A 118,538-nucleotide genomic window follows, 5' to 3' on the forward strand; every position below is an offset into this window, starting at 1 on the left:
TGATTCTATTGACAAATACATAGGTGCCGATAATACACTATCTATATTATTGATGTGATACTATTTGATTTATAAAATTTAAAAATTCTGATATATCTGCCATTTGCAATATGTATTGTATACTCCTTATAAATATAATTTTTTATATAATAATATTGTATTCAAATCTTTAGTACTTAATTTAATAAAAACAAAATTAAAGCTGCATGCACGACACGTCTATTTTGGCACATATTTTTTTTTTAGAAAAATGCTTAATATAGTCGACTGGGGAAAACTTAGGGGAGTCAATACCCGCATGGAAAATGAAGCACATCGTTTTCCTCTAACTAAACGAATCGTTTCGTTCAAGACGACACATGAAGACTGCCTCTCCCCCATCTCTTTCTCCCTTCGTCTTCCCTCATCTATTTCTCCCCTTCGTTCTCCTCCCTTCTCCACACAGATTACCCTTGGTGTTCCCCCTGTAGACCATAAGATTCAATTAGAGTTTGATAAAAGAGGAGCGCCCGAACAATCACCCAAGAATAATATGCCAGATTTTTTTTTCCCTTACTGTATACTAAAAATTATAACTTTTTCCTTTTTCCCACCAAGAAAACATTCTCAAATTACAAATCCGTAGAGTATTCGAGGCAGGAACCATTCTTGAGCTTTCACATCATTCTCGAAGCCAATTTTTCGACGAAGCTCGGGATTTCACGCAATCCACGAATCATTGGATCTGAAGCAAATTCACCCACCCTCCAAAAATCACTTTCTTTTTAATAAATCAGTTGACATGGCAAGTAGATTGCTCCTCGGTTATGCACAACAACTGTAAGTAGACAAACTGTTTTTTTCATGTCTTTCTTTCCGCTTGGTTATTTCTTGAACCACAACATTTCCTATTATTTAATATTTATGTGGCGGTGAGTAATTTTGGATATTGAAAGTATTTCATCTCATATTATCGTTATAAATTTTTTAAATTTTCTCTTAAAATATAATAAAAAAATTCAATTTTTTTAAAGTTTAAAATAATAATAATATTAAAAAATAATATTATAATAATATTTTATTTAACTTTCATATAAAATTACCTCATCTCCACTATCCAAATCACACCTGAATGTATGCTACTCTCGACTCGTAGTCTTACCTCTTTCAACTCGTAGTCTTTTTATTAGTTCTCTAGTAAACAACTAGAAATTTTAACAATTCCGTAAAATACAGAAGAGATTGTAAAACTAATTAATACTAGATCACATGGACCCTAGTAATTAAGTTTAATGTGGGAATTAGATTTGTCTATTTTTTTAAAAGAGAGTGTGCAAGATTTGAGAGATTGTATTTAACATTATTCTATTATTTTTATTGGAATGGAAAATTTTTAAATTATAATAGAAAATCAATCAGAAAAAAGAAAAATATATTTAAAAAGGAAAATCGATTTAATCGTCTGCTTTTTTGTTATGAAAGTAATGAGATGAACTTGAATTTTGAATATTTTGTGACTATTTTATTTGGATTTTTTGCTAATTGGTCGGATCTACAAATATTAGATGATTTTTTTAAGGTAAAAAATCTTTAAATTTAAAAACACTAAAACTAAAAATATAAGAGAACATAATTCAACAAGAAGACGTGTGTAAGGTCTTTAATAGTAAGGCACAAAAAATCCCAAAAAGCAATGAATATAATTATAATTTTTCATCACGATTTTAATTCTAATTTTTTGAATGGCTTCTGTTATCTTTTTTTATTCAAGTTTAACAACCTTTGGATGATAATATTATTTTAGATAAATTGAATAAAATATTATTAGAATATTATTTTTTAATATTATTATTATTTTATAAAATAAAAATTTAAATTATTTCTTATATTTTATGTAAAAATTTTAAAAAAATTATAATAATAAAATGAATTATTTCTATATCTAATTATTACCTAAATCGATTTTCTTTTTAAATATATTTTCAATGAATCTCAAATCTTTGACATCTATAAAATTGAGCTTTCTGATTGATTTTTTATTATAATTTAAAATTATTTCATTATCTTTATCTTTTTTTATTCAAGTTTAACAGCCCATAGCCCCACCAACTGACCACATGCAAATTCACCGGGCCCCACAGCGTGATTATAACACGTGGCATGTGCCCACGATCATAAAAAGTAAATGGCCCCACTCTTTTTATGAAAAAATCTATACAATCTCGTACTATTCACGTAATTTTCATATATTACATATTTTATTTTTATTATTTTTTCTTTTATTAAAATTTTAATTTATGAATAATGAATAGAAAAATTAAATTATTTTAAAAAGAATAAATTAAAAAATATTAAAATTTAAAAAAATTATGATGCGAAGAGATTGAAAAAATTGTGTAGCATTGCTCTCCTTTTATTGCTCTAGCTAATGAATTGAAATTACAAATATGACTCGTGTTACAAGCCGTCAGATCAAAGGTAGGTCGGTCAATGAATCCAAATGACGGTAAGACCGTCGGATTAGAAGTATATGAAAAGAAAAATCCTGGGATCCACAATAATTCACACCAAAAAAGTAGGACCCACAATAATTCACACACTACGTAGATGCATGTGATCCATTTTTTTCTTGCAAAACGCGCAAACGAGACTACCTCTCTCTCTCATCATCTCTCCAGCGTCTCTCATCATCTCTCTCTCATCAACTCTCTCTCATCTCGGCCTCTCTCTCTCATCTCGATTTTCCGCTCTCTCTCTCATCTCCGACTCTCTCTCATCTCGGTCTCTCTCTCATCTCCGACTATCTCTCTCATCTCGGACTGACTCTCTCCCTCATCAGCAGCTCTCTCTCTCTCATTCTCGATCTCTCTTTCATCTCTGCTTCTCTCTCATTCTTGGTCTCTCTCTCATCTTTGCTTCTCTCTCATTGTCTCTCTCTCAGTCGTATGATAAATTAGACTTAGAAAAGTATATAGTCTACATAATACCATATCAATATAAAATAATTGCTCCTAAATAGTAACTGCTAACTATATTTATTATACTCGTTACGAAGCTGAATACTGATATGTCCATCCCCTGCTTTGCCGTGTGCACTACTTTCCTTCTGCAGAATTCTGCTGGAACATCTCTTCTTTTAAGTGCTGGATTTCCCTGCACATGCCTTTGTGTTATATGTGTTGACAAAATTCTACTATGTCGTCCAAACTGGTTGCCCTCTTCCTCCTCATCCTCCTATATCTCCCTCTCAAATGCCACTGTTCAACCCCACAATCACGGGTCAAAGCCGGCTACTATTTTATGGGTGTCGGAAATCTCATTTCCGATATAAATTTTAACCTTTTCACGCACCTTATATGCGCTTTCACTCACGTTAACTACTCCACCTACCACCTATCCATCAACTCCTCCACCGAACAACAATTCTCTACCTTCGCCCACACTGTAAAAACCAAGAACCCGTCCGTTACAACGCTTTTGTCGATATTTGTTGGCAGAGAGCATTTGTTAAACTTCTTCTCAATGATAAACCAGTCCTCTTATAGAAATTATTTCGTTCAGTCTTCCATAGAAACAGCTAGGCTTTATGGGTTTCAAGGTTTAGACCTTCGTGGGGTTGTGCCAACAGGAACTAGCTCCGATATGGTCAATTTCGGTACCCTTTTGGACGAGTGGCGAGTTGCTGTAAATTCCGAGGCTAAAAATTCAAGCAATCCAGAGTTACTCCTGGTCATGGCCGGCAATCGTATGCCAGCTTTGGGTTCAGTGATTTACCCAATTGATTCCATGAGGAGGAACTTGGATTGGGTACATGTAAAAGCGTACGATTACTACTTGCCTGGTAGGGACAGAGTCACATACTTTCATGCAGCTTTGTATGGCCCTTCGAACATGGCTAATACGGATGATGGCATAAATGAGTGGAAGAGAAGAGGCTTTTTGCCGAGCAAGTTGGTCTTGGGGTTGTCTTACCATGGCTATGCGTGGACACTTTTGATCCCCCAAAAGAATCCGGTGGGTGCAGCCTCTACGGGTCCGGCTGTCACAAAGGACGGTTCCATGGGCTATAAGCACTTCAAATGGTTCATTAGAAACTATGTTCATGAAGCAGTATCCGGGTATAATGCTACTTCAGTGATGAATTACTGCACGTTTGGGTTCACTTGGATTAATTACGACGATGTGGAGGCTATTAGAGCTAAAGTTTCTTATGTAAAGCAAAAGGGTCTGCTTGGTTACAACATCTTTCAAGTCCGCAATGACGACAACTGGGTGCTTTCTAGAGCCGCAGGTTGGTTACATATTATTTCTTAAGAAAATCTATTTATAAGTCTTATTTTTTACATATGATGTGTTGAATTCCACGTGATCTGTTTCTTTTATTCCTTTGGATTGATGGACTAAAACGAACATCGTCACAATTGGTCAATATTTTTAGCAAAAGAGAATCCATGTACTGGTTTCGTTTCTTGTTTAAACCCACCAATGAGCCATCAACGAAGGTGTCACAAATTTTTTTTTCTCAAATTTGTATTGCAATGGCGCATCGTTTTCTTTACTTTTATGACCAAGTAATTACGGGAAAGAAAATAACTTTTCCTGACTTTAGGTAGGACTCTTTTACAAAATTCAGGAATTTCGAATGAATGTGCAAAAGGTTTTGTGGAAATTTTAAAAATGGATTGGTCGGATATGAATGACTAGCGCCATCTGCGTGCGCCGACTGTATTGAATTGATCTTGAGTTATGAATAAATAGGCAAGATAGACATGAGATCATAGAGAATCAGAGATCCAAAAGATCTGTATATATACAAGACCTTTAAATTCATGCAGCTACCCCGCTAGCTATCAATGACTTGTAGTAGTCTGGTCCATGCACCATGAACAAAAGGGTGGGACTACAAGCTCTGATGTCACCAACATGGGCAACCTCTTTGAAGAGTGGCGAGTAGCTGCAGAGTCCGAGGCTAAAAATTCTAGCCAACAACAACTGCTCCTGACTGCTGCAGTTCATTAGTAGCCAGATTTAGGAACAGTTTTTTTCCCAGTAGATTCAATTAAGAGGAACTTGAATTGGTTAAATATTATGGCTTATGACTACCATGCACCTAAGAGGGATAAGCTGCTCATGCGGCTTTGTATGATCCAGCAAGCCAGCTCAATACACATTATGGTATCCGCATCTGGATCTCTTGGGGCTTATCCGTAGGCAAGTTGGTTTTGGGGTTGCCTTTCTATGGCTATGCGTGGAATCTTGTAGATTCCCAGGACAACGCCATAGGTGCACCAGCCACAGGTCCAACCATCACAACCGAAGGAGATATGACCTTTAAGGCAATCAAAGATCATATTTGGATATAATGGGCTGCTGTAATGTACAATTCCACTTATGTGGAAAATTACTGCATAGCTGAATCATTTTGAATTGGTTTTGATGATGTGGAGCTATCTGAACTAAGGTTTCTTATGCCAATGAAATGAGTTTGCTTGATTACTATCTCTGGCAAGTACCCAACCATGATGACAATTGGGTGCTTTCTCTGGCCGCAGGTAGGAATTAGAACATAGTAGTGTCTCATCAAAATGTATTCATTCCTAATACATAATTTGTAGATATCATTCTAGTTAAGTACGTAACTGGTGACATTAATTAAACCATTTATGTTTACCCAGGTTTAGTTCCTTTTGCTAATACATCATCAACGGCTTTTACAATTGGTAAATGATAAGGTTCAAATTGTATAATTTTACGATATGCTTCTGCATCTCTGATTGTGAAATGATTTGACCATCAGCAGAGGAGCTTGATGATGAAAATCAGAACCAAAAGGGGAGATTGTTAGTGATTGTCCTGGTTTCGAGTAGTGCTACGATTGTTCTCCTCCTAGGCTCAGTGTGGGTGATGTGTTATTTGAGGAAGAGAAAGGTCAAATCTACTGGTAATTTCTTTTGTCCTAGTTGTAACTCGGAGTTCAAATAATACTCTGCTTAATTCCACATATATTGTAAATTGATATCTTTAAACATTTTCTCTCTTATTTGTCCTCTTTGGGTATAGGGACTGTACTGAAGGCAAGGAAAGGACAAGAAGCCAAAGTAAATGGTATAGCAACTGCTGGAAACTTAAACACCAATGTTCCGGATCTTGTAGTCTATAGTTATGCTGATATCGAGATGGCTACGAATAAATTTTCATTTGAAAATAAGCTAGGAGAGGGTGGATATGGTCCTGTTTACAAGGTAAACTTTTTTAGTGCCAGTAATCTATACTTAGACTGCCTAGTTATCAGATACCATGCTGCTGCATATATGCTGCATGTTCTACCTTTGTAACACTAACCATGGATGGGTGTGTATGTTGCAGGGTGTACTAGCAAACAAACAGGAAATAGCAGTGAAAAAACTTTCAAAAGCTTCAACACAGGGGTTTGAGGAGTTCAAGAATGAGGTTACACTAACAGCAAAACTGCAACATGTTAATCTTGTGAGAGTTTTGGGATTTTGCATCGAAAGGGATGAACAAATGCTGATCTACGAGTACATGCCAAACAAAAGCTTGGACTTCTACCTCTTTGGTAAGAATCCTATCTGTTCATAATTAGCATAATGTAATTTGTTTTTGCAATGTTTCTTAATTTTTTATTGTTGAAAGTAGAAACAAATATTCATGCTCCACATGTGCCCCAGTTCAGCATATCTGAAACTATGAAAGTGGTGGCAATTGCAGTATGAGAAAATAAATTGTTTTTATTCTTGTTGGCTGGTGCCATCCAGAGTTAAGCTTAAATATAAATCAAGGTGAACTTAGCTTTAGCTTAAGATTTAGATGGCATTGACAAATATTGTTCTGGTTCTGAAAATAATTGTGAACTCATTAACATTTTGCTCCTTTGTTTTAGTCATTGCTTTGAAAACTGGTATTTCATTATCGAATTGATGCAGATAGTGCCAGGCGATCTCTTTTGGATTGGAAAAAGAGCGTTCATATAATCGAAGGGATTACTCAAGGACTTCTATATCTCCAAGAATACTCAAGATTGACAATAATTCATCGAGACCTGAAAGCTAGCAACATATTACTTGACAATGAAATGAAGCCTAAGATCTCAGATTTTGGTATGGCAAAGATTTTCAGTAAAGATGAACATGAAGCAAACACTGGCAGGATTGTTGGAACATAGTGAGCATTCTTCCTACTAAAGTTTAATAATTTAAGCATTCTTTTCATCCGAGACTAATTTTTGTATACAATTTACCAATGCAGTGGTTATGTTCCGCCGGAATATGTTAAAAAAGGTTTATACTCTACTAAATCTGATGTTTACAGCTTTGGTGTTCTAATCCTACAAATCATAAGTGGCAAGAAGAATGCCTGCTTTTATGGTCTAAATGAAGATTTGAACCTCCTCGAATATGTAAGTTGGTTCAACACTCTCTTCTATAATATACAAGTACGAACAAAAATCAAATTTAGCTTATCATGGTCAGTAACATTAATGTATGGCGAATTTTCTGTAATTTCAGGCATATGACTTATGGAAGTCAGGGAAAGGCATGGAGTTTATGGATCCATCTCTAGATGATACAGTTTCATCATGTAAACTGATCAGGTGTCTTCAAATTGGTCTTTTATGCGTTCAGGAAAATGCAACTGATAGGCCATCCATTTTGGAGGTTTCTTCAATGCTAAAAAGCGAGAGTGTGGCTCTTGCAATCCCCAAAATTCCTGCTTTTTATACAAAAAGAAACGTAGATGAGGGAACTAAATCTCAATTCCAGCCAGAAAATTGTTCTGTCAATGATACAACACTCTCCCAAATGGTAGCCAGGTAACTAAGCAAGGAGCCCTTTCCCTTCTGAAATATAGTTTCATAATTGGTGAGAAATTTCTGCAGATTCTTAAGAGGGAAATAGAGTGTTTGGTTGAGATGATTTTTAGGTTATGATTATAGGTAAATGTAGTCTAGGTTATTTAGGCATTTCAGCTTTTAATTGGAAAGCGTGTGCTTAATTAAATAGTTACGTACAATTGGATATTTACACAGGTTATGTCATTATTTTACAAGTGATGATTCATATTTCTTTTGCACTGTTGTAACGAAATTCTAAGAAATTTAAAAGTTCAAGTAAGCAGGGTTCCTATGCTAGATTTTGCATAAAACGAATGGATTGAGGTTGATTCTATGAAAAATATACATGTTTTCTTATAAAAAGAAAACTTGAAAGCAACCCTGGTCATTTTATTTTTATGACTCATGGAATCCATTTGGTTATGTTTGGTGGATTGCGCATAATAAATGCAGATGAGCCTCGTGACCGATTCTCCGGCGCACTCTTCGAGCAGCGATGACTTTGCAGCGTTCCTTGATGCATCACTTGATTCCGGTTCTTCTGAAGAAGCTGAAGATTCCGATCAGCTTGAAACGCAAAGGTAGGTTCTCTGTTGGCTTTTGGGATTTTTCGGTTTGGAATACATATATATGTATATATTTATTTTTTTTGTCATTAACTGGCAGGGTAAAAAGGCGCAAAGTTGACAAGATGGAAAACATAGAGGAGCTTCAGGACCCAACTTCACTTGCACCCTCTCTAGAACAAACCGCAGGTAAATTCTCTCATTTAGTTAAATAGTTCTCTGGCGGCAGAAGTTTGTGAGAAATGCCTTTTAACATCCCCCCAGCCAAATATTGGGAAAGACAGCACCAGACCAACTTATCAGAAGGTTATTTGCTACCTTTCGTCATACCAATCTGATTTCTGGTTGCATAGCTTCATAATTATACTGTATAGATTCCTACATATTTCTTTTCTTATTCATTTTGAAGCGCTGCTTTTGTGGAGTCTATGTATAAATGTACATACTAAACCTACATTCACACACTGTTATATGCAACCCAGCAGAGCCATCACTCTGCCATATTTTGTATCCTTCTATGTGTGTGTGCCATCTTCCATATCATTTATGAAAACTCCCTGGAAAACGACACACTGGATGTGCATTACTGAGTTTTACTTTCATCTGAGATTTATGCTATTTGGTTGAACTGAATTTATAAGGAATGTTTTATCTTTTGCAGAAGCATCCATGAAGAAGGAGGCTTGTATGCATCCTGGTTCTTTTGGAGAGATGTGTACACTGTGTGGGCAAAGGTTCGATGCAGATTCTGGCGTGACGTTTGGGCACGTTCACAAGGTATGCATTCATTATGTTTGGTAATTATGGGTTTTGGTTACCTTTGCTGCATATTGGAAAACATTATTTCAAGTACTTGTGAAAGCTTCCAATATGTTGTGGCATTATCTACTGCCAATTGGCTGCGACCTTTCATCCACAAACTACCGATCCCCTAATACGAAAGAATTTTAAAATCAGAACTGGAGAGATGTAACCAACTTAAGAATTTTTATCCATTTTTCCAAACATGCAAGAGTAAGATTTCCTGATTAATAGTGATGTTTTATAGTCTCAAATGGAATATGGTTTGAGCCTGTGCAACGTCTGTATTTGTAGGGACTTAGGCTTGAGAATGATGAAATTGTCAGATTGAGAAACACAGACATGACGAATTTATTACGCCATAAGAAGCTTTGTTTGGTCCTTGATCTAGATCATACACTGCTAAATTCTACTCAACTTATACATATGTCACCACAAGAGGAATATCTAAAGAGCCAAACAGATTCATTGCAAGGTATTTCTGTAACCCTTTTTATGTGAGTGTGTTTTGGTAGTGTAAATAAGCATTTCAGAATGTTACTGAGATTGGTTTTTGGCTCTAACCATTTATTTCATATTTCTGTAACCACTTCTTGTGAATTTGATAGGTTAATAGTTAGCTTTTACTTATCTCAACCTGCTGCTGCCACAGAATATGACAGCTTTTTTTTAATTGTTTTTAATAAAATTGAGTTTGGTTATGCCAGTTAATTTTCTTAGACTTTCTGGGAATATTAGGAACATTTCTGTGCTTGCTGCCTTATGTAATTCAATAATTATGAAATGGACAGATGTCTCAAAAGGCAGTCTCTTCATGCTGAGCTTTATGCATATGATGACCAAGTTAAGCCCTTTGTTCGTGCATTTTTAAAAGAAGCAAGTGAACTGTTTGAGATGTACATTTATACAATGGGTGACCTGGCCTATGCATTGGAAATGGCCAAGCTGCTTGATCCTCAAAGAGAGTACTTCAGTTCTAGAGTTATATCACGTGATGATGGCACCCATAGACATCGAAAAGGTCTTGATGTTGTGCTGGGGCAAGAAAGTGCTGTTCTTATTCTTGATGATAAGGTGAATGCAGGTACATTTGTGATCAGCTAATTTGCATTATTAATCTGGTGTAATTATCACATGTGCAAACCAGTCCTGAAGTTTTCCTTCTGTGTGTCACCTTCCCTTCACCCCTCTTCTCCCCACAATAGGTGATGGTAGGGAATGTGCTTTCTTAAAAGAAAGGAAAATGTTTCTTTTTCCATATTGTGTGATGGTTACAATGATTTTTTATAGTGAAATCCCTCAAAATAAAAAGGAGCTTTCTCCATTAGTTTTCTCCTGGCGTATATAGATGCTCTTTGCAAACCCATAGAGATCTGTCTGAAGCGGTAAAAGTATGCACCCACTCCCTCTGTGTAAAGATATTATTGCAACAAATGAGCTGAATGGGAAATTTTATGAAGTGTTTCGTAGTGCCAGCTTGCCTGTGCTTCATTCTTTGATATGGTGTGCTCATTCTTGCTTCAAAGATGGATGGATGGTAAAAGATACATTGTATTTTATCGGATTCACTGGGTTTCATTTCTGTTTCTTTGAACTTGCGATTTATCTTGGTAGATTTTTGCGGACCATAATAATCCTGTTACTATAGGCTAGTCTAGCTAGAATTAAAAGGTTGCTATGCATTATTGTAGGCATGGACAAAGCACAAGGACAATTTGATACTGATGGAAAGATATCACTTCTTTGCTTCAAGTTGTCACCAGTTTGGCTTCAACTGTAAATCTCTTTCTGAGTTGAAGAATGATGAAAGTGAGACAGATGGAGCACTTGTAACTATTCTTAAGGTTCTTAAGCGTGTCCATGGGATGTTCTTTGATGTATGTCCCTTTTTGTTTCTCTTGATTGATTATTGTTGTTAAAGTTTTGTTGTGTAATGTTTTAACATGGGGGAACCTTCTGGTAGGAACTTGAGGGGAATCTTGTTGACAGAGATGTGAGGCAGGTAATCGTCTTCTTGACAACCAAAACATGACTAATTTCATTCTAAGCTTTCTTTTCAAGTGTCCTATATTTTGTTCTTTAGTCCTGTTCTCCACTGGCAAGCTCACGTCAATTAGTAAAATCTAGTAGTCCTTCCACGAGGATGATATCAATAGAGTCCCATATTATGGGATTATAAAAAAGTGCGGAATGAAGGATTTTTTAAATATATTAAAGCTGGATGATTTGGTGTCTTATGCGTTGGTTAGATTCTTATTTTCTACCAACATCTATCTCCCTCCCTCCCTCCCTCCCTCCCTCTCACTCCCTCCTGCTTTTGGCTGGGTTCCACTTAATCTGGCATGGGTTCTGGCCTATTGGATAGTACTTAATCTGAAGTAATGCATCCCAATCATATGGTTCTTTTTTTTATTTTTTTTATAAGTAACATCCCAATCCTATGGGTCCCTTTCTTGGCCTTGCATCAGCTTTAAACTGTTGTAGGTGAGCTTCAATAATGTTCATTGTCGATGACTTCATCTCTTTCATAAATTGTTGAATATTTTCTCATTAATAATTTATTTTTTCCTGTATGTCATTCTCTGCAGGTGCTGAAAACGATTAGGAAGGAAGTCTTGAAGGGCTGTAAACTTGTCTTCAGCCGTGTGTTTCCCACCGGATTCCAGGCTGATAATCACCTTCTCTGGAAGATGGCAGAGAGTTTGGGAGCTACATGTTTGAAAGAGCTCGATCCATCCGTGACGCACGTGGTCTCAACAGATGCTGGAACAGAGAAATCTCGTTGGGCAGTGAAACATAAGAAGTTTTTGGTCCATCCACAGTGGATAGAAGCTGCAAATTATTTGTGGCAAAAGCAACCTGAAGAGAACTTTATTGTCAACCAAACTAAGAATCCATGACTGACCCTTTAACAATCAGCGCTAACACTTGGTACTGATGCATTAGTTTGAGGTACTTAGCTACTCTCCAGCTCTGTAGACCAGCTCGTTTAAAACTTTGGATGGGTTAATTATGCTTCATAGATAGGTGGACTCAGTTTTGATGGTTTTAAATCGCCTAAAAGGGTCAAGAATTAATTGATTGGGATACTGAATGTTGGATGCTGCTCTAATTTTCTGTATGTAAACTTTCTTTATGTTATAGTGAGATGAACCTTAAATTACTAGAGAGCAGCTACCTGTCTGGAACCAGATGCCCATCCTATTGCTCTCTCTCTCTCTCTCTCTCTCTCTCTCTCTCTCTAGTTTTTCTTTGACATAATTGATTTTGAGTAATTGGAACAGCTACAGCATCCCGAATAGCCGGCTGCTTCAAGTATTCCTAAAATATTGTTAAAATATTTTCACAGATGAGATAAGTTGAAATAAAAGTTAAAAGTTAAATAAAAGAGAAATGATACTTGCAATCGTGAATGTGCAAGTGTTGTACAGTCATTTTAAAAAAAATAATAAATATAGGATTCACATGAAAAGAAATTAATTTTTTCATAGTAGATTTTACTGTTTTTTAAAGTGACTGCACGGTACTTGCGCACTTCATGACTATATATAGCATTATTTGTTGAAATGAGTTATGAAAACAAACGAAGCTATAATCTATGCTAAAAATCATGTGCAGCTGGCTAATATGACATAAATATATATAAAGGGAAATGCTCTAATCAGTTACGTCAATTATTTTAGTTTATTTTTGCGAAATCTTTCACACCCACACGGATCCCATAATTTCAAATCATTGAAAATTCTAATATGTTCACCGTCATTATAATCAACTAATGTAACAAAACCTTACTCTACAATAAGACACCCAATTTCAACAACGTTGGTAATGATCTTGCGCGGGGGCAACCTGATCAACCGCTGTCTACTTCAGAATAGATAAATAGAACATGGCCTTGAATTCATCCGGAAATGTTGAATATGTGTTGGGCTTTAGGATGTCTATATAATTGATATGTTTAAAACAAGAAGGGTTCTTAAATATTTTGGGCTGGTTCGAAATCGTACAATCACTTATAATAGATCAGTCAAGAAATATATCTCAGGGTTGGCATAACTTATATTGTAACAGTACTCATAACTTGATATTTTCATTAAAATTATGGTTTTGGAAAAGAGCAAGAAATGAATCGAATGAATTGAAAAGATGATACTAGAGAGAAAAATCATGTCCTTGGCTTTATAAAATGTCTTTTAATTTGACATTTAAAAACTTTTTGGGGTTGAAATTTTGAGATGAAAAAAGAAACATTTTTTGAGATGAAGAGATTTTGTTTTTTTAGAGATTTTTAGAGGGTAATGGAGAGAGGACTTCTGATCTTCTTCTTCTTCTTTTTTTTTTTTTTAATGGAGGTTAAAGGGTCATTCAAATCTTTTTGTAATTTTCTAAGGAAGCTTGTATTCAAAATCTTTTTGGGGAGGTGGGGGGAGTCTCATGTCAAAATATTATTTGAGAAGAAAATTACATGTGAACATAAAAATGGAGAATGCCTCCATTCAATCTGGGAGATGATCTTAGCCATACACTAATCAATAACATAGAAAAATTAACTTTGATTAGGATACGTTTGAATATTGAGATGGTCTTAGATAATTTGAGTTTATCTATAAATATTAGTATTTTATGAATCTTATTGACACGTGTTTAAATGTAAATAAATTGAGATATATATTTGAATTAATACATAAAGTAAATTGAATTAAATGTAAATATATTTGAAATAAGTTTAACTTTTTATAAAAAGTAGAAAAAATAATAATCGAAGAATTTAGCCCTTAAGGCCTTAACTAACTAATTAAAGTCCCCCAAAAGCTGGGAATTGAAGAATTTAATATGATAATATTCCTAGTTAACCTAGATCAGCCTAGAACCAGATAGATCATCGATCCACCTCCATTAATGCTAGCTAGCTAGCTCTGCTTGTGATTACTAATAATTTAGCCCTAATAATGTCGAGAAGACTGATCATGAGATGATTGCATGCGTGTGGGACTCCATGCTTTCTACTAGTCTGAGAGTTTTGAATACTTTTGAAGACTTTACTTCTTTTGCATATGCTTAGCTGCACAATATCATGATCATGGACAGCATTCAACGAACGTACCCCACGGAAAACTATGTGGGGAAAGAATTGAAAATATATACAGGTGCATGCATTAAATACTTATTGGAAGACCCAAGTTGAGATTTTGGAAAACATTTTTTCTAATTTTCGAAGATATTTAACGAACAATATTTTTCAATTGTATGCAGAAAGATAAAAACAGAAAGTTGCAAGCAAAAGTTCATGTTTGGCACAAAATTACATGAGAAGAGAAATATTTTAATCATAAAAAATTCTATAAAAATAAACTCGTAAACTTATATAGGTTGATGTGATACGTTAGATTGTAAAATTATTTTATTATAACAAAATATATAGAACATATATATATTTAAAATATGAAATCACGTTAGTATGTGAGTTTACTTTTATGAAAACTATTTAGGTGAATGATGTAGTCAAAGTGATCATGAGAATCATGCCACAAGCTGGTGATGATCATGAGAATCATGACGATAGGGTTCTAGTCTAGGGCTGAGCACCGACCACTTTGGAGTCGGAGGGCCCAACCTCCAACTCCAACTCCGACTTTGTCGGAGGTCGGATTCGACCTCTAACTCCGACTCCGACTCCGCGATATAGAGAATCCGTTCCGCCTCCGACTCCGACTTGTTAGAGCGGAGTCGGATTTTTGGACTCTTTTTTTTTTTATCTTTTTAACTTCATATTTGACCCACTTTTTTTTTTTTTAAATGTGGGCTTTCAAATTTCAATTTTCTCAAAATTACAATCTAAACTTATTAAACTTTTGATTATAACAAAGAATACAACTAAATAAAATAAGTAATATACTAACATGCATTCAAAAATTAAAAATAAAAAGAAAGTCTTATTTTTACATGTACTCCCATCATCCATGATTCCATATCCACATCCAACTAATCACTACAATAAACAAAGGCATCGTATACGAAATGAAGATTAAAAAAAAAAGCACCATATAGTTACTATAGTATACTATTATAATTACTATGAATCTATTTTTAATTATATATATTATATACATATATATGAAGATTCATAAAAACTATATGATATATGTATTATTATATATGAATATTAAAAAAAAGAGCACTATATCCGAAATGAAGATTCAAAAAATAGTCTTACTATTTTATATATAATATAGTATTACTATAATATACTATTAGTCTATTATTATATCTTCTAGTATATTACTAATACTATAGTATCATACTATTAGTATGTTAGTAATTTAATATTATATATATATATTAAATCTCTAATTTCTTATACTTGATATATATATATTAATATATATAAATATTAGTAATACACTAATAGTATTAATATATTAGTATTAGTATTAGTTATTATTAATACTATATATTATACTAATAGTGATATTAATACTATATATAGTTATAGTGATTAGTATAACTACATTAGTATTAGTTATAGTAATTTAGCATAACTATATTAGTATTAGTTATAGATTAGTGTTTATTCATTAGTATTACATGTTGATGTTATTATGCATCTTAGTGTTTATAGTATATTATATATACATTAGTATTACATGTTATTATATTTATACATTATTAATTTTTACAACTTACATGTAACATGGTAGTAATATTGTAAATTTGTAATAGTATGATATTTACATATAGTCATATACTATACTATTATTATTTATTAGTCAATTTAGTCTATATATTATAGTATAAATATATTATTTAAGTAGTATATTATTGAGTTTAACTAACTATATAAGATATAGTTGTATAAAATTTAAATGATTAACATATAAAAAAACACATATCTTTTTATAAAATATAAATAAAATTGGAGGCGGAGACGGAGGCAGAGTCGGAGGGTCAAGTCGGAGGCGGAGTGTCGGAGGCAGATCGGAGTGGAGCCAGAGTCGGTTCGTCAATGACTCTGATTTTGACTCCGACTCTGATTTCCAATAGAGAAAAAACTCCGACTCCGACTCTGACAAGTCAGAGTCGGATTTGGAGTCGAATTGTGGATTTTTGCTCAACCCTAAGTTCTACACACATATATATTGCATAATATTAATTAATTAATTAATTATTTTATTTGCAACATTGCCTTTTATTTTCAATTATATTATTATTTCATGTGGAAGAGCTTGCCCGCTAAATGGTAGGTAAATGTATTTATGATATTGTCAGCATAATCAATTATGTGAGGAAGAAAATATAGGTGCATGCATTAAATACGGAAGACCCATTCATGCAAGTTGAGATTTTGGAAAACATTTTTTCTAATTTTGAAAATATTAACGAACAATAATTTTCAATTGTCTGCAGAAAGATTTGGCAAAAAGAAAGTTGCAAGCAAAAGTTCATGTTTGGCACAAAATTACATGAGAAGAGAAATACTTTAATCATAAATAGATTCTATATAAATAAACTTGTAAATTGATATAATTTTAATTATATTTTTTTTCTCTTATTAAATATGTGATATATAGATGATGAGTAGATAAATTTAATAAATTTAAGAAGAATAAAAAAATTAAAAAAATATGATGTGTGATGTGTAGAAATAACAAATAGCAAAACATATATATATTATTTATTTATTTTATTTGCAACATTGCCTTTTATTTTCAATTATCTTAATTTTCATCCGGAAGAACTTGCACGCTAAATGGTAGGTAAATGTATTTATGATATTGTCAGCGTAATCAATAATTATCAGCTGATAGAGTTGAATTTGAGTGGCCATTTTGCATGATAGCTCATCATATTATAAATATGTGGCCTATATATTTATTTAGTACTTCTAGATCAGCTGAGTCCCTTTCTTGCTCTATTATTTGATTTATATCTACCTTTTCATATTTCTTTATAAGAAAATATATTTATAATTGTGAATTAAGTAATCGTTACAAAATCGTTTTAAAAAAATGAATAAAATATGAGATTCATATGAAAAAATTAATTTTTTAACAATAAACTTCACTTTTTTTCAAAACAATTACGCGACGTTTACGCACTTTAAAATTATATGCAGAATTACTCTTTCTCCATACCCACTTGCCACTTGAGAGTTTTCCAATAAATAAATAAGTGATTTTTTTTTTCAGAATAAGGCATAATTTGCACTTGTAATCAGGAGTTTAGGACCACCTCCTCTCCACAACTTAACCTCAAAAAATGTAATATGAAATTAAAACATCTATTTCAATAATAAAAAAAATATATAATAAAAACCAAAAAGAGAAAGTGGCACGTAATTGTCCAAAAGAAAAATTATATTTACAGTTTTAGGATACGTAAGTCTCGCACACTCTATTAAAAAAAATAATTTAATTTGGGACTTAAATAAAAAAAATTATTTTTTTAATAATAAATCTTCTTTATTTTTAAAAAAAGTGCACATAATATGTACATCTTAAAATTGTATTTAACATTCCTTGAAAAAGAGAATTATGAGTGTATAGGACAATTGTTTTCAAGCTTCTCTTACTATAAAGATGTGCCAATTGACAACTTAGATAGAGATAAGTTCAATTATTTCTCGCAAAATATTTAATTTTCCAAATAAATGTCTTATTCAAATGACAAGAGGTGTTATTTTGTAGAATAAGTCATGCGGTCTAATCACCTAAAAAATAGACACGAATCTAAATACTAGGTCGGAACAACGTGCAAAGCACGTTTGCCTAGTTCAGTGAGATATCGATATTTATAGTACATTAGTTTAGAATATAAAATAATCCAACACATATTATAACATCGATAGTTTTAGTAAAGTTGTCTCAGATAAGTTTAATACAAAAACAACAACAATATCAGTTCTAAATATGAGTCCTTTGATATTTTTACTACGATGCATCATTTTTGGTGTGTGATGTATGGGCTTATGAATAACAATCCTCTTTATATTTTGTATTGTGTATTAGTTTTTCGGATTGGGCTTTCTTTGTTGGGAGGTTATGTGAAGTGTTTGGATGAATTTTTATTATTATTGGGCCGGAGTGTGTGTGTGAAGGGCCCAGCCCGTGTGCAGATGGGATCCAAGGCCAATTCCAAAACACTGCCGTTTTGCTATGTTTAGATAAAAATCCTAATCTTTTCTCCATTCCCACCCCCCCGCGTCGTACTCTCCCTTTTCAATCCCTTCCTCAGCTCCCTCGTCTCACTCTCTCGCCTCTGCATCACCGTGCCGCCTCTACGTCGCCGGCCGTGCCGCCTCTTCCTTCTCCTGCTCTTCAATTTTCGATTGAGAAAAGGTACAAAAATTTCCCCCATCCTTCTCCTAAAATTTTTTGTTTTGAGTTTTGCATTTACTCGATTTTCTTTTTGTTTTCACTCCCTTCCTCAACTCCCTCGTCTCACTCTCTCGTCTCTGTGTCGCCGTGCCGCCTCTGCCTCGCTTTGACGCCGCTGCTTCAATTTCGGATTAAAATAAGGTACGAAAATTTCTCGTTATCCTTCTCCCAAACTTTTTTGTTTTGAGTTTTGGATTTAATTGATTTTCCTTTTGCCTCTCTTACAGATCCGAGTGTTTGTTCATGAAATAAATTAAAAAAATTTCGATTTTTATACATTTCTTAGATGCCCTCCACCTAGGTTTGATTGCGTTAGAACTAATTCCCACGACAAAATTGGATGATTTGAACTGTTAAGATCGAGTTTTGTAAAAAAATATACAACGGATGTGTGAATGTAGAAAATATACATCGGGTTTTTGTTTGCTGTTGAGATGTTGGATGATTTGAACTGTTAAGATCGAGTTTTGTAAAAAAATATACAACGGATGTGTGAATGTAGAAAATATACATCAAGTTTTTGTTTGCTGTTGAGATGTTAGTTGGACTATTTAAGGTGCTTGAGTTTTTTGAAATTATGGGCTTCAAATGAAAAATGGGCAGTGAGTTTTGACGGATAAAAACATCAGTTTTTCTATTTTTGTTTTCCTTTTTAGTACTTTGGTTTTAATGTAGATTGAGAGTGGACACCATCTCTTCAAATACAGATCCACAATAGAAAAAATAAAGTAAACATGAAACAGGAAAAAATAAAAAACAATAAATCTGTGACACAGCAAACAAAAAAAAAATGAAAAACGTGTAGTGAATTTTGGCGAGTAAAAGCATGAGTTTTTCAACTTTTTTTTTCTTTTCTAGTTTCAGATTAGTACTTTGGTTTTAAACATCTGTTGAGTATGGCAATAATCTATTTGCCAATATTTATTTTATCAATTGAGTAGAATGGCAAATAGATTATGTGATGTATGCACACCATCTAAACATCTGTTGAGGTTTATAGGAAATAGAAAACAGAAAAAGCACTGCATGTACCATTAGAAAACACCACACTAAATAACCATGGACTCACAATGATCAAACGCCAGAAAGTTATAGCTTGAGAAATCTCCAGCCAAGAACACCTTAGACAACTGGGAAAGCAGCTGTAAAAAAATTAATAGTAAACATTAACAACCAGTAAGAGAAAAAAATAGAAGAGAAGAGAATATATGAGAAGTCAAAAACATAAAATAGGTTGAACACTGAATGTTGCCAAAGATGAATACCTATGATCCTCAATTTCGGAATATCAGGTGGTTTGGTTTCTCCTCTCAAAACACTCTGGTTTCTCGTCTCAAAATAATGTGGTTTCTCCTCTCAAAACAGTATTTTAAAGTGTAATGGAGGAGAGGCGACTTCTTACATTTCAAAAACAGCAAAACAAACATGAAAAAAGAAAAACTCAAAAACTCCCAAACCAGATATGGAAAAACACTGATTAAGAATTTTTTTTAATGGTTTCTATGCTTTTCTGTGTTTTTTCTTATTGGTTTTTTTATGAATTATTTTTCCAAACCAGATATGGGAAAACACTGATTAAGAATATTTTTTTAATAGTTTTTGTGTTTTTTTATATGTTTGTTAGAGTTTGTTTATTTTTTTTTTTACAACTTTTTTAATGTTTCTGTGTTTTCTTAATGGTTCCTTATTTTTTATATTATTTTTTTCAAGACAACTCAACCCGCATAAGTGAAAAGGTATCACAAGCCAACAACCTGCTGAAGAAAAAAAACCGACAGAGAATGTGATCGATGTGAGGATAGGCATCGAGTCAGAGCTCATTAATTTGAGTTTCTGAGAAGACTATATTTTACATGATCAGAGAGCACCTAGCCTAATGAAGAAAGGATCGAGATCAAGTGATTATAAAGATATATTTTTATTTATATATATAGGTTTCAATCTGGGTTTTGAGCTAAATTTGCTTTTGTGTGTGATGTCGGTCAGCGCCCCCAGAAATTCCAAAAGTATCATAATCTGGCAATTTGAGTTTTGAGCTAAACTTATTTTTGGTGTTTGACGTTGGTCAGAGTCTTAGAAATCCCAAAATTATCATAATCTGACAAGTAGACAGCATTCAAAAAGTAGAAAGCAGAAAGCATTCAAAAAGAAAGCATTCAAAAAGGAACCTGACAATCTGTGAAGAGAAAAAGTAGACAATGCAAATGAAAAAATATTATAATCTGAATGATAAAAAAATTTTGAGATGCAGTAACATAAGCTAACGTTCATTTAACAGAAAGTAAAAGGAAAACAAGATTTTCCGTTTACTCCGTCTCATAGCCTTTATTATATATAAAGATATCGAGACGTGTATAGCACGGATTAATGTAGCATGTTTGTTTTTTTTTTTTTTGTTTTTCTTGGGGAGCAAGAGCATACCAGTATTATACGGTGGAAAAAGGCGCATCACATCATTCAAAACAGTTATCCATTTTTGTATGAAGTGATCAATGTGCGTGACAATATATATATATATATATATATGACTTTCATGACATTAGGGTATAGTCATGACTCATCACAAATGCCTTTCTTGTTATTTTGTACGGTTGTTGTATAGAGTCCTAGACAATAGATTTATCCGTATTTATTGATAATGACATACTTTAAATAATTTTATATGTTAATAATTCAAATGAAAACTACTTATCAAAAAATAATTTAAATGAAAGTTACGTAAAATATACTGGATTGCTAGTATAGTATGCAATTGAAAATGATAAAATCTAGAAAAATCCTATTATCAAATCTGTATGTAAAGCACATGGCCAAGTACAGTGTTTACATGACATAATTTGATTAAAAATATAAAATATAAAATTTGAATGTTACAAATAAAATTTTATTATTTAAATGATATAGAATATGGTATGCTCTACTCTGACTTGATAATAGAATAACTCTAAAATCTAGAATGAAGAACGTTATTTCTCTATCTGTCTGCCCAACTCAAGTAGAGAAAACAATTTAAAAGACCAAAGTTGGGAGTAAAGGAAAAATAAATCTATGTATAAAGCTGATACATACGCATAGAATAAGGTCTCGTTTAGTTACATAGATGAGATAAAAAATATGTACATAGTAGTGAAATGATTTGTGAATGATAGTGAAATAGTTTGAGTTAAAATATTTTATGAAATTTTGAAAAATAAGGAAAAAAAAATTGAATAATAATATTATAAACTTGAAATATTGTCTAGGTTGAAATATGTATAATTGATGTGTATGTTCCTTGTCCACTAGTATAGTTTGGATTATTAGTGGTGTTGACTAATTTCATTTGTTGGTTTAATATTGACAAACATCTGACGATCGACAGTGGCCCAAATCATGTGCTTAAATTGATAAGGGTTTATTTGGACTGATTAATAGGCCTAATGGTATTAGTTAAAATCAAATCACAATAACTTATATTAACACCTAAACGCGACAAGATTAATTCTAATGTTTTTAATGGAATCTGCCCCTAATTAGGTGATATTTTTAGAGTGGTGATAGGTACTGCATAGGGGACACCTTAGGCCTCTGTTTATTTTCATAGAGATGAGATGAGATGAGTTGAGATCGATTAAAATTAAAGTTAAATAAAATATTATTAGAATATATATTTTTAATATTAATTTTTTAAAAAAATTTGAAAAAGTTGAATACAACATCAGCTTCATAGCAAATAAATAAATAAATAAAGAGTATATCTAAATATGTTAATAAAAAGTTGTTTGAAATACCAATTATAAAACTTTTTTTTTCTTAAGTTAATTATTCTATTATCAAATCGGTATAAGGCATGTCATCCACGTCATTTAAATAATAAGATTTAATTTGAAAGATTCAAATTTTAAAATCTGTCTTCCAAATAATCAGAGTATCTACACCAACTTTTTTTTCCTCTTTCTTTTGGTGGTTGTGTTTCTCCTTTTTTATCATTTTCAACATGCACGTGAGTGCGACAAGCTGCATGCATGCTGCCTTATTGAACAGAGGACAAGGACACAAACAAAAACATCCATCTGATGGATCTTTGTTTGCATTTGCATCATCTCAGAGATTTTGGAAGATGCATTATGGTGTCATGGGGTGAGAATATTGGCACGCACCAATGTGAAATCGCAGCATCCATCTCTATTCTCTTGGCCCTTCCTTCAAAAGATCAAATTGTAAAGATCATTAATTGGATTCATTGCATTAATTAATTGAAGGCTAATTTGCCTTCAAATCGTCATGCTTAGTCTACTTGTATTCTCTCTAATTATCTGATCAAATTAAACAGTTTAATGCGGAGGAAAATACATATTACGACATTATATACTCATGCGATATTCATATTGCTTAAACATTCTACATACATAAACATTAATATTATAAGTTGGAAGACACACATAATAGGACTTTATTATTTCTCTCTATAATTAGAGAAAAACTCTTTAGTCATAAAGAGATCTCATAAATTGACATGACTTTATATGATACGAACGTCGTTAGATCTACTTTACAATAAAAGTATTTTATAATGTAATGTAGCACATCAAACTACGTGAAGTTATAGATTTATTTTTATTGTAAAATAAATTTAACGTATCATATAAAATCATGTCAATTTATAAGTTTACTTTTATGAGATCTATTTACAGTTAAAACATTTCTCATAATGATAATTATTACATCATCCAATTCAATTAGGAGTATCTCTATTCATTTTCCACGAGTTTGCATGCTGTGCCAAATTTTTTGATCCATTCTCATTGTATCCAAGTCTAGTTAATATTGGAGAAAGACAAAACGACAATGATCTCGCGAAATTACTTCTACACACATATAAAGCAGATCACTGGTGCTATTTTCTCTTCTATTTTTGTTCTCTCAACAAAGAGAACCACTGCCATATACACTGAGACCCAACTCATAAATAGTACAAAGAGAACTAGTACTATCGTATAAAACCTTAACACGTAATAAACTTATTTTATGTGGGTCTTACAAAACTTACTCTACTACCTCAATTCACTATTATTCATAAAGAACTCTATTCAATTCAACATCTAAACAAAATTAAAGCTGCATGCATGACATGTCTATTTTGGTACATTTTTTTTTCATGTCTTTCGCTTGGTTATTTCTTGGACCACAGGGTTTCCTATTATTTAACATTTATGTGGCGATGAGTAATTTTAGATACTGAAAGTATTTTATCTCATATCATTGTTATAAAATTTTTAAATTTTCACATAAAATATAATAAATAATTCAATTTTTTCAAATTTTAAAATAATAATAATATTAAAAAATAATATTATAATAATATTTTATTCAACTTTTATATAAAACTATCTCATCTCCACTATCCAAATCACTCCTGAATGTATGCTACTCTCCTATCACAAGTGCAATAGTTTGACTTCGCAAGCACCTGGGTCGACACGTTTTACCTCTTTTAACTCGTAGTCTTTTTATTAGTTCTGTGAAGGGAGAAAATCTCTTATATTGGACCAAAGGCAAGGCCATGTTACAACCCATATATGAGGTCTTGGTTGGATCGGGCCGGAGATAGGGCCCAGCCGCATCACATGGATTGGGTCAGACAATAACATCTGGATAAGGGCTTGGGCAGGAGACCCAGGTCGTAGCACTCATCACCAGACGAGAGAATTTACGACGGATTACACCCAACATTAATGAGATGGAAGGGACCTGGGACAGAAGGCGTGCCGCATTCAACGCGGCTTAGAGCAGAAGGCATGCCGCATTCAATGCGACCCAAGGCTCAAGCAATGCATAGCAACCCTGAGCACTTCACAGCTCGGTAAGGTGACGGCACATGAGCAGCTTGGCAAATCGACAGTACAAGCATATTATCCACTACTATGCAACACCTCACTATCATGGAGACCTGATTAGTAATTATAGATAAGACACTACCGGTAGCAAACAAGATAATCAAACACTATCATCTTACACTCTTATCTTCACTACTGTTTATCATCTCCTTTGTTATTACTGACTTAAGTATCGGAGGATCAATGGACCCCGAAGTCCCTTCTTAGTTACTGTGTAGGTGATCGCTTGAGCACTGCCTGCGTGAAGTTGCCCAGGCCCGCAAAACACGACGTCAACAAGTTCTTTAAAAACCAACCAGAAATTTTAACAATTACTTAAAATACAGAAGAGATTGTAAAACTGATGGTATTATATTTTGAGTATTACTGGATCATATAAACCCTAGTAATTAAGTTTAATGTGGGTATTAGATTTGTCTATTTTTTTTAAAAGAGTACGTAAGATTTGAGAGACTGTATTTAACATTATTCTACTATTTTTATTGGAATGTAAAAATTTTAAATTATAATAGAAAATCAATCAGACAAAGAAAAATATATTTAAAAAGGAAAATCGATTTAATCGTGTGCTTTTTGTTATGAAAGTAATGAGATGAACTTGAATTTTGAATATTTTGTGACTATTTTATTGGGATTTTTTGCTAATTGGTCTGATCTACAAATATTAGATGATTTTTTTAAGATAAAAAATATTTAAATTTAAAAACACTAAAACTAAAAATATAAGAGAACATGGTTCAGCAAGAAGACTTGTGTAAGGTCTTTAATAGTAAGGCACAAAATCCCAAAAAGCAATAAATATAATTATAATTTTTCATTACGATTTTAATTCTAATTTTTTGAATTTTTTCTGTTATATTTTTTTATTCAAGTTTAACAACCTATAGCCCAACTAACTGGCCACATATAAATTCACCGGGCCCCACAGAGTGATTATAACACGTGGCATGTACCCACGACCATACAACCTTTTATTGCTCTAGCTACTTAATTGAAATAAAAAAATCTACTAAACCTCCTACTATTCATACAATCTTCACACTCCATATTATTTTTAATTTTTATTATTTTTTTCTTTTATTAAATATTTATTATATAAATAATGAATAAATAATTTAAAAAGAATAAACTCAAAAAAAAAAATTTTAAAAATTTAAAAAATTTAAAAAAATATAGAGTGTGGAGTATGGTGGAGGTTGTGTAGCAAATCTCGAATTGAAATTACAAATAGGACTCATGTGTTACAAGCCGTCGGATCTGAGTCGGTCAATGAATCCAAATGATGGTAAGACTGTCGGATTAGAAGTACATGAAAAAAAAGGATCTGGGACCGACAAGAATTCACACAAAAAATGTCGGACCCACCAGAATTATTAAGAAACTGAATACTGATATGTCCATCCCCTGCTTTGCTGTGTGCACTACTTTTCTCCAGCAGAATTCTGCTGGAACATCTCTATCTTCAAGTGCTTGGATTTCCCTGCGCATGCCTTTGTGTTATATGTGTTGACAACATTCTTCTATGTCGTCCAAACTGGTTGCCCTCTTCCTCCTCATCCTCCTATATCTCGCTCTCAGATGCCACTGTTCAACCCCACAATCACGGGTCAAAGCCGGCTACTATTATACGGATGACGGAAATCTCATTTCCGATTTAAATTCTAAGCTTTTCACGCACCTTATATGCGGTTTCACTTTCGTTAACCCCTCCACCCACCACCTCTTCATCAACTTCTCCACCGAACAACAATTCTCTACCTTCGCCGACAACGTAAAAACCAAGAACCCGTCCGTTACAACGCTTTTGTCGATATGGGTTGGCAGAGAGCTTTTGCTAAACTTCTTCTCAATGATAAACCAGTCCTCTTACAGAAATTCTTTCGTTCAGTCTTCCATAGAAACAGCTAGGCTTTATGGGTTTCAAGGTTTAGACCTTTCTGGGGTTGAGCCAACAGGAAATAGCTCGGATATGGCCAACATCGGTACCCTTTTGGACGAGTGGCGAGTTGCTGTAAATTCAGAGGCAAAAAATTCAAGCAAGCCAGAGTTACTCCTGGTCATGTCCGGCAATCGTCTACCAGCTTTGGGTTCAGTGATTTATCCAATTGATTCCATGAGGAGGAACTTGGATTGGGTACATGTATTAGCGTACAATTACTATTTGCCTGCAGGTAGGGACAGAGTCACATTCTTTCATGCAGCTTTGTATGGCCCTTCGAACATGGCTAATACGGATGATGGCATAAATGAGTGGAAGAGAAGAGGTTTTTTGCCGAGCAAGTTGGTCTTGGGGTTGCCCTACCATGGCTATGCGTGGACACTTTTGAGCCCCCAAAAGAATCCAATGGGTGCAGCCTCTACTGGTCCGGCGGTCACAAAGGACGGTGCCGTGAGCTATAAGTGGTTCAAATGGTTCATTAGAAACAATGCTCAGGAAGCAGTTTGCGGGTATAATGCTACTTCAGTGGTGAATTACTGCACGTTCGGGTTAACTTGGATTAATTACGACGATGTGGAGGCTATTAGAGCTAAAGTTTCGTATGTAAAGCAAAAGGGTCTGCTTGGTTACAACGTGTTTCAAGTCGGCCATGACGACAATTGGGTGCTTTCTAGAGCAGCAGGTTGGTTACATATTATTTCTTAAGAAAATCTATTTATAAGTCTTATTTTTTACATATGATGTGTTGAATTCCACGTGATCTGTTTCTTTTATTGCTTTGGATTAATGAACTAAAACGAACATCGTCACAATTGGTCAATATTTTCTCAAATTTTTATTGCTTTGGATTCATTTTCTTTACTTTAATGACCAAGTAATTACCGGAAAGAAAATTACTTTTCCTGACTTTATGGGAATAAAAGTAAAACCAACCTGTAAACATAAAAATAATATAATGGTTTATTTTGACTTATAAAAAAAAGGTGGGACTCTTTTGCAAAATTCAGGAATTTAGAATGAATGTGCAGGATTGGTCGGATATGAATGACTGGCGCCATCTGCATGCGCCGACTGTATTGAATTGATCTTGACTAATGAATAAGTAGGCAAGATAGACATGAGATCATAGAGAATCAGAGATCCAAAAGATCTGTATATGTACAAGACCTTTAAATTCATGCAGCTGCCCCGCTAGCTATCAATGGCTTGTAGTAGTCTGGTCCATGCACCATGAACAAAAGGGTGGGACTACAAGCTCTATGTCACCAACATGGGCAACCTCTTCAGTAGCGAGTAGCTGCTGAGTCCGAGGCTAAAAATTCTAGCCAACAACAACTGTTCTCGACTGCTGCAGTTAATTAGTCGCCAGATTTAGGATCAGTTTTTTTCCCAGTAGAGTCAATGAAGAGTAACTTGAATTGGTTAAATATTATGGCTTATGACTACCATGCACCTAAGCGGGATAACGTCAGGCTGCTCGTGCGGCTTTGTATGATACAGCGAGCCAGCTCAATATCAGCACCTGGACCTCTAGGGGCTTATCCACAGGCAAGTTGGTTTTGGGGTTGCCTTTCTATGGCTATGCGTGGAATCTTGTAGATTCTTAGGACAACGCCATATGTGCACCAGCCACAGGTCCAACCATCACAACCGAAGTAGATATAACCTTTAAGCCAATCAAAGATCATATTTGGATATATGGGGCTGCTATAATGTACAATTCCACTTATGTGGAAAATTACTGCATAGCTGAATCATTTTGAATTGGTTTTGATGATGTGGAGCTATCTGAACTAAGGTTTCTTATGCCAATGAAATGAGTTTGCTTGATTACTATCTCTGGCAAGTACCCAACCATGATGACAATTGGGTGCTTTCTCTGGCCGCAGGTAGGAATTAGAACATAGTAGCGTCTCATCAAAATGTATTCATTCCTGATACATAATTTGTAGATATCATTCTAGTTAAGTACGTAACTGGTGACATTAATTAAACCATTTATGCTTACCCCGGTTTAGTTCCTTTTGCTAATACATCATCAACGGCTTTTACAATTGGTAAATGATAAGGTTCAAATTGTATAATTTTACGATATGCTTCTGCATCTCTGATTGTGAAATGATTTGACCATCAGCAGAGGAGCTTGATGATGAAAATCAGAACCAAAAGGGGAGATTGTTAGTGATTGTCTTGGTTTCGAGTAGTACTACGATTGTTCTCCTCCTAGGCTCAGTGTGGGTGATGTGTTATTTGAGGAAGAGAAAGGTCAAATCTCCTGGTAATTTCTTTTGTCCTAGTTGTAACTCGGAGTTCAAATAATACTGTGCTTAATTCTACATATATTGTAAATTGATATCTTTAAACATTTTTTCTCTTATTTGTCCTCTTCGATTACAGGGATTGTACCGAAGGCAAGGAAAGGACAAGAGGCCAAAGTAAATGGTATAGCAACTTCTGGAAACTCAAACACCAATGTTCCGGATCTTGAAGTCTATAGTTATGCTGTTATGGAGATGGCTACGAATAAATTTTCATTTGAAAATAAGCTAGGAGAGGGTGGATATGGTCCTGTTTACAAGGTAAACTTTTTTAGTGCTTGGTAATCTATAATTAGACAATGCCTAGTTATCAGATACCGGGCTGCTGCATATATGCCGCATTTTCTACCTTTATAACACTAACATTGGATGGGTGTGTACGTTGCAGGGTGTACTAGCAAGCAAACAGGAAATAGCAGTGAAAAAACTTTCAAAAGCTTCAACACAGGGGTTTGAGGAGTTCAAGAATGAGGTTACACTAACAGCAAAACTGCAACATGTTAATCTTGTGAGAGTTTTGGGATTTTGCATCGAAAGGGATGAACAAATGCTGATCTACGAGTACATGCCAAACAAAAGCTTGGACTTCTACCTCTTTGGTAAGAATCCTATATGTTCATAACTAGCATAATGTAATTTGTTTTGCAATGTTTCTTAATTTTTTAGTGTTGAAGTAGAAACAAATATTCATGCCCCACACGTGCCCCAATTCAGCTTATATGAAAGTGGTGGCAGTTGCAGTATGAGAAAATAATTTTTTTTTTTTTTTATTCTTGGTAGCTAGTGCCATCCAGAGTTAAGTTTAAATATAAATTAAGGTGAACTTAGCTTTAGCTTAAGCTTTAGAGGGGGTTGACAAATATTATTCTTGTTCTGAAAGTACTTGTGAAATCATTAGCATTTTGCTCCTTTGTTCAAGTCATTGCTCTGAAAACTGGTATTTCATTATCGAATTGATGCAGACAGTGTCAGACGATTTCTTTTGGATTGGAAAAAGAGGGTTCATATAATCGAAGGGATTACTCAAGGACTTCTATATCTCCAAGAATACTCGAGATTGACAATAATCCATCGAGACTTGAAAGCTAGCAACATATTACTTGACAATGAAATGAAGCCTAAGATCTCAGATTTTGGTATGGCAAAGATTTTCAGTAAAGATGAATATGAAGCAAACACCGACCGAATTGTGGGAACATAGTGAGTATTCTTCCAATTAAAGTTGAATAATTTAAGCATTCTTTTCATCCGAGACTAATTGTTGTATACAATTTACCATTGCAGTGGTTATGTTTCGCCGGAATATGTTAAAAAAGGTTTATACTCTACTAAATCCGATGTTTACAGCTTTGGAGTTCTAATCTTACAAATCATAAGTGGCAAGAAGAATGCCTGCTTTTATGGTCTAAATGAAGATTTGAACCTCCTCGAATATGTAAGTTGGTTCAACACTCTCTTCCATAATATATAAGTAAGAACAAATATCAAATTTATGCTTATCATGGTCAGTAACATTAATGTATGGGGAATTTTCTATAATTTCAGGCATATGACTTGTGGAAGTCAGGAAAAGGCATGGAGTTTATGGATCCATCTCTAGATGATACAGTTTCATCATGTAAACTAATCAGATGTCTTCAAATAGGTCTTTTATGCGTTCAGGAAAATGCAACTGATAGGCCATCCATTTTGGAGGTTTCCTCAATGCTAAAAAGTGAGAGTGCTGCTCTTATAATCCCCAAAATTCCTGCCTTTTCTATAAAGAGAAACGGAGATGAGGGAACTAAATCTCAATTCCAACTAGAAGATTGTTCCATCAATGATACAACACTCTCCCAAATGGTAGCCCGGTAACTAAGCAAGAAGCCATTTATCTTCTGAAATATAGTTTTATAATTGGTGAGAAAACTCTGCATATTCTTAAGAGAGAGTTATATACATATACTAATATGTATGTAGTTCTTTCATTGTAGAAGATCCACTTTAGATTCTTATCATAATGTACTGCTTGAAGTTTTCATTGTCAATTACCCAAATCATGTGCTTAAATTAATCAGAGTTTATTTGGACTTATTAATGGGCCTAATGGTATTAGTCAAAATCAAAGCACAATAACTTATATTAATTCTTCATCACCTAAACACGACAAGATTAAGGGTAGGTTTGGGGAGTGAGATAAGAATTTTGTGTTTTGTTTTGAAGTTTAAAATATTAAGTTTTAATATTATTATTGTTTTGGGATTTGAAAAATGTGTATTGGGATTTTAAAAAGTTGAATTGTTTATAATATTTTGTATGAAGATTTGAAAAAGGTGTAATGATGAGATGAGATGAGATGAGAATTTTATGTTTTGGTTGATGTCCCAAACCTGCCCTAATTCTTGTGTTTTTAATGGAATCTCCCCCTAATTAGGTGATATTTTTAGAGTGGTGATAGGTACTGTACATGGGACACCTTAGGCCTCTATTGGTTTTAGCAGAGATGAAATGAGTTGAGATTAAAATTAAAAGTTAAATAAAATATTATTAGAATATATTTTTTTAATATTATTTTTATTTTAAAATTTGAAAAAGTTGAATTGTTTATTTTATTGTCGTAAGAGTTTAGGAAAGTTGTAATGATTATAAATTGTCAAATTACTTGGCCAGTTTGGTTACACAAAACCAAACTATTTCATCCCATCTCATATAATCATTACAACTTTCCAAACTCTCAGACAAAATATAATAAACAATTCAACTTTTTCAAATCCAAAAATAAAAATTATATTAAAAAATTATATTATAATAATATTTTATTCAACTTTCAACAAAACATCTCATCTCATCGCATCTGAATTACGTAACCAAATGAGGCAGTGATTAGATATCATGTTTGAAGAGATCAAATCATGTTTTATTGATTAGATATTTCACAAAAGTCATAAGCTGATCATGATATAGTTTGATATGTTACATTAGATTTTAAAGTTATTTTTATTGTAAAGTAATAACGTATCACGTGAATTAATCAGTATGTTAGTTTGTGACTTTATTTTTGTGAAATCTTTTTATGACTGAGCATTACTCATTAGATAATCAATCTTTCGGATTAACAGCTATACATGTAAAATTGGGCATGTGGATCTAGCTAGCTTATTCATGTAATTAAACAACCCCCCCCCAAAAAAAAACAAAAAAACAAAAAAAAAAAATCATATGCAAAGCCGAAATCAAGACAAAAAATGAAGTGTCGGTAAGGCTATGAACATTCAATCAATCAATGCTTTAAAAATATGAAACATATAAAAACAGTACGTTTACTTTTGCATTCTATTTGCGAGATCATGTGATCTCTTGATTGATATGTATGTGTGTGCGTATACATACATATATATTTATATATATATAACCCTACTACTTTCTCTGATTCAAGAACAAATTTTCTTAATTAAGTTGTGATATTTTATTAATTAATTCCCCACAGAAATTAAAGCACCATATAATTGCAATCATATTCGTTCAAATAATGTACAATATAATATGTTGTCACCTGGGGATCCCACGGGATAGGAGTCTAGGACTGCTTCATCCGGCAATTTTCGAGACCATAAATAAATATGTTAATAAATAAAGAGTATCTCTAAATATGTTAATAAAAAGTTGTTTGAAATCTCAATTATAAAACCTTTTTTTTCTCTTAAGTTAATTATTCTATTATCAAATCAGTATAGAGCACGTCCTCCATATCATTTAAATAGTAAGATTTAGTTTAAAAAATTCAAATTTTAAAATCTCTCTTTCAAATCAGATTATCTACACCAACTTTTTTTTTCTTCTTTCTTTGGATGGTTGTGTTTCTCCTTTTTAATCATTTTCAGCATGCACGTGAGCGCGACAAGCTGCATGCATGCTGCCTTATTGAATAGAGGACAAAGAACACAAACAAAAACATCCATCTGGTGATCTTTGTTTGCGTTTGCATCATTTCAGAGATTTTTTTAAGATGCAATATTATGGTGTCATGGTGTGAGGTTGAGAATATTAGCACGCACCAATGTGAAATTGCTGCATCCCTCTCTATTCTCTTGGCCCTTCCTTCAAAAGATCGAATTGTAAAGATCATTGGATTCATTGCATTAATTAATTAAAGGCTAATTTGCCTTCAAATCATCATGCTAATTAGTCTACTTGTATTCTCTCAAATTATCTGATCGAATTAAATAGTTTAATGCGGAGAAAAATACATATTACGACATTACACACTCAAGCAATATTCATATTGCTTAAATATTCTACATATATAAACATTAATATTATAAGTTGTAAGAGTCACATGATAATATGACGTTTATTATTTCTCTTGTTGAAAAGATGATAGCTCCAAGCTATCAAACATAAAACCTAAAGAACTCAGTAGGCGAGAAATTGAAATTGCAAAAGAATTCGCTATTCTTCGATTGAGAAAAACGAGTTGAATGAATACAAGACTAACCTTTATCCTTTTATATACAAGGACTAATTACACGTGTTACATAATAAAATAACTTTCTAACTAGTTCAACACTCCCCCTCAAGATGAAGTGTGTATATTTATCACTCCCCATCTATGAAAGGAAAAATATAAACTATGGTGAGGCCAAGGCTTTTGTAAAGAAATCTGCTAATTGATACTTTGAATTCACATGAAGAGTACGCAATATTCCAGCTTGGATTTTCTCTCTAACCAAATGGCAATCAATCTCAATGTGTTTCGCTGTCTCATGAAACACTAGGTTAGCTGTTATATGTAGAGTAGCTTTGCTATCACAGAAAAGTAAAGCTGGTAAAGTGTGATTAATACCAAAATCTTTAAGCAATGCAATAACTAAGTTAATTCACATGTTGTAGAACTGAGAGCCCTATATTCAGCTTTGACTGATGATCTTAATACAATGTTTTGTTTCTTGGATTTCTAAGAAATAAGAGAGTTATCCAAGAAAACACAAAACCCAGAAATTGATTTTCTTGTTTCAGGGCATGCTACCCAATCTGAATCCGTGAATGCCTTCAATTGTAAGGATGATGATGTAGGTAAAAATATAATCTTAGAACATGGTTGCAAAGAAAAATATTCCTCTGATCTGCTTTGTATTTCTTGCATAATATTCATTCCATCACCATAGTTGTGGTTAGCTGATTCAAGTGAGCTCTGGGGGGATGTGTGATTCATGTAAGTAGGAGGATAATTTGGAACCATTATTGGCACCCCAGCTGGCCTTTTAATAGTTAGATAAAGCAACCTCCCTATTAGCCTTCGATAGATAGTAGGATCCTTTAGTAAACCAATCTCTGTATTGGTGAGAAGCAATTTAGGATCCATGGGTATTTTAACTGGTTTACAGCCAATGAAATCTGAATATGTTAACACTTCAAGAGCATAGTGTCTTTGGCAAACAGAAATGCCTTTAGATGTTCGAGCCACTTCCAATCCTAGGAAGTATTTTAATTCTCCAAGATCTTTAATCTTGAACTCAGCATGAAGAACATTCTTGATGTCTTGTACAGCTTGAATATCATTGCTTACTATTATCACAACATCCACATAGGCAAGCAAAACAAGAAATGAACTTGTAGTGACTTTAGTAAACAAAGAGTAGTCACACTTAGACTGTAAAAAACCATGAGTCAAAAGAAAATTTGATAACTTGTGAAACCATTGGCGAGAAGCTTGCTTGAGTCCATATAAGGACTTAGTCAATTTACATACTCGTGTCTCCCTCTCACTTCCATAGCCTTGAGGAAGTGTCATGTATATTTCTTCATCTAAATCTCCATGAAGAAAAGCATTAGTTACATCGAACTGATGTAAATACCATCCTTTGGCAGCAACAGTGGCAAGCAAACATCGAACACTAGTGAGTTTGGCAACAGGAGAGAAGGTAGCAAGAAAGTCCAAACCTTCTTGTTGGGTGTACCCCTTTGCTACAAACCTAGTTTTGTATCTTTCAATGGTACCATCTGACTTATATTTAATTTTGTACACCCATTTGCAACCAATGAGATGTTTATCAGGAGCTAAACTAGTGAGAACCCAAGTATGGTTTTCCTTAAAAGCAGCAAATTCAACTGACATGGCATTGAGCCAATGAGGAAATTTGACAGCTTGATAATAAGATTTGGGTTCAAAATTGGAAGACAAGGAAATTGTGTAGGCTTGGTATGCAGGATAGAATTTGGAATATGAAGGATAAGTAGACAAAGGGTAAGGAGTGCTTACCTTGGAAGAAGCTGCATCAAGGGGACTATGGTCTAATGAGGAACTGTTGAGATGGCAATGATAGTGCTACAAATAATTTGGTGGATGTCTCAGTCTAGTGGATCTTCGAAGAGAAGGAACATTACCATTTGCAGAAGCATTATTTTTAGTAAAAGGAGTTGGTTGTGGGTTTTGGGAAGATGATAATGTGGAATCTTATATAAGATCAGAAACTAGAGCTGAAAGGATAAAAGACTCCAAAGGTACAATAGATGAGGAGGAAGAATTGGCAGCATTACTCTTGTAAGGAAATATGTGTTTATGAAAAATGACTTCTCGAGACAAGAAAATTGTATGAGAGTGTAAATCATAGAGTTTGTATCCTTTTACACCAAAAGGATAACCGAGGAACAAATACTTTCATGCTCTGGATTCAAACTTATTTCTATGGGCAGAAAGAGTGCTAGCAAAACAAAGGCACCCGAACACCTTGAAATGAAAGTAGGAAGGCTTTTTAGAAAAGAACAATTCAAAAGGGGACTTATTTGAAAGAAGTGGAGTAGGTAATCTGTTGATAATATAAGCAGTTGTTAAGACACAATCACCCCAAAAACATAAAGGCAGATGTGCTTGAAATCTGAAAGCTTTAGCTACTTCTAACAAATGTCTATGTTTTTGTTCCACAATTCTATTTTGCTGAGGAGTTGCATTACAACTCCTTTGATGAATGATTCCCTTAGAAGCATAATAACTGGTCATATTGAATTCTAGACCATTATCACCTCTAATGGTTTGAACTTTATGATTGAATTGTGTTTTAGGAGATGTTTGGATTCGAAAATGACTTGAGATGAGCTGAGATGAGTTGAGATGGATTGTGAATAGTAATGAAATGAGTTGTGAATAGTAGTGAGATTTGTGAGTTAAAGTTGCTGAATAGTAATGAATAGTAGTGAGATGAGTTGAGATGAGCTGAGATGAGTTGAGATGAGCTGAGATGAGCTGAGATGATTTGCGAATCCAAACAAGTTTTCATCATATAGACCCAAGTTGCCCATTTCAAATGGTGCTGTAGTAACAGAATTGCTTAGAGGAAATGACAAACGAGCTTGTTTTGCATAATGGCATATATCACAAATGTTTGTACAAGGAGAATTGATAACAAAATCTTGTTTATTCAATAAACATTGTCTAGCATTTGATGGATATCCTAGACGATGATGCCATATGTCTAGGATTGGAGGACTTGAAACAATTGTATCAGGAATGTTTGAAGTAGAGAATAGATTATTGGAATTAGAAAATGCCCTGGAAACAGAAATATCAACTGCATCAGATGTAAATGTCTTATATGGCAACAAGTAATAAAGTCCATCTCGTTGTTCACCCAGACCAATTGTCCTCCATGCACATAGGTTCTGAATGAAACATGATTTATTGAGGAAAACAACAACACAATTAGTAGAATGAACAAGTTTACTAACTGATAAAAGGTTGAACGAAAAATTGGAACACATAGTATATTAGTCAAGGTTAAAGTATCAGAAATTTGACTATGCCTATGTGTGTAACATTGACTTTGTGACCATTTGGGAGGGTCACAAAAGTAGATTGAACAGATGAATATGAATTTAAGAAAGAAATAGAACTGACCATGTTGTCAGTTGCACCAGTATCAATGATTCAAGGTGCATTAAAAGATTTATTTTTAACTTTGTTGATAAATGAAGAAAAATGTTGAAAATTAAGTCCACAAATGGGAATTGAAGAATTTAATATGATAATATTCCCAGTGAACCTAGATCAGACTAGAACCAGATAGATCATCGATCCACCACCATTAATGCTATAGCTAGATCATGAGATGATTGCATGCGTGTGGGACTCCATGATCTTTACTAGTCCGAGAGTTTTGAATACTTTTGAAGACCATACTTCTTTTGCACATGCTAGCTACACAATATCATGGTCATGGACAACGAACATACGTACCACACGGAAAACTATGTGGGGAAAGAAGAAAATATATATTGGTGCATGCATTAAATACTTTTTGGAAGACCCAATTTGAGATTTTGGTAAACATTTTTTCTAATTTCCAAAAATATTTCACGATCAATATTTTTCAATTGTACGCAGAAACATATAGAAAAACAGAAAGTTGCAAGCAAAAGTTCATGTTTGGCACAAAATTATTTTAATCATAAAAAAAAATTTATAAAAATAAACTTACAAACTGACATAACTTGACGCGGTATGTTAGATTATAGAATTACTTTATTATAAATATATATATATTGCATATTATTATTTATTTATTTTATTTGCAACGTTGCCTTTTATTTTCAATTATCTTAATTTTCATGTAGAAGAACTTGCACGCTAAATGGTAGGTAAATGTATTTATGATTTTGTCAGCATAATCAATTATCAGCTGATAGAGATGAATTTGAGTGGCCATTGTGCATGATAGCTTATCATATTATAAATATGTGGCCTATATCTGTATTTAGTACTTTTAGATCAGCTGAGTCCCTTTCTTGCTCTATTATTTGATTTATATCTACCTTTTCATATTTCTTCATACCCACTTGTCACTTGCAGAGTTTTCCAATAAATAAATAAATGAAATTTTTTTTTTCAGAGAATAAGGCATAATTAACACTTGTAATCAGGAGTTTAGGACCACCTCCTCCCCACAACTTAACCTCAAAAAAATAATATTAAATTAAAACATCTATTTAAAAAAAAAAACCAAAAAACGAAAGTGGCACGTAATTATTTAAAATAAAAATGATATTTACAGTTTTAAAATATGTAAATCTCGTATAATTTTTTTAAAAAAATAATTTAATTTAAAATTTAAATAAAAAAATTATTTTTTTAATAATAAATCTTATTTATTTTTAAAAAAAGTGCGTATAACTTGTACACTTAATATTCCTCGAGAAAGAGAATTATGAGTGTATAGGACAATTGTTTTCAAGCTTCTCTTACTATAAAGATGTGCCAATTGACAACTTAGATAGAGATAAGTTCAATTATTTCTCGCAAAATATTTAATTTTTCAAATAAATGTCTTATTCAAATGACAAAGGTGTTATTTTGTGGAGTAAGTCATGCGGTCTAATCATCTAAAAACCAGACACGTATCTAAATATATCGAGACATGTGTATAGCACGGATTAATGTAGCATGTTTGTTTTTTTTGCTTTTCTTTGGGAGCATGAGCATATCGGTATTATACGGTGGAAAAAGGCGCATCACATCATTCAAAACAGTTATCCATTTTTGTATGAAGTGATCAATGTGCGTGACAATATATATATGACTTTCATGGCATTAGGGTATAATCATCATAAATCATGCCTTTCTTGTTATTTTGTACTATTGTTGTATAGACAATAGATTTATCCGTATTTATTGATTATGACATACTTTAAATAATTTTATATGTTAATAATTAAAAAATAAACTACTTATCAAAAAATAATTTAAATGAAAGGTACGTAAAATATACTGGATTTGCAATATAATATGCAATTGAAAATGATAAAATTTTAAAAAAATTATATTCTCAAATCGGTGTATAAAGCACATATAGTAAAGTGTTTACATAACATAATTTGATTAAAAATATAAAATATAAAATTTGAATGGTACCAATTAAATTTTATTATTTAAGTGATATAGAGATGATATGCTTTACTCACTGATTTGATAATAGAATAACTCTAAAATCTAGAATGAAATAACGTTATTTCTCTATCTCTTTCTATCTATCTGCCCAACTCAAGTAGAGAAAGCGGGTTTAAAATAGCAGAGTTGAGACTAGAGGAAAAATAAATCTATGTATAAAGCTTATACATACGCATAGAATAAGGTCTCGTTTAGTTATACACATAAGATGAGAAATATGTTAATAGTAATAAGATAGTTTGTGAATGATAGTAAAATGGTTTGAGTTAAAATATTTTATGGGATTTTTAAAAAGAAGAAAGAAAAAATTAAATTAAAATATTATAAAATTAAAATATTATTTAAGTTCAAAAAATGTATTATTGTTGCGTATGTTCCTTGTCCACTAGTATAGTTTGGATTCATTAGTGGTGTTGACTGATTTAATTTGTTGGTTTAAAATTGACAAACATCTGATCACGACAGTGGCCCAAATCATGTGCTTAATTAAATTAATTAATTAATCAGAGTTTATTTGGACTTATTAATTAATAGGCCTAATAATGGTATTAGTCAAAATCAAATCACATTATCTAACTTATATTAATTCTTCATCACCTATACATAACAAATTAATATCATATGCTAAACACGGCAAGATTAATTCTAGTGTTTTGAATGGAATCTGCCCCGGCCCTAATTAGGTGATATTTTTAGAGGAGTGGTGATAGGTACTGTACACGGGTCACCTTTGTAATTTTGATCAAATTACTGTTTATAAGTGTGTCTTATAGTTAGAATATTTGAAGAGAAATCATGTTTTAGTGATTAGATATTTCATAAAAGTCATAAGCTGATATGATTTGATATGATACGTTAAATTTTAAAATTATTTTTATTGTAAAGTAGATCTAATTAACGTATCACATGAATTAGTCAGTTTGTGACTTTATTTTTTAAAATTTTTTTATGCTGTTGTATTTGTCTCATTTAAATAATCAAATTTTCGGATTAATAGCTATATGTATGTAAAATTGGGAATATGGATCTAGCTAGCTTATTCATGTGATTAAACAAAAAAAATTATATGCTGAGCGGAAATCAAGACAAAAAATGAAGTGTCGGTAAGGCTATGAACATTCAATCAATCATTGCTTTAAAAATATGAAACATATAAAAACAGCACGTACGTTCACTTCTGCATTCTATTTGCGAGATGATCATGTGATCTCTTGATTGATATGTATGTATATATATAACCGTACCCTACTACTACTGTCTCTGATCAAAGAACAAATTTTCTTAATTAAGTTGTGATATTTTATTAATTAATTCCCCACAGAAGTCAGAAAGCACCATATAATTGCATTAATCATATTCTTTCAAATAATGTACAATATAATGTGTTACCTGAGGATCCCATGGATAGGACTGCGCACTTCATCCGGCAATTTTTTTTTTTTTATAAAACGGATGTTACCCTTCATTAAGAGAGGACTTACAAAGTTGACTTGAAAAACAAGCAAATTACAATCATTAGTATATTCTCAGTACACTTTCGTGACTGATATAGTCTAGTCTAGACAGTAAATCTCTAAAGACTTAGATCTTAGAGAAAATATCACCTCTGTCGTTACAAAGCTCCATATCCCGACTAAGCAGGATAGAGTATACCAAATCCCGCCAAACCCCGTCAACGCGGAGGGGGGACTTGTACTACTACTCCATCCGGCAATTTTCGAGACCATAAATAACGCCACATGAACATGTTCATGTGTGGGTACACGACATTAATTAATTCATGTATACTATCCTCGATGCCGTTTGCTCCAATAATGCTTGTTTTTTAGGCTCATCCTTTTATTTGCTTTTAATTTAAAAAAGAACTACTAAAAATCAACGGATTTTATGCATGGAATAAAACATTCAGCTTCGTAGCAAATAAGTAAATAAATCAATAAATAAAGAGTACCTCTAAATATGTTAATAATAAGTTGTTTGAAATCCCAATTATAAAACCTATTTTTCATTTTAAGATTTTCTATTATCAAGTCGAAATATATAGAGCACGTCATCTATATCATTTGAATTTATAAAATTTAATTTATAAGATTCAAATTTTAAAATATCTATTACAAATTAGATTATACAACACAAAATTATAAACACTTTACTAATAAATATATTATCTACACCAGTTTTTGTTTTTTTTTTGGGTTGTGTTTCTCCTTTTTTATCATTTTCAGCATGCACATGTGAGCGTGACAAGCTGCGCATGCATGTTGCCTTATTGAACAGAGGACGAGGACACAAACAAAAACATCAATCTGATGGGATCTTTGTTTGCGTTCGCATCATTTCAAAGATTTTTGAAGATGCATGATTCTGGTGTCAGGGTGTGAGAATATTGGCATGCACCCATGTGAAATCGCTGCATCCATCTCTTGGCCGTTCCCGTTCCTTCAAAAGATCGAATTGTAAGAGTATTGTCACTAATTTATGCATCTTCATATTTACATAATATATTTTTAAATTATTCTATATTAGATTATATATTTTTAAGATTTTGTATAGTTATAAATAATATTTTTTTAAATCTAAAAAAATACTAATATTCACTCTCTCTCTCATACCCATTAAAATTAATTTTGTGGAACTTGTATTAAATTGATTTTAATATATGAAATTTGTATTAAGTTGATGATACAAAATATTTTTTTAATACATATTAATATTTATTGATAAAATTGATCATTTTGATATATAAAATTAGTAATATTTAAATATATGGAATTTGTATTTTTGAACACATGGTGCTAATTGTAAAATATATAAAAATAATAATCATAAGAAAACAATAAAAAAATAATAATAGTTTATTATTATTTAGTTCAAATGTGCATAATCCAATATGAGAGTTTTTCTTGATATGCAAAATCAATCTTCAAAAGATGTGATTTTGAAAATGTATATAGAGATCAAACCAATGCTAATGCTCTAAAGATTGGATTCATTGCATTAATTAATTGAAGGCCATATTTGCCTTCAAATTGTCATGCTTAGTCTACTTATATTCTCTCAAATTATATCGAATTAAACAGTTTAATGCAGAGAAAAATAGATATGACATTAAATAACCATGCGATATTCATATTGCTTAAATATTCTACCTATATAAACATTAATATTATAAGTTGTAAGACTCACATGGTATGTCGCTTATTATTTCTCTCTATAATTAGAGAGAAATTCTTTAACCACAAAAAAATCTCATAAAAATAAATTGACAAATTGATATAACTTCATATGATACGTCGTTAGATTTATTTTACAATAAAAATAGTTTTATAATGTAATGTAACACATTAAACCACGTGAATTTATATATTTACTTTTATTGTAAAGTGTATTTAACGTATTATATGAAATTATGTCAATTTATAAGTTTACTTTTATATAATCTCTTTACTATTAAAACATTTCTCATAATGATAATTATTACATGATCATCCAATTCAATTAGGAGCATCTCTCTATTGATTTTCCACGAGCTGTTTGCATGCTGTGTCAAATTTGCTCACGCCTTCTCATTGTATCCAATTCTAATGGAGAAAGACAAAACAACAATGATCATTCTATAAAATAAAAATAAAAAATAAAAAAAACCAATGATCTCGCGAAATAAATTCTACACGCATATACAGCAGATCTCTGGTGCTATTTTCTCTTCTATTTTTGTTCTCTCAACAAAGAGAATCACTACCATTAATCATATATACTGAGATCCTATACTATAAAATAAAAGATTTTTTTGTGACGATTTAACAATTAGGACAGTTCTCAAACAGTCATAGAAAAATATTTTCTATGACGGTTTCATAAATCATAATTAAACATAGTTGATAAATTTTATTACGTTCGAATGTGTATATATATTCACGTTCAAACGGATCCTAGACATTCGAACGTGAAAGTTATTTACGAGACATGCATGCATATATAAATAATATGAATAAATATTGCTCTTCCCTATCCATACATTTATAATGACAATCAACATGATATGTACAAGACAACGTCCCAGTACCCACTTGTTGTGATGGATCAGCTTTTTGAGATAATTATTGGTTCAATGGTGGCCCATTCGTGATAAACCAACATGAAGATTAATGTTTGATAGCCTGAAATCACGAGCATTCTTTTTTAAAAAAATAAAATATATTATTAAAAAATAATTTTTTTATATAAATCTTATATATATATATATATATATATATATATTTAAAAGAGTGTATGAATCTATGATACTTATATACGCTAAGATCATAAATATTATTTGCCTTTAGAGAATAAGCATAAAATCAATGCGTCATACTAATTACTATATATATACCATTAGACCATCTCGATATATTACTATATATATACACTATACGTTGATCTCAATAAGCCATTATTGAGACCAACAACGTAAACATAGTATAACAAGACATAATGCATGTAGAGACCAAAGAGGAAGAACAACAAAGACAGTCAGTATATATGTAAGCATTTATATATATATATATATGTATGTATAAGGAGAAGAAATTTATAAACGCAGATAAGTTTGACTAGTGAGATGAGAATTTTTTATTTTAGATAAAAATTTAAAATATGATTTTTTAATATTAATATTATTTAAAAATTTAAAAAAATTAAATTATTTATTATATTTTATATAAAAATTTTAAAAAAATTATAATAATAAAACCAAAATTTTATATCTCATCTACTTTTCAAACCCTGTCAGGGCCATCAGGCTTGCTTGGAAGACATACCCAAGTTGGAGGATGAGCTAATTAAAGTGGGGCCTGAAGCCGAAGGAAACACCAGACAGTACAGTTCTGTAGCCAACCTCCACAAGAAAAAACCGGTCACGGCCACACGTTTATTTCTGTCTGGTTTCCTTTTTTTAATTCTCCTTTTTATTATTATTTTTGAATTAATTAAACGTTAAAGATAAGATATTGTAATGAATAATATATCTACAGTATTAAGATGTATAAATCTTATATTTTTTTTTTATAAAAAAGTAAAGTCTACTTATTATAAGAAAAATAAATATTTATGATAAAAATGACTATTTATAATGATAATAGACTAATCTTAATAGAAAATAATTATTTTATAAAGACATAATTGATAATAAATAAATAGTTTTTTTAATGATTATTAAAAAAAATTATTATTTTTTAAAAGGAATTCAAATCTCATTTCTATATTGTAATAATAAAATTAGAGACGTACTTAAGTGCACATTTCAATTTAGATTACAATATTAATGAATGCACCGTATATACCCTTTCAAGGACCCGAAGAAAAACAATGGATTGTCAAATTTGTCCGCAAGTGGCCGCCGAAAACGAGGTAGGCTGGCAGACTTGCTCCTGGAGTCGTGGACCCGTGGTGCTAGCTAGCTGCTCGCTCACTGGCTGATATTGCGGTATTGCCTGACATCATAATTTTCCTCCCACTTGCTGGATGCTGCTTCTTCAACAACAGTAAGATAGAAAGCCACCTCCCCCGTCAGATGTGGTCCAGACTCCATCTCGCTCCATCCTTATCCCTTCATGAACTTCACGCCTCGTCAGGCATGCATGCATGCATCGTTGTACGAGTCTTAGCCCTGTTTGTAATTTGAATTGAATAATTATTCAATCTAATTTTAAATTAAATTTAATATTTAAATATTTAATTTTTAAATTATTTAAATTCATAATTTTTATATATAAAATTTATAATTTTTTTTAATTCAATATATTTTTATATACGAGATCACGACCTTTTTTAACTTCTTATAAATATATATAAATTCATCTTAAATATATTTTATAAAATTTATTTTACCATCTCAAGTCATTATTATTTATAAAAAAATTTAATTCATCTTAATTTAATTTAACTCAACATAACATCCAAATAGCCCATCTACAACTCCTCTTGACCAGGATCATCCTGACAATCCATTTCAACTTTCAACTTTCTTCTTCGAATTCGGTTAAAAAGTGCATCCAAAGTGTCCATCAATTGAACTCTAACAGCCTCTTCTTTTATATATGTATTTAGAATAATATTACATACAATCATAAAATACGTAAGTGTCGTATAATCGTTTTAAAAAAAAATAAAATTTAATATTAAAAAATTATTATTTTTCATATAAATTTCATATTTATTTACTTTTTTTTAAATAATTATACAATACTTATACACTCACAATTATAAATATTATTTCTCATATATTTATACAGTATGCAGCCATACGACTGCATGCAACCCCCCATCTCTCATAGCTCCAAGCTTAGTCCTCTGTCAAAGAACAGGAAATAATTTATTTTTTGAACTTTTTTCTATCACATGCGACAAAGATGGATGGATATTTTTCATGAACAGAAGGACTTGGTCCAATTGTGGCCACCAAATTAGCGGTTCCTCGTATACCTTTATTCTACACGGCCAATAGTCATCCTCGTGTTTTATTCTTCTTTCTTTCTTTTCTTTCTTTCTTTCTTTCTCTTTTTTATTTTAAATAAAAAAAAATATCATCAGCATAATAAGTAATTCTATTGACAAATATATAGGTGCCAAAAATACATTATCCATATTATTGAATTTATTTGATATTTATAAAATTTAAAAATTATGCTATATCAGTGATCATTTGCAATATATACTATATACTCCATACCGACTTATAAATAGAGTTTTTTTTATATAATAATGTTGAATTCAAATGTTTAGTACTTAATTTAATAAAAACAAAATTAAAGCTGCATGCACGACACGTCTCTTTTGAAACATATTTTTTTCATGTCTTTCTTATCTGCTTGATTAATATTTCTTGAACCACATGCGGTTTTCTATTGTTTATGCGGCGGTGTGAGATTTTAGATAATGAAAGTATTTTATTATAATTTTTTTAAATTTTTATATAAAATATAATAAATAATTTAATTTTTTAAATTATAAAAAAATAATAATATTAAAAAATAATATTTTATTTAACTTTTATCTCAAATTATACCCGTTACCAAACCGACCCTGAATGTAGTCTCCCATGGTGCAAGAGTCTGACTTCGCAAGCATATATCTGTGTCGACGCGTTACCGCAGCCAGCTCTTTCGACTAATGGTAGTCTTTTTTATTAGTTCTTTAGAATAACCAGAAACTTTAATAATTCCGTAAAATACAGAAGAGATTGTAAAAGTACTGATGGTATTATATTCTGAGTAATATTAGATCATATAGACCCTAGTAATGTGAGTATTAGATTTGTCTATTTAAAAAAAAAAAAAAAGTGCACGAGATTTAAGAAATTGTATTTAGTATTATTCTACTATTTTTATTGGAATGGAAAAATTTGCAATATGTACAGAAAAAATTCAAAAAATTAAAAGTAAAATCGTAATGAAAAATTATAATTATATTTATTGCTTTTTGGGATTTTTTGTGCCTTACTATTAAAGACCTTACACACGTCTTCTTGGTGAACCATGTTCTCTTATATTTTTAGTTTTAGTTTTTTCAAATTTAAAGATTTTTTATCTTAAAAAAATCATCTAATTTTAGTAGATCCGACCAATTAGCAAAAAATCCCAATAAAATAGTCACAAAATATTATAAATTCAAGTACATCTCATTATTTTCATAACAATATTTTTTTAGATGATGAGATTATTTTAGATGAATTGAATAAAATATTATTTTTTAATATTATTATTATTTTATAAAATAAAATTTTAAATTATTTATTATATTTTATGTAAAAATTTAAAAAAATTATAATAATACAATGAATTATTTCTATATCTAATTATTACCTAAATCGATTTTCTTTTTAAATATATTTTCAATGAATCTCAAATCTTTGACATCTATAAAATTGAGCTTTCTGATTGATTTTTTATTATAGTTTAAAATTATTTCATTATCTTTATCTTTTTCTATTCAAGTTTAACAACCTATAGCCCCACCAACTGGCCAAATACAAATTCACCGGGCCCCACAGCGTGATTATAACACGTGGCATGTGCCCACGACCATACAAAGTAAATGGCCCCATTCCTTTTAGTGCTCTAGCTAGTTAATTGAAATTACAAATAGGACTCATTTGTTACAAGCCGTCGGATCAGAGGTCGGTCAATGAATCAAAATGATGGTAGGACCGTCGGATTAGAAGTACATGGAAAAAAAAACTCTGGGACCACAAGAATTCACACCAAAAAATTAGGACCCACCAGAATTATTAAGAAACTGACTACTGATATTTGCAAATTTGCCATTGAGGACAAAAGTAAGGGTCCCAGCCTTTCAATTATTTTCCTCGCATGCAACCGCTCGATTCTGACACGTACTCACGAGAACTGAGCTTGTCACCGTCAGATGAGAGTTTCTTGGAAACATAACCTGCAGGGTGTAATGGTAATTTGGGTTAGGGTAAACTAGTATATAGCGGAAAGAATTGCATCGAAGAAGAGAAGAGTGAGAATCAACTTCTGCGGCTCTGAGAAATCCTTCAAACCCTTTTTGGATTTTCAGGTTTTTAGAATCGCGGAGTGGGGAACAGTAGGGAATGCAGAGAGATGCTAGGAGCTTTGTTGGCAAAGCCTGAGTTTAGTTTGCGAGGCAAGCGGTGCATCGGCGGCACAACTTGCCACCGGAAGCACGTGGAAGACGGGTGATCGTCTGGTCTTCGTCTTCATCTTCTTCTCCGAAGTTTTCTTCTATTTATTGTAAAGCAGGAATCTTGGGGGAGTCCTCTGTAAATTTACGTACCCAAGTTTGAGAATTTATTAGTTGTTATTGTAATTCTTTTTTCAAGTGTAAGCTACCAGAAATGGCTGAGAAGAGCAGAGATGGTAATACGACGGTTCTCCATGGCAAGTACGAGCTGGGTCGACTTCTGGGTCATGGCACTTTCGCCAAGGTGTACCATGCCAGGCACTTGCAGACCGGGAAGAGCGTAGCGATGAAGGTGGTGGGGAAGGAGAAGGTTATAAAAGTTGGGATGATGGACCAGGTTAAGAGAGAGATCTCGGTGATGAAGATGGTGACACACCCGAACATAGTTGAGCTTCACGAGGTGATGGCCAGCAAGTCCAAGATCTACTTCGCCATGGAGCTCGTCCGGGGAGGCGAGCTCTTCTCAAAAATCTCCAAAGGCCGGCTGAAAGAGGACGTGGCCAGAGTCTATTTCCAGCAACTCATATCCGCCATCGATTTCTGCCACAGCCGCGGCGTCTACCACCGGGATCTGAAGCCCGAGAACCTGCTTCTGGACGAGGACGGTAATCTCAAAGTCACCGATTTTGGGCTCAGCGCGTTCTCGGAGCACTTAAAGCAAGATGGGCTCTTGCACACCACTTGTGGCACACCGGCATACGTCGCACCGGAGGTTATTGGTAAGAAAGGTTATGACGGCGCCAAAACTGACATTTGGTCCTGCGGTGTCATTCTCTATGTCCTCCTCGCCGGTTTCCTGCCATTCCAGGACGACAATATCATCGCTTTGTACAAGAAGATTTACCGTGGTGACTTCAAATGCCCGCCATGGTTCTCCTCCGAAGCGCGTAGACTCATCACGAAGCTTCTCGACCCGAACCCCAGTACCCGAATTACGATATCGAAGATCATGGATTCTTCTTGGTTCAAGAAGTCGGTCCCCAAGAGCGTGACAAGCAGCAAGAAGAAGGAAGACCAGCTGGAATTCGACGACGCGTTGTTCGAGAAATCATGCAAACAGCCGGAGACCCTGAACGCATTCCACATCATATCCTTGTCGTCAGGGTTCGACCTGTCGCCGCTGTTCGAGGAGAAGAAGAGGGAGGAGAAGGAAGAGCTGAGGTTCGCGACGACGAGGCCGGCGAGCAGCGTGATATCAAAGCTAGAGGAAGTAGCGGCCAAGGACGGCAAATTCAGCGTGAAGAAGAGCGGGTCCAGGATCAGGCTCCAAGGCCATGAAAGCGGGCGCAAAGGGAAGCTCGCCATAGAGGCGGATATCTTCGCCGTGACGCCGTCATTTCTGGTCGTGGAGGTGAAGAAGGACAACGGTGACACCTTGGAGTACAACCAGTTCTGCAGCAAGGAGCTCCGGCCAGCGCTCAAGGACATACTCTGGACCTCTCCAGCAGACAATTCTGCACTCGCTTGATTAATCAGCGTGTCATGTTGGCTGATTGCTGTTTAGACCATTATTGTTGACGACGCAATTCCTGTTGTTACGCTTAATATTATTGTTTTCAATTAAGGTGAAATTGAAAGATCAAAATTTGTGTGTCGATCGATGTTTGTGTTGGTGGTGGTTGTCACTGAAAAAGGTGACTCTGTGAATAACTTTCAGCAGTTGTTGTTGCAACTGCCCTGATGTTTTCTTGTCTGTTTGAGCATGTTCAAAGTGGATTGGTGTGGGGTTTCTTCTCAAATGAGTTGCAGGCTTCCTTTTCTACTTATATATAGCTGATATGACAGGAATTTATTGGCGGAACTTTCAAGTACTTCAAATTCTTCCAATTCAAATAGGCTTGGAAGCGTAATTTTCATATAATTATTAGACTTTGATAAGTTGAAATGTGGTGATTTCTTATCATGAATCATTCTGCATCCATTAAAGCCGAAAGGTGCTACTGCTGGTTCATGCTTTGCAGGCCGTGAGGAGATTGGTTTTCACAACTTTTTTAGAGTTAATTGGTTTTCACAAAAGCAGAGAAAAAAGAGAGCGAGTGACGAATATGTGCCCCAATAATCTAATCGATAGCACCATGGCTCGTGGTTAGGGAGAGAGTTGTCATCCTAGCTTTGGGAGTTCTTTTGAATCAGACAAGGGTAGGCCTATCTAATTATCTCTACTCTTTATCAATTCTTGTCCCTTTGCCTTCCATCAATGGCTTCCATCCATGCCTTTTTATCTGCTTTTACAGGCGGGATGGGCATGAGGTTCCCCCCCTCTTTTATTTTTCTCAGTTCATGATTTATATATTAAACGAGTAATCACCTTAATTTTCATTATTTTATGATGTGATATTAGATGATTAGAAATGATTTATTATATTTTACTTGTGAATCTATCGTCTAATACCACGTCATAGAATAATGAGAAGATGATGAAAAAAATGATGATAAATAGATTTTTCCATATCAGATTATTTATTGGATATAAACCAACTCTAGCTTTTAGAAGGAAGAAATACAGAAATCGTTCAAAAAAGAGAGAAACAGATGTTGGAATAAGGTTCATTCCATTTTCTTCAAGTTGTATTGCACAGAAACAGGATTGACGAGTGACGACCATATATCCTATAAGCTTCAGGAATCGTACGCATAATTATCTCCACTTGTTAAAGGTTTTACAAGGACCTCTCTTTCTCTGGAAGCCATGCATTAGGATAATGCTAGGCCAGTCGTCACTACACGACGAGCAGTACGTACAGGAAATCTCAAACAAGTGGAGACAATCCCATTGGGAACGGATTTACAAGATTTTGAGTGGCTGTAAGTTCAGTACTACCCCATTGACGGATATAAAATCAACAACCTTCAAGTTGGTCATGACCTCCATCGATCCATGCATGCATGTTATTGGATTGCCTGCTTCATTGTTTCATTGTGTTATGGCGCGCATATGGCTGCAGATCAGAAAAAGAAAATATCAGTCACTATTTATCATCCCACACCTCACATCCTCTAAAAAGCATCCCACCTTATGAAAAAAAGTAAATAAATAAATTTTTACATCATGCGTAGAGATGTGTGATGTGTACAGTTATTAATTTGTAGCAAAACTCTCATTAATCAATCATCTAGATACATAGATTTTGGTTGTTTTTCCAGATCGCTGCACTGCAGATCAAGTAGTAATTCAATTAATTATGCGCATCGATCTCGAAGATAGATCATATCGAGTGGGTGTCGCTTCCATAATCATCAAACACGATATTGCAAACATGAATAATCAGTCATAAAGTCATAAGAGTTATGATTTAATTATGCCACTTTCAAATATATATATATATATATATATATAAACATTACATAATTTGTAAAAAAAGTGAATCTCATCTTAAAAAAATAAAAAATTATTTTTTTCTTTTAGCTGAGTCTACTTTTTTTTATAAAAAAAAAAAAAATCAGATAAAACTTACAGCTAGCAGTACTTGTTAAAAATCATGGTAATTTTCAGAACTTTTTGGATTTATGGGGATTTGTGATATATAGCTTCCACTAAAAGCATTCTCATTGGTTTGGTTAAAATTGAAGAATGTCTAAAATTTAAATAATTTGTGTCAAAAAGACCTCACATTAGATTGGGCATCTTTAAAATAATTTGGATTTCTGCTACAGTGATTCGTCAAAGATGAAGAATCAAAATTGATTCACCAAATATTAAAATATTAATTTCTCACTTCAAGCAAACAAATTAAATTAATTAGAATATAATTATTATTAACATTTAATAATACTTTTTTAATATTAATTTAATTAGAATATAATTATTATTAACATTTAATTGGTAGAATTATAAAATGTGATAAAAATAAATTTAATTAATTATTAAAATAATAATATTTTAGTATTATATAGAATGTGAATGGTTAATCCAATGTGGGAATTGAATTTAAATGGAATAAATAAATGTAAAAAAATGTGATATTGATTAAATTTTGAAGATGCATTTATCAAAATCAATGAGAATGCTATAAGAAAGTTTCATGTGGCATGTTTTTAGGTACTCCATTAATTTGGATTTCTTGTTTTCAATATGCAATCATTAGTAGGTTGATTAAAAAAATAATAATTGAATTATGTATAATGTGTCCTCTCTTATTTGCGACGTTTATCCCCATACATCATGTCAAGATAATTAATTATATTCTACGTGATTAATTCTATTATTATATTCTGACCACCTTATAAAAAAATATAATATAATATACAAAGCTTAAATGGGAAGACGAGGTAGGTCGGTAGAGCGAGCTGATTATTCTAAAGAAAACAACGTACTTGGTTGTTAAATTGTCACCTCATATTTCTAATTTGTGACGTTTAAACTAAATTAGGGTCCAAGGTAATATAAGCTTTCTTTTATTTTGATAAATGAGATGAGATTAATTAAAATAAAAAAAAATAATTTTACGCTATTATTTATTGGGGTACCCCAAAACAAAAGGACTTTACAATTTATAATAAGCATTATATATAATTTCATGCATCAGATTGAAGAAGTCATTACATTCAGAACATGACGATATATAAGAGAAACCTTAATAATTAAATTAAGTGTATGAACCACATTAATTTGATCGAAAATCCAATAATTTAGTGATTCACAATTTCTTATATATATATATATATATATATATAAAGCAAAACATCATGACATATGATAAAGGGATTAATGAAACCTACCTACCTTAATATATATATATATAGTCATTTTTCTTATAATCATTGATCCAAGGATATTGTTACAAGTCAAGGTTGATGCATGCATCAGTGAGAACCAATATGTTGATTAGTGTTGATGAAGAATGTTAGGTTTTGTTGCAATTTGATGGTTTTGGCATCTTACAAATTTGAACTTGGAGATCATAGGTATTATGGATATATATGTAGCAGTGGTTGAGACACATGATTCTGGGCCCATAACATGTTTCAACATACTTTCTCTAGGGTCCACAGACAGTCCAGGTAGGTACTTTGAACATGATTCATTCATATGTGATTGCAACTGTTCAAGGCCTTATATAAATTTACATTTTCAAGGCTAATTTGGAAACTCTCTTTTTGGGGAAACTCTTTTGTTTTTTTTTAGTCCCTTAATTTTCAAATTAAATGGTTCAGATTTTGTCCCCTAGCCCACAGTCACAACACTAGATGATAAAAATTACATAATTTAAAAATAATTATTAGATCAATTTCCGGAACTTAATTTACTAAATTTGAATCAAAACATTTATCAAATATATAATCATATAGATTTGAAAATCAAAAGCTATTCCCATTAATTTTCCCATGATTTGTTGCTTTGTTGGCTAGCTAGCTTTTTCTTTACCATTTCAGTTATTCATGAAAGAAGTAGATCCAAGTCATGTGGGCAGTAAGCACTGTACAACCGATCATTTATAGTACTGCAACAACCGAGACGAGATAAAATGAGAGAAAAATTAAGTAAAATATAGTTAGAATATAATTTTTATTTTTAAATTTAAAAAAATTTAATTATTTATTGTATTTTATTTAAAAGTCTGTAAAACTTAGATGAAATGAGATGGTTTATAAAAATAATGTTACATATACTTATAATTTTTACTTACAAAACTTATTTTGTCAGTTTTGTTTTTAAATTAAACTTTTGAATTTCAAATTTCATAATTTTCTGTATATCAATAACTGATACGTAGAGAAGTAAATTTTTTTTAAAGTACAAATAATATTTTTCTTATAAAAATAAACCCCTAGATCTCTCTTAATACAAAAAGTACTACTACTTTGGAAATGGTACCTCAGCACAAAGAGCAACCGTTGATCAGTACTAGGCATCACATTGATTCCTGAAAATCTGTAGTACTCGTTCAGTCTTTGATCATGACTCTTAAAAAGTTTAACCTACCAACTTCACAAGTAGTACTATTAGATTGCAAATACAATGATGTAAATTGAATCATTTTGCATTCACTTGTATCATGGATATTGTGTTATAGCTTGTGTGGCTTCAGCTCCTTTTCCTCTTCAAGTTTACTTCAAGTTTTGGTTCCAATTGCATTCCGACAATAATGCTGATCAGCCTGCTCAACCAATTCTATATAGCTGTCAGTGTTTTTGCCTCTGTTACAAAATCAATCATGTAGATTAACAAGGAGTAAGCAACTTTCGCCATTCCTTAAATTTGCACTCACACGAAGAGAAAGTACTAAGACTTATCCTTAGCCAGCCTTAGGCTTCAAAGGATTTTCGTTCACAAACCTGTTCCAACCCCTTGTAAAGACAAAACTCTGGCTGCTCTTCCAATAGCAGTGGAGAAATTTGCATATCCTCATCGACCTGTCACATGATAAAGTTAGCAGCACACGAGCTGCTTCCATGGTGCCTGGCCCCTTGTGCATTATGTGCAGCAGTTTCAGAAGTAGGCAGGAAGTATGTATTTGATGGCATATTTCCTGGGGATGACAAGTCTATTCAGCTCCTACTTGTGAAAAAGTTGTTTTTATGTACAAAAGTCCCTAGCTCGCTGCTTTGCGCCCTAGCCGTGTTCAAACCATGGTCTGTCTCAGCAAGGTGCATGGGAGTCTGGGACAGCTTCAGCACTGTATATATTTTTTTTGAAAGTTTGGCTCTTCAACAGAGATATCTGCACAACCGAAGCTTCATATCTGCACTATCATAATTAGCCATATATGGCTAGCTGCTTCCTTTTTCTGAACGGAAAGTCCCAAACCAAATCCAATGGTGATTGGCAATTGTATATTTGTGCGCAACAGTGGCCATTCTGCTGTAGTACAACACCTTTTGAATTTTGTGAAGACATCGCTACCACTTCTTGCATGCTTTTCTTGCTGGAAGAGTATAAGTGGCGCTGCTTGAACCAGACTGATCTTCTGCAGACTCATTCACTCTCTCCTGAATTTAATATCATGCTTCACATCATGTCCTCTTCCATTCCTATTCTGCATGTAAAAGTAGTTAACTATAGAGGAGATCACTAACAATTTCATCATGAACTAAAGATATACATAGCAACCATTGAAACTAATCTTTAGTAGCGACCATTAAAAAGGCAGGCATGGTAACAAATGGAACATATCATAGCTGCAGTACAATGAAAGATAGAAAAAAATTTGCTCTCTCAGATAGGAAATCAAGGCAAGGAAACCAAGATTTGGCAAGCATCAACCCCTTCACCGATATAAACATGTCTCTCCTCCGGTTGTCCCTTTCTTGGTCTCATCATGTTACATGGACCTGAAATCCAACATTTGTTCCATTGCGTACGTGTCATATTATTTGATGAATGACACTATTGGTACTTTTGATTGAGTCCCACCCCCTTGATCTTCGGTGTATATTCATGGATTATAAAGAAAAATTATGAAGTAATTTAATTAATTATCGAATCAATTGTAGGGAAAGGATTTCATTTCCTCCAAGAACTTGATGTTTCAGTACTTTGAAGTTGTAAGCTTGGAGAAGGGAGAAATTGCAAATACCAAAAGAGAGAGAGGTTGAAGGAACTCAAGGGAGGATAACCGAGAATTACATTGAATTTTATAAAAGAACATTTTTTGGTCTTCAACAAAATTTTTGAGGTAACTTTTGGGCTTAAAAAGCTTAAGGTAAAATGTAAATTACCCTAGTTTTGGGCACCAAAGTTCAAAGTTTTTTCTAACAAATGCTATCAAGCTTTTACATTTTTTCACATACTAGGAAATGTTTATCTCACACTTTACTCACCATGAACCAAAAGGGTAATTGAACATTAGAATATGCCCAAATAAACAACTTATTTCCAGCTATATATATAGATATCATTGTTAATTAAATCGATTACTCAATCAAGAGAACAAAACAACAAGATACAACCCAAACATGTCATTTAATGTTCCCTTTGTCTCAAAAGCTTTTGAGCAAGAACAGCAAACAAAGGTTTTTCTTTTGTTTTACTTAGGACTCTGTAAAGACAGAAACCCATGATCATCTAGATAAAGGATTGCTCCTAATCCACAGATGAGTATAGCATGACCACCCAGCAACATAAGAACAGACTAAAGAGTTATATATGGTGACCAATTCAGCTTAGAAACATCAACTCGGCAAGCTAAATGCAAGTAACAATTTCATGAGTTAACCCACACAAGAAGTCAATGCTTCTCTCATTTGCACTCTCATTATTAACCACTTCGAAATTCTCTCCTTTGCACTTCCATTATCAACCTCTTCAAAGCTAATGGGAACAAGAAACTTTTCAGTAATTTTGGGGAGTGGGGGACGGGGCAAGTGGGATATATATGTCTATTTTATCTTACCAGCTCTTCATATTTTTCATAGGGTGGGAGGGTTGATTTGCTCAAGTCGATCAACACCTCTATTCAAAGTGAATAAGAAAGACATTTTAGTTGAAGTCTCATAGACAAATAGTGATAGAGCTAGTAGCTAGCTAGTATATATGCATTGATTTGAGCCCAAAGATCGATGCAGCAATCTTCTTTAAGTACTCAAACAAAAAATAAATGTACTCTTACTAGAGGTACCTAGAGCGTGAGATATTTTGGAAGGACAAGTACTGCATAAAGGAGTGTAGGAGAAAGCTCAGAAGAAAAGAGAAGTGGCTTGGGAGAAGATTAAGGCCATCTGTAGCAACTGGTCACTTTGCAATTGTGATTTAACACATAGCAGCAAACAATATCTTGCTCGGGAACAACACACCAAAGGAAACCCACCGGAAAACAAATTAAAGCCCAGATATAGACTCTATGCTTCATACTGAGATCCCACGTTCATTATACATATATATTTGTACATATAATTAAAAACCACTAATTCAACTTTTGCAGATGATCTTATTGTACCACTACAATAGTTTCATCACAAGATAGCACCTATAAATTAACTGTTATATCAAGAATTCCAACAGTTGATTTGAAAACCTCTCAAAACCTACTTCTTAAGAGAGCAAACTTGACAATCATCAAACTTTTAAGGCCTGAAATCAGGCCGCCATAGAGTTTTCCAAGTTTGATACTGAACTTAAGCACTCAACAGGACCTTAATCTCAATGAAATAAGGGAAATACTCCAATTAAAGTTTCTTAAACTCTGGTAAAAAGTTCCAAAGCCAACTGTTTTCTTTAGATCTTCACTGCAACAAATTTGGCCTTTAGGGACGAAAGCTTTTTGGGACAAAATGTTTTTATCCCTAAAAGTCACTTTTAGGAACGAAATACAAATTTTGTTTAAAAAATGAACCAAGTTATAAAAACTGTTCGAACAATAATTTTTCGTTCGAACTATAATATTTAGAGACGAAATCAGTTGTCCCTAAAAAGTATGGCCAATCAAATGGTTTGTTATATTCGTTCAGGCTGCTTCAATTCTGTTCAAATGGTACCAGCACATTTGAACGGTAATATATATGTTTGAATAGTAATAAATGTGTTTGAACAACTACAATCGCGTTTGAACTATACTAAACCCATTTGAATGTATACATCCGTTCAAATAGATTATATTCCGTTCCAACATAAATCTCAACCAAATATTGCCCAAGAAGTAGAACACGCTATTTTGTTTTTCAATTCACAAACTTCGTCCGAACAAGGACAGTTTCAATTTGAGCATTGACATTCACAACATTTCACAACCCCCAAGACTAAGGCCTTTACCAATTGAACCAACTCTTAGGGCTTAATAATCAACTTTTCAATTGAAAAGATAGTTGAAAGAGTTCAACATACATTGAAATCATGCATGCACATAAATAGCATATCATCTTTCTAACCAAAGAAACTCTTCATATAAAAAAAAAAAAAAAAAATCTATGGTGAAGTCTGGAGACCTGCAATGCTTGAAAGGTATGCACCAATTTCAAACAATTGATTAACAACATTTCCAAATAAAGCTAACAAACTTTGCTTAAGAGATCTGCTTTTCAATTCATGACCAGTACTACGTCAACTGAAATAATCTCAAAGTAATAGATTACCAAACAATCAATATGTTGGGGCACTACACTAGTATTTGGGATCAAAGGTCCAAGCTAGGTATACTGGCCTTGTTAATTAAAGTTGTGTTTGGGTAATATCACTCCTATTCAATATTTTATCATTACTTTTTTACTACTATTCACAAATCATCTGAGATCACCTCATCACCCAAACGCAGCCAGATTCCCAAACTCAGCTAGAGTTTAATCTAATTTTAAGCTGAATTTAACATCTAAACACCCAACTCTCAAATTACTAAACTCATCTCAACTCAAAACCTTTTTACAAGTGGGACCTACAACATTTTTCAACTTAAAATATCTTTAAACGTGGGACCCACAACCTTTTTCAATTTCCCATAAAAAAGTACTAAACTCATCTTAACATCCAAACACACTTTAAACTCAATTTAGATGGGTCTCACATAACTCCCTCCACTACTCCACTCACTACTATTCATAAAGAACTCAACTCAGCTGAATTCAGCTCAACATCTAAACGTAGCCTAAGTGTTTTGAATATTGACAGTAGTTGTTGTTATAGTTAAAAGAATATGTTAGTAAGGAGAAGTTGTTATATGGGTTGTTTACTCATTTTATTCTACGTAGTTGTTACTTATAAAAAAAAAATCTGCATAGTTGTAAGCATTTATAATCAAGGTGTGTGGTAGATGCTAATTAGTAAGCTGGTCATGTTTGGTTTATGAAATTTCTCTCCTTTTTTAAATTATTGGAAAAACATCAGTGTTTTGTATTATTTTTATGAAAGAAAAAGTTGGAAGATAAAACAAAAAGATGATTGAATACAAATTTTTTGAGAGATGTTTCTTATTGGGTTTGTGACTCTTGTGTGTGGTAGAATTGAAAAGATGTTTGGATAAAAATTGTAATGCCCCAATAGAAGGTCCAAACCACATGACCTATATTCTAAAAGGACTAGTCAATGATATAATTGGAGCCCCATTAAAATCTTATAAAGAGCAAGAACTTTTCCTTTCCAAACAATGTGGGATCTCATACACTACCAACCCTTATCCATATTATATGGAGTATCACAAAAATGATATGATCAATTTATTTTCAAGTTCAAAAAACCCATATCCTCGTTGTTAGGCATCAACAACTCAACCAAGAATATCAAAATGAAAGAAAATTAGTAGTTCTACAACCACAAAAAGATTACATAAAAATAAACTCACAAATTGAAATAATTTCATGCCATACATTAAATCTACTTTACAATAAAAATAATTTTATAATTTGACATAACTTCAGTTTATGAGTTTACTTTTGTGAAATTCTTTTGTGCCTAAAATATTTCTCGAAAGAAAATTAAAAACCACAACTTCTTGTAAAATGAGCAACTCTGCCAACTCCTAACTTCAAAGCGGCTATCAAAACAAAGAGAACAACGTTCTATAGCCTCACAAAAACTCTTTAGGAATTAAAAGTTCTCAAAATTTTTCTTACTCTCAAACCAACTTTGCACCCAAATAATCTCATTTATCAAAACATCTTACTTTGAGTTTCGTAATAAATAAAAGCAAAACAACTTTAACAAACTTAAAGAAACATCTAATAAAAGTTTTCCTCACATACATTTTCAATGTGCCCCATCACTTATTTTAACCCTAATAAAAAACGGCTCTTAAGAACTTTAAGAATCCGAACATATTTTTAACGAGTCCCAACACTTTCACAAACGCTTCTTTAAAACTTCCCCTTAATTTACTTGAGTTTCCAAAATTATCACAAAAATCTTACATCTAAACATGATCCCATTACTCTTTGGCCATTAGAATATTTGAGCTTATCATACCAAAAAAAAATCTGTCCATTAGACGTTCTAACTGATCTAACTTTAGACAGCATAATAAAATTCTTGGGCTATGCCTATTTACTTGGAATATAATTCTCTTATTAATTATAAAAAAAAACAGTATGATAAAGTTGAGATTCTAGGAACAAATTCTCCCAACCACAAAAAGGCCCCAAACGAGAATGCATACTCTCTCTCTCTCTCTCTCTCTCTAGCAATTAAAATATAATTATTCAAAATGACTTGCCCCCAAATCACACGACTGATTTTCATTTTGGATATATTTCTAAGAAAAGACCTCATTGACAATACTACTAGTGCGTGAACTCGATCAATCCAAAATAATAGGCAGCTCGAGTTGAAATTTTATGCAAACAAATGATTCAATAATCTTATCTACACTATATTAATAAACCTCGTTAGTTTTGAGTTTTGGTTTAGGATCTGTAGGACAAACTAACAATCCGGTCAACTCAAATGTACATTCATACCATGTCATAAATGTCAATTATAATGACTTTCATTCCTAAACATTTCAAACGACTTAAAAATGTTTTTATCCCTAAATTATGACAACCAGGACCAGCTTTCAACTCTAGGAAAAAATTCTTAGTTTGGCTCTGCATGCATGGAGTAAAATAACTTCAGATGAACATACTACACTAACTTGATGTTTCACTACAATGATTACTCGAGACTAAGCTCAGTTTGGAATGAGAAACACTCTCAACTCATCTCATCTCATCTAATCTCATCATTGCAACTTTCACAAAATCCCATATAAAATACAATAAAAAATTTAATTTTTTCAAATCTCAAAATAATAATAATATTAAAAAATAATACTCTAACAATATTTTATTTAACTTTCATCTCAACTGACTATCCAAACCTAACCTAAGAGTTGCTGATCTTTCCTTTCTGGTGTCAGCATCAACAATTCATAAGAAGTCCCAAGGCAGTGGGGTTGTCAAAGCAAAATATATAGCATTACATTGAGCAGATAGTTCATGCCCTATGTTAGGTTTCAAGCATCGACTTTAAACCTCACAAGCTACTCGAACTCAAATTCCTGCCCATTCGTCCCTTCACATGTACTGCATTCATGGTGGCAGCAACCTTAGTCAACAAATACAATGGTTTCCTCCAAGAGGAGTGCTACAGCCACAAAAGTAATCCTACAAACTGACGTGGTTTCATGTGATCCATCAAATCTATACAATAAAAGTAATTTTACAATCCGACAAATCACATCAAAACACATCAGTTTGTAGGATTACTTTTGTTTAATCACTATGTGGCTAGAGTATTTCTCTTCCTCTAACCCTTCTAAGGCTACAGTCATAGCCTTGGCATGTAGCACCATCACTAGACCCTTTTATGACACTCCAACCCACATGTAGTGATTGCATGCCCTATGTGCAATGCCTACATATGTAATATGTTCATTCAGCTTACCCCATTTGTTTTAATTCACCTCATCTAGACCAACGCAAATCGGCTTTTTTGAGAATCAATCTGAGACTAATCCTACTCAACCCTTGGCCCCCCTTGACTACATCTCAGAATTAGATTACCTAACCCAATTATTGATTAGGCTTGGCTTGGGATGCAAACGTGTGTTTATCTTCAAGATTATAATTGTTCTCAAATGGCTGGCCTAATCCTTGTTTCGAATCCACCAAATAAGTGGCCTAATTGTAGAGTAAATATACTTATCAAAAAATTAAATATACAAAGGTAGGCAATATGTATAACATTATTAACAACAAATTCATGGTGCAATATATACCTTATATGAGGGTGCATAGTTTATTATATAAGCCTTATCTATACAACAATATCGAATCATAGACATTAACAATTACTTGTACCCAACATAGCCCCAAGGCCAATGTAAGCTGCGAATTGCTCAATTCCATTTTACATCTAATAGCTTACATATAAATAGTAAAGTACTAAACTCAAGTACTATACAAGACTTGAACACTACAGCCGACAACTGCCCACAGGTAGTCCTCATATCAGATACAGGGTAAGCCTAGCTTCACCTTTACGGCTAAACCGAAAGCTTTAAAACTTTGGAACATGCAGTCGTTTGGTGATATAGGGGAACACAAGAAAAGTAAGGTGATGGAGATCCAAGAGTTAGAGAGGATACAAGAAGTTTACATAGGAAGAATTAGCTAGGAAGACAGTGTTGATCAAGGATCTTGAGGGGATTATTTTATTAGAAGAGATTTTTTGGCGTAAAAAATCCAAAGCATTGCGGCTAAAGGAAGAAGATCGAAGCACGAAATTCTTCCATAGAATAGCTAACTCTCATAGGAGAACTAACAACATTGAGATGCTGAAAATTGATGGTGTTGATTGTAGGGAAGAGCAGGTGATTCACAATCATGTAGTTGATTTATTTGAGCAGTTACTTATTGAGTAGTTGGGATGGCGGCCTACGCTTGATGGGCTTGGTTTTGACTCCATTAGGCCACATGATTTTTTTCGGTTGGAGAGGCCTTTTAAGGATACGAAGGTTTACGAAGTATTAAGGAAAATGGTTAAAAACAAGGCACAGGGTCTTGATGGTTTTTTTATGGGCTTCTTTCAAACATGCTGGGACTTGGGGTGTAACCGGTCCCGTTTTGGACAAAATTTGGGACAGAACTGGTATGCACCGGTTATCCCCTAAACTAGTACTTCCGGTTTTACTGGTTCTGGTCTAGTTTTTTGATTTTAATATACTATATTATATATTATATAATATATATATATAATAGTGTATAATACTATAGTGATAATATATTATAGTATATTATAATATATATTATAATATATTATATATTGATATATTATAGTATATTATAACTATTAATATAATAGACTATAGTGATATAAGATTTTAAAATTTAATATTATATTAATTAATAATTTATCGTATAATACAAAACTATTTTATATATAATTATATATTATATAAAAAATTATATACAATATAAAAAATTATAATATATAGGAACCAGTCCGGTTTTAGAAAAAGAAAACTCAGAACCGATATGATTTTGATTGATTTTAAGAAAAATAAAACAAGTACCGGACCTAACCTATCGGTTCGGTCCGGTCCCTATCTGGTCCGTTTTACCAGTTTACCGATTTTATTTTTACACCCCTAGCTGGGACTTGTTAAAGGATGATTTCATGAGGGTGTTTCAAGAGCTTTTCTTGGCTGAAAATTTTGAAAAAAGCCTTAAATCCACTTTTCTTGCATTGATACCGAAGAAGGTTGGGGCTACAGAGATTAAGGAGTTTCGGCCCATTAGTTTAGTAAATGGGGTATATAAGATAATTTCCAAGGTATTTGTGAATCGTCTAGGTGAGATATTGGGGAAGATAATTACAAAACCCCAAAATGATTTTGTAAAAGGTAGACAGATTTTAGACGCGGCTCTTATCACTAATGAATGTCTTGACAGTAGACTGAAAGCTGGCACAGAAGGGATCATCTACAAGCTAGACATGGAGAAGGCGTACGATTAGGTTAAGTGAGATTTTCTTCTTTACCTTCTTGAGAGGTGTGGTTTTGGAGAGAGGTGGTAGTCGTGGATCCGCTACTGCATATCAACGGTGAAATTTCATTTTTGATAAACGAAATCCTAGCTGACTTTTTTAATAGCACATGAGGATTAAGACAATGAGACCCTTTGTCTCCATTACTTTTTGTTATTGTGATGGAGGCGCTAAGCAGAATGACCTCGACATTGGTTAACAATGGTTTTGTGACTGACTTCTCGATTGGAACCCCGGATAGGTGAATTATTAATATTTCTCATTTGTTATTTGTATATGATACACTTATCTTTTGTGAGGCAGATCATAACCAGGTTCGAGCACTGAAGGCTCTTCTCCTTTGTTTTGAAGCAACGTCCGAGTTCAAAGTGAACTTCAACAAATCAGAAATGGTGCCAATTGGTGGTGTTCATCGTATAAGACAGTTTGCTAGCACTCTAAGGTATAAGATTGGCTCTCTTCCTATGACTTACCTTGGACTCTTGTTGGGGGTTGCCTCGAGAACGTCTTCATTATGGGACATAGTGATTGAGAAAGTAGAGCAGAGACTGGTAGGATGGAAGAGAATGTACCTGTCAAAAGGTGTATGGATTTCCTTGATCAAGAGTACATTATCTAATCTACCAACTTACTTTTTGTCTCTATTCTCTATCCGAGCATGTGTGACGTTTCTAATTGAGAAACTTCATCGTGATTTCTTGTGAAGTGGAGTGGGTGAGGAGTTCAAATTCCACCTAGTCAAATGGGAGAAAGTATGTTGCCCTATCTCCAATGGTGGTTTGGATATTAGAAATACGAGAATTTTTAATCGGGAGAAGCTTGGAAAATGGTTGTGGAGATACAATAAGGAATCAGAAGTCTTATAGAAGTCGATGATTGAGAGCAAATATGGAGGCTTATGGGTGGGATGGAGTACTATGAAAATGAAGGGCTTATGGAGTGGGGTTGTGGAAACACATAAGAAGATGATTGGGGGGGGGGGGCTTTACTCGCCACAATATTTCTTTTGGATGAGGATTTCAGGATTAAATTCTAGAGTGATATCTGGTGGGGTAACAGTACTCTAAAGGATTTATTTCCTTCAGTTTTCCGGGTTGCAATTGCCAAAGATGTTTCAGTGGCTAAAGTCATGGTGATATCGGGGGAGCAAATCCAATAGAATATCAATTTTAGTCAGGCAGCACAAGATTGGAAAATGAGCGGCTTCGAATATTTTTTCGGCTTTTTTTACTCCATAAAACAGAGTAACCAGCAAGAAGATATGTTATGATGGATACCAACATGTAAAGGTTCAATCCCGTTTCGCTCTTTTTACAAGTCTCTCACACGAGCCCAATATTTAGTTTCCATGGAGAAGGCTTTGGAAACATAAAACACCTCCTAAAGTAACATTCTTTGTGTGGACAACTTCCTTGGGAAAGATCCTCACAGAGAGTTCGGGCGTGATACGCTCGATAGGGAGCTCCAGCGGATGTCACACAGAGAGTTCGCTCAACATTCGCTCAATAGGTCGCTCAAGCGGAGTTCAGACAAAGAGTTCACTAGTGAGCCGCTCGACAGGTGGCTCAAGCAAACGGCCAGTAAACAGATTCACTCGACAAGCCCCTTAAACGAATAACGCATATTTTGTAAAATTAGGATTTTCCGCCGTGTACCCTATATATATATGTATTTTTCTGATACTGGGTTTGTACAATTGAGCACAGTAATCGCCTCATACATTGTACATTGTGATTCCTCAAGAAATAAAATCCCCTATAGCTTCGTGGATGTAGGCAAGTTGCCGACCCACATAAATATTGTATCGTGTGATTGTTTGATTGTTCTTTTCTCATTTACTTTCAATTTTTGTCATCGTTTTTCACAACATTTGGAAAAATGATGGCTGGAGAAGAAGTGAATGTATATGGGATCGAGAAGTTGAATGACACAAATTATGGATACTAGAGAATGCAGATAAAGGACTACCTATATGGGAAGAGACTTCATCTTCCATTGTTGGGGAAGAAGTCAAACAACATGAAAGATGTTGATTGAAACCTGTTAGATCGATAGGTTCTAGGGGTTATCCGGCTAACCCTGTCAAGATCTGTTGCACACAACGTCATAGAGGAGAAGACAATTGCAGATCTCATGGTAGCTTTGTAAGGTATATATGAAAAGTTGTCTGCGAATAACAAAGTACATTTAATGAAGTAGTTGTTTAATTTGAAGATGACAGAATGTACGTCTGTTGCACAACATTTAAATGAGTTCGATACTATCACAAATCAATTATCTTCTATTGAAATTGAGTTTGATGATGAGAGACGTGCATTGATATTGCTTCACTGGCAAATAGTTGAGAAGCCATAAGAATGGTTGTCAGTAATTCTTCTGGGAAAACCAAACTGAATTATGATGATATTCGTGATTTGATTTTGGCTAAGGAGGTGCGTGGGAAGGATTCAGACGAGACCTCGGGTTCGAGTTCAACTTTAAATGTTGATTCTCGGGAGAGATCGCAAGACAGGAACTCAAACAAAGGCATATCAAAATCAAACAGGGGCAAGAGCAAGTCAAAGTTTGGGCAACATGCAACTTGCTAGAACTGTGGCAAGGCTGGTCACATAAAGAAGAACTGTAAACATCCGAAGAAGACAGAGAATAATAGTACTAATGTGGTAATTGAAGAAGTATAGGATGAACTACTACTTGCAGTTCACAATCCAGTTGATGACTAAACACTAAATTCAGGGCTTCCTTTCACACATCTTCCCATTGAGAGATAATGCAGAACTACGTTGCTGGTAACTCTGGGAATGTGTACCTAGCTGATGGAGAGACACTGAATGTTGTGGGAATGAGAGACATTGACATTGCACTTCCTAACAAGAACAAGTGGACCTTGCAAAAGGTCAGACACATTCCTAAGTTGAAGAAAAACCTCATCTCTGTAGGACAGCTCGATGATTGTGGTCATTCAGTAGTGTTCTCAGATAGCACCTGTAAGGTTACTAAAGGGGCAATTGTATTAGCTCGGGATAAGAAAACTAGTACTCTGTACACGACGACTGGTTTAAATAATATTATTGTTACTCCGTTGCAGATAGCACTGCAAATTTGTGGCACTGTATGCTTGGCCATATGAGTCAGAATGGCATGAAAGAACTACTGTCTAAACGCAAGTTAGCAGAACTGAAGTAAGTTGATTTCAGCATGTATGAGAGCTTTATACTGGGGAAGTAGAAAAATGTCAATTTCTTGAAGAGTGGCAAAACACTAAAAATAGGAAAGCTAGAGCTTGTGCACACAGACGTGTGGAGACCTTCTCCAGTTTCGTCTCTTGGAAGTTCTCGTTACTGTCACTTTCATTGACGATCACATCAGAAAGGTATGAATATTTTTTGAAGCATAAATATGATATTTTGATTTGTTTAAAAAGTGGAAAGCCTTAGTTGAGATAGAGACGGACTTAAAATTGAAATGCTTGAGATCTGAAAATTGTGGTGAATATATTGATGTAGGGTTCAAGGAGTACTGTGCAGCTCACGGTATCAGAATGGAGAAGACCATTCCTAGGACTCCACAGCAAAATGGTGTTGAATGTATGAACATAACCATTAATGAGCGTGCTAGAAGCATGAGGCTGCATGCTAGACTACCACCTACATTCTGGGCAGACACAATCAACACTATTGTCTACCTAATAAATTAAGGGCTATCAGTTTCGTTAGATTGTGGACTACCTGAGGAGGTTTGGAGCGGAAAAGATGTCAAATTTTCTCATCTTAAAACTTTCCTTCATGGAGACATCGAAGAAGGTATCTACATGCATCAACCAAAGGGATTTGTAGTACAAGAAAAAGAGAGTTCAGTTTGTAAACTGAAGAAGTGTTGTATGGCCTGAAGCAAGCTCCTAGACAATGGTACAAGAAATTTGACAGTTTCATGTGCAATTCATGGTACATCAAATGTCAGGCAGACCATTGTTGCTATGTCAAACATTTTGACAATCTTACATTGTTTTATTATTGTATGTGGATGATATGCTCATTTCAGGATCCAGCATTGATGAGATCAATAATCTGAAGAATCAGATGTCAAAACACTTTGCAATGAAAGATATGGGAGCTGCAGAACAAATCATTTGCATGAGAATTTTCAGAGACAAAGTCAAGGGAACATTGAAACTCGCACAGACTGAGTATGTGAAAAAGGTACTTAGCAGGTTCAACATGGACAAGGCAAAAACCTGTTGGCACACCCTTGGGCAACCACTTCAGACTTAGCAATGATCAGTCACCAAAGTCAGAAGAGGAACACGACTACATGAGTAAGATTCCTTATGCCTCAGCTATTGGTTCACTTATGTATGTTATGGTTTGCACAAGACCAGATATTGACCATGCTATGAGAGTTGTGAGTAGATACATGAGTAACACAAGAAAAAGACATTGGGAAGCTGTGAAGTGGATTTTGAGGTACCTAAAAGGCTCCTCAGAAGTGTGCATTTGCTTCTCTGGAGAGAGCTTAGAGGTGCAGGGTTATGTTGATGTTAATTTGGCTGGAGACACTGATAGTAGAAATAGTACCACTGGCTTTATTTACACTCTGGGTGGTATTGCCGTGTCTTGGGGTTCTAATTTCCAAAAACTAATTTCCAAAAAATAGTTTACTACAAAGCTGAGTATGTTGCTGTGTCAGAAGTGTCAAAAGAGATGATTTGGTTACAAGGCTTCTTGGAGGAGTTGGGTAAGAAGAATCAGAAGGGCACTCTCTACCGTGATAGCCAGAGCGCCATATTCCTCGCCAAGAATCCAGCATTTCATTTCAGGACTAAGCACATTCAGATCAAGTATCATTTCATTCGATCATTACTTGATGATGGCCAGTTGATACTTGAGAAAATTTGTGGAAGCAAGAACCCTGTTGATATATTGACAAAAGGTGTTACAATTGAGAAACTGAAGTTATGCCAAACTTCGGCTGGTCTTCTAGCGTGAAGACAGGGCAATGAGTTGCAGAAGTGAAAGATATCATTTTTTCTAGGTAGATGGTGATGCAGTGGCTGTATCAGTCTCCAAATGGGAGAATTGTCGAGTATTGTGGAGCCTGGCTCAGTCCGCTCCAGCAAAGCATTCATGTCGCTCGAACGGAGACGTTACATAGAGAGTTTGTGCGTGATATGCACAACAGGGAACTTGAGCAGATGCGACACAGAGAGTTCGCTCGTGAGCTGCACGACATATGGGTTGAGCAAACGGCCAGTAAGTAGCTTCGCTCGACATGCACTCAACACGCCGCTCGTGCGAATAACTCTTATTTTGTGAAATTAGGGTTTTCCGTCGTGTATCCTATATATATGTATTTTTCTAATATTGTGGCAGTACAATTGAGAACAGTAATTGACCCATACATTGTACATTGTGATCCCTCAAGAAATAAAATCCTCTGCAGCTCCGTGGACGTAGACAAGTTGCCGAACCATGAAAATCTTGTGTCGTGTGATTGTTTGATTGTTGTTATCTCGTTTACTTTTAATTTTTGTCATCGTTTTTTCACAAGAAGATGGTCCCTATATGCATCATGTGGTGTTTGTGGCAGAAGCGCATTGATCGGATGTTCGAAGACAAGGAGAGATGCTGGAGGAACTAAAAGCTTTATTTATTAGAACACTATGTACTTGGGTCATTGCTATTGATTTTAATAGTCTGGATCTACATCATTTTATTGTCTCTATTGCACCTACATAGTTAGGGCATACTTTTGTATTGTACCTGGCTATGCCTATTCATTGATTAATAAAATTTGTTTACTTATAAAAAATAAAATAAAGTTATCGTTCTCAGTTCAATATCCATAAATATTTTTAATTCTCATAATTTATCACATTGTGTACTTCAATAAGCAATTTCTATTCTACATAACTAGCTCATTTTGTTCTCATTTGACACTAGTTAAAAAGGCCCATTCCTTACCATATATGATGTTTTCAAATTGTGAACATACTACTAGTAGATCACATGCATGTGCGCGCGTAGTCGAAAGTGTTGAACCAATTAAATTTAGATTCAAAACTTAGGAACTGAAAATTATATCATGAATTGTCTCACTCAAGCAAATAAATATTACATTTCAATCCAACCACTTACAGTTCATGATGATCCATTAAGAATATTGAATCCGTGGAGATCTATTGAAATGCTATGAAATCATGATAACAGATTTACACAAATGCACTACTAATTCCTAGCTAGTTCCTGCTCATCAAATTCTTTCAAAAAAGTATCCTACATCTTCCCCTAATTAAGAGATATACAAGATTACTATTTATAGTAGTTCTTAGTTTTTTTAAGTTGAAAATAATAAAATACAAAGGTACAATATATAATTGTTCAGAGATTTCCAAGGACGTCTAACCAAATCATCATGTATAATTTGATATCCCACGCATGCCAAAATACACCAAGGTAATAGTTGTGTTACTGGTCATATATGTACAACGAATTAATGAGGGCAGTGTCTTTGGATAACAAACGTAACAAGGAATTAAGTACAGGTCTTATAATTAAAGACCAATACTTTGGGAGGACAAAAAAAAACATAAACATTTGTACACGCGACAGATGTTGACAGATAACTAGCTAGGTCAATGGACAGGAATTGACATTTCTTTGCATGTCAACCTCACCACTAGTCACGTACTAGGCCAGAAATGAAGAAATTGCAACAGGTCGTAATTACAGCTTGATGCTGAAAGATAACAATAATAAGCAAGGGCCTGACCAATGATATTTATAAGACGGACAATACATGCACGAGTCAATTCATTCCAGGGTCCAGTTAAGTTTTAATAGATAACGCACGTAATTCCTTGACACAGCACATGGTCATCCAGAACCAGACAGCATGCAGGTTCATAATCATCATGTGTTGCTTTAACCACTTCCATGTTTGATAAGCACTGATCATTGCTTTGAGATGAAATTTCGTTTCTCAAAGTGTTACATCATCAGTATCGTACCATGGAATATGTTAAAACAAAATTACTCAAACGAAACGATTGGATGTAAATTTTATTTCAGGTAAAAACCAGACATTTAAACCATGATCACTCGAATATATAGTGTCTGTCTGACATGAGTTCTTTTACAGACCATCCAAAAATCATCATTTCTATTGCCTCCCTCGGCTAAACCATCCAACTGTTAATAATTAGTAGACAAAGTCTGCCTCCTTTGAACTTTTGATTAATCACTCACTACTATAAGCTTTCTATAAAACAAAATACAAAGAAACTCTATGATCTTAAGCCATTCTCGCCGAGGGAAAAAACAATTAAGAGCTCATGATATGCCATTTAGGATCCCGGAAAATATAAAACAGTCAATGACAAAACATAAATAACAACAATAAATTAAGAAATAAACACATAAAATCAGGAGGACTAGCTAGCGCAAAGATGTACGTTTAATTACCTGAGTGATTAACCTAATACAGACGGAAGCTGCAGTTTGCCCCCAACACCGAGAGAGAATAACAAGAGCTGCAATAAATAATTAAGACCTCAAACGTCAATATAACTTAAATAAACAGTGGAAGCCACGTACCTTAGTGATGAAGAAATATCTTCGAAATAAAACTTGAGCTGATAAAATAAAATACAGGAAATTACGCTTAATTGTTGCCATAAAGCAGATCCCCTCTTCGAAGGCTTTATTCCTGAGACGGGGAAAGGTGCATCTCCGCCCAGACTCCGGAAAGATCATTTTTTTTTTCCATATTTAGCAGTGTCTGCACAGACCCACTTCCAAAAAACACCTCTTATACGAGATTATATTAGACCAAGGCGAAATGATGGGCGAAACCTGCGTTAGTAGCAAATAAAATCACCAAAAAGATAAATAATCAAGATATTTCAGAGGTTTTTATAGCCGGAAACATGCGTTTGGGGTTTAGAATTAGGGATAGTAGGAAATAAAAAAATAAAAAAATAAAAACCCAAAATCAGAGCCCGATTAAGAGAAAAGAGTAGTACCTCATCCAAACATGCCCGTTGCCTTGCATGGTCGACCAGTGAGAGAAGAAGAAGAAGAAGGAGGAAGAGAAGAAGAAAGAAAGTGAAAACATGAGGGTTTGATGAAACCAAGCAAATAACGTGAATCGTTAATACGGGTGATCCACTATAAGATTTTCCGTTAAAACAAGAACAGTACTAACCGGACGTACCTTCAAGATCTGCATCCGTCGTCCTCTCTCCCAAAGAGTACCATCAAAAGTCACGCTTTCCAGTTCAATCACAATTAACAACGCTAATAACAATGATAATAATAAAATATTTGATGCAGGGTGATAGGAATGAAAGAGTACAACCAATTAAAAAAAAAATAAAAGACAGATAATGTAGCAGCAGAGAGTGGATAAGAATGGGCTAAAATAGATAGGTCGGTTCTGTCTGCAACTTCTTTCTGATAGAACTTCATGCCGACATTCTTCCACTTGTCAAATTTATAAAACCACAGCATTCTCAGGCATTAAAAACAGCAACACATCAGCGGGAGAGAAGGACGAGAGCGTAAGGATAAGAAGGAATATACAGCATCACGATGTGTTCGAGGGGCGCCGTCTCTCTGTGTCATTTCCGGGTGCCCCATCTCCCTTGCCTTTTGTCCATTTCTGCCCTTTTTATCTTAAAGAGAATGAGAAACACCCAGATGAACATATATATATATATATATAAGAAAAGTCAGCTACAAGGAAGCCTTTTTTGGGCGAAAGAGAAATACTCGGAGAAAGACAGACAGAGAAGAACGGAGGAGGAGAAGAAGAAAGAGGTAGACACGGTTAAAATGGGAAGCTGACAGAAAGAGAAGTGAGCACGCACTCGCAAAGGTATGCCCTCATACGATTGCTGGAAGCGTGTGCTCACTCTCTTCTGTCAGTTTCTTAGACTCTCTTCCATGTTCCTCTTTAGATGTGTTCGCTGTTTTTACACAGAAAAAGCCAAAAGAATCACCAAAAGAACTAGATTCACACTGAAAATGGTATATAAATACTCAACACTGTAAGTCAGATCTAAAAGAAACCTCATATACACCCATTTTTTTGGCAGAGTTAACTCACCAGCACTCAAAAACACACATACCATTTTACCCTTTACGAGTTTATACCCAACTGATCATCAAGATATAGGGTTTTCCAATCATCCAACGACCCAAAACAAACCCTGGGGACCCTATCTATCCCAGATCTTTCTTCTCATTATCTATCTCTTTATTCCCGGCCTCCATACACACAAACCCTTCCAAACCCTCGGCTTCCTCCCCACCTGAGTTTAACCGCCTGTGAGCCACAGAAAAAAGAGAAATGTGGGAAAAAAAAAGAGCAGCAAAAGCAATGGAGAGAGATCATCGAAGTGATTTTGCCTTTGGCAACACCATGTGTTTGCTTAATCAACGAAAGGACAAAGTGAGTTCCGCACGGCACACTCACAGAGAGAACGATCGAGAGACAAAAGCTGTATTAGTTGAGCGGCGATTGGTTGTTCAATGAAGGTGGAGAAACTGATTGACTTTTTGGACTAAATGATTTAACGGCACCTGATTTGACCTTTTCTGTTTGGAGCCGTTCGGACCGTCGGATCCTCACTTGTTGAGGGTCCGGCCTTTTGTTCTAATAATTTATTGGCTAGGACTGCGACAAATGTCTCCTTTCTTAAGAACTCTCTTATTTATTTATTGGGTATTAGCATGCCTGATTGGTCGCTTTGATTTTGTTAATTACCCTATCCTTTCCTAAATATATGGCACTTTGTCGGATTATATTTTTGTGACTGACGAAACCATCGCATGAAAAACAGTGACACCCTATAGAATAAAATCTTTCACTCATCACCAATTAGATTTTGTCACTTTACTATTAAATTATTTAATATTAAACTGTCACTAAAAATATTTTTTATAATGATATTCTACTTATCATTAAGTTTAACGTTCGAACGTGATAAACAATATGTAATGGTTTATATTCTATTTGAATGTAAAGATAAAGATCATATTCGAACATATATCTCTAAGTTATTTCTGTAAAATCGAATATTGTGTAACTATCATGTTCGAATATATTCAGATTACATTTGAACATAAGCTTCTACGAGTTAAGAAATAGATAAAAGGTATTGTATATTTTAAATTGTCTCCATATTGTATCATAATTACATAGATGATAAAAGAATTATCATGTATTCAAACTTTACATTTACTTCAATTAATTGAAACATAACCATTATCTAATTAAATTCATTTATATCATGCAAGCATGTATATTTATCAGAAGAAAAAGGGTAAATCATTAATTACAATATTATCATTAAGTTAGACATTGATGATGATGATGAAAGGTTCAGTCTCATGGGTCAAGATCAGGTTTAGATTGCTGATTGTATAGATACTATGTTAATTTTTCTCTATCTGATACACAAATATTCTAATTAGGAGATTCATTGCTTAATGCATTGCATTTTCAACTCTCTTTTTAGAGTCAATCTTCAACTTAACTTTCACTCATATATAATTAGAAGAATGATATTTATCTAACTAATCTAACTATTTTACAACTCAATTTAGTGTGTACACTTTATTAAAAGCACTTCAACTTTTAAATTTTATATATTTATAATCTCCCAACATATATTTTTTTGGAATTTATGGGTATGGACAAATTGAAGAACTATTACTCAAGGAGAAATTATTGTTGTTTCTGGTTGTTGTAGTACTAGTACTAGTACTAGTACTCCTTTTGTTCTTTCATGTTAATTTGTATTGCTTAACAATATATGCAACAGCTAGGGCCGAGGTTCATGGGCAAGACATTGAGATCCTTGTTGTGAAATGGGTAATGGCCCCGGCCGGCTATATATATATAGTGAAGTAAGAGTAGTACTACGTATACTTATACTTTTACTTACAATTTTACATACAAGACTCGTTTTGTTAGTTTTTTTTTAATTTCAAATTTCATAATTTTTAGCATATCATTAACTGACTTGTGGAGAATTTAGTTTTTTGTAAGTTTTTCTTAAGTACATTTAATATTTTTCAGTGAAGTAATATTTAAAGGTGAGGTACTGGTGTTTACTTGGCCAAGTGTGAAGGTGATCTAGCTAGGGTTAATAAAGTTAGAGCGTTAATTCAAACTTGAAGCTCTACTAGCTAGCTGTTATTAATTAAGCATATATGTAATAGTACTACTACCTTTGGAATCTATTTCCAAATACATGAAGGACCATGGGCATGCATAGTCCTACTTTTATCCAAGGTTAATGTTTTTGGGAGTTGAAAATGCTTGGAGGAACTACTAGATCTCTTGGAGATGGGAATACCAGTTAAAGGCTTTGTTGGGGAACGCAACTGTTATCGGATATCTTCGGACTACTCACTACTATTCACAAACAGTTCGCTACTATTGATCAGAAACTATTCACTATTAGTTATGGATGATATGAAATAATCTAAGCATCCAAACAAAGATTTAAATTAGGAGCAAGTTTTGGAGAGAGTTGAGACAATTTTTTGGGAATTGTAGTGGCAGGCCGGGAGCTACCAGTTTGCAATCGATAAGGCAGCCCAACGAGACTTTTTTTATATAAAAGTGTTGTGGAAGAGTAAAAGCATTAGTAGTGGACTCAACAAAGTTTGGTCAAAATTTGGCTAGAGAATTTACTTTTATAAATTTAACTAGCTACTTTTCAACAACATCAAATAACAGACTTTTCAAATTTATCACTATTCTATTAAAATATTGATTTTCACATTTTCATTTATTTGAATTCTAATTGTAATTTGATTCATTATTCGTTATTAAAAAATTACACATTAATTTTCTAACATTCATATTATTTTAGTGGATAAAATTTTCTAAGTCTTTTTTTTTTTACAATGGTCATATTTTTTCAACTGATATATTTTTTCAACGGTCATATTTTCCCAACGATCATATTTCTAAAACGAATATATTTTTTTCAGCCTTATTTTTTCCAACGGCTATATATTTTTGTATTTTGATTTTCTTCTTTCCCAAACTCTTTCTTGGACTAGTACTAGACATGTTGTACATCATGGAAAACAAACCTGGTTTGACTATTGATATGTTTAATCAAAATGGTTGAGTCAAGGGTTGAGATGGATTCAGTGACATTCCCAACCACAGTTGGTGCCTATGGCATGTTACAATCGGTGCAACAAGGCAGGATTTGGCCAGCAACTTGGAATTTTTTATACCAAAATAATATTTAGCCAGCAACTTGGGCTGGTCAGATTTGACCAGTGAAAATGATGAAAGTTAAAAATACTGTAATTTTGTTGAGTCTTCTACAGTTAGTTTTTATGCAACTTAATTAAACTTTGTCCAAAATATAGTTTTGTTGAGTCCACTATTAGTGCTATAATACTAGATATAATCATGTGTTGTGCAAGTGTCGCGCACTTATTTTGAAAAGAGTATAATCCACTATTAAAAATTTATCTTTTTCAAAATAAATGTGCAACACTTACATATTACATGACTATAAATATCATTTCTCATTGTGAAAACCATCGATCATGATCATATTATATATTATATATAGAAGCCCATCAAATTTACTATATTTTGGCATAAGCTGGTAGCAAATATAGATGCATCATGGTACTCCATGCAGTGGCATGCATGCATTAATTCATTGTTTGAATTGCTATAGATGGGTGGAATACTTTGATTCCAAGGTACGTAGTTACGTACGTAGCTAGGCTTTTCGTCAAAATGGGCTTCCACAGGGAGTTAATTAGTTTGGCATTTACCAGGTTTGTAACATTTGGTGGCCAATGAGTTGATGCTAGATACGACAGAACCTCCAAAGATTGCAAACCAACCACACCAAGCTGCAGCCTAGCTAGCTTCTTCATTGGAACCCGGCCTTCATGCGCGCACAAGTCAGTAGCACATGATACGTACCTCCATCCTGTCGCATCTCAGACAGCTAGAGCCCATCCTTTCACAGTCCTATCTGATCTCGACGATCGTACTGATCTGAATGTGATCAATATTTAAGATCAAAATTAAAGCATAATTAGCTAGCTAGCCACCCACGTACGTACGCATGGTTAAGTCCCACATTGATGAGGTGAAAATTGTGATGAAGGTATTGCATAAGCATCAATATTTTCATTAGCCGTACATTAATATTAGGTAAAACTGAAGTACTTCACAAGTACTGATCATCATCATTCTTCAAATATAGTGCAGGTTGATGCAACTTATAATGTTGCATTACTAAAATGATAAGAGTCATTAATTATGTTGTTAATTTTGTCTGGTGCAGTACAATAACGTCTCTGTCGCAACTCCACACATGATATCCTTAATTCATCTGCAATTGTTCTGACATTAACACTTGTTCCCAAGAAATTTCATTTGTCTTTCAAGAGATGCGAGAAAGTCTTACAGGCCAGCCTTACTGGTGACTAGAATTCAGGTACTAAATATCATCAATCTTAATTTATTGTACGTCTTGCAGTGTCTGAGGTAAAATACATAACGAGGTTGCTTGTCATCGTAAGCAAATCAGGATTGCAGCTAGCTAGTCAGATCTCTAGAACCTCCCGAAGCCTTTCACAGTAAATTATTTAGGAGTGAGTGGTCCTTGCTTGCATCCAGATCTCGCTAGCACTTCGTGTACTAATATCATCTTAATTGTCTTATGCATGGGATGAGCCAAGCAGGTAAATGCACTTCAAGTCAAGCAAAATCAATGAAAATGAAATATACATGTAAAGATCATTAAACCTCTCGCCTAATAACTATTGATCATGATCTGTAAGTACCGCCATGCCAGTAATAAAGTATATATGTACCATGCATGTAATCTAGGAATGGAAAGTAAAACCTATGGAAAGCTGAGTCTAGATCATGATCAGGACGATGACGTCCTTGAACTCGAGTCTCGAACCATGCAGCTTTCCCTAGTACTACTGCACGGTCTCCGTGTGCGAATTCCCACCACTAAGCGCATGCATTTATTTGTGGATTTGCGCGTAGTACCCCGTGCTCTCGTGCATATCATCTGATGTAGCAGTTGGATTGATTTGCTATCACCTTAATTATAGTCATTGAATTTTTTGTTTGATATTACGCATGCACAACCGCCCTGCTTACCTCCCAAATCCCAATATTTACAGAAAATATTTCTGTTCTAAATCTCCTAATTAGCTTGTCTTTCTACATCGAAATCAAATGAATTTTGAACCATAGAAATTTGTTTTTTTTGTTTTTTTCCTACAAGTAATAGTAATACCACGTTTTTTGCTTTGCTGAAAAAGAGTACTTTCTAGCTAGCTGTGTGGGGAAAGAATATTGAGGAACAACTGGCCGGAAGGAATCTGGGTTAGCTAGGGTTTGAGAAATGTACGGTCCCCCCCCGCCCGCCCCCCAACCCTTTCTGTCTTGAATTGTATTTTTACTTTCTGATCTAACAGTACTGGTTGTCCTCGTCAACAACTGATCTAAGGTGGCGGTACTGATGGCATCCACAGACCGCAGGGCCGGATTCCCATTTGTAAGATAAACAGAATAGGACAGAAGGATTTGATTGAAACATGCATGCACAGGGTTGAACGCTAACTTTTCTAGTCGAGCTGTACGCCAATATTGCAGTGTAAGGGGGGGTCCGGTACGAGTCCCAACTTAAGATCGGTAGCTGCCTGTACGCGCGTTAAGCCACAGATCTAAGAGTAAAAGAAACATCCCTTCATCGGAACTGTTTCCCACGCCATGCTGGAAGACAGACAGCAATATTAATTATCGACTTGCCGAGGTATCTCGAACTCGTTGAGGTTCATGATCACCAAAAGTGATTTGCAGTAGTAGGGCATGACCATTCTACGTATACATGCCCTAGTACTACTACTGCAGAATGCAGATAATCGAATATCGTATATATATAGTTGCTACTATATATGCATGCAAATGGGGATGTGTGTGTGTATATTATATGGCGAGGATATATCTACGTATTTTTATTAAGTTCCCACAGAACTTAGATATCACTGCAAGTCCTGAACATGAGATGTTTACCTTTTCCTAAAATCTTCTTTACTGGACTTAGAAAAAAATTAAAACTATTACATTTAATTCATTCATGAATTGTACCGCGTCCACTACCAGGCAAATTAGATCATGTGACAGAATGGACAGATATTGCAAATGTTGGGAAAAAGATACACATGGAAGATAGTGATAGTTTCATAAGAGTTCATGTACGTATGAGATCAATTCTATCTCAACCATTGACAAGCAAATTATGAATCAGTGTGATAATAATTAAAGAGTTCTTCTACTCAACCACAACTGTTCACGCAACCTCCCCACTCCATCCGACGTGGCCTTTTTCTTTTTTTTTTTGGGTTAACATAACACGCGTTTTCAATTTCTCAGCGTTTGCTCCCCTGTTTCCCCCACATTCTCTCGTCTCTCGTCCCCTGGTTCCCCCGTTTTCTCTCATCCCCTCCACTCCCCCAGCAGCTCGTTCGCCCCTCAGCCTCTCCCCACTCCGTGTGGCTACATTACTCCGGAAGTTTGTGGCTCCATTACTCCGGCACCGTGTAAAAAAGAGTCCCCACTGTTCACGCAACCTCCGCACGGTTTCTCCAGCTTCACCACTGCCGCACGGCTTCTCTCCTCCGCTGGGTGCTGTATTGTAGCTGCCGAGAGCCACCGTACGTCGTACAAGGGTAAGAAATAAATTAAAGGGTATTTATTTTTCTGTTTTGGTTTCATCTCCCATTTATAGCAGTAGGGCATTTTGTGTGTTTATGCGTTTATAGATCTGTGATTTTATGCTTGTTTGATCTGTGTTTTGTGGGATTTTTTGGTTGTTGATGTTCTACGTATACCACTGATTTTTTGGTTGTTGATAACATTTGAAACCAGAACGAGATTGTACTTTGCAATGTCCGGGCTTGCTAAAAGAAAGATTAATTTTAATGGAAGGATTAGTGTAAAGAGTGATGCTCTGTCGGAGTTTTTGGACAAAATCATTGAAGAATATTAATTAATTTTCTTACGAAATTGTTGCAGTGGAGGGTCATGGGTGCAAGCCAGTTCGAGGAATCTGGATACAATAAGACCAGAAATGCTGCCATCTCAACTAAGAATATCTGGAGACCAATTTGAGGTAGCTAGCTAGCGACCTAATTAATGCTAGATCATATTTAATGATACTTTTAAAATTAGGCAATTAATTTATATATATTCCCTAGCCTGCAAGGAATCATGTGCATGCTTATATATTATAAACTATCATCTGCATGCATGCCCAAGCACCCTCAAACAATACATACATGTCGGCCATGAATCATGTATACATGATGATCATGATCTTTAATGCATCATGTCTTACCATACACTCAAGCTGCCTTTTGTTTTATATAATTATAGTTTGGTTTAGAACTTTTAAATGATATAAGATAACTCCACTTTGATGAATTATGCATAAAATCTCCCATGATCGTTTTATACAAATCTGGTTCTGTTTTAGTACTATATATATATATATTCTTTTTAACAAATGGTTGCTTTTTGGAGTACTTTTGTGACCTACAATTAACTGATATAAGTCTCTAAACTCCTGGCTGCAGGTAAGTGATCATCATTTTGCCCAATCAAGAAACTCCACAAGATCAAGTTTTGATCACCTCAAGAATCCTAGCTTGGAGTTCACTTTAGGGAGACCCGACTGGCAGATCAACACGACTAATTTCAATTAATGGTATGGCTGGCCATATATAATTATTGTTTTAGTATTTCCAAGATAAGGAAATAGGGGCAGAAAAAAGCAGTACTAATATATAATATTAATATAGGTAGTACTACAGTTAGTGATCAGCCACTAAGAAAAATGATGATCATGATCTCTCTATTAAGTTTGTTTTTTTTTTTTGGGGGTTTATCTTCTTGATCTCCTGTAACTTGGTTTGAAGTCTGTAAAGACTTCTTCATGTGCTAAAAGCTGCTCATGATGGTTGTGAGGTGATGTGAATCAGTAAATTTCATGAATGAAGCTGCAAAAAAGCAGAAGAAAAAAAAAGGAAGGAAATTATATGGCTTTTATTCTCTCATGATCTTTTTCAATGCCCACCTCTCTATCTCTTCAATCTGTGGGGTCATTTCAGGGGTCATTTCAAGTGATAAGTGTGTGAAATCTTGACTTTTATGGTCTGATCTTTTGTTTCTTATGGTCATTAAGAGATTCATGTCTGATTTGTCCATGGCTATAGCCATTGGCCTGGTTGGATTTATATAGTAAAATAATGTTTGAAAAAAAATGTTGATTGAACTAGTGGGCACGCCCAATGATAAAAGCTTGGTGGCATAGCAACATTATCATATTTTTAAATTATTTTACTACTATCTACAAGCTATTCATTACTATTTACAAATGTTTTGAGAAATTTTTAGTATTCAAACAATGCGTATGTGTGAGATTTTGTAACTTAAAGTGGGTGATTATGGATGATGTATTAGAAATTTTGAGAAAAATATTCCTATAAAGATTTAACAGATACATCTTGACAATTTGATCCATCTAGCGAGGTTCAAATTGAAAATTTTAGGATGTGGTTAAAAAATAGTTGTCTTACATCACTTTGCATCTGAATGAAATTAAAATATGAACTGGCTTGTTGCTCGCATTTACAAGTGGCCTCTTTCTTCTTGAATGGGAATACTTTTAGTGACTTTTTATGCAGGTTTTTCCTGCTCTTAACTTCTAATTATATGTCTCCCTAATTAATTATGAGGATTAATTATTCAATGCATAGTTGTTAGATATATGGGATATTTCCTTCTTCTTTTGTGTATATAAACTATACTTTGTGCTTTATGTAGGTTGAGGGATTGCTTATGGTAATACACATTTTGTAACACTCAATAGTTATTGAGTAATAGTGTGATGGGCGAAAAGGAAGATGGACCAACCAGGCCTTCTACATCGATTGGACTCACCCAGGTATGATACACATTGGTTATTTGAAAATATCGTAGCTTCAGATATTTTGGTGGAGAATAGTTAATCCATGATTTATTTGTATATTATAGGGATATTATGGAGCTGTAAATCCATATAACCTGCCATATATGATGCCTCCAAATACATATCCACATCCATATCCATATGCTTGGGGTAGCCAGGTAAAGTTATTTTAGTATATTACATTTTTGTTTTGTTTTTTTTTTTGTTGTGTTGGTTTGAGTCATTCTAACGAAGTGGAATTTTTGCAGCAACTGCCACGGCCACCCTTTGGACCAAACATGACATCCCCAGTGGAGAGTAATCTGAGGGAGTTGAATAGAGGTGAAGATAGAACCCAGGTAGTTCATTTGAGTCTCTTTTTATGATTTTTTCTTCTACCTTCGTATTTTCTTGAATAACATGCATAGTTAAAAATGCAGCATTCGGCGATGCCACCATGTGGGCCAACTATGCCCTACCCATATTGCGCAAGTGAGTCATCAACTACGCCATCCAATGCTGCAGGTGAAAAGTTTTTAGGAGGTACACTTTTATCCATATGGTTTAACCTCCATTGTATATATATGTTAAAAATAGCAATGTTCCTAACCATGCAATCCCTCTTGTCAGAAACATATTCATATCCACATCCATATCCATATGCTTGGGGTAGCCAGGTAAAGTTATTTTATTATATTGATTTTAGGGTTGTGCGTGGGTTTGAGTCATTCTAAGAAAATGGTTTTTTTGCAGCATCTGCCACAGCCACCGTATCTGCCACATCCACCTTTTGGAACAAACATGCCATCCCCTTCCTCGACTAATCCGGATGAGTTGATACGAGGTGAAAATACAACTCAGGTAGTTCAATTGACTCTCTTTTTATGATTTTTTCTTCTACCTCCGTATTTTCCTTACTGAATCAACGTGCATTCTGAAAAAATGCAGCATTCGGCGAAGTCACCATGTGTGCCAAATATCCCCTACTCACATTGCGCAAGTGAGTCATCAACTATGCCATCCAATTCCGTAGGTGAAAAGAATTTAGGAGGTACACTTTTTTAACCATATGAGTTAACAAAGCTAGTATATATAATCATTTGATAATGTTCCTAACCATGCAATCTTCATTGTCAGAAACTTCATCCGACATAAATATAGAGCCAGATGCAGAGGGGATGAATGAAGTATTAGATGATGATAACAGAGTCGAGCCTCCAACATCTGGTATGCAATTTTCTACTGATAAAGAGGTTTTAGACTATTACAAACGATACGCCAAACAAGAGGGTTTTGGTGTTATCATAAAAAGGACGAAGAGAGATCTGGATGGGGATGCGAAGTATGTGACCATTGGTTGTGCACGTGGCGGCAGGTACTATCCTAGCCACAGTAATTTAGCAAAGCCACGAGCAACGACCAAAACTGATTGTAAGGCAAAGATAAATGCTCGCTTTGTGAATGGGGTATGGGTGTTGACCAGTGTTGATCTGGTTCATAATCACAGTACCGTTAGCCCACAGAAATCTAGATTTTTTAGATCACACAAATGTTTGGATGAATATAGTCAGAGAATGCTCGATTTGAATGATAGAGCGGGTATTCGGATGAATAAAAATTTTCAAGCACTTGTGACTGATGCGGGGGGGTTTGAGAACTTAGCTTTTCAAGAAAAAGATTGTAGAAATTTTATTGACAAAGCTAGATATTTGAGAATGGGTAAAGGAGGCGGTGAAGCACTAAACGACTACTTTAAGAGAATGAGGAAAATTAATGATGACTTCGTCTCCGTCATGGATGTGGATGATGAATCTAGAATTAGGAATGTGTTTTGGGCTGATGCACGAAGTCGGGCGGCATATGAGTACTTTGGAGACGTTATCACGTTCGATACAACGTACCTAACAAATAGGTACGGGATGCCCTTTGCTCCTTTTGTTGGAGTAAACCATCATGGGCAGTCCATACTCTTGGGGGCAGGCTTGATTTCAAGCGAGGACACAAGCACCTTCGTGTGGTTGTTTGAAGCATGGTTAGAATGCATGAATGGCAGGGCACCCGCAGCCATCATAACAGACCAAGGCAGGGCAATGAAGAATGCCATTCAAATTGTATTCCCGAATGCAAGACATAGATATTGTCTCTGGCATATAATGCGGAAACTGCCTGAGAAATTGGGATCCCACTCGGCATATAACGCAGGCTTGAAGACTGCAATTCAGAGTGCAGTCTATGATACACAAACTTGCGAACAATTTGAGGAGAAGTGGGTGCAGTTAATTCATAAGTATGATCTTATTGATAATGCATGGTTGCAGGGGTTGTACACCGAGAGGTCCTTTTGGGTACCAGTTTACTTGAAAGGTGTATTCTCGGCTGGTATGAGCACTACCCAACGGTCTGAAAGTATGAACGCCTTCTTTGATGGATATGTGCATTCCGGTACGACATTGAAAGAATTTGTCGATCAATTCGACAATGCTTTGAGGAAGAAGGTGGAGGCAGAGACGACATCTGATTTTCAGTCCTGTAACCAAACCGTCCCATGTGTATCCCTATTCAAAATTGAGAGCCAGTTTCAATCAATGTACACAAATGCAAAATTTAAAGAAGTCCAAGCGGAGGTTTGGGGGATGCTTTTATGTAACCCTACACTTGTGGGCACTGAAGGGTGCATTTCCACCTTTGATGTTTTCGAAGAAATCTCTACACCTGTTGGACAGTCCAAAATTGTGAAGTACATAGTGTACTTCAATGAAGACGAATGCGAAGTTAAATGCACGTGTGCCCTGTTTGAGATGAGGGGGATTCTCTGTAGGCATGGATTGAAAGTATGTCAAATGAAGTACATTCATGTGTTGCCAGATAAATATGTGTTGGATAGATGGAGGAAAGACTTAAAGAGAAGATACACACTTGTTAAGAGTAGCTATGATGATTTACGGGTCAATGCGGATGCACGACGGTATGAGCTTGTCGTTAAAAGATGTCTAAGATTTGCGACGCGTGTATCTCGAAATGAGGACCATGTGAATGCATTCTTCCATATGTTGGATGAGTTTGAGCATAAGTGTGTAGGATTAGAGCCTGAGTCCGGTTCAGCAAAGTTAAAAGAGAACGTGGTTGCCGATAAGGATAAGAAAATATTAAGCCCGAACGTTGTTCGGAGGAAAGGGAGACCGCCAACGAGAAGAAAGGTCCCAATGGTTGAGAAGGCTACAAGGAAGAGAAAGAAGACACAGGTATTACATTTTGCATCGTCAGTTGTATAGAATTCTGGTGGAAGAGTTACATATGTTGTTCCTAATAGATGTAAATTTTTATTTTCCAATTTAGACATACAGGAATCTATTTGACGAAGACTCCACTAATATCGACCTGCCGGTGTCAGAAGTTGGTGCTACCGTTGACGAGGTTGTTATCCCAACGCAATGTAGTACTCTAACACAAGTAAGGCCTCTGGCCGATGACGAGGTGTGAGGTTATTCCTACCTCTTGGCATATATATTTTTCTGTTTTTAAGCAAATTCTGAGAAAATATTTTGATATTTTTAATATTTTTCAGGCTACGCCAAGCTTGCCCCATGGAACATAGCGTACATACTGTCCTCTTTTTTTGATTAGCATTGGCCTGCTAATTGTGTATATGTGTTTTGGAGATCTCAGTCTTTTGGGAAATATGGGCATTTTGGCTGATAGTGAATATGGTGGAAGCATCCTGAGTTCTCTAGTTTGCTATGGATGGATTTTGCCATGAGCATTGGCCTGCTGAATGCGTATATATATTTTGGAGATCTCAGTCTTTTGGGAAGTATGGTGGAAGATAGAGTTTTGGGCATTTTGTTTGAAAGCGAATATGGTGGCAGTTCATAAGAGATTCTGTATTTTACTATTTCCAGCTACATTGCAGGGTAGCTGTTTACAGCACTTGTTACTAGCTTTTTCTGCTGTTGGTAAGTGTGAGACATGTTGCAAATTATTTGGTATGAGTTTTAACTAATTCAGACAATAACATTGCTGACACAATATTGTTTTTGTTAGGCTCTCAAAGTTTATACAATATTGCTGACACCCAAATCTATGTTTCTAGAGTTCAGGAGAAACACTTATGTTTCTATCACATTATGACGTGGAAGGAGTTCAAGTTTCAGGACTGATAAAAGTAAGTTCCCTAAACCATGCCACCTTGTTTCGTTTAATGCTTTTATGTTTTATTTGTTACTTAGGCTGTGTATCTTGTTCTTTGTAGTTTTTTAACTATTTTCATTTTGGTCAAGATGCCACATCAGAAGTAAATGATGTCTCATATGCGAAGTAAAATTTTTCTGGAGTGTTTAAAGTGGTCCAGATGCCACATCAGAAGATTTGGACTTACATGCTTGAGTATACTGGAAGTGTGAGACCAAAGCATACGAGGCCCTAGCAAATTCTGAGAAGGTATGGATGCACTCATGATGTTTTCGAAGACATTTTTTTTAATGAGTCAGCCACTCTTTTTTTTATTCAAGTTATGATTTTTACAATAGTTTGGGGCCATAGATGTGAAGGACATTCTGAAATCCTAAAGTTGGGTGAGAAATGCATCCTAATAGATGCAGGAGTTGTTTCTGGAGTTGAAATGAGACATATGGAAAATGAGAAAGAGCATGTGGGCTTGGTCAAAGTCTGTAGTTTCTGAACCTTCATTGCTTATTTCAAAGAAAAGTAGAAGTGGTCTTTATGCTTCCCTTCCAGCACTTGTTCAATGGGAGGCAATGGTTATTGCTCTATAGGTGTGTAGCTCATATGCATAAAAGAAATGGATCTTCCTAAGGTTGTACCGAAGGAGCATGCTTTGGCCCGGGCTCATACTCACGCTGGTAAGTGCTTTTATTCATTGTTTTTTTGGATATTAACTTGAAGTTTGTGGATTTTTGGATGTAATACTGCATGGAGAAATTGAAACGGTTGTGTATATGTAAGTCTGTCTTCTGGAAGTTTAAATTCTCTGGGACATCTTGCAAATTAAGTGGAGGCAATATTGGAAATTGAAACGGTTAATTAGCTGAAAAAGATAGCCTTTTTATTTCTATTACTAAGATAAATCTGCTGTTGGTAAGTGTTTTTATAAATCATTTGGATGTCACTATATAAAAGGATCATGTTAGTCATACAGCCTATTGTAATTCACAACTTGGACTGATTAAATTATAATGAACAGGGCTTGGAGACTCAATGTATAAGAGGATTACAGTCTTCGTCTCATGATCCCGGGCAATTCCTCCCAAACTCTTGTACAACCATGGAGATGTTTATTTGGTAGAGTGCTGAATGAAGTATTACATGCATGATCCCGGGCAATGAAATGAGACTATACTGATGGAGTAGAGTCTGGAGCTGGTTTTGCCTTCTTTGTAACAAACTCTTGTACAAACATATTGAGTAATTTTCTTGCGTCAATCCTGAGTGCTTGAACCTCTATGGACATGGGTTGTGATGGTACATTGACTATTTCATTTTAATGGTTGCTTTTATATTTTGAAGCAACTGGAACCAGTTTTACAATAGTTTGTGTTTAATTGAATAATAGCTGATGTTTGTGTTAGGATCTGGGGCCATTTATGTTTACTTGAATAAACTCATCTGTTTGTGTGTGTGGCATATAATGTTTTTCCCTAAACATTACCAAACACAGCATGATTGGTATGATTAATGTAGATATTTTATTATATGTTTTTCACTAAATTCTTTTACTAAAATCTGGCTTTGTGGTTTGGCCGTAGCTTTCTGATGAGATGAGTTTTTAGTTGAATCTGCCTTCATGGCTTTAGGATGTGGTTTGGCCATAGCTTCAGATGATTTACGGGTAGCCAGTTTCGTGATGTTAATCATTTTATAGGAAGAAAAAAAAAAGTCAATGTATTAATGTATTAACTCTATAGTTTGAAGCTTATCCACCAAAAGCTTCATTTAAGACAGGTCGTGATGATGATGAATAGCTGTTTACAGCACTTTGTTTACACTTTCAAGGATGTCCCAGACCATTACCTTTTGTGGGTGTATCGTTAGCAACCAAAGAAGGAAGCAGAAGAAATGGGTGGATTTTATTTTACAATTCACTCAAAGTTTACTTTATTATTAACTTATTAGTGTTGGCCTGATTTGAAAGTATGTCTGGACCTATATTCACCAAACCGTATGCCTTAACTTGAAGGCAGGTTCGTGGGTACCAGCAAAGGCGTAATGTGCTTCGGTTTTCCATACATCTTACCCGCAGCAAATACTCATGATTCTATGCCAACCGTAGCTTTAATACTCATGTGCTTCAGTTGAACAAAGAATTATGCTCTGTACCAACTACATAAGAAAAAAATGGCTATGCCAACTACACGCAAAACAAAGTGAACTTCATATACATATAAGCTGTCATAATTATATTCATAGATAATATATCATACATGTTAGGATTCCATCAGTCTTTTTTCATTTCTAACCACTCGGCATCTACATTCAGAACCAACCAAAAACAATTACAACTGATACAATCCAATAGAGACACAACAAAATACGTACAACCCTATTCTCTACTATCATTTTATGAAGGTCGTCATCTTGCTTCTGCAGCGTTTTCTCTCTCTCTAATAGTTTGTCCTCTTTTTTTTGAGCTTCATACTCACGCAACAACAAAGCATCCTCCCTCTTCCGAATTTCATTCTCTCCTGTCAGGTACTTCTCAGATATTACTGATTGAAGTATATCTACCCAAATGAAGAATTGGCATCTTGTTTCTCCCTGTGTATAATTCAAGAATTTCATATTTAATTACAAGAGAGAATTTTGGTACATGCATTCAACTGCAATACAAAAAAGAGGCAAATTATTTACCGTTCCATAAGTCGGACAAGCATAAAATTTCCTTCCAGGATTTTTGTGGGTGTGGGAGATCTTTAATGGCGCTTTCAAACCACACCAACAACTCGGTGATTCCATTTCAATATCATTAACTACACATGATGACGCTTGACTCGATGCCATAGTCGGTCTACGTGATGAAAGAGAGATGACTACTTTTAAGTGCAACACTGAGATAACAAAGTGCAGACATTATAGGGGAATGCTAACAACAAATCTAGGTGCTTCTAATGTTGGACATTATTATTTTTTTCAAACCAAGTATAATCCTATCTAAAAGCAGTTAAGATGCATGTTAATATGCTAACAAGATTCTATGTTTCTGTCTGCATCTATTGTGCATCTATTGTTTGACATTAATTGATTTTTTAACCAACCAAGTATAAATCTATCTAAAAGCTAACAAGATGCATGACTCTTGTTTATTAAAAAGACAGAAAGCCAGAAATTGAAGAGGTATTCAAAGTTAGAATTTCTTAGGTTATTGAGAGTCATGAGTGCAGTTTCTGATCTTTGCCATTAAACATTTTTTAGTTAATGTATCCCCAGCCATGCGAAGTAGACCTTTTTACACTTTAATGAAGTAGACCTCCTATAATTTTTATTCTTTTTTTCTTCTATTTCTGTTGTTAGAGTAAATTTTAATTTTTTGGTATTTTTGTCTCCAAAAGTCGCCTGGGAGCCAACAGCTTCATCTCTGGAAGCTTCAACATGACCATAACAGTTTTGTGATACTCACATCACGCAAGACCAACTCAGACTCTAAACTGTTTGATGGAAGACCAACTTATTTCTGTTGTCACGCAATATATCAACATGACCATACCAGACTCTAAACTGGTATTAGCAAAATGGTTTCCACACCCCATGCCTTCCTTTCCAGAAAAAAGTTCACCATCTAAAGACCAACTCAGATACTGTGTAATTTACTAAGCAATGCAGTTAAATTTACTTCTGAGGGGCATGTAACCATTCGAGCTTGGGTTAGGAAACCCGGTTTGCAGAATTCAATCAATGCTTCTAAACAGAACTGCTTGCCTTGCTTTTTATACAAGAGCAGTCAAGCATATAATGACTTTGAAGTGGTGGATACAGCCCAACATGATCCAAATACTATGGACTTTGTATTTGAGGTGGATGATACAGGTAAAGGAATTCCAAAAGATAACGTGCATAACAGAACTGTATTTTTGTTCTTGATAACAGAACTCATTTGATATTTATAATTACTGTGATCACTGAAAACACAAAACAGACATGGATGCTATCACTGAAAACACAAAACAGATTGAAAACACAAGAGACAGTCATGGTTTCGATTGTGCTAAGGTACTCAATATCAAACCAGAACGTATATTCAAATAAGCCTATATTCAAACCAGTCTATATTCAAATAAGCCTATATTCAAATAAGCCTATATTCAAACCATCCTCTCCAACCAGAACGTATATTCAAACCATCAACAAAGGTAAATCAGCCTATATTCAAACTTATGTAAAATCATCAACATAGGCACCAGAAGCCAAAACATCCAAGGAGAATGCTGCTGCTAAAAGTATGCTAGAAGAGGGTTTACGATTCCATCTGCAAGAGACTGTCATTCTAATAGCAGCAAATGTGTGTGATGGTTCCTATAAGGCTGGTTGTGATGTATTTATCAGATATGATACTTCTTTATAGACTTCCATATGCAAATGCAATTTAACAGCTCTATAATAGTGAAGCCAGAAAACTTTGCTATTTCTTCCAATTCTCAGAGAAAAGGCTTTCCAAAGCACACAAAGATCAAAGGAAAACTATCTAGTGTAACAAGCATGATAGCCAGCCCCATCTCAGCCCACTGAAACACTATTTTAAATATCTTAAAGCTGTTATTCCTTCCCAGGACGTAGATGGATGGTAGAAATATAATATTGGATTGACTGGGATGGACTTTGAATGTCTTAGAGTTTGTTGTGTTGGATGAGCTCATGGAACAGGTGCACCGAGTTGTAAACAAGTTGGAATTTAAGCATAGGTGCTCGAACTCGACTCAACTATACTGTTTAAGAGCTAGAATCTGAGTCATTTATTTATTTATTTTACCAAGCTCGAACTCAATTGAACCAATGTATTTCAATTGAGTTAATTTCAAATCAACACACAATCTAAACCGTGTAAACCAAAGAGACTAAGCAACGAATACCTAATACCCAGAAGCGTGTAAACCATTGAAGCAAAAAATACCCAGAACAAATACACACAATGTTCTTTTCATGCGGTGTACAAATACCCAGAACAAGTTTGATGAGGAAATATATGGATATGCGGTGGTGTACCTACCACAACCAGAGGCACGATTCGACGCCGAGGAGTGGGCAGCTTCTGGCCAATCTGACGATGGAGTTGGGACTGCGTAGCGGAGGAGAGCAGCCGATTTCAGGATCTGAGGGAAGAAGAAGGCAGAGACGTGAGAGACAGAGGGAAGAAGAGAAGAAAGAAGAGGCGCGGGAGACAAAGAGGGAAGAAGAAGAAAGAAAGAAATTGCGGGAGAGGAGCCGAAAACAATAAACAATTCATTTAGATTTGGAACAGTTCTTTTCATCTTTGAAAAGAAAGATAAAATTACTGTAGATCAAATTTAATATGAAATGGGTTTGAAGAAGCCGATGTCAGTTATTTATAAAATTATCTAAATTTGAAGATAAAAAGCATTTTGAAGAAACGGATGCCCGAACTTCATATAATGGAACATCTTGCTGCTGCTATTCATGATATGCAAGTTTTATGGCATTGTTAATGATAATGAGAGTGGTCCCAAGTGGTGATGGACAATTTGTTCACTTCACTTCACTTCACTTTCCATGTGCACCCAACTTTTGTAAAAACAAAAAAAAAAAAAACCCCTTGGGAATTCACAGCAAGTTGTTATGCATGAACAATTCGGAATGAGAGCCTACAACCGAGATTCTACAAAGCAAAGCAAAGCACAAGCTCCCTTATTGATCACTTTCTGGCTTAGGATTGTTGTTCAAGTTCTTCACTTCAATTATTGTGGTAAAGAAAAGGGAAGGTTAGTCAATTTCTTATTCTAATAAAGTTTCTAATTTAAAAATCCTAGCAATGACCAACTCACATCTATTTTAGCTCACATATTCAAGTTCCTCATCTACTTTGAAGTTTCAAATGCTAACACAATTGAGACGCAGAGCACCCCCATACAAATTGGGTATTCTAACACTCCCCTTGATCTACTATGTTGTTCATGCATCAAGAAGAATGAAAAGAACAAAGAAAAACCTATATGGAATTATACATATTTCAAAACGGGCACTATAACATTGCTCCTGTACAAGCATGTGTTGAAGAGATGTTGACAAGGCATATAAATCCAAACAGCTTATACTTAATGTGAAGAAGTGTCTAAGATGCCAATTTAGAAAGAAGAACCATTTCGAAAATCTGAGCACGTCATTATTAGTGCTCCATCTAAGGAGAATATCAATTCTCTGTGACAGCCATGATTTATGTTGTTTTAAAATCTAACATGCCAAGTTAGCCACTATCAAGCACATTAGCTTCTCTGGCATAAACTATTTTGGCAAATTGTTGCTAACTGTATGCTTATATATTATTTTACATTCAACATTTAACATAGTTCATAACAGAGAGCTTTTACAAAAACAAAATGTAATTTACAATGGATGTTTCCTAATTTCTAAAGGGTTTTTTATTTGGAGTCCAAAAAATTTTTCAGTCATCGGCTTTTGCTTTTGTGCATTGTACCATAGAAATTATACATGGCCATTAACATTTTAATTCAGACGCAGAGCATAAAAAAAATCCAGAATTTAATGTGTAAACATGTGCGACAATTCAGAGTCCCATTAAAGTGTGTCTCCATAAAAAAATGCAGCAATTCTGAGCGAACAAAGGTAGACATTTCAAACGAATTGCAAAAAAAAATTACCTTTCACGGAGATTTCTTCAAACTTAAGGGGCTGAGGGAGATGGGTCTTCAGCTGAATCGGTCCGCGTGTACCTAACAAAGAATGCAGAAACTCTGAGAGAGACAGACGCAGCATTGACACAAAGGTAGACATTTAAAATGAATTGGGTCAAAAAAAATACCTTCGACGAAGATTTCTTCTACTGAAGGGGGTGAGGGAGATGGGTCTTCAGCTGCTTGGGGCTGAAGGGGGGAGAGAGAAAGGGTATGAGGTTCGAGATGTCTGAGGGAGAACGAGGGTGAGAGGTCTGAGGCTCGTAGAAATTTTCTAGGGTTCGGGATTTTGGGGTTAGGGCGTCGGGGTGAGAAAGAAGGCGTGAGAGAGAAGAGTATGAGGTTCGAGATGTCTGAGGGAGAACGAGGGTGAGAGGTCTGAGGCTCGATGCATTCTTTCTAGGGTTCGGGATTTTGGGGATTTCATAGGGTTCGGGAGATTTTGGGGTTAGGGCGTCGGGGTGAGAAGGAAGGCCTGAGAGAGAAGAGTATCAGGTTACAAGGGTCTGAGGGAGAACGAGGGTGAGAGGTCTGAGGCTCGTAGACGATTCAAATCGTTGTGCCAATGTCAATGTCACTCTGAGGGAGAAGAGGGACGGAGAGGGAGGGAGATGCGCGAGTCACTCTGAGGGAGAATAGGGACAGTAAGCAGCTCGGGATAGCAAAGAACCGTGACATTGGCAAGAACCGGGTTCGGCCACGTCAGGAGTGTGCCGTGCGGTTAGAGAACCGGGGGTTGAATAGAGTTTTCGATAATTAAAGGGGGTGCATGCCGAGAGAGAGAGAGAGAGAGATCATGAGATGGAACTTGTCCACGCTTCTTTGTTACGACGTTTAGGATATCATTATCGAAAGACAAACACTTTTATCCAAAGACACACGTCTCTTATAACCAGAAGCATTTTCTGGGGGGATAATCGACTAAGATCGTACTATGGAATCATCCTTGATAGATGGTTAGAAACAATAAGTACGCTGCAGATAAGTCAAGCGTTTCACTGTTTAGTCTATTTTAATAACGTACGTAACTACTAGGTCTCTTGATTGACTAGACACGATCTCAATGTCCATCGGGATGGATTTTAATCTTCAAAGCAAGGACGTCGAAATGACGAGATCAGGATAAGTTTCCTATCACATCTCCCCATATTATTATTATTATATTGTAAATGATTGATATATAAGCTACTTAAAATCCATATAAATATATATATATATATATATATATATTTATATACGTATATATTTAGATTTCGAGTACTAGAGTCACCGTTTGTGGCTCCCGTTGATAACTATCGTTACATGTATTTTTTCATATATTTTTTTTCAATTATTTTTTATAGAGATTTTTTTAATAGTTTTAAATATTTTAAAAAATTAAAATAAATTTAAAACATTATTAAAAAAATATTTTTTTAATCAGAAAGTAAAACAAATTATTAAAAAATACTTTCTTAATCACGAAATAAAATAAAAAAATATTATTTTTATTTACTTCATGATTAAGAAAGTATTTTTTAATATTTTTATTTTATTTTGTGATTAAGAAAGTATTTTTTAATAATATTATGAATTTTTTTTATTTTTTTAAATATTTAAAATTATTAACAAAATCTATATAAAAAAAGAATTAAAAAATACACATAAAAAAATACACACTAATGCAAGCTGTGAGCGAGACACTTAGCATTTTCCTTATATTTCAATTGTCTCTTTTTTATCGATGAGGAAGAACAACTAAAGATTGACATCCTCAAGTAATTTGATATGGGTGTTTAATGAATTTTAGGTTATTTTTAATACTTGTCATATAAGTTTAGGGAATTAGGAACTAATTAACAACTCAAATATATTGATGAGACTTTTGTAAATAATAATAATAATAATAACTCAAATATATGTCAAATACAAATATATATATATATATATATATATATATGGATCACTTTTTTTGCAATTCATGATTTTATAACCAATCAATGTAATTCTTTTATGAGTAAGATCATTTCAATAAAACTAAAAAGAAGACCAATGCAAAAAGAAAGGATGGACAGTCTCAAAAAACACCAATTCATATTCAATACAACGCATATAACTAAAGGCAAATTATATGTTAGACTTGTTCTCAATTCATTTTCAATACATGTTTATATATATATATATAAATATATTTATATTTTACAAATTGTGTATATATAAATATATATTACAATTTGTTAGACTTATTCACAAAATATGCACTAGCAAGTTTAAAAACTGCATATTTTAAAAACTAATACACTAACTTACACAAAATATATACTAGCAAATTTAGAAACTACATAATTTTTAAATTATAGTCATATTTACAAAATTTAAATTTACAATTTGAGTCTAAAAATGTATTTTTAATCACTTTTGAAATGTAGTCCATTTTCTAAGTAGACATGAGGTAGGGCGGATTCCCCCTGCCCCAGGGATGCGGGGGCGGGGGATGGGGGTGAAAACCCCACCTCCTGCCCCGACTACTCTGCTCCGTATGGTGCGGGTAGCATCCTTATTAGGAACCTTGTAAAAACACCGTAAGTTTTCACGATTCGACCAATCGCATAAGTTTTAGTCTGTCAACATAGTCAGTACTATCACTCACTATGGTGCCAAAAGCGCGATTTTATTTAACTGAGGTAGTTAGAAGTGTCAATTTGAGATATGGTCTGTCCCACTAGACTTAATTGATTATTTAGGATTTTATGACGCAATAATTTCATTTTCAATTTTCGGACAATACGCTTTTTTGAAAACATATTTGTGCTTATTTCGAGGCACTTCAAGATTGAAATTCAATAAAAAAAAAAAAAAAAGAATTTGCATAGTTAGGTTTATATGAATATTTAGGATTTTACAATGCAAAGTTTATTTTTCACTTTCCCGGAGTGAATAGTAACATCAGTAGTAACATCTAGTACAGTGTTTTCAAAACCACAGTGTGAAATGTCCAAATTAGGTTAGAGAAGTTTTACTTAGACACTCAACAATATCTGAGCCACACTTGGTGAATAGTATTGAACACTTGGCACAAAGAGGAACCATGAGATGGATTGTGAAGGAATCAAGGTGTGAGATCATGTCACCTAAGCAAAACCCTGTTTACTATCTGATCCACCATATTGTGTCTAACCAAATAGGGTTTCAACACTAGAAAAATCCTAAATGGTTGGGATCCAATTGAAACCCTAAAAGGTTGGTTGAAACCGAAACCCTAAACGGTTTCCCCAAACCCTAACGTTGGCCTTCAAACACTTTTTGATTTCTAGTATTGTGTTTAATCCATTGATTAAATCACTTTCACATGTTATTAATTCCTCAAATTCATGTTATGATATTATTATCCAACCTTTTGAACCTTGAAAATTGATTAGGTCAAGAAAAATTTGATTTGGGTTTGATAACATCCCAAACCCTCTCTAAACCTCAATTTGAAGCTCACTTATTAAGGCCCACGAATTTGGCCACCTTGGTAAACATTCTTAAGGAAGTTTCTCCTCTACATGGCAGACCAGCCTCTACCCTTGGCAGCCCCCAAATAGTTCCTTGATGGGAGAGAAAAGTCCACGTCACCACCCTTCATATCTCACGGCAGCAGCAACAGTTCTTCTCCCTCACTATTCTTCACTTTTTGTGACATAGGCACCTCCACTCAAAGGGTCATTCAAGCCCATACCTACCCCCATTAGAAGGCTAGAGTCGTGCCAAACACACTTCACTTCATTTCATCACTTTTTCACCTTGTTCTTAGAGAGAAATCCTTATGATCTCTCTCGGACAGATTTCTGAGTCGTTTTGAGTGGTAATTTTTCACCCATTGTAAGAATTTTCTCACAATGACTCTCTATGAAAGTTGTTCGTCTTTGAGTGTAGTTTTCGTGTATATCTTATTTGTTTCATTTCTTGGTCATTTGATTGATCCAAAGTCGTTTTAACTATGAAAATGTCATTCTGGACGTTAAACTTCAGAATGTGTTATATTTTAAAGTTTTTAATCAAATTAATAGACAAATTTTGGTCTGAAATTTTTATGAAGTATTGTTAACATGTGTATATGAATATTCATTGAGGATTTGTTGCATGACTAAAAATTTTGGTGAAATATTTTCTTAGATCTAGAAACTTAGAAACTGAAAGAGGAAAAACTGTTTATGTTTAGAGAAAGTTTGAATATTTCATGATTTAATCTTACTTCAATGGCTTTGATATTTTATTGGATGATCTTAAGCCTCTTATATGCATGTTAGGATACTATTTTGAATATTTTTGGTATTAGCTTCAAAGATATGAATTTTTATGCAAGTGGATAATTGGTTAGGCCAAATGCTTGATTTTTTGGTTAGATCCAGGTTTTGGTTATTTTTAGCCATGTATTTTGAGTTCAAAGCTTCGACCTACTTAAGAACAACTTTTTTAATCATGGGATGTTTTGGTTTGAAGATCTAATCTTTTTAAGTCATAGATCAAGTGGTTTATCAAATCTAGCTAAGAAAAAGTTTCTATTTTTGGACTAAGTGAGGAGCCGAGTGTCCAAGTGATGTTTTGTGATTTTTTTGTGACTTTTCTTTGATGTTTTAAAAGCATGGTTGGTCTTTGGATAATGTAATGAGTATTTTAGAAAAAAATTTGGTTTAATCATGAGTTTTGAAAGTTGAAAAAATTGCAATAAAAATCAAGAGAAATGACCTATGGATGTTTCAGCCATAATGAGTTTTGCATAGTTGTGTTTTGTTTTAATTCTTTTCAAAGTTGATATTTGAGTTTAAGACAAAATTAAAAATGGTAATTTTTGGTGATTTTTGGAGTTAGGATGCAAAATCCATAAGTTATGGGGTAAAATAGTTATTTTTCCATATGTAGAGGGTAAAATAGTCATTTTACTCTAAGTTAATTTTTTTTTCTTGTTTAATTGTTAGTGATTAAATTTCTAACTTTTAATTCATACTTACAGTTTCTCGTGTTTCGCATTTTATTCTCGTAATGCAACAATCGTTGTAAGTTAGCTCTTAACTTACTATCAATTTACTTGTATGTGTGATGGGTAAGCGAACTAAAATTGTGATTGTATATTATCATATATGCCATGCCATGTCACTTTATTGCGTGTTTACCTGTTACACATGATGTATACTGTCACGAAATACTTATTTGTTACACAATATATTTTAACACGTATTGTTGCACATATGTCATGTTATGTATGACATCTCTTACATGTATGTCATGTCACATAATGTTCATTGTTACGTGTCACGTCATGTTATGAAATATTTTCTGTTACATGTTATGTTATATTACGAAATGTTGTCTATTTTATGTTATGTCATGCTACGAAATATTTTCTGTCAAGTACATCATGTCTGTAGAATTACATTTATGTCATGTTACACTACGTCAGGACTTTTGTCCTTTCGTATTCATGTCACGTTTCGTCTCAGGTACAATTGGTGTCTCTCGGGAATAGTCATGTCAAGTCATTTCTTGTCTATCATGACTCTAAGTGTTAGGATGATGTAATATCTTAGTGAAACTCTTTTGTTCATGCCAGAGTGTCTAAATAGGTATGAAATTTCCTGGGTTAATGAAACATAGTCAACAAGTTGCGAATGAGGCCTAACTAGCTGGTCACTAGAGCACGCCAGACACTAACGCCGATTAAGTCATATTTTATTTTATGTATGTCCACAACAATTGTGGCACAAATAATTCATGATGTTACATTAATTGTAACGCATGACGTATGGGGTCACAGCAATTATGACGCATACACCACGCGAGACACAACAATTGTAACACATAAAATACGTGGGGCCATAACAACTGTGGAGCATGTATTAGCGCACTTACAGCTGGTCCAGATACCATGTGTTGTTGTGCGGTATTTAGAAGGGATATATGACTCTAGGGAATCCATGTAGCACCCACATGGTCACTTTATTAATCAAGCATATTGAACAAGATTTCAAGTTCATGTATTTTACGTTCACGTCATGTTTCAAATCATGTTATGTTCAAGTTTACATTCATGTTAAGTTTTAAGTTCACGTTATTGTTATGTTTCAAGTTCATGCCACATCAAGTCAAGTCTCTATTTCAAGTTCATGTCTTGTCAAGTTAAGTTCAATTCACGTTCCAATTCAAATTATATTAGCTAATACCATGTTATGTCAAGTTATGTTATGCTAATTATTAACTTTGATTATGCATTCATGCCTTTAATGCCATGCATATATCATTAAACTGTATAAAAGTTTTCTGTTAACTTGCGGAGATTTGTAATTAAATCTCACTGTGGTAGTCCCAACTGTCATTTCCCTTGAATGGTAGGTGATGTGTCAAGACTAGAGTAGGAAGCGGATATTAGCAAACTGGAGGAGGTTGACTAGACACCGCAGGCACAACGCGAAATAGGATTTTGGACAGTATTTTAGCATCGTTAGTCGAGTTACGCGAGTTACTCAACAAACTTGCCCAATAATATATTTTGGTAATGTAGTTATGGAGTCCGGTCTCTCATGTTTTGATATTACAATCTTCTGAGACTTGTGTTGTTATCATGGATATTTATTTTGTCAAGTATGTATGGATTATGTTTTAAGTAATTGGAATATTATTAGTTTGGTGCATAGTATTGTTAAAAAAAAAAACTATCCCCTGCGAATATTGCATACTGTTATATGCATGTTAGGAATATTGCATCTTTATCTGTCATGAAAGAGGCAGGTAACCTTGTGTTGCATGTCTCGACGCTTCAAATGTTCATCCGATCCTAAGCCGAATCTGGGGATGTCACACTTTGATTGTGGATAAAGCACACTTATCTTGAATCTGTTGAAATAGTGATCTCAACCAAATACACTCACTACTTGCTTCATGAATTATAATAATCTATGTTTGGTTGGAAGAAGTAGCAGCTAATGTTTACTTAATAGATCTCTATGAAATAGTTATACCTCCATAAGTGAATAGGTATCATATTTGTGATCTTCCTTTATGTGGATCGGAAAGGTAACCTGAGCCTACATAACCACGAAGGTAGCATAAAATATATTTGATCTCATTCCAGTACCTTTGAGTTGGTGCAGAACTATATCTTGCTAGTAAGTTAACTGAAAATACAATATCTGGTTGTGTGCAATTTGCAAGATACATCAACGCACCAATTGCACTTAGATATAGTATTTCAGGACGAAGAATTTCTTCATTATCTTCTCGAGGGTGAAATGAGTATTTTCTTACATCAAGTGATTAGACAACTTTTGGAGTACTCAAATGAATAGATTTGTCCATATAAAAGTACTTCAAAACTTTTTCTATATATGTTGATCGACAGACAATAACTCAATTTGAAAAGAGCTCAATTTCAGACAAAGAAAAAATTGTATTTTTCCAAGTTCTTTCATTTCAAACTCAATTTTTAAATAATTTGTGGCTATTATCAGCTCTTCTAAAGTTTCTAGATTTAAATCATCTACATTTACCGCAATAAAAGCAAATTTAAAATTTTATTTTTTTATGAAAATACGTGGACAACTTTGATTATTCTCAAATCATTCTTTTATTAAACATTCACTTAGATGATTGTATACATGCGTCTGAATTGTTTTAATCCACATAAAGATCTTTGTAACTTCATAAAAAAAATACTTTGGGACTTTAAATTACATGTTTCAGGCATTTTATATCCTCTAGAGATTTTCATATAAATATCATTATCTAGTGATCTATATAAATATGTTGTAACAACATCCATTAAACGTAAATTTAAATTTGTTGTGACTACCAAACTAATAAAAAATCTGAATGTAATTGCATCCACTACAGTGGAATAAGTTTCTTCATAATTAATACCGGGTTTCTGTGAGAAACTTTGTGCAACAAGTTGTAATTTGTATCTCAAAATTATATTTTTTCTCATTACGTTTACGTATAAATACCCATTATATCTAACATACATAACACATTTAGATGTTTGAACTACAGATCCAAATACTTCATGTTTTGCTAGTGACATCAATTCTGCATGAATTGCTTATTTCCATTTTAGCCAATCGTTTCTACGTCGACATTCATTTACAGTTTTTAGTTCATTTTCATCATCACTTTTTAGTGATATCAAGAGGAACTTTAAATGAAAATATGTTGTCGACAACAATTTTATTTTTGTCAAATAATTCTCTTGTATTTATATAATGTATCGAAATCTCGTTATTTTCAAATACATTTTCGTCTATAGAAGATAACTATTTAGGAGTTTCCTTTCCAATGTCTTCCACTTCAGGAGATTCTATTATGAGAGGGTTTTGTACAAAAATTTTGGATGGATCTATAGCTCTTGTTGTCTGTTTTGTGGGTACGACCTATTTAGAAGTACTGATTTCTTTTATTTGTGTTTTTCTCTTCCAGGAATCTTATCATTTGCACCAATAGGTCTTTTACGCTTCAGACGTGTTTTAGACTCATTAACTATTACATTATTTGATTGTCCAACCGAGATATTGATCTTTACCGGAATATTAGCAGCAGGAATATGAGACTTTACTATTTTCGTGTTGCCAGTAAAGGGATCCAGTAATTTTTTTTGAAATAGTTTGCAAATAAATGATATTTTGAACTTCCATTTCACATTGATTTGTACGGCAATCAAGACGAGTTAGCGTCAAAGTGTATCATGTTATTTATTTTTATGTTTCTCGCAACTTTTCTTCCCCTAATAGTGGGAAGACTATTTCATCAAAACGAAAATATTCAAAATGAGCCTTAAAAATATCTCCAGTTAAATGCTCGAGGTATCTAACGATGGAAGGAGAATCAAAACCAACATAAATTTCAAATCTACGTTAAGGACTCATCTTAGTGCATTGGGGAGGTATAATTGGAACATACGTAACACAACCGAAAGTATGAAAATAAAAAATATTTTGTGGTTGGTCAAATGCAAGTTGCAATGGAGAATATTTATTATAGGCAGTTGGTCTTATCGAACCAATGATGCAACATGTAAAATTGCATGTCCCCAAGTAAAGACATATAGTCTTGTTTTCAGAAGCAATGGTCGAGCAATTAATTGCAGACATTGAATAAATGACTCAACTAAACCATCTTGGGTATGTGTATTAGCAATATGATGTTCAACACTAATCACAACTGACATGCAATAATCATTAAAAGTTAGATGTAAGTATCTAGTTGATGCATATATTAAAACTATAAAATATCTAAATGGCTCACATGGTAGATATATAAGTCCACATATATTTTCATGGATTCTTTGTAAAAATGATGGAGATTCAATAATTACATTGGAAAGGGATGGTCTGGTAATTATCTTTCATTTGAAACATGCTACACATGTATAATCACTTGATAAAAGAATCTTCAAGTTCATTAAGGGATGCTCATATGTGTTCTCAATTATTCGACGCATCATGATTGATCCTAATGACCAAGATGATCAAGCCAAAGCATAAATATTTTTGGATCATAGCACTTTTGATGCATTACAACATGTAATTCTATTGTTTTTAATGTCGTATAATATAACCCAGAAAAGAAATCTGACAGTTTTTATAATATGAGCTTCTGATTCAAATTTATTGTTGTAATCTAAAGATATTTATCATTGCCTTCATTGGTGATTTCTATATGATAACCATTGCGAAAAATGTCTTTAAAACTCAATAAATTTCTTCTAGATTACGAAGAATACAAAGCATCGTCAATATACAATTTTGTTTCGCTTGGCAACATGATGCCGACTATTAGGTTTGATGACCCAAATATTGTATTGATGTTGGCTTTATATAATGTCAAATATTGAAAATATTTCTTATCCTTAAGAATTGTGTGTTGTAAAACTGTCTGCCAGACATATATTTTTACCAATCATTTTGGAATTGGTAAATGCATCAATAAAATTCATATCTCGATATAAATAAAAAAATGTATAAAACTTTATTAATGCAAAAAAAAGTTTAACAAGATATATCAAAAGATAACGATTAAATCATAATGTAATTATAATAAAAAAAAATTGTTATGGTCATATGCATCACTAATTATAATATTATTATCTCTGTTTGGATCTAGAAAAAAATCAAAAATATCGAGATGATATAGGACCATCATATTTTGATTATCAAAATAAGTTAAATGATTTTCTAGATTTTTGTGGTCAGCAAAATTCATTTTGACCAATTTTTTTTCCTTCATAAATGCTTGATATAGGTCCACTAAATGTTTAGACGTATGATAGGTACATGACTAATGTCTTTTCATACCACACTTGTGACATTTATCTTCGTATTTCTTTACAGACTTATTCTGCATGTTTTTATTTTCATCTTACTTCGTTATAGTGTGGTTCTACTTCTGGTGGCGTGAAGCATTTTTTTTTTTTTGAGAAATTTTAAGTATACTTTCCTTGATCTTGATAGTTTTTTTTTCTACCACGTCCGTGACCATGGATTCTTTTGATGAAATGAAATTTCATTCATTTCAGGGAATGAAGTAGAACTAGTTGGACAAGACTTGTAATTTTTTATTAACAGCTCGTTGTTTTGTTCAGCCACTAGTAAGCAAGATATTAGTTCAAAATATTTAGTGAACATTCGTACGCGATATTGTTGCTACTGGAGCACATTTGAGGCGTGAATATATTATATGTTTCATTTCAAACGTATCATTACTACTGGTTTTTTTTTCTTTACACAATTTCAATTGTGCAACTTCATGTGCATTTAATCATAACAAACTTCTGGGTGGATTACGGTCTTCTGGTACACGTATTACTCCCTTAGACTATCTCATAAAATCAATGGATATTTTATTGTGAGGTACTCAATTTTCAATAAAATTATTGCTTTAGAGTGATCCTTCTGAGATGTTTTATTTGTTTTCTTAATATTATTGAATGAGAAAGAAATATTTAAAATCGAATTAATGTATAGAAGATAAGAATATTTATTGCATTTATATGATAACATTACACTCTATTTAATATCACAGAAATCATATCAAAATTTTATAAAATGATTTATATTGTAATAAGTAGATATCAATATTTATGGAAGAGAAACTTACAACGATTCGAAAAATATTATGCAAATATCTTGCAAAAAATCAAAAGAACACAACGATTGGCTGGAGTCTCGTGCAGATAACATGTTATAAAACTAAAGAGAAGTAGCAAGAGATTTGGAAGATAGCAATGTAAACTTGATCTTCAGGAGCTTAATGTCATTCTTTTTGAATTCGTCCGTACTACAAATGATCCTCAATACACCTTTTTATAGGTATAGGAGGATAAGGAATATGAAGATATGATAAATGAATTAATGAGATACATTGATGAATTTAGGAATTCCAAGAGTTGGTACATGAATGAAAATTTTAAGAGTCTGTATATGAATGGGCTAGAATTATAAGAGGTAGAAACCAAATGGTCATCCACCAAATTCATGTATGCATTTATAACACACACACACACACACATATATATATATATATATATATATATATATATATATATATATATCGAGAGTGGTTATTGAATATGTAATTTTTTTAAAATATTTTTTAAATCTCTTAAATATTTGAAAAAAATGCAAACTCACTAAAATATACTTTCTTAACTATTAAGTACAAAAAAAAAAAAAAAAAATCCGTGACAATTCTCAATGACCACTATCGATCATGACTACTAGTACAACTACTCTCATATCCCATCCGGTTGTCTTCAGCTCCCCATCTCTGCCTGCCCACCCTGTTGTCTTCTTAATTGCTAAATGATTCACATTGATGAACCACTGCAACCCCCTCTTCTATTGGTGTTAACTGCTGCACTATTCACTCTACCAACGACAACTTACCTGGAAATCATGCACTAAATAGTATATGAAAACGCCAATATTATTATATGTGCCCTCCACCTGCAAAGAAACGGTTTATAAGTTTAAAAATTGGTTTAATACAGTTGATTGAATTGTAAAATTATTTTTACTGTAAATTAGATATAACGTATCATATGAAATCATTTCAATTTAATTTTATGATATCTCTTTGTGACTATAATACTTCTCTACGATAAAACTTCACCTACCGAACTAGTACATATATATTTTCATAAAAACTTCACCCGTGTCGGCGAGTGAGGGTCACACGTCAATGATATTACTAAGTTGGGAACAACCAATTTTGAAATATTTTTGGATAGTGATTCAATTGGTGGGTTGCGTGGATGATGAAAGTTGATGAATAGTGGCATATGAACCTCCAATAATGCTTTGACTAAAGAAAAATAAAAAGAGAAAGGAAAAGGAAAATGAGAACGGAAAGATGTTAAAGGTTGACGGAGATGGTGATGGAATGGTTGAAGAGGAGGAGGAAAATGAGAGGAAATGAGAAATTGTTGTGCTATTTCCTCTTTTGTACGGTGCTCATAAGTATTTTGTCCTTTTTGGGCAACGGCCTCTCCCATGAGACAAAGCTGGTCACCAATCCAATCAATATTATCGCTCAACTTCATTAAAAATAATTTTATTTTTACATAAATATCATTTATTTAAAATATAATTGTAAAATAATTGTAAGATTATCAATTTATTAAATAAATTAAGAATGGGCAGTGAGAGAATGTGTATCTCTTCACTCACCTAAAACATAACTTGATTTATGCTCATTGTTTACTTTATTTTTTTGTACTCAAACTCAGTTTATTTGTATACTATAGTGTAGTATTCGTTATTACTTTTAGAAATAATTCAATTTTCTCTTCACATAATGGATCATTTGTCTTGTTAATTCTCATAGAAAGACCAACAAATCATATGGAGGTATTTTAATTGTACAACTGAGTTGAATATATAGGCATGCAGTTGAAAGAACCAAACATAAATAGATACAGCATTAAATGGAGGTAGTCTCTAGTGGGTCATGCAATCTGTCCAATAAAGTTGAGGACAGATCGATGAGATAAAACTCAAAGATTGATTTTATATAAATATATATATATATATATATATATATATATATATATATAAAAGATGAACTCCTTATAAGATGATGCTACATTCACCTAGAGTGGTTATCAAATGTGTGTGTGTGTTTTTTTAAATATCTTTTAAATTCCTTAAATATTTGGAAAAAAATTACAAAATCATTAAAAATATTTTCTTAATTATTAAAAAATACCACTGTAGGCTCCCTTTTCCATTGGTGTTAATTGCTACACTGTTCACTCTGCTAATGACAACTTATCTGAAATCATGCTCTAAATAGTATATGAAAACGCCAGCATATATATATATAGTTAAACTTTGGTTTAATATATTACGTTGAATTGTAAAGTTATTTTTATTATAAATTAGATATAACGTATCATATAAAATCATATCAATTTATTTTTATGATATTTGTTTATGACTGTAATACTTCTCTACGATGATGAAACTTCACCTACCGAATTAGTACATGTATATATATATATATATATATATTCATAAAAGGAGTAGTTCTATTTGTACTATACTTTATTCCAATGGACTTATATAAATGAGTTCAATGACTCCAACTATTTATAATTTTAACTAATAATTTTGTAATATAATGAAGCTTATAAATTGATATGCCTTAATATAATATATAAAATAAAATTTATAATAAAATTTTGAAATACTATTCTTTATTTTATTATTATTTTTTACTATTATTTAATATTCTATTATTACTTTTTTTATTACTATTTATAAACATTCACAAATATTTTTAAATATTTTTACTATCCAAATGTACCAGCGTGCGGTGCAACTATTTCAAGTCAATGATCCTGTATCTAATAAGACTTGTGATGGTGTAAAATCTTAAAGCCCATGGATCATGACCTATCCCCAGTGTGGCCACTAGTTAAGCCAGGATAGTTGGGCCTCAAGGAAACCAAAGCAAAACGAAGCAGAGCAAGTCCACACCAACGTGCTCCCTGAAGCCAGACAAGCTTGCTACTAGTACCAGGTCGTCCTCTTTCTCTCTCTCTCTCTCTCTTCTCTCTCTCTCTGTGCTTCATTTTCACACGCATTGCTTTTGTTTCATATTCATTTGTTCTTTCAACCAGTGATTTCAGTTGAAACTTTGTCAAATCTTAGATCTTTTATTTCTTGGTTTTTAATTTAATGGCAGGTGAAGCATTTGATAGCTAGACTTTACTGCAGGAACAGGAGGGTACAGAGGCTTTTGGATGACAAAGAAGCAAGGGGAGGTTCGTCGACGCTTCCACAGCCTTAAACTTAAGAGAAGAAAATATATATATATATATATATATTTGTAATTGTACAAAGAATTCTTTAAACATCTTATTCTCTTATTATAGTATAAGATTGGGAAAGGAACACTGCTTCATGTAAACTGCTTGAGAGAGTTGCCTTCTTTTCAGTGAAGGACTCAAAAACTCAAAAGGGATGGGGGACATGTTATTTATAAATTATTTAGAATTGATAAAAAAAAATAATAAATTATCTTCTGCTACCTAATTTCCTATAATTGGTCTAACTTCTCAGACTCAGCTTTCTATAAATTACATGAACACATTTGGAAGGGTCTCAAGACTCTTAGCTAAGAGAGTCAACATGTGGTCTCAGAAAATTGCATATTTCGTCTAATTTGGAACTGAAGGGTCCAATAGGAAGCCCATTTTTCTTGTTGTGGAACCCATTTGGAGGCCCTTTTATCCATTAATTCTTGGTCATTGAATGGAGTGCTCAAGGTATTCTTTTTTATAATGCATACATATCTATATATTGTGTGTGTGTGTATATATATATATACACATTAAAGACTTGCATTTGGTTAGGTAATAAGGAATCAATATTCATCTGATCATAAACCTCTAAACAATTGTTAATGTGGGGGCTTAGAGTTTTGGACCTTATGATATATACTACTCTTTCTTTTTGGTAGAGACCCATATAAATTTCTCTTCTTATCCTCTTCTTCTTTAATGTTGGATAACATTTTTCTCATTAAAGAATGTTCCTCTACAGTTGACTATACCATTAATAAACGAGAATGCCTCTCTCTCTCTCTCTCTCTCTCTCTCTCTCTCTCTCTCTCTCTCTCTCTCTCTCTCTCTCTCTCTGGGTATTGGAATTTCTTGGTAGGAATTTGTCAATTTGGGTAAAAATTGCTCATAGGTTAATCTGTTTTAGGTGGAGAATGTTACTTTTAGAATGGAATTGCTTTGTAGGTGTTCCTTTGTGAAAAAGCTTGTCTCTTCATCTTTAACCTGAGAAAACTGTAGTTTCTAACCCCTGTCTTGTGTGAATTATATTTACCAAATCAATCAGGCAAACATCGAATTGTTATGAGGTGATTGATTGACAAAAAGGTGTTGGAATTTAGAACCAGGATTTTGGATAAAGAGACCTTCTACTACTTGTACTTCTGTCTTCTTGATTTATAATATAAGCTCTTTTAAACATAATTATTCGCATAATTTGATTTGAAATTAAAATATAAAAATTTAAATTTTATAGATCAAATTTTATCATACAAATGACGGGATAATGTGCTCTACATATCAGCTTATGAATCGAATAATTCCATCTAATTTTTATAAATTAAAAAAAAACATGATTAAATATTTTGAATTTGTTAAAGAAGGATTTCATGACACATAATTATATATGTTTTAAGTGAATAGGTGGGATGAGTTGTAAAGAACAACCTATCACATGAAGAAAAGTATGGGGATGTGATTGTTGCCAGATAAGGACATATACCTACATTTTTCTTCCCTTTCCAAGAGCTTTATTAATTAAAAGCTTATTTTTAGTATCAACTAGCAAACATTATCCCTATAATTTACTTAATTTGGTTCCATCATCAATTTCACTATCTTGTCAAAGGAATATTATCGCAATTTGATCTTATATCGATCGTGTCTTTACAAACAGATCGAATCGTGTCTTTTGAAGAACTCTAATAGTAATTAGTTTTCTAGTCACGTTTTGTATCGTTACATGATTTTGTGATGATAAAATAGGCATCAAATATGATTATTTATAGGGTTAGAATCTTTAATTTTTTTAAAAATTTTTTTGGTTATAATGTTATCCAATATATAAGCTTTGGGAAAAAAAATTTCCCATCAAGAATGAAATAAAGCTTCGGAATTTCATAAAGAGGGAAAGTTCTTTCTCACTTTTTTGTAAAACTCAGCAAATGCAATTGCAAGAATATTGCTTTAATTGCAATAGAACTTAAATGTTCTTTGAAAATTAGAACATTGTGACGTATGGTTTTCAGTCGTCACTTGATGAATGCAGATTCTCAGTGGAAATTGGCCGGTGGTCGGAAAAAGCCATATATTCCGTCGCAAATAATGAGCGGCCATCACGTGATTGGAAAATCTTTATTTTTTGTAAGTTGGTATGTATAGAGAAATTACTTACATCAGCTTACTGATGTAAGCCTCAAAACACCCAGTGTTGTTGAGTTTAAAAAAAAAACAATTACAATGTGCAGAGAGTGCAGCTGATGCGTAGCCGTGCTCGTATGTATAATACATCATGATTTATGCCGTTAACATGACAATACTTGATTTACAAAAGAAATTTAAATTTAAATATCTTACAAATCAAGTCTTGCGATCATGTAACGACATAACCGTCATATAAATTTCTTTGCAAATGAAAATGACAAGAACAAATCAATGACATTGTTTTCGTGTAACGAGGACGTACGTTCTTCGTTGGCGGCCTGCAATATTATGACTGATTTTCGTGGTAAGTAATAATGTTTTCACAAAGTCTGTAATTCCCAGCTTAATTATGATATGATAATGTTTTAGTATATTACGTGTAGATCGAACATGCATTAATATAGATAATGATGTTAAGTACTGTAAAGTTGGCCCTCATGTGTATTTGGACGTTCATGGTCTGTCCATAATAAGAAAGTTGCGAAACCATGATCTGTACGTTATATCTCATCAATACATTACATTTATCACTTTGGAATATTTTCTGAAGGCGAACCTCTTTTATTCCAATCAAGATAGCAAGCAAGTTATGTGAAAAGACTATTTGTTGTAGATCAGAGTTCGAACTGATCATTAGAACATCTGTTCTAATATCATGTAAAATCATTTATCTCGAAAGACTAAACTAATAAAAAGATGTAGATTTAATTACTTATATAAATGGATGATGAATGCTTCAAAAGCTTGCTGATCTTTCGGGATTAGATGTACATATATGCACATGAGAAGCGTTCTTGATACAATTTAATGCACATGACACGTTGTAGAAGTATTCCTCATGGTTACATGCAATTTGATACATATGTATGGGTATTTATCATTACTTGATTGATTATTACATTTATAAATGCAACTTCATCGATGATCCCTTGCTTTCTTTATATTTCATATTTTATAATTCTGAGCCTGATCTTGGACAATTCCCAAAGTGTGGTCCATATATATATATATATATATATATATATATTGTGCTTGGTGAGTCATGAGCGAGCATGGGATACTCAGATTAATTAATCTTTCTGTTTAGAGATGTAGAAAATTATATAAATAGGCCGGATATTATTATTCAAATATAAAGATTTATTTTATTCTCAAGTCGGTGTGTAGAGCAATGTATCATATATGACTGTCATACTTAGCTAGCATGTCTTTCTACTCCCAATTGAATTGGTTTGAGCAGATTTGAAAACACTTTTTTCAATTACCTCCTTTGATACAATGAACCTGATGAGTTTGAACAACTAAGATAGATCGTATCCAAAATGGGGACATGATCTCAATGATAATATTGACCATATTAATGCTGAGTTAGTTTTAACAGTACTTAATTAGATCTCATGCTGATTTTTATTCACTTATTTTTAATTAATGCTGTATATTGATTTGGTCTTGGTTTTAGCAAGCAAAGATTGAACATCATGGGTGGCTGAAAATTCCCTGGGATTTGTATATATATTTTTAGTTTATTAATTTATAATGTACAGGTACTTAGTTCTCTTTAATATTAATATTAATATTGTGGGGTTGTATAAATATATATCAAGCAAGTCAAATCTTGATGATTTTTTTTTAGTAATGCTACATATAGTCGTAGAATGCGCAAACGCTATGCGACTGCTTTGAAAAAGAATAAGATCTACTATTAAAAAATTAATTTTTTTTCATGTGGGTCTTATATTTATTCATTTTTTTCACAATGACTGTACGACGCTTGTACATTCACTACTGTAAGTATCATTTTTTTTTTTTTTTTTTTAATTTTCTTTTCCTTTGGTTCATAAACAATGTTGATATGATACATCCAAGAGATCAATCATCATATTTGGCAATTAATGAAGAATGATGTGCATATTTATTTTTTATGAACCAGCCACCTCATTGGGAAAGTAATTTTTTGAGTTGGGACTAGGGATATTTAATGCTTATTTTTGGATTAATAGTCCCAATGTACTTACATATATATATATATATATGTATATATTATTAAGCCTGAATAACACATTAAAGTTACACAAATTAAAATGAGAAGTGTTATAACCATAAAAAGATTTTAAAAATGTAAGCTCATAAACATCGTGATTTTATGTAATATGTTATATCTATTTTACAATAAAAATATCTTTATAATATGACGTATTACGTTAAGTCACGTTAGTTTATGAATTTATTTTTATAAATTTTTTTTTTTGTAATAAAAGCATTTCTCATTTGGAATATATATATATATATATATATATATATTTCCCAATTATTTTGTTGATGTAGTGGAGGGTCCTAGTGTCTCAGTTATAAGCTTCTGCACCAACCAAAGGTGATCAGTGCCTCAAATTGTTTCGTTGCATTCTATCCAATTTTCGAAATTCAAAGTCGCCCTCATTACCTGTCGCCTTAATAGCGACTACTTCAGTCGTGCCCAATGAACTCGCCGAAATTCAAGCAAAATTTTAGGCAATCTTGAAATATAAATAATAATTAGAAAGGAATGTTAACACACAATAAAATAATTAATGAGAAATGATATTTACGTTCATAAATTGCAAATCTCGTATATTCATTTTGAAAAAATTAGGTAAATTTGAGATTCACTTGAAAATATCGTTTGTTTTTAATGCGGATTCCTTTTCTTTTTTTTTTAAATATGCATTGAATTTATATACTTTATAACTGTATCTATCATTACTAAAAAATAATATATATCATGCTACCATTTCCAAGAGATACCATCTTACTCTATCATCATGAATCCTTGAATTTGTTTTTTAAAAACACAAAAATTAATCTAATGGTTGATTAACAATGCCACATCAATGTAATGAAGATAAAACGAGAGTGTGGTATATAGCATAATACAACTATATTCTGAGAGAAAAACTATTAATGATTTTAGAAATTATATGAGTAGCATGATACTCTCATCTTATCAAATAATGTGATAACATTTAATTAGTTACTTAGATTTAGCTATAATAAGTCTTTAGTATGATATCCTACAACCCAAAGTTGATTCAAAAATAATAAAATATCCCAATTTTTATGAATTTGAAAGTAATGACTCGTGAGTAGTGAGATTCACAAAGATCCACAACATCCGGTAGAAAAATAACCTATATACAAAATCCAAGAATATAATCTTTGGGTTTGATATATTGTGTTTCATTTGGTGAGACTCGCATCTACAAATTAATTTGGATCTTTTATAAGACTCAGGCTTCGTTTGTTTTGGAAAAACATCTCATCTCATCTTATATCATCTAATCATTGCAACTTTCTCAACTTTCAATACAAAAATAAAATAAACAATTCAACTTTTTTAAATCTCAAAATAAAAATAATATTAAAAAATATACTCTAACAATATTTTATTCAATTTTTTAACTTTAATCTTATCTCATCTCCGAAAACAAATGAGGCTTAGATATGTAAGTCTCGTGCATATCATTTAAAAAAAAAATCGGATCTATAATTAAAATAATATTTTTTTATACGAGTTTAAGATTTAATCATTTTTTTTAAGGGAGAGTGCAACACTTGTATATTTAAGATTGTATCTAACATTACTCAATTTAAAAAGATGATACTATTAACAATAAATACTATATATATATATATATATATGTCTCTTTCGTACTACAACTTTGAATGAAGATAAAATTCTTTAAAGAAGTAGTTACTTTCTATCCTAATACCTATTTTTTATCATTTAAAGTGTGAATTAAAAGACATAGAAGTGATCACATATGAGATGATGAAGTATGATTAGAAAACTAAAGTTGAGATCCAACATATCCCAGTTGTGTAGGAGCTGGTGAGAACTCAATATCAGCAGTACTGCTGGCCCGGCCGCGTGGGATATCTGATACAGTCGTGTGTGAGTTTTTCTTGGACTATTTTTTGCAGCTAACCGAAAGCGAAAACCGAGGGGGAGTGGCGGCCTACCCCACCATCTCCAATTGATACCATAATACTCAAAATACTTTTTAATTTATGATTTTTTATGTCTCGTAGCATTGAAAATATATTTTTATGATCCCTTTTATTCATAATCTTTAAATTATATGATTTTTTATTTTTTATTGTTTTATTCTTGTTAAATTAAAAGAGTTATTCTATTCATCATCTATACACCTCATATTTAATACGAAAAAAAATTATGTATAGCGTATGATTTAAGAATAAGAAATAGAATTTGTCTTAGATTTATTAATTTTTTAAAGAAATGCGCGGAACTTACACATTTAGAATTGTAAATATCATTTCACATATAATCAACATAAATGTTTTATGGGATCAAATGGAGAGAATCATTATTTCAAATATTTAGACTATCATTAAGATAATTTGCAATGACATGATTCTTTATTTGCTTCCATTTATCGACCAATAGAGTAGGATTAAGAGGTTGTTAAGGTGCAATACTAGCAACCATGAGAGCTCCAGTTGAGTTTTGTCCTAATCCACTAGTTGCAGAAACTCGGGCTGCACTAATGGCATGTAATTTCTGTAGAGATTTGGGATTGGTTTATGTGATTCTTGAAGGAGATGCACTAGCTGTTGTAAATGCTGTAAACAGAACTGAAGAAAATTTGAACAAGTATGGGCATATGGTCAAAGAAATTAAACATTTCATCAATGGTAGTACAAATTGGAAGATTCAAGCTGTGAAGACTCAAGAGGGACTGCAATCAAGTTGCTTACTTGTTAGCAAAAAATGCATTGTTATGTACTGATGAAGTTAAATGTAGAAAGTATTTATGGATTTATTCAGTCTATTGTATTGACTAGGTTGTTCATAATTAATATTTATATATATATATATGAAGTTATTTATTCTATCTATTCCCGGGTTTAAAAATCAGTATCCGGCCTGGGTGTACCCGGGTATTATTATGCGGGTACCCACCCGGATTTATTCCGAATCGGATCCCGATTATTCGGGTTTCGGACCGGACCGAAAAAAAAAATTCGATCTTGATGAGCAGTCTTATTAATATATATGAAGTTATTTATTAAAAAAAAAAGTAGGATTAAGAGAACGTGTAATTACTGTAGTATAGACATCAAGTAGTGCACATCAAACTAATCTTAGCATTTGAAACGAACAATTAAATCAAAATCTCAGAACACATGTAATAAGCAAGATTATGATACTAGAGATATTACTTGAACCATATTTTAACAACTATTATACAATTTATTTACAACCAATCGTAACATTTTAGTTTTAAAAAATAATGAAGTTATCATGATTTGAAATTCTAATTTTACATTATTATTTTTTTTATTTCAAGTAAAATTATAAAAAAAGAAAAATTTACAAATATAAAAGAATTTCACAAAAATAAACCTATAAACTTACAATATTTGATGTAATATATCAAATTATAAAAAAATTATTATAAAACAGATATAACGTATCACACGAAATTATGTCAATTTATAAATATATTTTTATAAAATCACAACTTTCATAGATTAAGGCTGCATTTGGGCAGTGAAGTATTCTTAAGTATTATGTGAATAATAATAATAAAGTAATGATATAATATTAAATAGTAGTAAAAAGTAAGTGAAAAATAATAATAAAATAATAAATAATAATGAGATATTCTTAAGATTCTCAGTACCCAAATTAGGCCTAACACTCGAACAGAATATTAGAACAAAATATATAATGATGAATCATGCTACTCTCAACGATCTTATTAGAGCATTGGCAATAGCTTGCCAAATTCAAATTTTGGTTAGAATTTTAAGTTTTGGCTATAACATTAATCTTTAGTTAAGTGAATTCATATTGGATTAACCATCTTAAAATTAAAATAATAATATAATATTATATATTTTAATAATATTTTATAAATACACTTAATATATTTCTTCAAATTGAATTCAACCACCAGATGCCATAAAATCCAGATAAAATATATTACATACTATTGAAAAATAAAATAGATTATAGTAAAAAATAACGAACTATTTATTAAAATTGAAATGAATAATTTAGATTTTAAAATAATTAGATAATATAGACATTAAAATATCATATAGACTTTTGAAATGAATGTAAGATATTACAAAATCAAAAGAGCATGAAAAGGAACATTTATCTTATGATGGGTCAAAAATTTCAAAACTCGCGCACTTGATATAAAATTATAATATAATGACTGTTAGAAATGATTAAAATATTATTTTAATAAGTGAATAGAATCTATCCAAATTTAATTATGGAATTTAATTTACTGTAACTGAGTTTTATGGTTTGGTTAATCTAATATAAAAGATTTTATTCGTGACTAATCGAAATAGGAAGATGCATGGGCACTTGACTGAAGAAAAATCTGAATGCTAACACATTTTTTGCACTTTTGCTAGTTCACGCGCTGCCCAATAGGCAAGGCCGAAGTCCCAAACAAACAAACAAAACAAAAAAAAATCCCACTTTTGGAATTTATATATATCCCCAACTCCAAGACATGAACATCTGAGAGGGAAAGACGTGAGAAAATCGAAACAGACAGAAATTTCATCCGTAAACGTGCTTTCCCATTGTTTTCTTCAGTTCCTATTCTGCTAAGAACCCGAACTATTCAGATTTCAGACCCTCTTGCTCCTGTCCCTGTCTCTGTCTCTGTCTCCATCTCGTATTCGGATCAGAGTAAAGGAGCAGCGAATTCATCGTAGGCAGAGAAAGATATGCAACCCTGTAGCAGAGAAATGCAAGGAATTAACTCTCTCTTAAACCCAACTCAAATCTCTCTTCAAGACCTCCATGACCAACAACAACAACAACAGTCACAGATCCAGAGCTCTCAGATTCACCACCAGGTCCAGAACTCCCACTTCGACCCCACCTCTCATGACGACTTCTTGGAGCAAATGTTCTCCACCATCCCTCCTCCTTCCTGCTCCTGGTCCGACCTCAACCCCGCCAAGACCCCTGCCGCCTGGGACCTCAAGCCCAGAGACCTCTCCGACGATACGGCGCCGCTCAACCCTGACAACAACAACAATGTTGCTTTCCAGTTCGACGATTCCGCCAACCTCGCTTCCAAGCTCCGCAATCACCAGATTAGTGGCTCGGCCAAGTCTGCGGCCGCCGCGGCTGCCATGATGCTCCAGCAGCAGCTTTTGATGTCCAGGGGTGTGGCCGGAGCAGGAGATTCTGGGCTGATTCCAATGCCACTGTCGTTGGGGTCCGCAGACGACAACGTTGATGGTTCGTCGTCCTTCAAATCTCCCAACCTGGTGAGTTATTTTTCTAGAAAAGAAAGGAAGTGGAAACGTCTTGTTTAAGAGTCATTCTGCGTTAATAATGGGGAATTACGAGGGTTTCATTCCTTTCTTATTTTTTTTTTTTGCAGAGAGCCCATGATGATTCTGTTCAGGCTCTGTTTAACGGTTTTGCTGGATCTATGCACGGGCCAGGTCAAACACCTAATCAGACTCAGCATTTTCACCATTCTCAGGTAGCCTCTCCTCTACAGAATATTCGAAGAACTGAGAATTAATTAGTTCATTCAATATTTTTTTTATTTGTTCATTGCTTTGGTTATTTTACAGGGCGGACCGGTACAGGGGCAGAACTACGGGTCTCCGGCTGCGGCGATGAACCAAGCACCGGCAAGTGGTTCGGCCGGAAGTGCGCCGGCTCAGCCTAGACAGAGGGTGAGGGCTCGGCGAGGTCAAGCCACTGACCCACACAGCATCGCCGAACGAGTAAGTTTTCCTGCTGACTTTTTTTTTTTTAAATGAATTTGCTTTCCAGCCTGTTTGTTTTCCCAGAAAATCAAGTCGTACTGGGTTTTGCTTGCTTTTGTTCCCTTGTAGTTTTTTTTTTTTTGTTTGTTTTCTTACGTTTTCCCAGCAACCAAACGGAAGCAAAACATTGAGGCTTCGTTCGTTTCTTATCCTCTAAAATGGTGGAGTGGTTTTTGGTACGTGGCAGTTACGGAGGGAGAGAATCGCTGAGCGAATGAAAGCCCTGCAGGAACTTGTTCCCAATGCCAACAAGGTACAAACAAAGGGTACCAAAAACTAATTATAAATAATTTACCTTTACGTGATTAATTAAGGAAATGCAGATCAATTTTCATTTTCAATTTATACCAATCCGGATGGAATATTTTTTCTCCGAGATTTTCTAGGGTCGTTTTGGTCATTTTTCATTTCGGACTAGTAACATTTTTAAGGAGTATCCACACTTAAAAAGACCGATCAAGTAGGCTTAGCATATGCTTAGACAAAAATAAAAAGAATAATGCTACTTAGTTATCTGAAATTTACCGTTCAGGTTATCTTTTTGACGTGCTACTTGACCATATGAAAATAGGATTAAGATGTCTTCATCTTCAAGCGGGTAATAAGCACATTAATAGTCTCTTTGGACCTTAAAATGTGGTCTGAATAACCCTTTTCATCTCCTTCATTAGCCCTTCTTATCGTAAAAAATTCTATTTATCATTTCTTACACTACACATTAACATGTAATTTATCATTTTTATCGTCCTATTTAAAGTATAGTAACTTTGAAATATCATATGATTTATAAAAGGGTTGGGATTATATTTTATTTGATTGGTCAATTAAGTTTATGATATGGGATTTTGGAATGACAGACAGACAAGGCTTCAATGCTGGATGAGATCATAGATTACGTGAAATTCCTCCAGCTTCAAGTCAAGGTAAATTAAAAAAAGGGTTTCTCCCCTTATAATTTATATCTTCCTCTGCCTTATTTGTTAAATAATGGGGAAGGATTCCCTTGTTGGGTTGACATTGTTTTTCTTTTTTGTTCGAGGAATTAAGAAAAGAAAAGATATTGTTTTATGGGAATTGATGTTGTTTTTTTTTAATTGTGTTGTATGTATGGGTTTCTGATACTATAATTCCATTTGTATGTGTCTGTCTCTATGATGCAGGTTCTGAGCATGAGCAGATTGGGCGGTGCAGCCGCTGTTGCTCCCCTTGTTGCCGATATGTCACCTGAGGTACTTCAACAAAAATAAGCTAAAATACAGTGTAGAATCCTTAGAACTACCCTAATTTTTTCAAAAGTTCATGGGCTTATAAAAATAATCTCCATCTCTGTCTGTCTCTGTCTCACTCACATTATCAATCCTTACAAAAGGACAAAACAAAAGCAGCACGCGTGCCCACTTTCTCAGATTCCTCTTTCTCTCACACAAACTTTTTTTGTAGCTCTGCTATAATTTGTTTTTTTTTTGTTTTTTGGCTTTTTTTTAATGTACGGTCTGTCCCTCCTCAGTCCTCACGATTAATCATACGCATAAAAAATGTGTTTGACGATGATGTTGCTGCTGTTGTTGTTTTTTAGGGTGGCGGTGACTGTGTTCAAGCTGGTGGCGGCAATGGTGGGGCCCAGCGCAACCAAACGGCGTCGTCTAACGACACCCTGATGGTGACTGAACACCAGGTTGCGAAGCTGATGGAAGAAGACATGGGCTCCGCCATGCAATACCTTCAGGGAAAGGGTCTCTGCCTCATGCCCATTTCCCTGGCCACGGCGATCTCCACTGCCACATGTCACTCCAGGAACCCCACCAACCGCCCAGTACTCCAACCCAACGGTGGCGAGGGTCCCTCTTCCCCCAGCATGTCCGTTTTGACCGTCCAGTCTGCCACCCTCGGTAACGGTACTGTCGACGCCTCCGTCAAGGACTCCACCTCCGTTTCCAAGACGTGAGTTCACGGCGTTGACTGGCTTTTTTGGTTGGGTACGTAAAAGGCAGTTTTTTTAATAGAGAGGAAGAAGATGAAGAGATCAAAGAAAGAAAGAAAGTAGAAAGATGATGAAAAGCAGCAAAGAAGTCTACGCAAATAAGGCCTCGGGGCCCCTCTCAGCTGTAGGAGTTGTTTAAAGATGCAGTATTTCCGTAGACTTTTTTGGCTAAAAGCTAACTACACCACAACCACCGCCATGAACAACCACCAAATTCCTACAACTCCCCTACCTTTTTTCTTTTTCCAGAATTATTTTTCACGTGCATGCAAATTTGGTTCTATTTAAATATGTGTTTCAATTCGAACATTGTGTAATGGATCGACGATCAGACGATTTATATAAGCAATATTCATGATGATCATCGTGTTAAGTGGGGCTTTGGTTATCCGCCATGCCAAAAAGTTTTCTTTAATTAATTATTCTCCAGAGAAATGCCAAGTTCATCGATATCGTTCTATATAATTATAATATTTTTATCGTCTTCTTACGGGATATTATAATTAAATGCCTCAAAAAATATTTCTTATTCTTTATTTATCTATAAATTAAATTTTAATTTCAAGTTATTTCCATTGAAGGATGATAAATAATTAACGACAATAGTGTGCATTGCATGCACATGTTGAT

The 118,538-nt window shown here is 33.8% G+C and overlaps 5 protein-coding genes, 1 long non-coding RNA gene and 1 pseudogene across 13 annotated transcripts; 5 read left to right on the forward strand and 2 right to left on the reverse strand.

Moving 5' to 3' along the window:
- Positions 1 to 7,699: 7,699 nt before the first annotated feature.
- LOC108993185 lies at positions 7,700 to 12,381 on the forward strand (annotated as a pseudogene).
- Positions 12,382 to 25,853: 13,472 nt separating this feature from the next.
- On the forward strand, positions 25,854 to 30,732 carry LOC108993243 (cysteine-rich receptor-like protein kinase 4). Of its 3 annotated transcripts, none has more exons than XM_018968090.2 (7): positions 25,854 to 27,069; positions 28,522 to 28,665; positions 28,785 to 28,966; positions 29,094 to 29,304; positions 29,668 to 29,905; positions 29,990 to 30,140; positions 30,251 to 30,732. In XM_018968090.2, exons 1-7 carry the CDS (start codon positions 25,971 to 25,973, stop codon positions 30,557 to 30,559), a joined length of 2,334 nt encoding a protein of 777 aa, XP_018823635.1. In that variant the 5' UTR covers positions 25,854 to 25,970; the 3' UTR covers positions 30,560 to 30,732. The 3 variants fall into 3 exon arrangements, with proteins under 3 accessions (XP_018823635.1, XP_018823637.1, XP_018823638.1); XM_018968092.2 differs by having other exon boundaries at positions 28,525 to 28,665; XM_018968093.2 differs by lacking the exon at positions 28,522 to 28,665.
- Positions 30,733 to 47,050: 16,318 nt separating this feature from the next.
- On the forward strand, positions 47,051 to 49,086 carry LOC108993126 (CBL-interacting serine/threonine-protein kinase 6-like). Its single transcript, XM_018967889.2, has one exon. The coding sequence runs from the start codon at positions 47,479 to 47,481 to the stop codon at positions 48,790 to 48,792; it is 1,314 nt and encodes a 437-aa protein (XP_018823434.1). The 5' UTR covers positions 47,051 to 47,478; the 3' UTR covers positions 48,793 to 49,086.
- A 4,075-nt stretch (positions 49,087 to 53,161) lies between these two features.
- LOC108993127 lies at positions 53,162 to 72,507 on the reverse strand. Of its 6 annotated transcripts, none has more exons than XR_004798470.1 (5): positions 70,924 to 72,507; positions 70,733 to 70,754; positions 70,370 to 70,562; positions 70,173 to 70,240; positions 53,162 to 54,301 (listed from the first exon to the last, which is right to left on the reverse strand). It is a non-coding gene; the product is annotated as an uncharacterized LOC108993127 (long non-coding RNA). The 6 variants fall into 6 exon arrangements; XR_004798471.1 differs by having other exon boundaries at positions 70,915 to 72,507; XR_001996451.2 differs by having other exon boundaries at positions 53,162 to 53,462; positions 53,601 to 54,301; positions 70,733 to 72,507.
- An 8,170-nt stretch (positions 72,508 to 80,677) lies between these two features.
- Positions 80,678 to 84,894, forward strand: LOC108985372 (protein FAR1-RELATED SEQUENCE 5-like). Its single transcript, XM_018957652.2, has 9 exons — positions 80,678 to 80,734; positions 80,824 to 80,916; positions 81,007 to 81,096; positions 81,491 to 81,598; positions 81,686 to 81,788; positions 81,875 to 83,979; positions 84,074 to 84,211; positions 84,648 to 84,690; positions 84,779 to 84,894. The coding sequence occupies exons 1-9, from the start codon at positions 80,678 to 80,680 to the stop codon at positions 84,892 to 84,894; spliced, it is 2,853 nt and encodes a 950-aa protein (XP_018813197.2).
- Positions 84,895 to 87,078: 2,184 nt separating this feature from the next.
- LOC108985373 lies at positions 87,079 to 92,004 on the reverse strand. The gene is made up of 4 exons (XM_035686078.1): positions 91,740 to 92,004; positions 91,579 to 91,650; positions 87,602 to 87,798; positions 87,079 to 87,508 (listed from the first exon to the last, which is right to left on the reverse strand). The coding sequence occupies exons 3-4, from the start codon at positions 87,749 to 87,751 to the stop codon at positions 87,227 to 87,229; spliced, it is 432 nt and encodes a 143-aa protein (XP_035541971.1). The 5' UTR covers positions 87,752 to 87,798; positions 91,579 to 91,650; positions 91,740 to 92,004; the 3' UTR covers positions 87,079 to 87,226.
- A 22,638-nt stretch (positions 92,005 to 114,642) lies between these two features.
- Positions 114,643 to 118,266, forward strand: LOC109000831 (bHLH transcription factor RHL1-like). Its single transcript, XM_018977846.2, has 7 exons — positions 114,643 to 115,414; positions 115,531 to 115,635; positions 115,730 to 115,885; positions 116,115 to 116,180; positions 116,785 to 116,850; positions 117,088 to 117,156; positions 117,504 to 118,266. Exons 1-7 carry the CDS (start codon positions 114,863 to 114,865, stop codon positions 117,870 to 117,872), a joined length of 1,383 nt encoding a protein of 460 aa, XP_018833391.1. The 5' UTR covers positions 114,643 to 114,862; the 3' UTR covers positions 117,873 to 118,266.
- Positions 118,267 to 118,538: the final 272 nt, after the last annotated feature.

This window comes from Juglans regia, chromosome 15, assembly GCF_001411555.2.
Source record: "Juglans regia cultivar Chandler chromosome 15, Walnut 2.0, whole genome shotgun sequence".
NCBI classification, from domain to species: Eukaryota; Viridiplantae; Streptophyta; class Magnoliopsida; order Fagales; family Juglandaceae; genus Juglans; species Juglans regia.

What these genes read in the sequence shown, in the direction of transcription:
- LOC108993243 (XM_018968090.2), top strand. Translation starts at nt 25,971, where the DNA reads ATGTCGTCCAAACTGGTTGCCCTCTTCCTCCTCATCCTCCTATATCTC. An exon ending in GGTGCTTTCTAGAGCAGCAG is followed by an intron (nt 27,070 to 28,521) that starts GTTGGTTACATA and finishes TTTGACCATCAG; the next exon opens with CAGAGGAGCTTGATGATGAA. An exon ending in GAGAAAGGTCAAATCTCCTG is followed by an intron (nt 28,666 to 28,784) that starts GTAATTTCTTTT and finishes CTTCGATTACAG; the next exon opens with GGATTGTACCGAAGGCAAGG.
- LOC108993126 (XM_018967889.2), top strand. Translation starts at nt 47,479, where the DNA reads ATGGCTGAGAAGAGCAGAGATGGTAATACGACGGTTCTCCATGGCAAG.
- LOC108985372 (XM_018957652.2), top strand. Translation starts at nt 80,678, where the DNA reads ATGGGCGAAAAGGAAGATGGACCAACCAGGCCTTCTACATCGATTGGA. An exon ending in CATATGCTTGGGGTAGCCAG is followed by an intron (nt 80,917 to 81,006) that starts GTAAAGTTATTT and finishes GAATTTTTGCAG; the next exon opens with CAACTGCCACGGCCACCCTT. An exon ending in ACTAGCTTTTTCTGCTGTTG is followed by an intron (nt 84,691 to 84,778) that starts GTAAGTGTGAGA and finishes TGTTTTTGTTAG; the next exon opens with GCTCTCAAAGTTTATACAAT.
- LOC108985373 (XM_035686078.1), bottom strand. Translation starts at nt 87,751, where the DNA reads ATGGCATCGAGTCAAGCGTCATCATGTGTAGTTAATGATATTGAAATG. An exon ending in CTTGTCCGACTTATGGAACG is followed by an intron (nt 87,509 to 87,601) that starts GTAAATAATTTG and finishes AATTATACACAG; the next exon opens with GGAGAAACAAGATGCCAATT.
- LOC109000831 (XM_018977846.2), top strand. Translation starts at nt 114,863, where the DNA reads ATGCAACCCTGTAGCAGAGAAATGCAAGGAATTAACTCTCTCTTAAAC. An exon ending in AGCATTTTCACCATTCTCAG is followed by an intron (nt 115,636 to 115,729) that starts GTAGCCTCTCCT and finishes GTTATTTTACAG; the next exon opens with GGCGGACCGGTACAGGGGCA. An exon ending in TCCTCCAGCTTCAAGTCAAG is followed by an intron (nt 116,851 to 117,087) that starts GTAAATTAAAAA and finishes TCTATGATGCAG; the next exon opens with GTTCTGAGCATGAGCAGATT.